Genomic DNA, 112103 nt, shown 5'->3' on the forward strand with positions numbered 1-112103 from the left:
AAACGAAAAAGTATATCCAAATTGCTAATAATTTGTTTCGCACTGTGCATTGATATTAAGACCATTCTGTGAAATATGTTTAGCCAAGATATGTATTCTCAATTAATTATGTATTAATTTTCAAGCCTGCTATCTAAGCTGCTCAAAAGCTCCAAATTCTTAATTTTGATTTGTAAGGTATAAGTATAGCAATAGATTTTCTTTTCTTTCCTTTTTTTCATTCCTGTGTCACCTTCTGTGTTTCAACCAGAGTAGCAGTGGTCAGAGCCACTGCCATAATTCTTAGATCCCTTTTTCTCCAGTCACCACAGGTTTAATTAAAATGCCAGAAGGAATATGGGGCCAGGAGAGGGGAAATGAAGCTAAGGGAAAGAGGCTGCTTTTAAATAGTAATTGTTCAAGACGGCACACCAGCTATGAAATACCATCTCCTTATAGCCGAAGTTGGTGCCTACATTGCTGTCATTCGGGGCAAATTCAAAACATGACTGTTTACAAAAGTCCTTGGAACCTAATGAGTGTTGCACAGATCCACATGTGTGCATGGTTTTGAATTATAACTGGGTTTAATTTGTCTTCTTTTAACTTGCTAGTTGTTTAATAAGTTTTTGGCCTTTTAAAATCATTTCATTATTTACATTGTTCAAACTGATCGTGTTGATTTTATTATGTACCACCCTGAAATCTTTAGATAAACAATAGAATATAAAAATGTGAATGAATAAATAATGCCTCAAGTAACATGTTTGGAGTGTTATGATGTGACAGCATATTATATAACATTTACTGCAAAACAAGATGGGAAATGATTTTGAGATTTTTAAAGATACTCATTTATTTAGATATTAAATGACAAAATGCTTGGTCCTGAGTACTATGTACTTGACTTGGGGGTTTGAACTCAGTCGCTGCACCTCAGGTAGCAAACTGTCTGAACAAATGTCTTCATCATATCTTCCCAAACTCAAAAAGCTCCACATTTCAGGAAGTTCATATATTTATTTATTATTACAGTATTTCTACCCCGCCCTTCTGACCCAATAGGGGACTCAGGGCGGCTTACAGTATGAACAAACATATAAAAACATATATATGGTGCCTGGATTCTGGAGAATATATCCAGAAAAACCTTATATGGAGGATTCATGATGACCTTTGATTTTGAAGAGGTGTTATCTCAAACTAAAGTCTCCTGGATTTTGTCATGTCAAGCAAAAATATGGAGCAGGTATCCTAATGCAAGTCCATATTGCTATATACACCATTCCTGTTAAATTTAAACATAAAATCCTTGTGATATTCAATTAATGTCATTTCCATTCATAGATCTCAAAAGTGTCCTAAGACATTCATAGAATTCTAAGGGGTGCATGTGCAGAGATGCCATTTCATTGAAGCAGATGGGGACTATACATTTAAACAACACTGAGTTCCCAGATCTTATTTGAGTAAAATTTCCATAATCTCTGATCACTGACTTTGCTGTCTGGAAATTAAGGGGGTTGTAATCCAACAAAGGAGAAATCAATATGTTGCATGAAAGCATGATGGCTGTGTGATTTTTGGGAATTTCAAAAGCTGTATGGGCATCTGTTGGGGGTGCTTTGACTGTACTTTTACGGCCTGGCAGAAGAGGGTTGGACTGGGTGGCACCAAGGGTCTTCTAGTGAAAAAGTACAATTACATTTATGTTGGTTAAAATGCCCTAAAAATCAGTATTTGTGCAAATCTTTCTGAAACTTGGAGGAATTATGCCTTTGTTATGTTGTATAATTGAAAATAGAAATTCAAGGAGATAGCTCTTATAGCTTTTAAAAAAATGTTGTTCATTAAAACTTTTTGAAATTCATAAAGATTAGTGAATGTGTGAAACTTGGTGGGTAACAGTCGTGCCCCATGAAGACCCTCACTGTTTACCCCTAGTTAAGCCCTTTTTAGTAAGAAGGATTAATATTTTATGTACATTTTCCGGGGGGGGGGGGGGGTTCAATCTAGACAGCCTCTTTGCATTTGAACCTTCCGTCGCCCTGCTCCTTTAAGAATCCCCTCAGGGAGGATCCTCAGGCAAGGGACTTCTGGTTCTTGGAAGAGGCAGCCTTTTTTGTGAGTAGAAGGTGAAGAGAGAGGAAAGCCGGAAAGTCTACTAATAACATGTCCACTTGGAGCTGTATTCAAGTCCAGTTGGAACTGTTTTAAAGTCCATTTGGATCTTGATTCAAGTCCAGTTGGAGTTAGATATTAAGACCATCTTAAAGTCAGTTGAACACCATACAAGAAAGCGACAATAAGAAGTAACGATTCAAGAGTCTCAGTTGTGTCTATCTCTTAAAGACTTTACCTTTCCTCATAAAAACTTTGTAGTGACACTCAAAAGGTAAGAAAGTCTAAAATTCTTATCAGTTAATAAATTCTTGTTTGATTCAACTAAATAGTCTCTGATCCATTCCCTGCACAGCCAGTTCACCTTCCAAGTAGTTAAGATAGCGTGGTAGCATAACAGATAACAGTGGTAAATGTGTTCTACTGTTGTGGCAAGTTTCACCCCAATAGCTCTGAAAATGAGGGACAAAAGAGCCCCAGAAACATCCCCACTTGTGCAACTACATAACGAAAAAGTAACAAACATTTCATTATAGCGTTATATTTGTGATACAGATCTGTTATGATATTTTAGAAACCCTTTTTTTCATTGATCACACAGGCCTAGTAGTGATCGTTTTGTTCCGTTTCTCTTATTCTTTTTCTATAATGCTATCCTGATACCGTATGTGCGACATTCTCATAGAAGTCCTTTTCCCCTTTGGCCTATACATATAAAGTACAAAAATGTCAAACCTGCAGTTCTGGGTATGTTACCAAAGGAAACAGTTTTACTTAAAATCTTGTTTTTGCCAACATAGTTTCAAAGTATCTGGAGTGAAGTCAAACCACAGTGGCTCTCAGCTGTGTTTCCTTTTACTATTTCCCCAGGTACTCCCAGCACAGCACTCTGTAACTGGATATTCTTTAAGGGATTTTTTTAAACTGTAAAAGACTGTTTGTAGCTTTAAGAATTACCCCTAGGGGGCATTAAGCCATGAAAACAAGAGCATGCAATTGTCAATGCTGAAATCTTTGTGACTGCAAGCTGTTCCCAGAAGCAGGAAACCGATATAAACCGATGCCGTAAGTACAATCAACCATGAGATAAAACACATTATTTAAAGGTATGTTTCTCACTTGCTTTTTATCAAATATATTTTCTTATTAAGGATTACTCTAAGGCAGTTTCGTTTTCTTTCACAGAACAGCTATTTCAGCACAATGGAAAAACTTGATTCTAAATATGATGAATTAACAGAGCAAGAACAATGGAATACTAAAAATAGTGAGCTCAAGGAACATCTCTAGTCTAGATAGGCTTGATGGAATTGATTGTTCTTTAAAATGTCAATAGAATTAAAGTAAATATAATCATATTCCACACTTCAGTTTATTTACAGAAGCATATCTCGGACTATCAGATATCAGGGACCAGCATCCTTCTAGCCTCCCCTCCCCCCAAACAAAAACCCTGAGACTTGGTATTGTGTTTGCACTCACCGGTTATTTCATTTATAGAAATTTGCCAGAGATCAGCAGCCAATGGTTAAATTATCAGCACTGATCCACAGATCAAGACTTGGAGAAGCACTGCTTTGCGGAATACACCTGCCAGGATGTAGCTATCAAAAACATTTTCTTTCTTTCTAATGGGAGACTTCTGACTGTCAGTGTGCAGTCTGTTATATTTGAAATTTTGCTAAATACTCTCAAACCATTTTGGTCTTGCTAAAATAATCTCCGGAAGACTCATTTCCCATTATGAATTTAGGATTATAACATGAAAACTGTTGCTCTGGCAATGATTTTTTTCATCTCTTCTCTTGTTGCTTGGGAAATTTTCCTCATTGAAAGGAAAGTGGATGCAAAACTAGACTGAGGTTGAGAAAGTGATATCTTTTTATTTTTCTGGGTTGACAGTAGGCAATGCCCTCTTGATTTTAATATGTTTCCCAATGCACACTTAGCTAAATAGGAGCCCCAGTGGTGAAGTGCGTTAAAGCACTGAGCTGGAGACCGAAAGGTCCCAGGTTCAAACCCCGGGAGCGGCGTGAGCAGCTGCTGTTAGCTCCAGCTCCTGCCACCCTAGCAGTTCGAAAACATGCCAATGTGAGTAGATCAATAGGTACTACTCCGGCGGTAAGGTAATGGCGCTCCATGCAGTCAAGCTGGTCACATGACCTTGGAGGTGTCTAAGGACAACGCCAGCTCTTCGGCTTAGAAATGGAGATGAGCACCAACCCCCAGAGTCAGTCATGACTGGACTAACGTCAGGGAAAACCTTTACCTTTACCTTACTTACTTAGCTAAATAAAGGGTAACGGTTTTCCTGACATTAAGTATAGTCGTGTCCAACTCTGGTGGTTGGTGCTCATCTCCATTTCTAAGCCGAAGAGCCGGAGTTGTCCATAGACACCTCCAAGGTCATGTGGCCGGCATGACTGCGTGAAGCGCTGTTACCTTCCTGCCGGAATGGCACCTATTGCCATATGTTGTTTAACATCTACATGAAGCCGCTGGGAGAGATCATCTGGAGTTTCGGGGTGCGGTGTCATCTGTACGCAGATGATGTTCAGCTCTGTCACTCCTTCCCACCTGTCACTAAGGAGGCTGTTCAGGTCCTGAACCAGTGCTTGTCGGACTGGATGAGGGCGAACAAATTGAAACTTAATCCAGACAAGACAAGACAGAGGTCCTCCTGGTCAGTCGCAGGGCTCCTCGGCTGTGGAACACCCTCCCCAGCAACATACGGCAGATACCAACTCTCCTAGGCTTCAGGAAAGCCTTAAAGACATGGCTGTGCACACAAGCTTTTAATGAATAAGAACATGGACTTTACACGACCTGTACGAAGACTTGAGGATTCTGGATGAATGGATTTTAATCTTGGACATTCTTAAAATTTTATATAATGTGATTTTATTTTGTAATGGTATCTGTTTTATATGAACTGTTGTTTTGTAGATTGTTTTATATGAATTGTTGTTTTTACATTGCTTTTAGGCATTGAATTTTTGCCTATTTTCTGTAAGCCGCTTTGAGTCTCCTCGGAGAGAAAGGCGGGATAAAAGTGATGTAAATAAATAAATAAATAAATATTGATACTCACATTTGCATTTTTTTTCGAACTAAGTTCGCAGAAGCTAGGGCTAACAGCAGGAGCTCACCCCCACTCCCCGGATTCGAACCAGTGACCTTTCGGTCAGCAAGTTTAGTAGCTCAGTGGTTTAACCTGCTCTGCCACCGGGGGCTCCTACTAAGTTAAATATCATGCTCAAATATGTGCAATGAAACTGATGGCCTAACTTTAAAAAAAATGCCACAGTGAGAGGAAAGTTGTTCATGGCAGCAATGAAGCAGAAAATTCAGGTTTAACAGTTTCTTCTCTATTGTTCCTTTGGTTAGAATTGCTCTCTCCATTAAGATTCAAACTGTCTTTAAACTCACAAACCCATATCTTGTGTACTGGAACAACATGGAGCAGAATGTATCTCAGGGATGGTTTGGAGCAGAGGAGTGTCAAGCAGTGAAGAGATTACTGTAATTACACAATTGCAGTTTGTTCATTCTAATCCTAATGCCCCAGGATTTTAAAAAAATAAACAATATTCATAGTATGAAATGTAAAGTCACATTTTTGGACTGTCCCTAGAATGCTCCCTATACTTTCTGCCATATCAGCAAAAAGAGCAATGATGCCCATGTTGTTACCACTGAGTGTGTTGAAGTGACACTTGCTTGATCTGAAAAAGTGTTGGGATACATACATAGTACCTCATCCAAAGAATTGCAGTCTACCCACTGAGAATGTTATTCCAGAATCATTATTGTAGAAAGGAGATCTACCATATCTCTGCAGCAAAGTCTGCATGACCCACAATGATGAGTTGACTAGATGAGTTGCACCATAGATCCAGTGGTTGGAACTCACGGTTGTATTGACAGAAGACCCGATTCATTATCATTTTAAAATGAAGAAGGTGAAATTAGCTGAGGTGACTTGTGCTCTAAACACAACCTGCTTTTATCTTCCTTCTTTTTCATTTGAGACTGGTTTCTGAACAATGGTGAGACATCTTCTCATTCTTCTACAGTTCTAAGGGATCTCACAGCAATGTTTCTGAAACCAGGTACGGGGAGTACTGGTACTAAGGAAGCAATAGGATGCAGTTTGACTCCCTATGGACCAAAACATATTTCATGAGTAGATCTGTAGATGAATGCATCAGTCATGATACTTGTCCAATAACTGAAGTTGTTATGGAGGCCAGTACTATTGTTAATACTGGTGTAGAAATTGCAGAAGTCGGTCACTTTCTGTGCCTATCAATTCAATTCTTATGAGAGTTAAATGGTATTTATTTATTTCAATATTCTCCTCTCCCCACCAAATGAGATCCAAGGCAGCTCACAGAAAAAAAAATAAAACAAAATATAGCTAAAAAGCAAACATTGGAGATTCAGCAAATGAACACAGCTAAAAACGACCATCTCCCTTTATCTATTGCTAGGTAAATCACTTCACTCATGAATAAAGAAGAAGAAGATCTCCTTTCCCTAATGCAGGCCTGCCTCCTGTGTGTTCCAAAAATGCATCAGGAGATTATTTGGTGATAGTTTTGGAAAACTCATTCAAGACTATAGAGGTTCATATAGCAAGAGAAGAAACCAAGGGCAAAATACAATTTCTTACAAGATGCTAAGCAAAGACGTTTGTCTTAAAGAATGAACTGTATTGAGAAACAAGAGCTTATTAAAACTGAAAAAAACTACTTCAGGCTTGGTTGGCATGGATATTTGCAGAATGATAAAACTAAAATAAAAACATATTTTAATAATTTTGTGAGACGTGCCTTATTGATAATTTGGAAGAGATTTAAGTCAAAGTTATGTCAGAAGATGCCTTTATGGGTTTCATTACAATAAACACATTTTAAAAGGGAAATAATGTGTGAAGAAAATTAGCTAAATTACCAGGATATGTTGGGAAAAAGACAAGATTCTGACTGGCTGGAGTAGCCGTCCCCCCCAGGGGACCTAAGTGTCTGGGACAGATCGTAAACTTATAATCCTTTTATTCTAAATGTCTATAATTCTTGCTAGACATTTGGTTAGAACCAAAATTATAAGACGTTACTCCCTACAATATTTTTCATAGAGTAACAGCAGGATCTTTGGGAGGTGCCAAATGATAGCCTATTCTTCTGCCACTGCCTTTGCCTGTATTGATAACAATCCCACTCTTGTCAATGCCAGACCTGTTGTCAGGAAAATTATATTTGGAGATTTCCAGTTTCTTCCTGGGTAGACCCTCAAACATTCACATTATGATTAATATACCTGCAGGCAGGAATGGGAAAATCTGCAGAGTAGATAAGAAGCAAAAAAAAGTACATATGAATCTTCCAAAAAGATAAGCAATGCTTTCCAGCTCTTTAACCTAATTCAGAAAGTTCGTGTATAGCATTGGCTCCTGTATCATTCAGTGTTATGTTATTCATGAATACATTTGTCATGTGTTTCCACTCCACAATTGCTGTGAAGTTTGGGAAACAGTGTTATTCAGGGTTTGAGTTCATTTGGAAAAAGCAGTACTGAAAACCTATGTTTTTTTGTAATATTTTCTTTATTTATAAATGTGCATATGTTTATTTATTCTTAATATTTCATGTTGCAGTTCAGTCTCAGTTTACAAATTACAAAAATTACAATGCAAAAAAATCCTACATTAAATATAATGCATAAAATAGCAATATAATACAAATAATAGAATGTCAAAATTAAGAGATGGTCAAAGCATTGGCATCGATCCTAGCTGACATAACTAGTTGTGGAGAACACTGAAAGTTACAGTCTGGCCACATCTGGAGGACTGCTTTTTTCCCAATGCAGTGGAGGCTTTTGGCTCTACGGTCAGAAGGCAGTAAATTTGCAGGTTCTAGTCTAAGCTCCAAAGAAGCTATCCAAGGTGAGCTACATCCCCAAGAGTGAATAATGAAACAAAAATAATTGAGCAGTAGAGTGATGCATGCCACAAAAATTTCACAGCAATTGGTTTCTACAGCTCATTCCAGACAAAACATCTGTGTTCCATGCCCAGAACAGGCACAAGGAGATGAGCTGTGGAATTTTTGTGGCTTCTTGCATCACTCGCATCTAGCTATGCAAGTCCAATGAGGTGCAATTTAGGGAGCTGGGTATGTCTAGTTCAAGAAGAAAAGGTTAAGAGGTGACAGGTTAGCCATAGTTAAATATTTGAAAGGATGTCATATTGAAGAAGGTTAAGGCTTGTTTTCTGCTGCTCTAGATATTAAAGCATGGGGCAAGGAAAAGAGATTACACCTAAATATTAGAAAGAGCTTCCTGATGGTAAGAGCTGTTCAGCAGTGGAATACACTGTTCTGAGTATGGTGGAGTCCCCTTCTTTGTTAGGAATGCTTTGCTTGTGTATTCCTGCATAGAAGGGAGTTGGGCTAGATCAGTGATTCCCAAACTTATTTCGCCTACCGCCCCTTTTCCAGAAAAAATATGACTCAGCACCCCCTGGAAAGAAGGGCGTGGCTTAGAGGGGTGGGCGTGGTTCCTTCTCAAGAGGGTAGGGCTGAGCCTCTCCCCTAGTCCAAGATGCATGTCTGGGAGGGGGAGGTGGGCGGGGCCACAAATGGGAAGCCAGGACTGGGATGGGCGGAGTTACGAGCTCTGAGGCAGGGCTGAGCTTCTATCCCAGTCCTGCAGTGCCTGCCAGGACACAGGGGGCGGGACTAGAGGAGGGGGTGGGGCCTCTTCCCAAGTGCCTGATGGGGCTGGACCTCTATAAGTGAAAGATTTTGCGTATGGGGAGAACAGATGGTGGATGATATCAAACATTTTTTTATTGACTGCCCAGCATATACTGAACTCTGATACAGATATTTACATCCATTACTATCCAATTTCAGAAGCCCCAACAGAAATGATCTTATGGTATTCCTCTTGCAAAGACAAGATTGATCCACCATAATCAAAGTAAGCCTTTCTGTTCTGAAAGCTATCAAGAAAAGAGCACATTTCCTGAAAGAAGAATCAGGAAAATAGAATTCTAGCTGTAAACAGAAGGTCAGCTGCTGCCCACTCCTCCTTTTTGCCTCGTATTTATTTGTGTTGTATTTTGAAATGGTCAAATAACTGGTCAAATGACTAAATTATTATTATTGCATTATGCCTAATTTCTTTGGGGTTATGTACCATCTGTGAAACATTTTCAGCCAATTTTCTTTTAAATCCGTTGCGTACGTGTATTGTAAATTTTTTTGTCCAAATCTGTTCCCACTCCTCTAGTTTAATTGTACATCCAATATTTTTCACCCATTTTACCATGCAGTTTTTAACCTCTTCAGTTTCAGTTGACCAATCTAACAGTTGGTTATAAATCTTTATCTCCTTCTTATCATTCTGAAGCATCTTATCCCAAAAATTATCTGTTTCATTAAATCCAATGTTAACATCTTTTGTATAGTGTTCTTTTATTTGGGCATATAGAAACCACAAAAGGTTTCTATATTTTTTGTTTTATATCTTCTTGGTTTCTTAGTTGATAGTCACCATTTTTCTTTATCACAGCACTTGTTCAAGGGCATACAAAAAAGTAAGAACTGGCTGTTAAATCAGACAAGCGCTCTGCTGCTCCGGCCATTGCTTTCTCAGCCAATTGTGATTTCAGCCAAAATGGTACAAAAAAGGTCAGAGCAATGGCAAGACTGAGGCCCCTTCTACACTGTTCCTATATCCCAGGATCCGATCCCAGATTATCTGTTTAGCCCAGATTATTTGGCAATGGAGACTCATATAATCCATTTGAAAGCAGATCCCAAGATATAGGGCAGTGTAGGAGCCTAAAACTTCATGCCACCCTAAAGCGACACCCTAAGGCAACCTGCTGTATGCTGATGGTGACAACTAGGGTTGCCAGATTTCATAGACTGTCCCCAAGTATACAGTTTTCATTCTCTAAGGCCCTTTCCACACACCTGTAGAAAATCCACATTGAACTGGATTATATGGCAGTGTGGGATCAAATAATCCAGTTTAAAGCCGATATTGTGGATCATCTGCCTTGATATTCTGGATGATATAGCTGTGTGGAAGGGCCCTAAATAGGGATTTACTGGGTTTTCTTGGGAGGAAGGGGCTGCTAATTTTGGAGTAGGGAGAGTCGGGCAAGGAGAGATCACCAGGAGCACTTTGAAAGGCTGGCTGAAACTTGGCTCTTCCAACATGCCGTTGGTGAAGGATCCTTGCCCGCATGTTAGGGTTCGTCCTGGTGATCAATAGCTCATCTGTTGCACTTTATTCTACTCCTTCAGTTGGAAATAGTTCCCATGTTTACCTCATCCCAAACCCCTTACCAATAATAACAGTCCCGGGTTACCTACTTCTATCTCTAGTTTACATTCCTCACTGTATGCACGTTCTCTGGCCCAGTTCATTTTTATGAACTTTCTCAGGTTTTTTTATCAAACCATGTTTTATTTCAATGTGATTTTATTATGTTTATTGACCTGTTTTTATACTGATGTGTTTTATTACTATGTCTGTAACCACTTGGGCTTGGTCCCATGTAAGCTGCCCCAAGTCCCTTCGGGGAGATGGAGATGGGGTATAAAAATAAAGTTGTTTTTATTATTATGATTGTGATTATTATTCATATCTTCTAAATCAGATCTTTCCAAACATTTCATGCATCATTTAGACATGCATCGTTTCATGACACAGTAGCTCAGTGTGATTAGCCAATTGGTGATTAACCAGTCCTTTATGAGAGAAAAGATGCAGAAATTGTAATAACGAAATCTATGGAAGCACATAGGAGCCCCCGATAGTACCGCAGATTAAACTGCTGAGTTGCTGAACTTGCTGACTAAAAGGTTGGTGGTTTGAATCCAGGGAGCAGGGTGAGCTCCCGCTGTCAGCCTCAGCTTCTGCCAACCTAGCAGTTCAAAAACATGCAAATGTGAGTAAATCAATAGGTACTGTTCTGACGGGAAAGCAACTGAGCTCCATGCAGTCACATGACCTTGGAGATGTCTACAGTCAATGCCAGCTCTTCCGCTTATAATGATGATGATAATAATAATAATAATAATAATAATAATACCTTTATTTCTAGACCGCCCTCTCTCCCCAGAGGGACTCAGGGCGGTTAACATACATATAAACGGAAAACATTCAATGCCACAATTTCTTCATTAATATCAAAAGTATAAATGACAATAACATACACATTATAATAAAAATTCCACATTAAAAACAATACATTTAAATTTGACAATTAATAAAAACATTATTGCACAGAACAAGCGTTTCACTTAGACCATAGCTACTATGGGGTGACAGTTATGTTAGTCCTCCTCCTCTCCATATGCTAAGGTGCATAGATGTGTCTTTAACTGTTTCTTGAAAAAGGAGATGAGCACCAACCCCCAGCGTCAGGCACTAGACTTAATGTCAGGGGAAAACCTTTACCTTTACTATAGAAGCACAATATACAGTATCTCATGAAAGCCTTTTAAAAAAAAACCACATGATTTGTAAGATATCAACATACTTTCCCAACTGTTTGGACAATATGTAAATATGTGCAAGAATGTTCTCTCTCTCTTGGGCTCCTCCCTTGATGTATTCGTGACATCATAGACCACTTCTTATAAAGATCAGGAGACCTTTATGACCTCATAGAATTTCTCCATGCCTGATGTTCTCATATTGAAGCTTCTGTAACGGAAGTATTTCTGGTTGACAACCTCACAGTCAGGATGTTTCTAGGAGGCTGCACTTTTGTGCTTCTTCTGGGGTCTGCCGTCTTCCTGGAGAATGTTCTTTGTTATGACACATCAGCCTGGGCCGCAACACATTTAGATTTGCCACCACAGGAACGACAGCAGCAATGGAAGAGGGATCCTTCCAATGTCTGTACTAGTATTTTTGGCTTAGACATTCCAGAAAGGACCACAGAGATGTTTATTTGTGGTGTGTTGCTACTCATCACCATGATTGGTATATATATATGCTATCCTGAAGAACGTTCTCAGTTATGAAAAACCAGCCTGGGCCTCAACTGGCTTGGATTTGACATCCCAGGAATGAGAACAACTGTGGAAGAGAGAGCCATCTGATGTCTGTATTATTTTTGGCTTGGACATTTCACTAAGGACCTTAGAGAAGTGGTTTGTTCGTGGTGCGGTGCTACTGGTCACAGTTATCGGTATATCTATCCTCTACATTTCATGGGAACACATGAAAAACGTTGAGGTAAGATTTATATGTATGCATTATAGAATGAACGGTATGGTCCACTCATCTGAGTGCCTCACATATTTTATTTTATTTGCATATTTCTAATGAAAACGTATTTGCATTGTTCTCTACACCTGCAAGAAGAACCTTACAAAAAAGTTACAGCACCCTGTATTTAACAGCAGACTGACACTTTGAGAAAATGTCACTTTAGTCTGTGCTTTCTATGCTATCTACACACCACGCTTCTGTTAAGAGACACAAAGATAGGGAGAGTAAAACAAAATGGCCATTTTGATCAACCTCTATTTCTTTTTTCCTTAAGTTAATACAATGATCTTGTTTTGTCATTTTTCCCAGCCCAGTCAGGCCATGACCGAGACACCAGCCGCTTTAGAAGTGAAAAATGAATGGATCCGGGATCACATAAAAATGCTGGAACAGTTGGTGAAAAACACCCTTGAGATTGAGAAATGCGTGAAGGATATCCTACGCATTGAGAGGAAAATACTGAAATCTCAATCAAGAACAGGAAGAGAGATCCATGAAACTGAGAGCGAGAATTCAACCCCAGTGTGTTCCTGCTCCGATATTGGTTAAGAAGAAGGCAGAAGGGGAGAAAGGGAAAAGGGAAGAAAGAAAGAGGGGAGGGGAGGAAGAAAGAAAAACAGATGAATGTGAGAGTTAGTGAAAAGTAAAAAGGGTAAGAGGGGGTGGGGAACTGAGTGAGGGAAGGTTGGGAGAGTTAGAGTGGGGGAAGGGGGAGTAGGGGAAAGGGATAAGTGTAAAGGGGCTAAAAAGATTCTTGGGTCTTCCGTCCTCTTCCTCATGGGTTGGTTCAAATCTTAGTCGATATTTCTTGTTGTCCTGGTTGCTTTCTTCATCCTTAGTCTCAGGTGCCCACTCTTATTTATCTTCATCTTTATATTTTCTCATGAAAATCTAGAAAACAATTTATTAAAATATGTAGTTATCTATAATTTGCCAGACAAGCTCATGTCAAGCAAATCTTAACTAGCGCATTCTCTACTGTTCTGATCAGCAGGAATGTACTATTTTCATAATAATTTGGGCTTCTGAGGCAACAGTGTTTTTAATTATTTTATCATTCAGTTTCCATACAAAGCTCTATACAATGTTCTGCTAAAACAGTATCTGCAAAGTCTGTTTTTAAAAAAAAAATTACACTACTGAGTAGGAGAATTCCATTCATTCCAGCTGTGGGATTGCAAAACTGTGGGGACAGTTACAAAGTAGAAATTCTCTTTTCACCTTTCCTCGGATAAATATTTAGTAAGTAGCTGGGAATGGAAAGGGAAAATGGGTAGTAAAATTGCAGACACTAGCAAACTTGTTACCACAAGCATTCTACAAAATTGTGTTGAAATTATATTTCTGTTCAATGGTTTTGTTGATTCTTCTTTCCGATCATAATTTGGTGATTACATTATTTTGGCTGGAATATACTATACAGTAGGTAGTTAAACGGTATCACAGCATAACAACAATATGAGCTATCATCAACAACTGTAGGAAAAGGAGAAGGAAAAGAAAAAAGAACACTAGAAATACTTTTGAAAGTTTCACTAAAGTTTCTTTACAGCTTTTACATCGAAACATGTTCAAAAATTGCATTTCTACATTTCTCAGTTCCCATTCTTATTCCAGCCCAGATCATTTGCAAGATTATTTTGCTTCTCATCAGAAGTGTATGCATATTTATGTCCATATTGTAAAATAAGAATGTTCAAGGATACAGTAAAATAAAACAAAGCCACTGATTATACTAAACACAGCCTTAGTGATTACAAATAGAGACTAGATCAGTAATAGACATGAAAGAGTTCAAATTATGTGTGTGTGTGTATCCACACACACATACTGTACATATAGTATCCAAGAACGCCCAATTACCATCTCCCAAAGCAGTTACTATACTCCCAACTCAATAATGGAAAATGGAATGTTGGTGGACAGGAAAAGAGATTTAAAGATGGGCTTAAAACCAACCTTAAAAATTGTGGCATAGACACTGAGAAGTGGGAAGCTCTGGCCCTTGAGCACTCTAGCTGGAAGTCAGCTGAGACCAGCAGTGCTGTGGAATTTGAAGAGGCACGAATGGAGGGTGAAAGGGAGAAATGTGCCAAGAGGAAGAAGGCGTGTCAAGCCAACCTTGACCAGGACTGCCTTTCACCTGGAAACCAGTGTCCTCACTGTGGAAGAATATGCGGGTCAACAATAGGGCTCCACAGTCACCTATGTATCCATTACCAGGACATTGCACTTGCAAGGCCATCATATTCGGCAACGAGAGATCTCCTAAATAAGTAAAGTAAGCATAGTATCCAAGTAAATGTGGGATAGAGTACACTCTTTGGCTACTAAATCTCCTAGACAGGTAGTGGCTCCGTTTACTTTGGAAGTGAGGCAAAGGAATATAATATTTAAGTGCTCTAATAGTTTGTGTGCACACATGTCTTTTTAGAACCTTCCATTTCTTTGTTAGCTCTCACTATAGCATTATCACCCCTTCTTCTCCCACACTCCACCTATTGTGTGTCATTTAGCATATTTACAAGATATGCTAAATGAAGACTATATGTATTTATTGCTTTTATAGTCTTCCCTTACTGAATCCTCTTTCATCTCTTCACCTCCCCCTCTAGCAGGAGCATCCCCTTTTCCACCTTCCCTTTCATCCCCTCCCATTCAAGCCAAGCCCAAGATGCTAGGGCAAATGAATCAGTAGGATACAATATTTCATGTATTTCCAGTGGAAGCATGAATAAAATTTTGACAAGGTAGGAATCCTGTCATTTCATGAACACTCTCAGGGGAAGAGCCAGCCACATGCATAAACTGACAAAAAAATCTTTGCATCAATTGCATCCATGGATAATGGAAAAAGTTATTCTGTAGATTAATACACATTTCAACTTTAGAAATCTTTGAAAAAAAGTACTTTTATTTTTCTAAAGAAGCTGGGGTAGGGGGCAATAAGAAGGAAAGTATTTAAATGTGCTGCATGTGAATTGATTTTTTATTTGTGAAACAGAGATTAATGGATGAGTTCCAGGAGAGGGAAGGTGGGTGGGAAGGTGGGTGGGAAGGTGGGTAGAGGGATGAATAAATGAATGGGAACCAATTGTGCGTGATTCTTTTTCTGCCCACTTTTGGCTATGGTCCTGCCCATGTGTAGCTTTGGCCCTGTCCATTACTGGTATACAACCTTCCTTTATGACTTGCCACTACAGCAGTGGTTCCCATCCTGTGGTCCATGGACCACAAGTGGTCCCCAAGAACTAAAATATGGTCTGAGGCCTCACCGTTACTACATCGTTGCAACGAGAGCGACTGGTCTTGTGAAACGCTCTTATAGTGCTGAGGCAACGGGGATGTTGGGGAGGGAGAGGCTGACTACCCATGAAAGGCATGACAACAAGCTTCCTGACTGCTGCTTCTCCTCCTCCTCCCTCACCCTGAGTGCCTGGAAGCAGGGGTGCCTTGGTGCCTTCATTTTTGGCATGTTCTTGAGGTTATTTGGGATGCTGATTCAAAAAATTGCATTGGATAGACCACATCAGCTCTAGATTATTGAATATGGTTTTCTGTGGGTGAGCAGATGGCAACTACTGGATGGCATACGTTTTGTATCAGAAATTAGAACTGATGTAATCTATCTAATGCAGTTTTCTGGATCAGCACTACAAATAACCAAACCAAATCTAAAGTTGACCAAAAACTGATTTGTACCCCTTTTGGTACTAATGTTGGAGAATGATCCTTGGACAAAGTGGTCCCTGGTCAAGTGGTCCCTGGTCAAAAAAAGGTTGGGAACCACTGCACTACAGAAATGCAGCCTTTGACTCATAAAGGTTTTGTATCCATGCAAAAGACAGGGCAATTACAACACTGTATATTTTTGTTTACATAGTGGTCTAACATATTGATAGCATCAAAACACTTCAAAAATATCCATTATGTAGGAGTGTAATTTCTAAATTTGTTCCACTTCATGACAGGGAAAATTTATAGGAGGAAAAAGAGTTTTTAGGGTGAATAATATTTAATTAGCATGGGTTAAAGTTGACTTTATCAGACAAGGGCAGAGAAATTGTCACAGTGAACAAATATTGATATCAAATAACACATATAATATGATAACCCATATAAAGATAAAGACAAGTAAAGTGATCATTCACACCTCCAAAGTTCTTTAGTGACATATTTTCATAAAGGACGGGTTCCAAGAGACATTAATAGGTGGCTCCATTCTGAAGAAATAAACCTATCCTAGAACACTAGTTTTTATTATTTAAAAAAGTGAACCAAATTCTCATGCCATTTTAGGGAGCCAAGGAATTAAACCACAAGAGTTATTCCTTCAAGATAGATTTTAACATTCCCCCTATGAACTAGTAAGAAGCATAAACAGTTTGTAAAATCTTGCTAATAAACTCTAGGACCATCTGTTTAGTGCTGGAAAAATGCATCTCCCTATCTTGTGAGATAATTTAGGACTGAGGTAGATATAATAGGAACTACTCCACCACAATATAAACCCCAGACATATAAAAGAGGCTGAACAGTTATGATGTATGCCAAAGATAACTGTTGGTTTAAGCAGACAAAAGGCAAAAGCACATTTCACTCCATGCTAGGGCCAGATGTGAGGCTAGAAACTTCAAAAAGAGGGACAAAACAGTTCCATTGTGTATCCAGTTATGAGCTGTTTTACCACCTACTATTTTCCACACACTATAGTTGTTCAGGAGCTTAATAATAAGCAATTCTAATTTATTGGGGCTATACAATGTAACTTGCCACTCCAATTGCAACGTAATGGCGCTCTATGCAGTCATGCCGGCCACATGACCTTGGAGGTGTCTACGGACAACGCCGGCTCTTCAGCTTAGAAATGGAGATGAGCACCAACCCCCAGAGTCAGACATGACTGGACTTAACGTCAGGGGAAACCTTTACCTTTACCTTTATACAATGTAAAGATTAAGGTCTTTCCCTGACATTAAGTCTAGTCGTGTCTGACTCTGGGGGATGGTGCTCATCTCCATTTCTAAGTCGAAGAGCCGGCGTTGTCCATAGGCCCCTCCAAGCTCATGTGGCCGGCATGACTGCATGGAGCGCCATTACCTTGCAATTGGATGGTACCTATTGATCTACTCACATTTGCACATTTTCAAACTGCTAGGTTGGCAGAAGCTGGAGCTAACAGTGGGAGCTCACTTCACTCCCTGGATTCAAACCACCGACCTTTTGGTCAGCAAGTTCAGCAGCTCAGTGGTTAAACCCACTGCTCCACCGGGTGCTATATACATGTATCATTAGCCTGCCAATCCAAAGGGTTGCAAACAGAAGTTGCAAACAGAATAATTCAAAGGAAGAATTTCCATGTAACATTAAAAAGTTCAAAACTACATCCAATAATTATCTACATACAGAAAATAATTTTATGCTAGATATAACACTACAACACTGTAAAAGATATACCACTATAACTGATATAATGTGTAACACAGGCATCTATGAGTACTCTGTATCTGATACATCAAATCCCCAAGATCCTTCCTTTACATAAACAAAAACTGGACTGAGTTGAGCTGCATGGAAGGCATAGGTGCAGAGTGTTTTGGGCACCATGAAGCACCTGATGTAGACTCTATAATGGATGCTGCTATCAGAAAAGTGGTACCCATATCAAACTGCCCAAATTAACAGTGGATGGCTTAGATACAACAATCACCATTGAAGTATACTCCACAGTGGATGCAGCTATCAGAAGAGTTGATACCAAAGGAGTCTATAGTCTTGGTATCAAAATCAGGACGAGCAGAGTTTGTGGAACCATTTTCTTAGAAAACTTCTTCGTCAAAAGAGGGAGCACTGGGCTTATCTGATTAATTGGCTGGTACTTGAACAATGAGGGAGTAGAGACAACGTTCTCACCAATAATTACTCAGTTATAGAAGATTTCAGAAAGGTTAGTGTGAAAGCACAATACTTATTTGTGTGATTTCAAAGACCATTAAAAGAACAGCATTTTACTGACAAACAGGAACATTATGGTACCTCCTCAGGCCCAGGTGTCAGGGTGAACAAGGGTAAAAATCCAACAATGCCTCCAAAGAAGGAGCCTCCACCACACTCCGGGGCAGAGAGTTCCACTGCTGAACAGATCTCACAGTGAGGAAGTTCTTCCTAATGCTCAGGTGGAATCTCCTTTCCTTTCAGAATATATTCCGGAAACAGGAAACTGTGGATAATAGTGAACTCTATTGAAATGAATGACTTCTATGGAAGTATACTACCATATAGAATTGCCTGGAGAACCTAAAAATCATAGAAGACATATTTTGTCAGATGCAAGTAAATGAAACCCCAAGCACCCCAAAGTGCTTCATGGTGCCCAAAACACTCTGAACCTATGCCTCCCATGCAGCTCAACTCAGTCCAGTTTTTATTTTTGTTTATGTAAAGGAAGGATCTTGGGGATTTGATGTATCAGATACAGAGTACTCATAGATACCACTCCCAGAGGTAAAGGGGCCATATTCTGCCTTGAAACTTCAGTGTTTGAACGTGATCATTTAACTAATATACCAAAAAATTGAAATATTTAAATATTGTAGTACTTTTCCCACAGAGGACACAAGAAGTTTAACCCATACATAAAGCCCACACAAACAGAAATGTCTATTTGCCACTTTCTGTTCTGCTTCAAAAAAGTTCAAATGTATACAGACTCAAATAATACTGAGCTTTAAAAGTCTATGAAAATGTACAAAATATTCATTTGCATAGTATTTGCTGAATTTAATAAGAGATACCTCTTTTAAAAGTGGTCTGTAAGTCTCACAAGCAAATTTTGGACTGCCCTGTCATTATACGAGCTACAATATACAACTGCAGCATTACGCTCAGTTTGCTATGTAAGAGATCAAGAAGAAGACACTATAAATAAAGAAATTGTCATTTTCACTAGGGTCTCTCTTCATTATAAATGATACCTGTGCCAATATCAATGTATTGACTCCAGCCATAGCCATGTGTAGAACAGATCCACTTAAATCAAGAAATCCAGTTCATGACCCACTGAAAAATCATTTGTTTCAAGGTGTCTGGTTTATGAATGACACATCTGGAACCAACTCAATGAAGATTTAATGTTTTTATACTAGATGGAAAATAATTATAAATTAAGAAAACTATGTGCATAAACTCTCAAAACCCGTGTCAAAGGCTGTAAAACAGGTACTTATAGTTCTGCACCGCTTGTGTTGTGGTAACTTACCTACCATTCTCCATTCTCTCGAACAGGTGTAAAGTCTGTTTGGCATTATCTGGTTCCCTTCTCACTGGATGGGCAATCTAATATAAAGGTGATTTCAACCAAGTTGTAAAAGCCAGCAATTTAATCCAGTTGTGGATCAGGCTTAAGAATGTATTATGTCTGGAAGTAACATAGCAAGCAGTGTAAATCCTTATTTGCCAATAATGTGGTTTCATCTATGGAAATTATGCTGGGGAAAATCAGTTCCTGGAATAATAACTATGAAACTGGCAGTCATCACTGGAACTCAGTTCACAAACTAGCTTTCTGTTCACTCTTCTGTTTACAGATCTGAAAATATGAATAGCAAGAATTTATTCTTATGTTGCACATTGTACAGTTCATGTTAAGGTACTCATTTAGCTATGATAGCCAAGTGAAGTCTCTATGTTCAGAAGCAATACAGCTCTGAACACCAAACAATGATGACAAAGACTAAAGAAAAACCATCACCCTAACATCGTGACTGTGTACTTCCATCTGGATTATATGGCAGTGTAGACTAATACAATCCAATTCAAAGCAGACAGTGTTGATTATTTGCTTTGATAATCAGGATTATAGGAGCCTCTGGTGGCGCAGTGGGTTAAACCCTTGTGCCGTCAGGACTGATGACTTGAAAGTTGGGTTGTTGACCTGAAGGTTGCCAGTTCGAATTAACCCAGGGAGAGTGTGGATCAGCTCCCTCTATCAGCTCCAGCTCCATGCGGGGATATGAGAGAAGCCTCCCACAAGGATGATTAAAAAAATAAAAGCATCCAGGCATCGCCTGGGTAACATCCTTGCAGATGGCCAATTTTCTTACACCAGAAGCGACTTGCAGTTTCTCAAGTCCCTCCTGACATGAAAAAAATCTGGATTATAGGGTAGTGTAGAAGGGGCCTGAGGCATGCTCCTCATATTAAAAACACTATGTGATAGGCATATCTTATCCAGCTTGAAGCTGGGCAGTGGGGTCATTCATAGAATCATAGAGTTGGAAGAGACCTCATAGGCCATCAAGTCCAACTCCCTGCCAAAAACAGGAAAGTGACATTCAAAGCACCCCTGACAGATTGCCATCCAGCCTCTGCTTAAAAGTCCCCAAAGAAGGAGCCTCCACCACACTCCGGGGCAGACAGTTCCACTGCCAAACAGCTCTCACAGTGAGGAAGTTCTTCCTAATGTTCAGGTGGAATCTCCTTTCCTGTAGTTTGAAGCCATTGTTCTGCGTCCTAGTCTCCAGGGCAGCAGAAAACAAGCTTGCTCCTTCCTCCCCATGACTTCCTCTCACATAAGTATACATGGCTATCATGTCTCCTCTCAGCTTTCTCTTCTGCAGGCTAAACATGTCCAGCTCTTTTAGCAGCTCCTCAAAGGGCTTGTTCTCCAGACCCTTGATCATTTTAGCTGCCCTCCTCTGGACACCTTCCAGCTTGTCAACCTCTCCCTTCAATTGAAGTGCCCAGAACTGGACACAGTATTCCAGGTATTGTCTGACCAAGGCGGAATACAGGGGTAGCATGACTTCCCTGGTTCTAGGCACTATACTCCTATTTATGCAGGCCAAAATCCCATTGGCTTTTTTGCCGCTGCATCACATTGTAGGCCCATGCTCAACATTCCAGCATTTGTGCTTGGCATCCCAAAGTTGAGAAAAAATGCTATGTGCTCAATGCATATATGCTTTTAACCTGAATTGTTTTTAATATTATTGATGTTTAATAATATTTTAATATTTGTATAATTGTATATTTAAGTTGTATTGTAATGCTTTTAGTTGTGAGCCGATTTGAGTCTCCGTATGGAGAGAGAAGGTGGGATATAAATAAACATAACAAATAATTGTATCATAGGCTGTTTTTAAATAGGCAAGGTACACTGCCCCTTAATCCTGCCAACCCAACCTGTAATAGCCAAATAGGCTTTCGGACACCCTGAAAACTTAAGTAGTGGCAATCCATAGGTAAGCTCCCTGGTATGGTTTTTTTCATGTAAACAGTGGCCACTGAGCCAGTATAGGAGATATCACCACTCCTTTGCCCCAGCTACTTTGAACTTCAGTGTAACCAAGAAACAAAAGTGCCATAATATATGTGGCATTCACCAAAGCCATTTTAGCAATCAATATGGTTTTGCTGCTCAGTGGGAAATCCTAGTTATGCATGCCAAGGGACATAACACAGAATGTAGGACATGAGACGGCTCAAGTATTCTTGGAGATACTGAGAAAAAAATACAATTTACCACACAAGCAGCTTTTGTAATTCCTAACTCCAGTATGTGTTCACCATTCAAAACCAACATAACCTGAATGCCAAGAACTACATTGTTTTCTATGCTGATTTATATTGTGGTCAAATGTGGAGAAAGAGTGCCTAGATTTTCATACAAAATAATGTATTCACACAAGCTCCACTTTCTTTTCCTTCTAGGTAAATTAAAAGAAAGATCCTTTCAGCGCTGCCTAACTAACAAAACAGAAACACATCACAACTGGTATTCAGAAATACGTTCATCAAGACAAAGGATGGAACAGACTAGGAAATATGATAAGATTTTTCATAACCGTCAACAATTAACATGCCTCAGTAGAAAGTAGAACTGTTACCTATTTTTTGACAAGGCTTATATGTCTGAAACTATCGAAGTAGAAGAAATCATGGCCTCAATACTAATCATAATGTAGACAAGAGGAATTTCAGTAGGTATAACTTTTCTCACATCTGCATGAAAAACTATTTTCACATCTACAACTGCCAAAATTCCAGTTTTGTATCATTATTAAAAGCATAAGAAGCCTTGTCCTTCTTTGGTGAACCAAACTATATCTTTTACAGGTGATCTGTATGAAGAAATTTAACAGGTGATTAATTTTTTTAGTTTGCTATGAAAATTGTGTGTTTTTGTTTGTTTACAAAAATATTTATATGCCACCCAGCAACCCAGTGCAGCGACCGCGCACTTTTTTGCAGATAAAGTCGCTCGGATGCCCTCTGAGTTGGACACTGGGGTTAGTGCAATGCCAGGTGAGGTGCCTGAGGCATCTGTCTGTCCGAACTTGATGGATTTGTTTCGGCTTGTTTGCCCTGATGACGTGGACAAGTTCCTTGGAGCTACGAGAGCGACCACTTGTTCCCTAGATCCTTGCCCCTCCTGGTTAATCAAACTGTCCAGGGGAGATATGTTAATTTGGCTTGAGAAAATTATAAATTCATCTCTGGAACAAGGGATTTTTCCATCTAGCCTAAAACAGGCAGTAATTAGGCCTTTTCTTAAAAAGGCATCCCTGGATCCATCTACTCTTAACAACTATAGACCAATTTCCAATCTCCCTTTCTTGGGCAAGGTACTGGAGAGGGTGGTTGCTTCTCAGCTCCAGGGATTCTTGGACGACACTGATTTTCTGGACCATTCACAGTCCGGCTTCAGGCCTGGTCACAGTACTGAGACGGCTTTGGTCGCCTTGGTGGACGACCTTCGCAGAGAGCTAGACAGGGGGAGTGTGTCCCTTCTGGTTCTCTTGGACATCTCAGCGGCTTTCGATGCCATCGACCATGGTATCCTTCTGGGACGGCTCTTCGGGATGGGCCTTGGAGGCACTGCGCTCCAGTGGCTCCAGTCCTTCCTGGAGGGCCGTTCCCAGTTGGTGAAGCTGGGTGATACCTGCTCGGACCCCTGGCCTTTGACCTGTGGGGTCCCGCAAGGTTCCATTTTATCCCCCATGCTCTTTAACATCTACATGAAACCGCTGGGCGAGGTCATCCGGAGTTTTGGAGTTGGGTGCCATCTCTACACAGATGACACTCAACTCTACTACTCATTTCCACCTAATTCCAAGGAAGCTCCTCAGATACTGAACCAGTGCCTGGTCGCTGTAATGGCCTGGATGAGGGCGAACAAGCTGAAGCTCAATCCTGACAAGACAGAGGTCCTCGAGGTCAGTCGCAAGTCTGATCGGGGTATTGGGTGGCAACCTGTGCTTGACGGGGTCGCACTCCCCCTGAAGGCGCAGGTCCGCAGCTTGGGGGTCCTCCTGGACTCATCACTGACACTTGAGGCTCAGGTGTTGGCGGTGGCCGGGAGGGCCTTTGCACAATTAAAGCTTGTGCGCCAGCTGCGACCATACCTCGTGAAGTCTGACTTGGCCACGGTGGTCCACGCCTTAGTCACCTCTAGACTGGATTATTGCAATGCACTCTACGTGGGGTTGCCCCTGAAGACGGCCCGGAAACTTCAGTTAGTCCAACATGCGGCTGCCAGGTTGTTAACTGGAGCAAACTACAGGGAGAGATCTACTCCCCTGTTTAAGGAGCTCCACTGGCTACCGATTATTTTCCGGTCCCAATTCAAGGTGCAGGTTCTTACCTATAAAACCCTAAACGGTTTGGGACCCGCCTACCTTTGTGACCGCATCTCCCGCTATGAACCCATTCGTCCTCTTCGTTCATCCGGTAGGGCACTTCTTTCGCTCCCGCCACCATCCCAGGCTCGGTTGGCAGGGACAAGGGAGCGGGCCTTTTCTATTGTTGCTCCCCGGATCTGGAATTCCCTTCCGGAGGAGATCCGGCAAGCACCCACCCTGGCTTCCTTCAAAAAGCTGCTTAAAACCTGGCTCTTCCACTGCGCCTTTGGATAACCGAGCCCATAGCTATAGTAGTTGCACAGGCCTTCTCTTTGACTTGGAACACTGCACTTTATTCCTCTGCCCCAAAGCATTTTAGAATATAACATTGTATTTTAGTTCTAGTGGTCCCTCCAGGCCATCCTCTCCTCCATCCCAGTGGTCTTTTTTCTTTGCAGATTCATATGTTATTTGAGTGATTATATTCCTTCTGCTTCTGTGATTGTTTTAGTCAATTGTTATGTTTTGTTTTTGTTTTTAATTCTTATAGCATTTTATAGTGTTTTCAGTGTTTTATTGTACAATGTTTTATGCTGATTTTATATTGGAAACCGCCCTGAGTCCCTTTTAGGAGAGAGGGCGGTATACAAATAAACTTTTACTTACTTACTTACTTACATCCTTCAGGACATCAGAGCTTTCCACTGGTAGAGTAACAACAGTGTGAAAGCCCTCTTCCACATTTTCCTATCTTGTATTGTACTTACTGGTTGGACACAAAAGATGGCCATTCCAGAAGTCCTCAGTCCTCAGGCAGGGTTATATGGGAGAGGCATTCTTTTAAATACTGGGGCCCAAGCCATCCCCAGCACCTTGAATTATGCCAGAAACATATTGGCAGCCATTACAACTCCAAAACCAATGGTACATGGTTTACCTATGAAGTTCTGGTCAATACTATAGCTGTTACATTGTGCACTAGCTGCAGCTTTTGGAGCAACCCACATAAACTGTGTTGTAGTAACCTAATCCAGAAGATCGCATTGCATGAACTACTGTAACTATGTTATCTTTATAAAGAAAGACCAAACACTTTGGGTCACAGTCTACCTCAGCCTTCTATGGATCTAGAAAAACTCCCAAGCTACTTCAGAGAGAGTGCAGCCCTTTATAGAGCCAGGAATATATTCCGTTTCTTGTCCCAAGAAGGACCAGTCCACACAGTTTCCATTTTATTGGGATTTAGCTTCAGTCTAATTTTATTCAGTTCATTATAGCATGGACAGGTACTGATCCAGCACTTGCCAAGCCCCATCTGCTACCAATAAGGAGGCAAAATGAAACTATGTTTACTCAGTATGCTGATATTATCCAGCAGCAAAATTTGTAATCACCTTATCCGGTGGCTTCATATCAATTATCAGCATATGAGATAGAATGGCATTCTATGCATCCCAAAGTTTGGTACCAAAAGGAACAAATGGTGTCAAAAGCCCATGAGAGATCCAGAAGAATCAACAGGTTATAACTGAAAGTAAATCATCAATGAGAACAAGTAAGGCTGCTCCAGTACCACCCTTTGTGAAATCATACTGAAATGGGTTCAGATAATCTTCAGTGTCTTGCCTATACCAGGACAGAAGCTCTCACATTCTTCTAGGTTCAGGAAAAGGCACACTATAGCCTTTTTTCAAAGTGACAAACATCTCAGAGTAAGGCATTATCTCCTTCTTCCAAGTATTTACATATGATATGTTAACTGCATAATAAAACAGATAAATTGTAGCCTTGCCTGACCCCCTGCCAAATGGAAACCATTCCCTCTCTGTATATTCTATCCTGGCTGTAATCTGTTGGCCTGAATACAGGTACACATCAGGGCAATCAAATGTTGTTGCACAACCATTTCTTTATAAGTAACCCATCGTTTTTCATGATCTATACCAGTGATTCTCAAACTCTACTCCTCCAGGTGATTTGGACTTCAGCTTCCATAAATCCCAGCCAACTTACCAGCTGTTAGGAATTGTGGGAACTGAAGTCCTAAACATCTGGAGGAGCAGAGTTTGAGAAACATTGATCTATATCAGCGGTTCTCAATGCGTTCTCTACTGAGCCCTTGGGGCTCCATGAAGCACACTGAGGGGTTCCGCAGTTCCCTTCCTCCTCCTCCTCCCACTCCAAGCTTTTCCTCCTCTTTCCTGCTCCTTCCCCTCCCCTGCCTCCCTCACCACCACAAGCCCTTTTAACCTGCCTTCCTTGCTGCCAAAAGCCTTTTTTTCTCGCTTCCCTCACCCTCAAAAGCCTTTTTTCCTCGCCTTGCTTACTTCCAAAGGGTTTCTTGCTTCCTAAAGCCTTTTTCCTCACTTCCCTCACCCCAAAAGGCTTTTTCCTCGTCTTGTTTGCTTCCAAAAGGTTTTTTTCCTTGCCACCCAGATCCTTTTCCCCTCACCTTGCTTAATTCCAAAATCCTATTTCCCTCTCACCGCAGTGGGTGCCCATGCTCGAGATATATACCTTATATATCATATAATATACTTGTATAATATATAAACATGTTTTGGGGCTCAGTGAGAAACTTTTCCTTCAAAAAGAGTTCAGTGGATGAAAAAGTTTGAGGATCCCTGATATTTACAATCAAATGCTTTGCTATAATCTATAATCTTCTGAAATTAATTAGTGAACTCCATTATTCAATTTATGTTTGCAATGTGTGCCTCTTCCTTTCCTGAACCCAACTTGGACATCTGGCATTTCTCACTCCATATACAGTAGAAGTCTTTCTCGTAGAATTTGCAGCTCACTTTCCTTGCATGGAAGATTAATGCAACAGCACCATGATTACCACAATCTCTGGTATTCCCTTTTTGGGAGATTGAAATATATATTTAGTGTTTCCAATATAAGAGTCATTGTTTTGTTTTCCGTATTTGTTGACAGATTTTGAAGCAGAATCTATTCTGTCTGTGTACTTTGAAGCAGCTCTATTGGTATCCCACACATTTCTGGTGATTTATTCTCCCAAATGCACTGAGAGCAGTTATCCATTCATTTTCTAGAATTGTACATTCATCCTCAAATGTTTTTTCTTTGAGTGAATCTATCATCCTTTCATCTCTTTTATACAGTTCTCCATAATCTTTTTATCTCTTAATTATGCAATCATTTTCTTCACTTATTCCACTATGAGAAAATAATAATAAAGATCGATGAAGCCTACACATAGCCTAAACTGATCCCAAAATATACTTGCGAAGTTATGGCCACCCACTTAGAAATTCTGTCTCCTTACCTCTCCTTCATTCTGTATTACTTGCTGTTCATCTTCTGTGAAAATGTCTCCTTCTCTGAACCATAGTTGCTCCAGACACATCATTTCAAGATGTGCTATCCAAATTGGAAGCTTATGAAACAGAAATTAGCCGCAATTAGCTACAATTCTGTTGTAGTAGAAGTAGACATACATTAACAATTTAGCATGGATTCATTTCTTTCTAGCAACATGTGAGATAGTTATTCATGTTTTCACTTCCCCATAGCTACAGCACTGAAATATACATAGGATGCTTGTAGCTTAACATCATCATCATCATCATCATCATCATCATCATCATCATCATCATCTCCCACAGCATATTCTGGTGAAACTGTTCTACACAATAAAACAAATGTAACTGCAACACTCAACCTTTCACTGATGGGATATGCATATGAAAGGGGTAAAAAATATACATGTATTCCCTCAAAGCATACTGGTAGCATTCTTTACACATTTATGACCATTCCATTGTGACCATAACCAGGAATCTATGGAGCCTAATGGCAGCATAATCAGTAAGAGATCAGAATCACAAGACCTCCAACATATCACAATTATTAACTTCTCTTAATAGTGTTTTTTGTGTACCCTGGGCTTCTCCCATTCCTTATAAATGTTTTCATCTGTTGTAATGCAAATAAATAAACTTCCTCACCCTAAATTTTATTATTTATGTGCTAACTAGACACTTCATCCTGCCCAAAAGTCATAACATATTTATCCCGTATTTACTCAAGATTAACATGCCATTGAATGTAATGTGCACTTCTATTTTGAAGATGCACAATACAAAAAAAATCCCATCAAATGTAATGTGCCCAATGGTGCAGACATAGCATGTCAAGGAGACAGACAGCATGAATGAAGCCATTTGGGAAGCCACACCGTTATATTAGGCTGAGGTGGACAAACCCACCAGACTCGCACAATTCCCAACTGATGAGGCTTTCAACCCCATCTCTACCCACAAACGGTGCAGGACTGAGCCTGGGGGTCGGGGGCAGACCCCAAGGACTGCCTGGAAGGCAGAATGCATAGCCAAGCCTTCACCCAGAAGGAGGTGGTGAGAGTGATCCTTCCTGCTCCTTTGGTCAGAGAGGCCTGAAGGCCCTGCAGCCCTTTGTGGCTAAACAGCAAGAATGACTGGTTCACCAGCTGAGTGCTCCTCCTCCGGGCACTAAAGTCTGCCACCAAGAAAAGCCTCTTTGCCCCCTGCCTTCCTGTCTGGCTTTTGGGTCCCTCCATGTCTTTTCACACAGATAGGTTTATGTGCACGATTCTAGCACACCATCAAATGTAATGCACACCTCAATTTTGGCAATGTAATGTAGCCAAAAAAAGGTTAGCATTAGACTAGAGTAAATGTGGTATTTATTGGTTGAATGTGCTCATTATCAGAGCTTGGTGGGGCCAAGGGGATAATTTATATTTTACCTATTTCACCCTTTATTGGTTGGTTCATGGCCTCTGTAAAAAGAGCAGGGGTATGGAATACTGATAACTGTCAGAGAAAACCACCATGTATGTGTGCAGCTTTCATGTGTTTTTGAAAATTTTCAGCCAAATTACCATTTTTTAAAAAAGAGGGCCTCGGGCTTTGGAAGTCACAAAAATTTGTTTTTCTGCATCTCGTGCTTTCTTAAAGAAAACCTATTACTTAACTGACAAAATTACTTATAGCATTACAAATCAAATTCTAACCCTGCTACCTACTTCAACAAATTAGTTTCCATATTTCTAGCTATGAATCCAAACTCGGTTGTACTCTGTTGATGAGGTAAGGGTGCTTCAATTCTCTTTGTTTGATAACAAGTTAAATATACAAAAGGCAGGTCAGAAAGTTATATTTTATGTGCAAGACTGGAAAGAAGAACTGCACATACCTATATAATAACAGAGAATTTGCCCTACTAGATTGAGCAATCACACTGGGTATTCATTCAGCCTCCAGCAGTGCCCACTCCATTTGCCTCCAAAGAAAATGACCCCCCTTCTTCCCCAATCCTATCCTCACAACTATGCAAACTATTAAGTAGGAAAAATAAGCTCCCTCATAAACCTACTGGAATCTGCTGATGCCCCAAAAACACAAAAATTAGGTTTAAAAATATTTTGGCACATAAAAACTAATAATACCAGTAAATACTCAAAAGCGACTGTGCTTGTATTATTAAAAAGGTTTCTTCTTAAATCACGTGAGCCCAAATAGAATTGAAGTTCACAAAGGTTATGTGTGGGCAGTTCTTGCTATTCAATCAGTCTCCAGTGAGAACTGTGAGGTTTTGCTCTGGTAAGAAAAAGGACTATACCAACATTTAAGGCAAAAGGAATCTTAGAATAAAATGTGCTGTTCTCTTTTAAAAAAATGTATATAATATTCTCTAAAAATTATATTTTAATGAAATCTACTTTGTTTTGTCTTTCTTGCAATGGATCACCATATTTTGAATAACATCTACTTGGAAATAATCTAAAACTGCCACAGAGTAAATGAATAAATAGGAGCCATGAAAAATGAATACTCAAAATCCCAGGATACCTAGGAATTCCTAGAATGAGTTATATTCAGCATGAAATATTGCTGCCCTTTTGGATTTCAAAGACTTTGAAGCTATAGAGAGAAACCGAATAGACAAGGGCAGGAGCTGGATTGAACATAAAACCCAGGGCCCTTCTACACATACATTATAACCCAGGTTAATTCACATAAAAACCGGGAGTGGCTAAACAACGTTTAGCTAAAATGCAGGAGGAATCAGGAGAAATCAGGTTAAAGGCCGGAAAACACGTGTTTAAAAGCTGTCCTTTAAACCCAATTCCTCCTGAGAAACACACACCTTTACATGCCTGTGAGGCATGTGTTTTCCTTCCCTCCTTCCTGTCTGGACTCCCTCCTGCCCCCAATTTCCCTCTCAACTTATAGAGGAAGACTTCCATTCAGGCCTGGAGCCTTTGCCTCTCTTTCTCCTCCTTGGAAGAACCAACAGGGGACCTTGGAAGAAAAAATCCACCCTCTCCAAAGCCCTCTTTCAGTTCTTCCAAGGGAGAGGGGAGAGAGGGAAAAAGTTTTCAGGCCTTGTTGGCGTCTTCTCCCAGTAAGTGCAGCGGAAAATGGCGAGCAGGGAGAGGGAGACTAGCAGTGCCCATGATGCCCACCCCTGCTGATCTTGTGTAGTATATTATATTGTTGTTGTTTATATTTATTTTACTTCTGATTTTTACAAGCATTGAATGTTTGCCTTTATTATTCTCAAAGCTGCCTTGATTCCCCTCAGGGAGATAGGATAGGCTACAAATAAAGTTATTATCATTTGGAATTATTAGCTACAGAGGTCCTAGATGTCCCTAAACTACATTTCCCAGAATTCCGCAAATTGGGCGGTAAGGAGATGAAAGCCTCAATTCTATAAAGCTAATTTGATCTTATCCCTCAAGATTATCTTTCCCTATTTACCTACATTGCACTGTCTTAATCCAGGTCAGTTTGGACTTTACAAATATACAAAATGCTTTTTTGTCAAACTAGGTCTAGGCTGCCATCCTCAGTTTAGAATGTTGGTCAGAGTTCTGCACTGAGAAATGTTCATGTATCACATAGCTTCACCTCCATATACATGTTTTCAAATGCTACCTGCAAAAGAAATCCTCAGTTTGTAAGCAGCCTCACACCTATACCCACTACTTTGTTGTCAAAGACTGGTGAGAAGTGATGAACAAGGACACATCCAGCTATTTCGCCGTAGTTAGACATGCTGAGACAGGCATATGCAAAGTCCTCTGAAGGTCCTTGTCAATGTCAGGTCTTTGCAGATGATATCCATGTAGCAAGTCCAGTCAACAGCTGGGTGCAATCCACTAATCTCCAACAGCTCATACAACCACTTTGTCAGAGAAGCCATTGAAATCCACAAGCATATGGACAATTTCAACAGAAAGAAAAAAATCATGAAAATGAACAAAATTTGGCTATCTGTATTGAAAAACACTAGAATCAAGTCAATGAATAAGGAACACCACCCAGACACAGGAAGTTTCCATACAGTAAGCAATCAAGGGCTTACCCAGAAAGAGGATGCCTCCCAGCAACAAACAATTCAAAGGGAGCATAGGCCAGGCTACTTCCAAACTTGCTCAGTGCACCCTTCACATTAGTTTAACAGACACTCTGGATATTCCACAGGTATATATACCCCACTTGCTTGACTACCATCAGATCCTCTGAAGATGCCAGCCACAGATGCAGGCGAAACTTCGGGAGAAAATGCAGAACACGGCCATACAGCCGAGAAACCACACAACACTCCAGTGTTGGTAGAATTTACGTAGTGTTCTATGGTTAAAAGAATAAATATCCAGGTAATTTAAATCACTATCAAAAATTCACTGAATGCATGTTCTAAGGTGATGCTTGCACTTCTTTTTATCTTAACCAAAAGTATAACAATACAAATCACTCAGAACAATGAGGCTTGAGCAATCATACTCTTTCTACAACTGAATTTGCAATACATAATCTCTGGTGCACGCAGACTTTGCCAAAGAGCACAGAGATTTTGGATGAATGTCAATACTGTGGCTACTGTAAATATTCTAATCAACCTATTCACACAATTTGTAAGAAAACACAAAGTAACTAGCATAGGATATTATAACTAAATATGACAAATCTTGGTAAGCTTTATCAACACTTTAGAAAAAAATTATTTCTCCAAAGTTGACAGTTCATGTCTCATTTTCTCTAGAGTTTTTGGTTGGTCTTCCTTTCATCAGGACCTACATTTTAGTAAAAGGGCCATTCATGTGCTAGGTAAAACCATCATTTTAACTGGATAGGATCCTATGTATACACTCATCTCCTAGAACTAAACACTCCCCAAAAGATATCTTTATCTTCCTTTTAAAATTGGACTGACGGCAGCACTGACGTGGGTAAGGGGTACAAGACTGGAAGGCAGCTGTGAGACAGACAAAACTAAATCAATGAAAGCTGTTATAAAGTCTCACAGTCCACTGCCGTTTCCTCCAATGACGACAAAGACATAAGAAGCCTGTTTTCAGCTAGGAAGAGAATTATATTTGTGAACACAAAGTACAGTTTAAAAACACACCCATGCTTTGTACTTATGTGGCCAGATTGGTTTTCTGCCAAGGATGTGACATTTATACAAATTATGCTGAAAACCATAAAGAAAAATGATTATTTTTAAAACCCTTATTACTACAGTTTTTTAAAAAACAACTCTTTATGCCACAAAAATCTACATATGCTCAGCAATGGAAGGAATTGGGAGCTGGGGATCATCATTTATCAGGGATACACTCAGTCCTGCACACAGTTAACTTCAAAGCAACTCCAAAAGAGAATTTAAAACCTGTGCGCAGGAATGTAGTTCAGGTATGCTCAAAGGTCAAGGTCCAAAGACCAAAAACATGGATTGGGGTAATATTGAAAACTACACTATGTATTTTCTTATATTTATTCCAGTCTTCTTTTTGCAAAGTTTTATATCTCAAATTCAGTGACATTTTTTAAATCTGTTATTGATTATGCCTTAAACAAAAATACATAATATCATGGATTTGATTTTACAGATATGCCTGTCACCCTTGCAATATTAATATAGATATTTAAATTTTGAAATATATTTACTTTCCCCAGTATCTCTGTAAATATTAATGAAGTATTAAGTTAACAGACAGTTGCCTACATAAGGCTGACATTGAAATATCACTTAATCAATAAAACTTTATTACGGTCCAAAGACCCAATTTGCTCAGCTGTAAAAAGTAGCAAAAGAGGGGGGGGAAGTACATAATTGCCAACAGATTCATAAACTGATAAGACCACTTAAACACAGGACTAGTGCAACGCCAGATGTACACGAACAAGGGTAAAAACACTGCAAATATATACAAGGCAAGTTTCAACCCGAGTCCAGTACAGGAAGTTGTCTTATCTTGGCTATCTCAGAGATAAACTTGGCAACAGCCAAAGTCACATGGGGGCAATTGTCACCTAGTAAAAACTTTACATGGATTTTGGCTAATCTACTGGGTGGGTTGCTCATTAGTGGATTAATAATATGTAGCCTAGCTTGCTTGTAAAAATTGCAGGACAATAAGATGTGATACATACATTCAACATCCTGGTTATTACATAGGTAAAGTCTTGGATTGTATTGGGCTCCCCCAAATCTATCTTTAAGCACTTCAGATGGGAACACATTACACCTTGCCTTGGAGAATAGGCAGCGATATTTGGCCACAGTCAAGTTCATAAGATAATTTGCTTCATGAAGAGGCCCAGCATAGTGTATACTCAGGCCGCATGGGGAACATATGAGCGAGAATGCAGCTCACAGAAGGCAATGTCCCACCACTTTTGTTTAATAGATTTAAATGTCAAAACCCAGATGGGATAAGAGAGATGCAGAAAGGCCGATAGAGGAGGCATTGAACTAGGTATGCATTAAGACACTAATTTACTAAAGCCTAGTGATGCCACATGCAGAAATAATCAAGCAACCACCAGTGTAAATTCTCCTTGGGTGTGCTGTTAAACCTTCAAGTAGACAGAGAAGAGAGGATCAAAAAGAAGAAACGTTTTTTCTGTAAACATTCAGCTTTGTAGTACCTATATTTTTTTGCTCTCAAAATAAACTAGATTTCGCTTTTCAAATGTTATAATCTTGAACCATCTGCAAAAATAATTTGAGGGAAAACATGCAGAAGATAAAACATAACCAGAAATCTACTGTTTGTTTCTATTTTTAATGGTGAAGACTGAGAAATAAGTTTAGTTAACTTCTAAAATGATGGGTAGCATTTTCTGAAAAAGGATAGAAACTGCATTTGTCTACAGCTGTACCAAAACACAGAATGACATGAATGTTTTTACAATTTAAAAAAACCCCATAGAAGTGCATTTGGAGAGAAAGAGAAGCAACACAACTAAAAAAGTATCCTGAAGAGGAGGAGCCCCGGTGGCGAAGTGTGTTAAAGCACTGAGCTGCTGAACTTGCAGACCGAAAGGTCCCAGGTTCAAATCCCGGGAGCGGAATGAGCACCCGCTGTTAGCTCCAGCTTCTGCCAACCTAGCAGTTCGAAAACATGCAAATGTGAGTAGATCAATAGGTACCGCTCCGGGGGGGGGGGGAAGTAACAGCGCTCCATGCAGTCATGCCAGCCACAAGACCTTGGAGGTGTCTACGGACAACGCCAGCTCTTCGGCTTAGAAATGGAGATGAGCACCAACCCCCAGAATCAGACATGACTGGACTTAACGTCAGGGAAAACCTTTACCTTATCCTGAAGAGGAAGCAAAATATATTTACTTTAAACAGAATGTATCTTTTTCTTTCAAGATCAAGGCACCATACTATCAGTTAAAAGCATAAACAGAATAAACCATTAAAACACATCGTAACCAGTAGCAACTCGTTTGTTAAGACACAAGTCAATGAACATTCTGTCCTGCATTTCCACCTAAATAACTTGCAACCTGAAGTCTAACAAAAGGAGCCAGTCAAGGCTCATTTGACCCATCCCAGACCCAGGCCACCTGCAGACTGAAAGGTTTTCCTGATTAACTTGTTTCCATCCATCCTGCCCCTCATCCTAATCAGTCTCCCAAGCCCTGCTGAGTAAAGGCAGCCCTACAACAACAACAACACCATTGAGCTATATTATGGGAACAGTGTTTTCAGACAATGACCACATACAGCATTTTGCAGAAAAGCCAGAACTTTCCATTCTGGTCTCATCAAACCACAAAACATTTTCCATAATTTGCTGTGACGACTGTTCTGCAAACTTCAAGTACAGTAGAGTCTCACTTATCCAAGACTCGCTTATCCAAGGTTCTGGATTATCCAAGGCATTTTTGTAGTCAATGTTTTCAATATACAGTAGAGTCTCACTTATCCAACATGAATGGGCCGGCAGAACGTTGGATAAGCAAATATGCTGGATAATAAGGAGGGATTAAGGAAAAGCCTATTAAACATCAAATTAGTTTATGATTTTACAAATTAAGCACCCAAACATCATGTTATACAACAAATTTGACAGAAAAGGTAGTTCAATACAAAATAATGCTATGTAGTAATTACTGTATTTACGAATTTAGCACCAAAATATCACGATTTATTGAAAACATTGACTACAAAAATGTGTTGGATAAGCGAGTGTTGGATAAGTGAGACTCTACTGTAACATGATATTTTGGTGCTAAATTCGTAAATACAGTACAGTAGAGTCTCGCTTATCCAACATTCTGGATTATCCAACGCATATTTGTAGTCAATGTGTTCAATATATCGTGAGATTTTGGTGCTAAATTCATAAATACAGTAATTACTACATAGCATTACTTCGTATTGAACTACTTTTTCTGCCAAATTTGTTGTCTAACATGATGTTTTGGTGCTTCATTTGTAAAATCATAACCTAATTTGATGTTTAATAGGCTTTTCCTTAATGCCTCCTTATTATCCAACATATTCGCTTATCCAACATTCTGCCAGCCCGTTTATGTTGGATAAGTGAGACTCGACTGTAATTACAACTTAACATTACTGCGTATTGAACTACTTTTTCTGTCAAATTTGTTGTAGAACATGTTGTTTTGGTGCTTAATTTGTAAAAACATAACCTAATTTGATGTTCAATAGGCTTTTCCTTAATCCCTCCTTATTATCCAACATATTCGTTTATTCAAGGTTCTGCCGGACTGTTTAGCTTGGATAAGTGAGACTCTACTGTAGGTTTTGACATGGGTATGTGTCAACAATGGCTCCCCTCCCCTCATTTTTCAATAAAGTAAGGCCTAGGGGAGCTATTCTGACTCAATAACCTGGCTGCAAGTGTGAGGCCGTGGGAGTGTCTGTAGTAATCTCATTTGACCAGTACTTACTCCAGAAATTTTGTCAGATAGCGTCAACTCAGCTGAAGAGACACAAAACAAGCTTCCAGGTCCTTCATTCTGGGCAAATCTTGTTAAACAGCAGGTGAAAAAACCGACAGTTTCCCAGAAGCTGGGCAGCCATGTTGTCTTCAGAAGAAGTACAGGCCAAAGAGAGAAAGGGGGAGGAGTTATTGCATCATAACTAGGGGTACAGAAAGCCAAGAGGGCCAAACTTCAAGGAGGAGCTATTGCATCATAACTAAGAGTGCAGAAAGCCAAGAGGGCCAAACTACAAATCAAACACAGTATGGCAGATGCATATGGTGTGGGGCATAACTGGAGCATTCAGGTGTCAGTTTTCCAGACAATTTCTTCCATCTCTGCTGCTGATGAAAACTGCATCTGAGCATCTAGGGCCCCTTCCACACAGCTGTATAAAATCCACATGGAACTGGAATATCTGGCAGTGCGGACTCAGATAATCCAGTTCAAAGAAGGTATTGTGTATTATCTGACTTGATATTCTGGGTTATATGGCTATATAACTCAGGGCCATAAGTTGCTTGTTTGACTTTTTATCTTGTTAATGAGTTTCAGTGTACTGCCATGTCCAGGTAGAGACATTGTTGACCCACATAATTTCCATCTATATATATAAAAGGGTAATGAAATTTCGGCCTAGGACAAAACAACAAAACTACACATCCCAGAAACACTAAACTTGTCAGCACAACCCCTCATCCATGCCTCTATGTTCATACAACAAGAAGAAAAGAAAATAAAGTCCTAATTAAAGGGAGAGGAATATTTGTTTTTATCCAGTTGCTGCCAGCTAGAAGGCTAAGCTCCACCCACTTGGTCTCCTAGCAACCCAATCAGCCCAGGGGACAGGCAGAGTTAGGCCTCACTTAGGCCTCTTCCACACTGCCTATAAAATACAGATTATCTGATTTTAACTGGATTATATGGCAGTGTAGACTCAAGGCCCTTCCACACAGCTATATAACCCATTTATAATGGACTTAATGTAAGGTAAAACCTTTACCCTTTACCTTAACTACCACCAATTCCTCAATACTTTATTTCCCATACCACCATACTTCGCCACAGCAACGTGTGGCCGGGCACAGCTAGTTTTGTAATAAATTAATTTAATGATGCGCTGTGAGACTCAACATTGTGAAGGTTTCAAATATTGTTATTTTAGGAAAAAATAAGACCCCATAATTTGTTGGAGGATACAGTACAGTAGAGTCTCGCTTATCCAACGTAAACAGGCAGGCAGAACCTTGGATAAGCGAATATCTTGGATAATAAGGAGGGATTAAAGAAAAGCCTATTAAATATCAAAATAGGTTATGATTTTACAAATTAAGCACCAAAACATCATGTTATACAACAAATTTGACAGAAAAAGTAGTTCAATACGCAATAATGTTATGTTGTAATTACTGTATTTACGAATTTAGCACCAAAATATCATGATATATTGAAAACATTGACTACAAAAAATGCCTTGGATAATCCCGAACCTTGGATAAGCGAGTCTTGGGTAAGTGAGACTCTATTGTATTATGTATTATCTGCCTTGATATTCTGGGTTATATGGCTGCATAACTCAGGGCCATAGGTTGCTTGTTTGACTTTTTATCTTGTTACTGAGTTTCAGTGTACTGCCATGTCCAGAGATATTGTTGACCCACATAATTTCCATTTTGTAATACATGAATTTAATGATGCTCTGTGAGATCTTCACTCAACATTGTGAAGGTTTCAAATATTTTTATTTTAGGAAAAAATAAGACCCCATAATTTGTTGGAAGATACAGTATATCTAAACAGTCTCATAAAGACCCAAGGAGTGAGTGAGCAATCCAAGTTGAGAATAAAGTTGTTGAGAAACATCAATCAGGCTTTCAAGGTATTTCTGTGTGTAGAGATATATATACAAAAACTATGAGAATTAAGCTACATTTCTGCAGTAGTGTAGGTGAGTAACTGCTACGTAGCTTCTTAAAACCTTCTTCAGTACACTTTGGTACAAAGGCACTATATAGATCTTTTAAATAAATGAATTGTTAATTTCCAAGCCAAATCCACCTTTCTTTCACTTTGTTCTTCCTGACATGATCTGAAACATGGAGCAACTGCAAGCAGGAATGTTGGATGGTCTCGAGGAATTCAGAACTGATTTTAGAACAAAAAATCCATTATTCTAGAATAGAAATCATTGGAAAAGCTATTAAACTTTCTTATAGGTGTGACCCTAGTCTCACCACTTGTTTCACAAGCCTATATACAGGCCTCTCTCACTTTTGACTTGAGATAGCTGATCTGCAATGTATCAACTTCAAGGCTGTTGTGTCTGTTAGACAACTGCTTACACAAGCATGGGAGCCAGTGTAACTATACTGGGTATATTTATTCTACATTAACAGTGTGTAGGATCTTGGGCATTTGAAGCATAATAATAATAATAATAATAATAATAATAATAATAATAATAATAATAAATTTATTTTTAGACCCTGCCCCATCTCCCCGAAGGGACTCGGGGCGGCTTACATGGGGCCAAGCCCAGTCCACAACAATAAAACAAAGCAAAAAACAGATCAAATAACAATAAAAACAAGTCATAAAAATCACATTCAAGGACAAAAAATAAAATCTTGGATAAAATCTAGAAAAACCTGGACCAAAGTGCTAGTTTGTCAAAATCATCAGGGAGGGGAAGATTATCCAAATTGTCATCGCCTTCAAGGTGCTAGAAGAGGCGTAAATATGGGACTATTATTGGAAATGCAAGAGGTCAGACTTAATGGATCAGTTATCGAAGGCCTGCTGGAAGAGCCATGTTTTCAGGCTCTTCCGAAAGGAGAGGAGGGTAGGGGCCTGCCTGATCTTCCTGGGGAGCGAGTTCCAGAGCTGGGGGGCCACTTTGGAGAAGGCCCTTTCCCTCGTCCCTACCAACCGCGACTGCGAGGGTGGTGGGAGCGAGAGGAGGGCCTCCTCCGACGAGCAGAGAGATCGTGCAGGTTCATAGGGGGAGATACGGTCATGAAGGTAGGTGGGTCCCAAACCGTTTAGGACTTTGTAGGTAATGACCTGCACCTTGAATTGGGCTCGGAAAATAAACGGCATATGTAACATATTAATAAGCATTCCTTATTAATATGTTACATAAAGAAATATAAAACTTCCTATGTCAGTGCATGTATTGGAAAGTGAAGATATATGTGTCTTATTGTTATGGATACATGGAAAAAGGGGAACACATGAGATTTCTGTTCCTTCTGTAATGAGATTATGACCAAAAATTGTTGGGTGAGTGGGCTTATTAACATAAGATCCTCCCCATAAATGCACAGCAGAGAATAACTCATTAGCACCAGTGTGACCCAGCACCAGTAGCCAAAAGTGATAAAAAGAACAAAAACACACAGATCAATGTTATCTCTTCCTTAGGAGCAAAATAATATGGTTGCACTATTTACAGAAATAGGGTTTCTATAACACAGATAAAGTTATTTGTGCTTCCTTCTTTGTTTCTTTGCTTGCTGGGCTTCGTTCTCATGCAGATAAACAGCTTCTAGCTTTGCTCTAACAGAGCCTGCTCTCACACCGAACTTACACAGGAGCTTCACACAGGAGCTTTACACACAGGCCTTCTCACACTGGGGCCTTCAACCTGGGACTTCTCTCACCGAAGCTTCTCACACCAAGCTTTCTCACACTGGGGCTGACTAAGCTACAGGCACACTTGCTTATATTGAACTACAACTTTTGCTGAGTCATTGCATCCATTTAACCCTTTTGGTGCTTGATTCACATTTTTGTAATTAAAAATACCTAGTTAATTTTTAATATTTCTGACAAAGACTGCCCTCGACTCTCTTCCAGTAAATCACAGAGTGGCTGAGAATTTGGGTCTTAAGAAAAAGTACGTTGGTCCAGTCCTGAACCCATTCAATACCCGGAGGTCCATCAATAACAGGTATGTTTGCATGCTTGAGGCACCTTCTTTTGTCTGTAGGCTCTTTTTGCCCTCCCTTCAAGTCCTTACCTGAAATTTTTAGAGATGAGGAAGTGGTTGGAATATTTGACTGTGAAAACAAGCCCTTGGCCATTCCCTTCTGAAACCCCCCATTGAATCTCCTGGAAAACATGGTCACAACAGTCTAGATTGGCATAGAATATGCAAAGTTTTTGGTTGACCATTGATGCCATGATTCATACTAATAGCCTGGGGGAGAATGACACCATTTTCATTACGAAAATCCTGAAAGAATTGCCAGCTACCCATAAAGTGTGTGAGCCAGAGTGTCATAATGACTTTCATCAGTGAATATTTAATTTCCTATAATTAAATATTCCAATATCTGCCAAATATACCTCTTGTAAAAATGTGTAGGAGGAAATATATGTTGCAGCTGGTATCAGGGTAAATATTAATTTAGAGGTTTCTTTCACACTGTTGTGGGTAGGAAATCAAAGTGCCATTTTGTTTAAGCAGAAAATCCCCTTTTATTTAATTTAAAAAAAAATCTTATAGAAGAAAGTAATTGGCCAGTACAAAATATAAGGCTATAGCCATGAAACTCGTGACTCACTTATTAAAGCAAAGCTTAACATAGAGGCCAGATTTTGATCCATTGTTGGAAGGGTAGTGGTACATTTGTAGTGCCCACTTTAGAGTTGGTTTCCTAAATATTGCCAGTTGTGGCGAACAAGTCAATAATCAGATTTTAAGTATCATATTTATGTAGCACAAAGATTGTAAGAACATTGACAGCACCAACTGGTAATTTTCTCATCGAATAGAAGAGAAATAGAGAAACAGTGTGTGCATTTTAGGTGGAATCAGTGGTGAGTATTTTTCTATCTTTATCCCTTTTCTTAATGCACTTTTTCCTGGTTATAAACATTTCTTCTGGAAGATACATATAAGAAAACCATATGGCAATGTGGAAAGATTAATAAAATCATCATCATCATCATCATCATCTTTATTTCTGTCCCACCCTGTCTCCTGAAAGGACTCAGGATGCTTTAAAGGGACTCAAACCAATTATTTTGATGTCACTTTTGGTTGGTTTTTAATGCATTTATTTTGACCTAGCAAAAATATACCATCTCAGACTCTAAAATTTGCCCGGATGCTGTAGATGTTTGTTAAAGTGTGGCAGTTATACAAGTGTGGACTGAACTTTTCCAAACACCTCCTCCCAGCTATTCTAGAATCTTGTGTGCCAAATGTAACACTAAAATACACACATTAAAAAAACAACAGATGGTCATTAAAATCCTACAATATTAAGCAGAGTATTTTCCATGCATCCAAAGAAAAGTCATACTAACCAAGTAAAGCATAATTCTTCATGAAGTGCAGTCCACGTTGCTGAGAACCAAAGCACATTACACAGCTTTGACACTGATATGCTTATAAAAATGGTAGTGAGTAGATCAATAGGTACCACTTTGGCAGGAAGGTAATGGTGCTCCACGCAGTCATGCCAGTCACATGACCTAGGAGGTGTCTATGGACAACGCCGGCTCTTCGTCTTAGAAATGGAGATGAGCACTAACCCCCAGAGTCGGACTCGACTATACTAAAGGGAAAACCTTTACCTTTAAATTAGGGATAGATGGAAAATACCTAGGCTCTAGTGCTTGTGTGAAGGAGAAACATTTTCAAATAGTTAATATAAAGGACCAAGATTAAGACCCAAAAGTTGTGTACTGGGGGCAGTGGGTTGGGGAACAGGGGCAATGGATAATTGGTGGGAAAACCTCACCCTTAGTCTGTAGAGAAGTAGTAAAAGTTACTTCATTGTCTTTGAGGATAAAAGCCTAGTGAAGTTTGGCAACCTTATGAAAAGATATTCTGTAGAGTCTCTCTAAATCTTTCTGAAAGTGTAAATGACATGTAAAAGTGAGTTTTTATTACACTTGGCATGGTGCCTGAGGTTATAACACATTGCTTCTCGAGTAAATGCGTTTTCCCCGTAACCACAAAGATTTACTTCAGAACTACCCAAAAAGCCATAGGGGATAAGAACTGGGATTTCCCATTAAACTGAGGGCTATCAAATCATAATGGAGAGCTGGCCTGTTGCCAAGCCTGCAGAAACGCTTGCAAACAATTCCTCCAACAACTAAAATCTGTTTTACTATATGAAAAGATTCACAATAACAACAGAAAAAAATCATACTAGTATAAATCTTTTGGAGGAAGAAGCATTCTAAAAGTGGACTATTCATTAATCTTGTTATTAAGACTCAAAATATATATTAAGCAAGCTGTTTTTCAAATGTTTGAAATCCCACATATATAGATCCCAGCACTAGTTATTGCATACCCTTCAAAAGGGATGGTCCCAATTAATCCTCTCTCAACCCAGTTTTCAGATGCTTTTGGAATGACTCAGGCACCTTCTATACCAGGGGTCTTCAAACTTTTTAAGTGGAGGGCCGATTCACAGTCCCTCAAACTGTTGGGGGGCCGGACTATGATGAAATAGTCCAAAATTAGGATTGTTGTTGTTGTGTGCCTTCAAGTCATTTCAGACATAGGTAAGCAAAGAAGCCTCCAAAGACCATCGAGATGGTCTCGTAAGACCATAGATAAGGAAAGGGACCCTCAAAGACCATCTAGATGGTTTCATAAGACCATAGATAAGGAAAGGGGCTTCCAAAGGCCATCTAGACAATCTCATAAAACCATAGGTAAGGAAAGAGACCCTCAAAGGCCATCTAGACCATCTTATAGGACCATAGGTAAGGAAAGGGACCTCCAAAAGCCATCTAGATGGCTTCATAAGGTTGTAGCTAAGCAAAGAGACCTTCAAAGACCATCTAGGCGATCTCATAAGGCTATAAGTAAGCAAAGAGACCTCCAAAGACCAGGTAGACCCCAAGTCTAAAGTTTAGGACAGGGGCCAGGTAAATGACCTTGGAGGGCCGCATCCGGCCCCCGGGCCTTAGTTTGGGGACCCCTGTTCTATACTGTCATATAATCCAGATTATCAAATCAGATACGGTAGAGTCTCACTTATCCAAGCTAAACGGGCTGGCAGAAGCTTGGATAAGCGAATATCTTGGATAATAAGGAGGGATTAAGGAAAAGCCTATTAAACATCAAATTAGGTTATGATTTTACAAATTAAGCACCAAAACATCATGTTATACAACAAATCTGACAGAAAAAGTAGTTCAATGCACAGTAATGTTATGTAGTAATTACTGCATTTACGAATTTAGCACCAAAATATCATGATATATTGAAAAAGTTGACTACAAAAATGGCTTGCATAATCCAGAAGGTTGGATTAACGAGTCTTGAATACGTGAGACTCTACTGTAATTCACATTATCTGCTTTGAACTGGATTATGAGTCTACACGGCCATATAATCTAGTTCAAAGCAGATGATCTGGATTTTATGAGTGTAGAAGGGGCCTCGATTTCTCTCTCCTCCAACTTTCCCCCTTCTTCAATTGCTGCAAACTCAAAGTGCAAAATACAAAGGTAGCTTGTACTAAATTAATTCATAAGAGGCTCTGACAAAACCAAAATGGGGCCTTCTTTCCTACCATATATGTTTTTCCATATGAATTTTGCCATATTGACCACATATTTAGCCGTATGTGCCCCCATTTTCATCTGTTAGTAGATACGATTATTTCATGGTTTGGAAAGACACTTTATACACACTTCAAGAAGTCACTCTTAATAACCAACAAAACGTCAATATTTATTATTAACATAAACATTATCATAACCCCAGGCAGTACCACAAAAAGCACTCAGGAGTGCAGTGAGTCACTGGTCACCTCATTTCAAGGAGGATCCTCAGCACTTCCCAGTACACAAACTTCCACCTTAGACTGAAGACGGTACCTCCATAGCTCCCTCCATGCAGGAATATCAAGCTACAAAAGTAAAACAGAAGTATGTAGTGAAGGTGCAACCTTCTGAAGGCTCTAGGGCAGTCAGTCTTCTTAATTCCTCCATTCCTTGCAGTCTTTTACTGAGGCCCCTTCTACGCTGCCATATCATCCAGATGATGAAATCAGATAATCCAGATTATCTGCTTTGAAGTTGATTATGTGAGACTACACTGTCATTTAATCCAGTTCAAAGAGTTTGCTGTGCTAAGAAAGCCTTCTAGTATAAAGCTACTTGGAGAATGTGGAGTCAGCCTTGCACTCTCAGGATTTCCTCCCATTGCAGAGGTGCTTCTAAGTGCAATATTGTACTTTATTGCCTTCTACAGGAATTCGTAGTATCCATGTACCTTTATGGAAGAAATTACATAACAGGACACTTGCACCTAAAAGAATCTCCTACCCTTTTTGAAAAAAGAAAGAAAGCAAATTTTACTGTATTCTTCTACAGTTGTGCTGACTACCAAATGTTTATTTTGTGATAATGGCCACTGGCTACAGTCACATTCTTTCATTTACGTAAATCTGCCTTAGACCCCTTCAATATAACAAAAAGGGCAGAATCTGGAATATACTGTGCATGAGCGGACTTGTATGCGTGCAATGCTTATGTACTAAACTCAATGCAACTCCCATGTGTTTCTATGAGACATAGACAGCTGAAATTCATAGAGGGCTTGTCTTAGGTTTTAGGGGAATTATAGCCTCATCTTCCGTTCTTCTCACTACAGAACTGTTCTGTCAGCTCCGTTACGTTTTCAAATGATCTTATCCCAATTAACAAAATATAAAATGACGACAAAGATCACCAACAGAGAAGTAAATTGAAAGTCATTCACTTTTGTCAACTTTTTAAGGACAAACATTTGAACTGTCATTAGAGCTGAGTAAATATATGAGACACAGTACCCGTAAGCTAAGAAGATTGAATATGTGTCTTTATAAGGTGTAAGTTGGACTTTGTAAACTGACTTTCCTTTGCTAAGCATCTGAAATAGGATTTTATGTGGCTTGTTATTAAAAATGTTTGGTCTGAGTAAGATGAAGGAAGGAGTGACTCTTCGCATGTTCTGAAATTAAGCCTGTAAAATGGTTGAATCATTTTTTCCTCTAGATGCATCTTGATATGCCCGTGTTGTACTAAAAGGCAAGAAGAAGAGATGGGCTGTTTGAGAACTTGGGTGGATAGTTTTCCTGCATGTAGATTCTGAGTTACTGTATTTCATATATACATGGACAGCACATGCTCACTTTCTCCTTCACTGGCAGCTGCTGAACGTCTGAGTGGAAATGTTCATTTTGTGATGCTACATTTCAATGCCTCCTTCACACATGAAAGTCATCTTCTGATGCTGCATAGTAATAGATGAACTCCTATAGATGACTATATGAACTTCTGGCCAATCTGGTATTGTCCAACAAATCCCATCAGCCTTTGTCAGTATAGTCAATGATGTGGACTAAGGGGAGTTGCAGGCAAACTTATGAGGCTACATATTCCCTATCTCTGCTCTAGAAATTTTGCTTTGCTCTTGTCCTGCCTGGAAGTGGATTGACTTTTCCCTCCAGGCATAACAATTGTCCTTATACTTACAACATGAAATGTTGCTATATTTTGTCAGCTTCCCTAATGTTAGGCTTTAAATCTTGCAATTATAATGGGAGGCATCCATCTTGTTCTAGGCCTCGTGTTCAGCTTTATAGCCTTTGCCAGTATATGTCTTCATTTGGAGGTCTCCATTTTGTCGGACTTCATGCCTTTGTCGGGCTTCATGGACTATCAAAAGATACGTACTTTACCTTGAAGCCTCCTTTACTACAGCCAGAGCTTGGAACATTATTGTTAAAAGCTTTATCATCAGTAATTCTTTGTAAAGAATTTAACAACACATCACTGGTGTATTCATTTTCAATTACTTTCCTAATTGATGATTTAGATATTTTATTGATAACTTTTTAAAAATCTTTAAAATAGGAAAAGTGGCCAAAATAGGAAAATGGCCTTAACACACGAAAAGTACCAAATATATTTCTATAAAACAGACAAAAATCAATGTTACCGGTTACTGTAAGGGTAAAGCATGTTAACCTGGTTTTCTCGTTCCTTTCATCCCTGTTCTCCTGTAAGAGCTTCTGGATGAAGGTAAACTGTTCCCTTCAACAGCTGTTCAAAACAGACAAGGGGATCCAAATTGATGCCTTATCTGTGAAGCAGCCAAGTAAGAGGACCTTTATCAGTGACTACCCTGCGCTTTATATTTATGTTTAGATTCTATAGTGTAACTGTTTTCAATTAAAGAATTCATTGCCTTCGGCTGCCATCTTTTATTCAGGGTTAAGCAGCTGCAAAAGGATTTTTCTTCTGCTAGGATCTGATCGTCTTTTGAAAACCTAATATTTAATGAGTTGTATATTTTAAAACCTTTTTGCAAATGCTTATTATCTTGTGGTGGTCTTGCAGTGGTCTCTGTGCAAGTCTATTCAGGATAGATATGCAAATAAATAAATTCATCAGAAAGAGACTGAAAAAGAAGCTCCCATACTGGATTAGCTATCTGATGCTTGAATGTAGCTCTAAAGACAATGACCACACACATAGTGCTGGTTACTCTTTATGGCTTTATGTCCTGAATAGTTCTGAAAAAATTCAAACTTAAAAGAAGTTGAGTCTTGGTTGGCTTTGGTGGAATGCTTTTGTGGTCCACCAGAATCCAAATTTGGCAGTTTTATGACATAACACTAACTGTATCTGCCTAATCTGGCTTTTTGTGGGACTCCAGCTATATCTGGGTGGTCATTTCAGCCTAAACACCATGATCACATATTTTATAGTGGTAAAGTATTTCTTGTGGGTATGTAAACACTCAGGTTTTTTTCAGACATCCGCAAAGAAAGGAGTACAATCTCATCTGTCATAACCAGCCTAAGAATGATCACACAACCACATGTGAGATGAGGGGTGGTAGAATGAATGTAGGGTGGCCATGTGTCTTACATTGCTGTGCTTTCTTTGAAAGGCTGACAGAGGACTGACCAGGCTAAGCCCACTTGAAAGACAAATAACCGTAAGAATAGAGAGCAGCGGTCATTCAGTTGCCCATCAACATTTTACTCTTAGCCAAAAAGCTGAACAGGCACCCAAATCACTGGGTCTGCCTTCTTCCCTATGGCATGATTAATCATATTTCTATTTAGTTATATTAATTCCTTCTTAATTTCTATCTTCACACATATATTAACATTTTATGGAATTCTGTGTCATTTCTTTTGATGATGTGTAAGTGACCATCCTGAATGAGCACATGTTTGGGGGCTTTTAATGTTCTGGATGAGATGATTTACCAAATAAACCTTTTAGTACCCTAGACATCCCCCTCAATTAATTGCCCCCTTGTCATGGTGAAGGGACTTGTGTGTTCCAATGAAGCTGCAGGCATAACCGTTGGAGCCATGTACTCCCAGGAAGGGCCACAGGGGAAGTTTCAGACCAAACACAATCCGAAGACATGAAGACCTCAATGGCGGATCAGGCAGAAGATAACATGGTACATGTTACAATGTCTGTGAAGGCAAAGGAAGGCTGCAACAGATTGAGAAGTCACCATCATCATGTTAACAACGCCACTGGTTGGGACCCTCACTCTGTGAAGCCTTTGTGTTAATCTGCTGTGCACTGACCTCCACACATTAAAAAAACTCACACACAGGCGTCTTCCAAGAAAAATAAAACACTTGGAAGGCCATCATACCCGGACAATGAGGGATTGCCTAAGTAAGTAACTCTAGACATCTCATGGATTGACACCAGGTGACTAGGACTTTAGGAAGCTGACTTTAGGAAGGTTAGTGCTAGATTTCAAACCAGGACAGGCTATCTTCTAAAGAAAAGGGGAATTAGGTAACAGCAGGATTATACCCCATAGATGGAGTATTTAATTTCAAATTCCACATCTCCAGCCCTCCAGAGCATGATATCAAGGATCAATAACTGGGTGTATAATAATCACATTGACTCTCCATTTCTTATACCTCTCCATACACTTCATACAATTCATAAAATACTTTCCTGATTTGCTCATTTTATTTTTAAAATCAAATAAAATTTAAAGTCCAAGATAAAACTCTGTTTTTCAAATCTAGCTTGGAGGGCTTGATCAGAATTTTCCAGTTTATCCGTAACCAAAAAACTGAAATTCTACCAAACAAAAACATCAAACGTATGTGAGGTGAAGAAGGCAAGACCATGCAATCAGAGAACTAATTCCTGATCCTCCAAAGCCACATTTGCATTGGAAACAGGACATCTGAAGACAATCAATCAATCAGATCAGACTTTTGGAACGAGATCACTTTTACAATGGCTGTGACTGTTGCTTGAAAAAACACCTACTCCTCAGCAATAAATGCTTAATCCTCCTTAAGTCGTCTTTTTATAGCCTGTAGCACAGCAGCTGCAGACCACCCTAACATATTTGCAGTAGCCAAGGTGTTTAAGAGGTAAAGTTTATTCCTTGTTCTGGATGACTCTTCCAGTATTCCCTGTTTTCCACAAGCTAACTCTTAATAGGCTTGTGTTAAGAAACATTCACCCAACACCAACACCCCAGGTTTTGATTCTATGAGCAAAGAAGCATCATTTCTCCTTAATTGCCAATACATGTTTTAATAATATAACGATTATTTTTACCAAATATAAAGTCATTTCACTTTTTCCCCAACCTCTTGAAAATGAATGTTTGAAAGATTCCATATTAGAACATATATAGAAGCTACCAAATGAAAAGGCTCTTTTACAGATAACACACATATGCTTTAAAGTCCTAGAAACACATACATGGTTTCGAAATACTAGAAACATTTAACACAACTAAATTACTCTCTTGGGAAATGGAAGGGTCAGCCAGCGATTTAGTACAATCACGCCTTATTCTACAGTCAGGTGGCTTAATATACTCTCTTTGAAATCCTGCTTGTTAGATCAGGTGTTCCACAGCTGCTTCCTCAGCAGTGACTCACAGCAGCAGTAAAAAGCCTGTCTCCACAAAGCACACATCTAAATCCACAGAAGGTTACATCTGCCCTAAACCTCTCTCCTTAAAATTTACCACTGTTGCTACAACTGATTCCGCTCAATTGGGTGCGTCATGACTTTACCATTGACTACTTATACAACCTCAAAAAGAGCCCATTTGTTCTGACATTTTTCCAAAATCGTCTTTGAGTTCAGACAAATTTGTTAAGACGTTTCAAAGTCTTTAGTTGTGACTCTAGACAATAATTTCAGTTGAAATCCATTGACCAAGATGAATGAGAAGCTGTAATAAGTATTACTGCTAAGAAGTGTTTTAGAAAGAAGGAGAAAAGGGAATAAAGGAACATGGTTGTGCACGTTTGAGCTGCTTAATCCACTGCACAGCCTGCAAAACCTTGCTCTTCCGACAAGCGTTCAATGGGTGAAAGACTCGGGGCTATGTCTGTTTTTATTGTTGCTTTTATTGTTTTTATTGTTATTTTAAAGCCAAGTGTATTGTTTTAATCTATTTTTGTAAACTGCTCCGAGCTAAACCGGGAGTAGCGGTATATAAGTTTAATAATAAATAAATAAATAAATAAATTCTAAAGGAAAGGCATATGCTTGTAATTTCCCTTTTTAATTTTTTTTAATCAGGTTGGACATCAGGGCCCTAGAACCCTATAGAGCCACAAATGCAGATTATTGCCTCTGCATTCCTTCCACTCCCCCAAAATATCCCATGGCACCCTGAAATCATTGGAGAAGACACTTAGGGGTATTTTGCTACATTTGGAAGTGCTGGTCACTTTTTGAGACCAGAGTGAACCTCTTATCCACATAGAAAGTAGAGCTCTTGACAAATTTGGAGACACTGGAGGCGTGGGTACTCTTGGAGGACGCTAAAACGATATTGTAGCTTGAATGGGGCCTGCTGGCAGTGTTGATTGAAAGAGGGATAGAGAGGAAAGAACTCTTAGGAATATATGTCTTTATCACCTTAAATGTGACAAGTTTGCTCCTCTGAACTATTGGGCTTTTTGTGCTGGATAATTTAAGAAAAATTGGTGTAGTTTGAAAGTAGAGAGACTCTGAATGAGGATCTTGGAGCGTGGGCAGGCTCACATGGGAAGATACAGTATACAGAGAGATCTTGTTGTACCTTAGAGCACAGCTTTCCAAAGTGAATGTCAGCACACACTAATGCAATGCTGGCGAACCTATGGCATGTGTGCCAGAAGGGGCATGCAGTGCCTTTTCTCCTGGCACATGTGCCACTGCCCACCCACCACTCACTCTCCCATCCTGGCTCACCTACCCTGTTTCCCCAAAAATAAGGCATCATCTGAAAATAAGACTTAGTAGAGACTTTGCTGAATTGCTAAATATAAGATCTCCACTGAAAGTAAGACCTAGCAAAGTTTTTGTTTGGAAGCATGCCCGCTGAACAGAACACCAGAGCATGCAGGATTGGTAAATGTATGTACCATAGATTGTAGTACATGGAAATAATGGCAGTAACAAGAACTTCTTGATAGGATTCACAGTTTGTCTGGTTATGCTGGTTGTGATGACAACTACTGTACAGTATATAATAAATGTTCATTTTTTTGTTCAACAATAAATGTGAATTCATCTTCATGGAAAAATAAGACTTCCCCTGAAAATAAGACCTAGCGCCTCTTAGGGAGCAAAAATTAATATAAGACACTGTCTTATTTTCGAGGAAACATGGTACCTGCCCCTCGCTCGCCTGCCATTTCTGGGATACTTGACTTTCCCCTCCAACCCCATTATTCTAGAGGAGACCCAAGGCACCGTTTTGAAGATAGATACCACTTCTGGGATACTTGCTTTCCCCTCCAATCCTGTTACTCTTGAGGAGACAGGAGACATTGTCCTTAAGGCAAACCTCCACTTCCTCTGGGCTCCTCTCCTTTCCTCCCAGTCTCATTACTTTCAATTGCAGAAGTCTGAAACTTTAAAAGCTAGCAGTAGCAAAGTTTCGAAAGCCAAGATTTCTATGAAGGAGAAATGACATAAAAAACAAAGTGGTAATATCTTGAAATTTTGATAGTTTTAATGATTACATTTCCAAGCATTCTTCAAAGAACACATTACAATAATTCCAACAGTACGTAACAAAGACGTGTATCCATGTGGCCAGAATAGATGATTTCACAACTATGTTTTAGGTATGCAAAGTATCCAATCTGTTCAATGACAAATACTGAAGATCAATGAAAAACTTAGCACATTAAGATGTTGGTTAAACAATTCAGGCACAGCAGTGATTCAGTATCTGTGCTTCAGGTTTCGTTATCCGCGGCCCGGATCTCATTATCCATGGCTGTTTTAAATGACTATTTTAGTAGCATTCTCATATGGGAGGGCATATTGATCATGTGGTAGTTTTGAGTGGAAAAACATTTTTACATCATCGGTATCTTGTTCTTCTAGCAGAAAAAGCACTTACATTACAAAAAAGGGTACCTATCAGTCCAGCCTCCCTAAGAAATCAACACAGGAATAGAGCACTGTGTTCCCAACATTATCAGTTAGAGGCAATATCACTGTGGAAAAACTGTTCAGAACAGAGTCACAGAGCTTATCATGATTGCTTCCTGATGGGAAGCTGGAATAAACAGACTCCAAGGCCAATCAGAAACTAACTTGGAGGTTTCTCACATGTTATTCTAGGTATCAAAAATAGGACATACACTGTAAACAGTTTAGAAACAGTCCCAGGAATCACTGAGAAAGTGTGGTTTCCTTTTAATGTGCTTACTAAATTTGCTTAACCATCTTTCCCTTAGGTCTTCTCCACTTCACTAAAGCCTGAAAAAACTCCAGCACATGAAGAAGTAAAATGGAAATGCTTTTCTGACCTACAATAATCCATTTAATCATTTGAGGTTTCAGGGTTTTTTTTCTGAATTATCTCACACGCATGCATGGGCAAACCTCAGCCCTCCAGATGTTTTGGACTTCAACTCCCAAAATTTGTTTTTGAGAACATACTATCCACTAATATGCCAGTAAGGGAGGAATGTCCATTAAAGAATACACTGTCGTGACTTTAAAATGGCATTAAAGGCTAATCCTTTCTGGCAAGCCTATCCAGATGATTCCTAAATTATTGTGTACTGGTGATTTTAATATGCATAACCTGTCTATGTTATTTTAAACTGATGTCTTAACTAAGTTATTTGGGATGTATTTTAAACTTATTGTATATGTTGTACTGTAATGTTGTTGTTCCCCACCTCAATCCATGGGGAGTGGCAGGTCGGATATTATTACTGCATCATTTTTGTGCCATTAGATTTTTATACACAAAACAGGGTTGGACTGTAATTGCTGTGTGATGCTATTTTCAATGTTTGTATATAGTCTTTTAATTAATTTCAATATTTTTAATGTTTTAACTTTAAAAGTTGCTTAATAATATTTACATCTTATATTTATATTTTTAATAATGCTTTTATATAGTTATTTGTACTGTTTTAAATATCTTGTTAGCCATCTTCATGGGAGAAAGGGAGGATATAAATGAATAAAACCAACCAATCAAAGCCAGGCAGTCAACAATTTGCTAGTGTGCTCTGATTTGATTACCTTGAGAAAGGACTAGAGAGATGTGTGGTTATTTATTATTATATTTATATTATTATAGGAGCCCCTGGTGGTGCAATGGGTTAAACCCTTGTGCCAGCAGGACTGCTGACTTGAAGCTTGGGTTTCTGACCTGAAGATTGCCAGTTTGAATTCAGGGAGAGCACAGATGACCTCCCTCTGTCAGCTCCATCTCCCTATGCGGGAAAATAAGAGATGCCTCCCACAAGGATGGTAAAACATCAAAAACATCCGGCCGTCCCCTGGGCAACGTCCTTGGAGACAGCCAATTCTCTCATACTACAAGCGACTTGCAATTTCTCAAGTCACTCCTGACACGAAAAAAATTATATTTATAGAATGAAAAAGGAAGATAGTTGCATGTGAGACTTTCTGTCTCTAGTGTCAAAATACTTCTAGTGCATGTATTATGCACCTTGATTTTGGTAACTGTCATTCTGACTCAGGTGCCTAAATGTCTTGGCATTACAACAGTGGGTCATATGGTACAATTGTTCTGAACTGTGACACATCAGACTGCAAGATGACAATAGAAGTGATCCGTTTGAATTTTGAGAAAGCCATCAAGGAAAAGAAGTACAGAGCATGACTTGAATTCATTTTTCTTCTTATTTATTATTGCTACCTTTTTTGTCTGGTAATCTGAGCCATTAAAAAGAAATAACAAAGATTTTGGTAAAAGCCCAAAGCAGCCTGCTGTCACCTTTTCCCCCAAAATGGAAGCACCTACCTTTGTCTGCATTAAAAAAAGACAGTATTTGCTTTTGTTCCACAGCTTCAGCCACATTGCCAATAACATTACAAAAAATCCCAAATGAGAGACAGGAGTAATTAACAGACAAAGACTGTGTGTATCCCTCTCCGCTCCGAGGGACGTCATAACAAGTTTATGGTGCGGCTTAAGTGAATCCCTGAATTGTTTTGGTTAGGAAGCAGAAATTCCTTGCATAACCCAGTGATTAACTAATATGGTAAAAACTTACTCAACACAAACCCTGACCCACATGTGTGAGAAATAAGCATTCCATGGCACTTTAACATCGTGAATTGTATTGTTTTCTTTTCCATAGCGGACAGCAGTAAATCCTTAAAATTTCCAAATTAAAGTACTTTACACACAAAAGAGGTTACATGGTTGTTTCCCATTTCGGTTGAAAAGTAGGTAAATGAATTTCTATTCCTTTTTGTTGTTGTTTGTATTTCAGCTGGTTGCATTGTAAAATCTATCCCCTCTTGACTGTCTTAAAGAAGAGTGCTGTTGAATACCCTAATTTTGCAATGTTTCCAGGGAAAAGAAGACCTTGCAAATCCTTACTGATTGTAGCACTGAGTTGCAACATGGGAGGCCACAAGTGTCCCCATTTGTAGGCTCAAATTATACACTCTATTACTCTTACAGACTGGTATAGAGACACCTTACAATGGATCACCTTGTTGTTTCCTCCATATTCACTCACTCCATTCTTCGAGGGGGAAGTAGGTTTGTAGTGTTTTCTTGGAGCTGGGTCTTTCAGTGAATTCTTACAACTGATGCATGATTTGTTGGTGATTCTCTGGTCTGAAGGGCATTTTTCCCCCTCTTTTTCTATTTTTATAGAGTTAATACAAACGTGCTATTACACTACAACAGTAAAAAATTAATCTGCATGCGCAAAGGTAGAACTTTATGTTCCTACCAGAGTAGTGATGAAAGAAAAGGGGAAAAATTAAAAAGTGAGATGAAATAATGCTTTTCTCTCAAGGGAAACTATCAATAGTTTATCAGAGGCCTGGGCAAACTTAGGCCCTCCAGGTGTTTTGGACTTCAACGCCCACAATTCCTAACAGCCGATAGGCTGTTAGGAATTGTGGAAGTCCAAAATACCTGGAGGGCCCAAGTTTGCCCATGTCTTGTTTAGCAGAACTGTCCATTTTAAAACCATGTGAATTTCACCGTAACGTCTCCATGCCTTCTTGCTAGGGATGGCAATGAAATCCCACACAGATTATTTTCCCTAATCTGAAAGAGGTATCACATTTCTGATGTCAAATTTCATTGACTTAATTTAATTGCTGGCTAGGTAAGAATGTACTCTCAAAAGCAAGATATTTACATATATCCCTGTAGGTTATATTGTTTTATGTTCACAAGTAATGGATGAGGAGGACGTTGATGTGAAAAGGAAGGGATGAAAAACACACACACACACATATATGTTGCTTTGTTTATCATGTCTTCTCTGTATTATTTTCTTTGCAAAATTCACCAATGTGAAAAAATATCTAAGGAGCTCTCTGTGGACAGCATAGTGGACAAGAGCTCCTGAACTGCTGAAACCAAATGGGACAAAATGCTTGATTCATGCACCGCTGCTCTCTGGAGGAGGGTTCCAGCTGAAGACTACATTTTGGCAAATGCATGAAGTTGCAGAAAAGTTATTTTCCAGTGGCTACTTTCTGTATGTGATCATTGAGATCTAATAAAATACATTTTGCATTTTATCATACAATTGTCTTAAGATGTTCTATAACAAGAATCAATCCCAGACTCACCTGGATCCCCATTTGCCTGTTGTAGGAAGAGGGTGGTATGGTACCATTTTGGATCCTTTTTCTCAGGAATCTTCATAGCACTTTCTGGTGAGGCCTCCGATCAGTGAGCAAACAATCCCTTGGGCAGACAAGCCAAGAGAATCCACAGGGGAATATAAAGAGGAGGCTGTCCAGTGTCCACACTACCAGTCAGTCTTTCAGAGGTGGCTTTCAGCACCCTCCCTTCCTCACTTGCTTTTGAGCTATTGTATACAGGTTCATTTGCTCTTTTACATTCCTTGAAGTCAGTATTATTCTCTGTTTTATTGCATTGTCACAACTGCAGGATTAGCAGATTTAACACTGGACTAGAACTGTTTGGAGGGCAAGATGGTATGTACATCTTTGTCCCAAACTGAATATTTCCTAATGGGATTGTCAGGTTGAAAGTACTCAAGGGGATGCCCATTTCGGAGGTGTTCTTGCTTCACTCCCAAGTGGCATTGAAAGACACCCAGTGGAAGACACCCAAGTACTTTGTGCTTTGTTGCCATCCTGCTGATTTCCCCCAACAGGAAGGATGGGAATATGGGATCTATCCGTCACCCATGGTTATAGATTCAATACACTTTGCTGGGCTAAGTCTCTAACTTGGTGCTTCTCAGCCTGGGGTCCCCAGATGCTTTTGGCCTTCAACTTCCAGAAATCCTAACAGCTAGTAAACTGGCTGGGATTTCTCCGGGTTGTAGGCCAAAAACATCTGGGGACTCCAGATTGAGAATCACTGGTCTAACTAATGTTTCCATTCCAATGAAGTGTGTATTGTATATGTTTTTATTGCATAGGCTGCATATACACTGTAGAATCAATGAACAATTTTATCTGCCATGGTTCAATGTTCTGTAATCATGGGAGCTGTAGCTTAATGAGGAAGCAGCACTACTTGTCAAAGAAAACTAAATACATTGCCTTCAGAAACGGAGTGTATGGAAAGTAATTTCCTTATTAGCAGGCAAGATATGGGAAGAAACAGTCTTAAATTATTACTGTCTTTACCTCTAATTGAGGGGGTTTTGATGTTTTTAATTGTACTATACATTGAACCAGCAGTATGAGCCCAAAAATTGGCAAGTTAATCTTTTCACAGGATGAAGACATCATTGCTAAGTGATGACATCTGAAAATCAAATTTTGTTTGAGCAGAAGAGCAGACTAGTGAAAAGAATAGCAATCTTCAAAGCCAACAGAAATGAACACTTTGGTTTCCAGCCCTATTGTGATAGAATTTAATTCAGAACATTGAACAGATAGGACATATGGTCTATGTACTCACTCTTTAAAAGGTGTTGTTGCTATCGTTATGTGCCTTCAAGTGAACTTTGACTTATGGTAATCCTGTCATAGAGGGGGGGTTTGGCAAGATTTATTCAGAAGAGTTTTGTCATTTCCTTTCTCTTTGGCTGAGACATTGAGTTGCCATGGATAAGCAGGGATTTGAACCCTATTCTGTCAGAATCCTAATCCAACACGCAAATCACTACATCATGCTGACTTTCATACCAAATAAAAATAGAGAACTATGTGGGAACAAAGAATGGGATTACCATGGTGCATAAGAACAAGAGGCCACCTATGAAGGGTATGGGGAGAAATGCTGATCAGTGAGCAATAACTGAACTCAAGCAGATAATTCCACATGATCAGCATTACATAATGGAAGTTTTGCAAAGCAAATCCATAGGAACCAGAACCTGTTTAAGATGAAGTATAAACTGGCAGCAATCTAACCCCAATAATTTCAGCAAGTACAGTAGTAAAAAGGATTCGATGAACCACACTAGTATTAAATGGATTGTATATCAACCTAGATGTGTGCAAATGCATTTTTTTTAAAAAAAAAAACGATGAAGCACTAGAGTGTCTGGGAACTCACAGAAGCCCTTGCTTGAAACCAGAGAGAAAAGCAAATGAGGCTTGGCAATTGGAGGGTGCTATTTCACGCTTGAGCTCCAGAGTTCTGCAATGTGCAACTAGCTGCACCGCTGACTTTTCTTGAGAGGTCGGCAAAGCTGAATAACCATCTTTCTTTCTGAGTTTTTAAGTTGACCCATTTGTTTTTGCTCCTGAAGTGTTCAGGAAGGGATGTTCTGCTCCATTGGGTTCAAACTGGGTGAGAAAGGGGGAGGAGGTGAGGGATGGGAGATGTAAAAATGGAAAACATCATTCTGAATACAGGGTATGCATTCTTCGTGATGGACGTATTGTTCTTTGGTGGGAGGGTTGCATATTTTTAACTTTTCGAAGTTCCATGTTCTGTTTTGTTTGTGAACGTATTAATTGTAAATTGCATATCTCGCAAGTATGGCGCAGTAACTAGAATGCTGAGTTCAAACGTAATAAGCCCAACTAAGAAGCTCAGTGGGTGGCCTTGAGCAAGTCAGTCTCTCTCTTTCTCTCTCTCTTTGTCTCTCTCCCTCTTTTCAGCAGAACAGTGTCATTGTCAGGCTCAAATGGCACCCTGAACTTCTTGGAGAAAGGAGGGCTGGGAACACAAATATAATAAATAAATAACATATGCTCAGCTGGGAGGGCTGGTCTATTGATTGCTTTTCTTAAGAGATGTGTGTAGTCCAGATGATACACTCTTTAAAAGGGGGCGGGAGAATCTAAAACAGTCTGTCTTGAGAAATGATAATGTTTGCAGCATGGAGAAATTAACTGAACAGGCAACATTTTTTATTTTTATTATTGTATTATTTTTATTTTTGTATAATTGCTTATGCAACAACTACTCATATGCTATTATTACCTTGGAAATCCTACCTAGGCTTTTGACTTGGCATCTTGCATTAAGCTGTTTATTTATTTATTTCCTATATTTATACCTTGCTCCTCACCTTGAGGGGGACTCAGAGCAGCTTACAAAACATATGAATACACAGACTGTCAAAAACTGTTAAAACCATATACTTAAAATTGTGGTCATCCTTCATGTTGCTATATCTCAATTCTGACGTTGCACTATTCCTGAATGTCTGATCCCAGAGTCAGGTCTTAATGTTTTTCTAAAGACATGGAAAGAGGGAGCCAATCTAATGTCATTGGGGAGAGAGTTTCAAAGCCAAGGGGCCACGACTGAGAAGGCCCTGTTTCTCATCCCCACCGACTGCGCTTGCGAAGAGCAGGGCATCTAGCTGGCTCATGGAGGGAGATACATTTGGACAGGTAAGTTGGACCAGAACATTTAAGGCTTTATAGGTTAAAGCCAGCACTTTGAATTGTGCTGAGTAGCAGACTAGCAGCCAGTGGAGCTGGCGTAACAGGGGGTTGTATGTTCCCTATTCGTCTCTCCAGTGAGGAATCTGGCTAATCAAACCAAATCTTAACAGAATATCCACAAAGTGCTTTAGGCAAAAGTTGTTTTTGTTTCATCTATAGAAAAATAAAATCTTCAAAAAGAGAGACAAAAGAGGACAGTAATTAGCACAATTATTTATGCTGATTTCTAGTTCAATAATTTAACCACAGTGATCAGGTCACTCATGTGGTAGGCACACTGATGCTGTTCAAGTGCTAGATATTGGTGTAAAACCTCAAGCTCCTTTTTATGGTTCTTTGTTACACTAGAGTTGGCTATGACTACCCTTCAAACAGAGGTCAGTTCCAAACAGGCAGTTGCTCTTGAAAACATGACTGCCTTCAGTAAATTACAAGAGCATAGTATATATATACTTGATTTGAATCAAATGCAGATTTTGTTTGCTCCTTCCTCCATGCTTTAGATTTCTTGGCGGTCAAATCTGAGCTCCTGTATTCGATGAAACTTTTATTCTTCACCTTTTAAAAAGACCAGCCTGCTTTTTCTATTTGAAACACTGCTCCAGGAAGCAGATAGGAAAGTGGCTTCATAAGGGCCAAACAATCTGGTGGCACCAACTGGAACATACTTTGATTTTTTGCAAGAATCAGCTTATCAGAATTTTGGACATGCTGGTCTCTATGAACCAGTTATTTCTCAAACAGACTGTCAATGTGTAGTGGAATAACTGACTAAACTAGGGATGAGTATACAGCAAGTTCACCACCTGAGATATGAAGACCTGTATGTACTCAATCTGCTGTGATTTACTTTGTTCATACAGCTCAGGGGTAGGTAAACTCTAGTTCAATTTTATAGCTGAACATGATGAAGAGATGGGTACTTCCTGAAAACCCATTCGTTATTATATTTTATTTCAGTTGAAAACATGCCAAGATACAAACATCCAACTTGCAAACAACTCATAGTTAAGAACAGGGGATGAGACAACAAGAAGTGAGAAAAATCTACCCCTAGGAAGGTGAACATTGTTAGCGTATAATAACAATATACATTATACATATACATTATTTTGATGTGCTTTTTATTATTCACAATTTATCAAAAAAGGAATTGTTTGGATCTGTTAGAAAGAAAGAAAGAATGTTAGTCTTCCAATATGCCTTTTCAATGAGAATGCTTCTTGCATCACCGATGAACTGATAAGAAAACAAATTTCCTTGAGTTTTCTGATAATCTCAAACTCATGGTCTTAATTTCTCTCCAAAGCTATAGCTTTGGGCAAAAGGAATAACTGGAAAAATCAGTAGGAATGCTCTCCAAACAGAGATTAAAACAAAATTTAAATGGAAGTCTTAGAGCTAGCACTGCCATCTAGCTTCTGTATAAGCAATAGGTTATTTGTGTTGAGAAAAAATGGAAGAGATATACATTGCTGTTAGATATAGAATATATTGCAATGTGGTAAAAAGGTTTGTGGTGTTGAAGCAGTGTTGAAGATAATGAGTAGCTGAGTAGCTGCGATGGCATAGCAGCAACTCAGCTGCCATTCCTTCACAGCTGAATAATACTGAATAACAGTTCTGTGAGAGAAATTAATATAAAGTTTATATGGACAAATATGATACTCAAGGACTGAAAATTGGTAGTTACTACTCATCATGGCACCACCTTTCCATGGTGATGGGATTGTGTGCTCCTGTGAGGCAACAGGTTATGCTGGTGGTAACACTACTAGTGGTTGTAGGTGTGTCTGTGTCAGACAAGCTAAATGGGCCAAACAGCTTCTGGGCGAAAACCATAAGGCGGTGACCCTGGCAAAGAATCTCAATCAAAAGCACACTACAAACTACTAGTGAAGGGCAGAGTATAAGTTTAAATAGACTGTGGCTAATGATGCCACTGTACCCAAGCCAAAAGGACATTAATTTTGCTAATCTGCTTAGAAGTGAAAGAAATGTCCAATACTACGTACACAACACATGTTATAGGCACATGGAATATGAGAAGTATGAATCAGGGAGCTAGACATTGTTAAACAAGGAGGAGAATGTATAAATCCTGCATACCTGTGGTGAGGGAGTAAAAGTGGAGAGAAAGGGGACATTTTGGGTCAGTGCTTTATTCAGAAAATTAAAGGTGAAGAAGAAATTGGATGGAATTAATAGTAAGGAAAGATGTAGCAGAAGTAGTCAAAGGATATAATGCAAAGTCTGGCCAAATAATTATCATTAAGACACAGGGAAACCCAACAATGTAATCAGAATCAGAAAAGAAAAAAAAACTGAAAGATTACACGCTGGAGTTGAGAAGGAAATTAGTCACACACTAAATGGGACACATTGATAATTATAGGCAATTGGGTGACAAAAGTAGGAAACAGAGCAGTAAAAAACATATGAGAATTTGGCCTATGATTAAAAAAATGAAGCATGAGAACAAGGGACCGAATTTTGCAAAACCAGTAGTTTGTTCACAGAAAACACATTCTTCAAGCAACCAAATGGATAATTATCTACATAGACATCATCTAATAGTCAATATGGAAATCAGATAAAACCACATAATCAGAAGCAAAAGATGGAGAAATGACATCCTTCTGGAAAACAAGACAAGGAGCAGATTGTGGCGCAGACAATAACAAATATTAAAGTAAAGCAAAAATTTGACAAATAACAATAAACCTGTCATCATGCTAAAATAAAACCTGAAGAATAACCCAATTTTTAGATAAGATGAAAAATATACTCGTATTTACCGTAGTAAATCTGATGTACCAAGAGCCAGAAGAACTCTGAACCAAATGGAATAATGCAAAATCCAAAAAAAAAAGGCACTATCTGCAGCCATTAAGAAAGAAAAGCCTTACTGAGCGACAGATGAAACCGTTCAGGCAATTAAGGACCTAAGAGAAGCAAAAGTAAAAGGGCCGAGAAATAGGGTCAAAACTCTGAATGCAATTGTTCAGGGACTTGTGTGCAGAGGCAAAGATAACTTCTACAACAATCAATGCACAGAAATAGAAGTTGACAACAAAGGAAAAACAACTTCCACAAGACCAAAATGAAAGTTTAAACCAAATGTGGGGATGGCATTGGACTAGCAAGGAAAAACACTGCATGATAAAGAAGAAATAAAAAGATGATAAAAATACACTTAAGAATTATATTTAAAAGATTACAGATTCATTCAACGAAGAACCATTTGAAGATAAACCTACAATTTTAGAAAGTGAAGTGAAACTGTTCTCAGAACACTTGGGAGAAATACTCTGCCAGAAGCCATAGGAAGAAGTGGGTAATTAATTTTAAAATAACCAGGAATAGATGACATAGCAATACAGCTGCTTCAGACAACAGGGGCAGAATCCAGTCTGTCAACAAAATCTGTCAACAGATCTATCAGCAGATGAATGGCCCACAAATAGGAAATGGCTGATAAACATTCCAGTCTCTAAGAAAGAGGACACCAGGGATTGCAATAATCACTGGGCCATTACATTAATCTCCTATGCAAGTAAAGTGAAGCCCAAAATTTTACACCAAAGACTTTTTAGCATTCACTGATCACTGAGTGACAAATGCCAGATGTCCAGGCTGGGTTCAGAGGCACAAGGGATCATATTGAAAACATACTCTGGTGAATTGATTACATCAGATAATTTCAGAAGAAAGTTATCCTGTGCTTTACAGAATTACAAGGCCTTTGATTAAGTAAAGCATGAAAAACTATGTATTGCTCTTTAAAAATGTATGCACCACAACATTTGATTATCCTAATTTATAACCTACACTCAGTGTAAGAAGCTACTGTCACAAAAGAAAATTGAGAAAAAGAATAGTTTCCAATTGGCAAGGAATCAGGCAAACTCTTACTTGTTTAACTTGTATGCTGAATATATCACATGAAGACCTGGATTTGACTTGGAGATATGAAAATTGGAGAACAGGCATCAACTATTTAAGATATGCAGATGGCATCATATAATTACCAGAAAATAGCCAATAGCAAGGACTTGGAAGAATTATTGAAAGGAAAGTGCAAAGGCAGCATTATATTTGAACATTAAGAAAACAAAAATAATGACTACAGACCACATAAAAGTAGATAATGATGGCATTGAAGTAGTTTTTCCATACATTGGCTCAGTCATAAATCATATTTGAGACTGCAGATAAGAATCCAAAGACTAAAAGTTTTATTACATTAGCCTGCTGTCCAGCTAGAATCCTCTTAATGTAGATAATGGATACATACTCACTTGAGTACCTTCAATATCACACCTCTCTTCAGGAAAGCAGCTGCCCCAGTTCTGGAGCCCCCAGATGGTGTAGTAGACTAAGTGACTTGAAGGTTGGGTTGCTGACCTGAAGGCTGCCAGGTTCGAATCCCACCCGGGGAGAGTGCGGATGAGCTCCCTCTATCAGCTCCAGCTCCATGCGGGGACATGAGAGAAGCCTCCCACAAGGATGGTAAAAACATCAAAACATCTGGGCATCCCCTGGGCAATGTCCTTGCAGACGGCCAATTCTCTCATTCCAGAAGCGACTCAAGTTGCTCCTGACATGAAAAAAAAGTTCATAAATCATGGACCCATTAACTTCATAGCCATACCTTCCCACTCTGTTTCCTACCTAAGGGAGAGAAGGAAGGATTGGAGAAGGAAGAGAGGAAAGGAAAAAAGAAAAAGGAAGGAGGGAGGGAAAAGGGGGAAAGTATGAGAGGTATATACTATATATAAAAGCAAATCAAAGCAACCACCTTAGGAATAGCAAGAAGGAGAAAGGAGAATTCTGCCCACTAACATCACATGAGTACCAGCATACCAGCAAAGAAGCAGAAGGGACCCATCACAGTCTGGTAGATAGTAGGAATGTAGTGGGATCTATTTATGCATTTTACTCGTCAACAGCTAGGGACAGCAAAATCTCAGAGAGGGAAGCAAACAGCGGGATGCAGATGGCGTCATGTGATAGGGACTTTAGTGACAGTCCAACTGCAGTGTCAGCTAGCCTGTCTCGTGGGATAACGTCCTAGGACTTAGAAGGACAATTATGAAAGAACCAGGCAAATCCTGAAGTGTAAAGATGCATGACTGAATACTAAAGTCAGGATTGGCCATGCCATCATATTTCCCATTTCTTTATATAGTTATGAAAGCTAGACAGTGAAAAAAGGTAACGCGTTTGAAATGTGATGCTGTAAGAGAGTTATATAGATACCAAGCATTAGTAAAAAAAAAAGTAAATCAAACATGAGCCCTCCATAGGAGATAACTGAGACTGTTGTTCTTTGAACATATCATCAGAAGTTTACTAGGAAGTTATGACTTACTAGGAAAGACAATTAGGCTTAGAGGGGTACTAGGAAGTTATGACTTACTAGGAAAGACAATTAGGCTTAGAGGGGTAGAAGGCAGTAGAAGAAGAGAAATAGTACATTATATGTGCATAGAATTAATCAAAGAAGCCATGTCCCTTAGTTGAAGCAGGACTGCTGGCTTAAAAATCTCTCATACTCAGGGTCACAAGAAGTCAAAGTTGATTTTATAGTAGTTAACAACTAAAAGGTAGTGAAAATTGGGAAGTTCAGAAAGAAGAATTTGAGGACAGTGGAGAAATCAGATCAGAAAGGCCACAGATAGTGGAATTGACAACAGAGCTGCCACATCTCAGGGCTTGGCCTTGAGTCTCCAGTTTTTGTAGGGTCAAATGATCCAGTTGTGGTGGGCTTTGTTTTAGGCAGGAGGGAAAAGCCTGTGTCCAAATCTCCAGCTCAGCCAATAGAGCAGCAGTTAGCTATAGTTGTGTAAGGCTTCACTGATTTTTGCTACAATTTGCAAAATCTTTCTAGTTGGTCTATGTAGTTGCTTAGTTAGCTTCTGCTTTCCATGCCCATCCTCTGGTACGAGGACTCTATTATACACTTCATCCATCTTCAGAGTAGATGCAAGTGAACTAGATTAAATGTTACTTATCCTGCCTCCTTAAGTAAGAGAGAAGAAATATTCTCTTACAACACCTTAATTTCCAAACAAGAAAACATGCCTCTCTTTCTCTGTCTTTCTTGTGTGTGTTTGTTTGTTTTAATGAGAAGGCGTGAACAACTGTGGTTGATACCTTCGAAGGTAATAGATTGGAAAATGGGAATTAGACGTAAATACATGAGACAAAAATGTAATTTGAAAGGGAACAGTGAAATATATTGTTAGTAGTAGGGATTAATTAGTTTCTACAACAGTGGTTCCCAACCCGTGGGCCACAGCCCAGAAGTGGGCTGCGAGAACGAAAATCTGGTCCGCGAACCTCCTTCCTCTTTATTTTTATTTTTTTTGTTGGATATGGATTTCTAGATTATTAAATATGGTTTTCAGTGACTACTGGATGGTATATGTTCTGTATCAGAAACTAGAACTGATATGGTCTATCCAATGCAATTTTCTGAATCACCAACCCAAATAGCCAAACTGAATCTAAAGTTGACCAAAAACTGATTTGTAACCCTTTTGGTACTAATGTTGGAGAGTGGTCCCTGGTCAGAGTCATCCGTGGTCAAGTGGTCCCTGGTCAAAGTGGCCCCTGTTCAAGTGATCCCTAGTCAAGTGGGTCCTGGTCCAAAAAAAGTTGAGAACCACTGTTCTAGAAGAATACCACAGTGTCTTAAAATGAAAGTGGGAAGAAGTCGAAAAAAGGCAGCACAACTGCACAAGCAACAACTTTAACAAATACGATGGGGATGTACAACTGAAGAAAGACAAGGTAAAGTAGGAAATGGGTCAAAATTAAACACTGGCTTAATGGAATTGGAAAAGCAGAAATACTTGAAAGTTTAAAAATTATGAACTAGGGAACTAATGCTGACTGTACACTGTAGAATGAATGTGGGTTGATTCCATTTAAACTGTCAAGGCCCAATGCTATGGAATCGTGGGGATTGTAGTTTGGTAAGGCATCGGCACAATTTTGGCAGAGAAGGCTAAAGTGGTGTCAGCAAATAGCATTATCTCTACAGTGTAGATGTGCCCTAAGAAGTCCTACCCCAGGATTCTATTGTTCTATGGCTTCTCCTTTTCATCAGAGCACTCTGATGAAAAGAGACATAGGGGTAAGGGGTGAATTGTAAAGCTGAAATATGGATATGGCCAAATTATCAAATACAACAATGCAGACATCACTTACAGCCATTTATTTCTTTGGTCAATTGATTTCAATGTCATTTTTTCATTTTTTTTTCCTTTGGCTTTGCCCTGTCCAACGCAGAAAGACCAAGAGCAGCTCTTTCTTTTTTGTCTGACCTTGTCTATCCAAACCATTACCATATGCAGTGTTTGCAGAGGAATGAGCTGATGTTCATAGCACAGCGCAGTATATACCAGTGGCTCCCAGGTGGACAATGTGGCTCAGCTGAGTGGGTGGAAAATTAACATAGGAATGTCTGAAAATTCCAGGCATTGCTGACATTCATATCTGTCTCCATCCCTAACACCAGAATGCAGACTCACCACGGCATGGTTTAGCGATGTGTCAGAAAGCAAGAAGATGTGAAAAGAACTCCTGCTTAAAGGCTTTGAATTTTGGACCGTACACGTGGGTTAGGGTAAGAAACCAAGAGAGGGGATCAGTTACTGTTTCATATTTAGCAGGTATTTTAAGGAAAAGATCTCAGTGAATGTAAAGATTGTGTGTGTGTGTGTCCTTCACCCACTTCTAAAGATATAGTATTTGTTTTCTGCTACTTTTGTAATTGTTGTTATTTTATTACATGCTGCGTCAAGAAGCAAAGTAAGAAGAGAATTGCTGAAATTGCTAATTAATGCTAACTATATCTACAGGACAGCACAATATCTTAATAAATGTGTGTAAATCTATTCAAATCCTAACTATCTCTTTAGTAAATTAGATTTATGGTATTTTGTAGTATCTGCTTATAGTACAAAATATAGAAGTTTCTACAAAGATATCCAGAGATCAGGTAGGCACATGGCCAATCGGTGTTGGGCCATGAAGAAGCATCAGTGCCAAAGCAATAGCTGCATGTTAAACCCTGAGGCCACTATTGTCAAACCTTTCCAAAACCCCTTTGTCTAAAAAACATAGAGGCAGAGATAAACAAGAGTCAGATGGCAGCTTCTTCTTCCTTCTGTGTTTGTTTCGTCTTCCCTCCAGCTTTCTTTGCATGTCTCTTGGAGGAGTCTGTGTCCCACATGGTAATGTTGATGTGTTGGACATAATATGTAGCTTCAGGTTGCACACACAACTTTCTATGCTCCTGCATAGAACCCAGTCTACCTGTCTGCAAATCTCTGTTGCTTGCAGATTTATTTGTAGGATGGAAAATTGAAGTTAAAGTCCCTAATTCTCAATCCTTGGTCATAAACGCACACCAGATATTTTGAGATTATTATCCTCATACTGAGTAATTCAGGTTCAGATCTCTGCCAGGCAAAAATAGTCTTTGGGGGACATTTTGGGGGGAATAAACACCACTGGCAAACAAACTGTCAATTTGACCTGACATTTAATGAAAGGACCGATAGGTTCTGGGCCCTACCTCACTACTCCTTAATCCTTGCCATGTAGTTGCAGTAAGAAAGACAAGGGCAACAATCATGGTCATTGGTAGTCAGTGGAAGAACAACTGAAAAGCAGTTGTATCTTTTCCACTCAAAAGGAACACTGGCCATTGGGAAGATAGATAGGGAAAGGGTCAATTTTAAATATGTTATATGGAACTTGATAAAATTGCAAGTCTATTGAAATCCCAATGAGACTTTGAAAGAGGGGTTGGAAAAAAGTCCCAATAAATGCTATGGGAGATAAAGCATCAAAGGCTCTAACCTCAAAAGACCACAGTTAATTAAGAAAACCCAGCTGGGTGGCAACCTTGTTTGTTCAGTTGAAATAGCTATAGAGAAGCAATAAATGGCTTCACTTCCTTCCTTGTGGTAAAGTCAGAAATGGATTTCAAAGTGTTAGGGTTTTTTTGAAAAAAAAAAAGTCAAAGCACAGGAAGTGACAGAAAGCAAGTTATAACAAGTTGCACACACCACAGTCTGGACTCTGGGTTCACTTTAGGCATTCAAAGCACTGGTGCTTCTCCAAAGCTTACTTGACGTAGCCAAGCTTCCTGGATTTATAAAACTGGGCGGAACATTTTATGGGAGTAGGATTCCACATTTCTAGCATTTCCTCTCCTTATTACCAGACGGCCACAAGGCAATCCTGTCTTGTTTGCCACCGCATCTGAAACCTGGACAGAGGAAAGGTATCATTACTGCAGACACAGGTAGTACTTGAATCATAAGGTTTTGATCCAAAGCACACTTGGATTGGCAGTCGTTCTAGTGCCATTAGAATCAATAGGAGATACTTCCAAGTCCAAGTATTTATTATGGAAGTACAGTAGAGTCTCACTTATCCAACATAAACAGGCCGGCAAAACGTTGGATAAGCGAAAATGTTGGATAATAAGAAGAGATTAAGGAAAAGCCTATTAAACATGAAATTATGTTATGATTTTACAAATTAAGCACAAAAATATGTTTTACAACAGAAAAAGCCATTCAGTACATGATAATGTTATGTAATAATTACTGTGTTTATGAATTTAGCACCAAAACTTCACAATGTATTGAAAATTTGACTACAAAAACATTGACTACTAAAAGGCAAACTGCATTGGATAATACAGAATGTTGGATAAGTGAAGGTTGGATAAGCGAGACTCTACTGTATATTGTTCCAGTGGAGCTATAACATCTCAATACAACTGGTAGCTCGTCAGATCTGCAGGGCTAGTTGTCATGAAACATAGTAGGATATTGTATTTATAGCCACCAAATATTATTTACTTGTTTTATTATATCTGTATTCCACCCATCTTCTGTTGAATTAGACATGGCATCCGTGGGTGGCTCAGCATTTGTCCATCCAGATATTGAACAGGCTTCAGAAGATCTTGGATCTAGGTGTGGGTCCAGATTATGTGAAGGACTTTGGATGGTTCTACACAGACACTATAATCAAGTTTGGAATGGATTTAAAAGAGCTGATGAAGTGATTAGATTAGCAGGTCTTGAACCGGTGTGAGGCCAAGGAAGGTGATTACATTGAACATGGACCCTGGACTATGCAAACCTACCCCATTGTGCTGTCACACCCAAGTGGCTTTAAATGTCTTTAGCAATAACATGTCCTAACTTTCTGTCAACTTGGGGGATGCTGAATTGCTTTCCTATTTGAGCAAGGAACCCCACAGAATAAATGTCCATGCTATTACTTTCACAAAATAGTAATGATTTATTAACTGGTCTTGCGTCTATCTCCACCCAGGTGTGGCAGAATGAAAATCACACATAGTTCATGTTGGACCAGTCTACTTACTGTCTTGGCAGATAAAGAATATGCCACACAGATGATCAGTAAAGAACAACATATATACAGTCATTTGAACAGTTGCATCGACTCACACAATGTCCTTTGAGAGAGATGGTCCTTAGATGTCCATGTAAATGGTCTTCTCTTGCAGCAGCCCAGGAGCAAAACTCTCTTTCTAAGCTCCTGCACAGAAAGCCATCTGCAACTGTTGCCAAAAATCCCAGGCTCAGTTAGCTCCCTGGATGTGGCCCAACGAATTAGCTTCGTGCTTTGCATTTTCAGTTAAGAAAAACACACCAACTGATTTTTACATGCCTCAACACCAGGCACTAACTTGATTTCCTCACAGCAAAGTCCATACTTAAAATTTGCAGGGTAACTGATTGTTCCTGAAGCTGCCAGTGGTAGATGATTTCTGATAAGAAGAATAGATGAACGTTTTCCTTGCTCGCTGTCTCTGGTATAGGGGCCTCCGGGGCACCCAACACTCAAGGCGTTAGTTATTGGTTAGTTATTGATTATTCCAAGTTTGGGGACATCTGAGTGGGAACAATTTATAGCTCGGAAAAATATAAAACGGAGTTTTGAAGCTGGCATGGAAAGTTTTAGAATAAATTTTCTATTTAGTACGGTAGAAGATGTTTAGACTCTTAGGATGCTGGAGTGATGCCGCTTGGGCACTGCCTCTTTGATTACTTTGTTTCTATGTACTTGTCTTATGTGTTTGGGAATAATTAGATATTACCAAAATATTATTTGAGCACAGTGTTTTTTACCCTTAAAAAGAAACTGACCCTGAAAAGATGCCCTTGTGGCGTGTCAAGCAATAATTTTCTGAAAAGAGCCCGTCATCATTTGGGATCTATTTTGCTAGTGCCTGACGAGTAGGGTATTTTTGATGGGCTAAAACAACTCAGAGAGGAAGCCAGTGTGGTGTAGTGAACAACAGCATGTTGGACTTGGACTGTGGACACCAATATTCAAATCCTTTTTTAGGGATGGAGCTCACTGGGTGATCTTGGACCACTTACCATCTCTTGGAAAACTAGTGGACTTCACACTGTTATTGCAAGGATAAAATGAAGGAAAAATCAACATGTGCTCCTCTAGCCTTACGGGAAGGATGAAATGCAAATATGAGAAATAATAATTGCCCTTCTCACAGTCATTGTGTGCCACCATCCAAAGCATTAATTTACTGGCACAGTGAGTCATAGAATATTTTCACAGTCATATGAAGGGTATTATACCTGTGGGGAAAGCTTTTAAAAGTTTAACTATATATATCTCTTGGTCTCATGTAAGCAGCTCACCCATTATTTCTGTAGACATGGGAGAGAGTGGCAGAATGTACATCCTCCTACTGCAATGTACATGTTCAATCCCCAACATCTCCAACTGAAAGAAATCTCATAGTGGACTGTGGGAAAGACCTCTTAAGGGACTTTGGTAGTTAAAGTAGATACTATTAATTCAGACAGACCAAGACTGAGCAAGTAAAAGATAGAGCTTTGAAGAATATTTTGGATTATAGCTCCCAGCATGGGCACTGGGCTTGTAGGGTCTAACAGTTTCCAAGTAACATTTCCAAATTCTGATGTAAGGTTCTATATTAACAACATGCAGAGTAGGCTTTTCAGCTGCTTTCACCCAGAGATAATACAAACCACATCTGGAATCACACTGTGTCCAACTCTAGGCACCTCAATTTAAGGGAGATGCTGACAAACTGGAATATGTCTAGAGGAGGCAACTAAAATGATCAAGGGTCTGGAGAACAAGCCGTACGAAGAGCAGCTGAAAAATCTGGGCATGTTTAGCCTGCAGAAGAGAAGGCTGAGAGGAGACATGATGGACATGTATCAAGATATGAGGGGAAGTCGTAGGAAGGAGGGAGCAAGCTTGTTTTTCTGCTGCCCTGTAGACTATGGAACGCAGAGCAATGGCCTCAAATTATATAAAAGGAAATTCCACTTAAACATTAGGAAGAACTTACTAACTGTGAGAGCTGTTCAGCAGTGGAACTCTCTGCCCCGGAGTGTAGTGGAGGCTCCTTCTTTGGAGGCTTTTTAGCATAGGCTGGATGGCCATCTGTCGGGGATGCTTTAAATGCAATTTTCCTGCTTCTTTGCAGGGGGTTGAACTGGATAGCCCACGAGGTCTCTATTATTCTTTTAGACATTGTACTGACCCAGGTGTTCAAACATGCCCATTTCAATGTGAGACAGACTACTGCCTAAATGAGCACAGTACTGGTCCACTAGATCTAGTATTTGGGTTTTCCAGTTAGTGGTCTATGACAGAATTTAAGCATTAACTATTTATGGTTCTTGTGTGAAAAGCCCATGTGGCAGTAAGGAACATCTTCAAATCAGTCCCTACTTTGGTGCAGTTCTCTGTTTGCTTTAAAACATTCATAAAGTCCAAGCATTAGAAATATTCTTTTAAAAGGTTACTCTCCTCAGTTGACTTCCACATGGGTTCAAAGCTTCAGAAAGAGACAGGACGGAAGGAGCCAGTTCTTCATTCCAAACCAGCCTCCCCTGGTTTCAGAGGTCAATCTTTCCTTTTGAAGTAGAAGGCATACAATCAGCTATCTTGACTAGTTTAATATTAAATGTTTTCCCTGCAGTGGATTGATTGTCTAGGTCTGCTCTTTGGAAACATTCACACCAGCCTAACACATTTTTCAGCGGCTTGGGTTACCAAGAACCTGTTTCACATCATTACTATTTAAAGGTGTCCTGGCATTTTCATTGCAGCCTGTTAATCAAATCGCTGTCAGCAGAACTGAAGGTGCTTAATTACCGTGCCAAGCAGCTTCTATGAAACATCCATCTGTATGTGCTTTGTGTATGACTGGTGTGGGATTCACACAGCAATGACCAGCTAAAGAATGGATTCATCAAGTGAGTAGCATTTTTCCCTATGGCTGGGGCACTTACATAACTATGTAGGCTTCAAGGGGAAAAACATATTTCTGACAGTTCTTAGAAGCATACCCCACAGGTTTCCCTCCATCACTTTACATTCTGCAGGAAAAGAAAACAAATTACTTGTGGCTCCAACATCAAATTAAATGATATGTCTCCATCCTGGAATGAATCTAGTAAATCTGCAGTGGGCCTGGATGTCAATGGGCTGATTTCGAAATGTCTTTGAGTGTTCCACGCCAATATAGAAATGGCACTATTCTTGATTGTGCATCCTCTATGCATCAACTATACAATCACATATGATGTATTTAATATTTTTTAAGCCTACAATCCTTGGGTACATCTGAAACTACATTATATAGCAGTGTAGATGGGACCTATGTCACTATCCCCGCTGAAATATGTGGCTGCCCACATGAGCCACTTTACATCGCTGTCATGTTTCTGTGTTTCAGAAAGGTGTTCATATTAGATCTGTTACAGTTTAAACAAGAGTCTTGTGGTACCCAAGAGACAGATTCATAACAGCATAAATCTAGGATTTCCAAGCACTGTTTCTGCAAGCTCCACTGTGCTCGCAGTGGAGCTCTCTTGCTGTTTAGCAAACACTAGTAATATCCTCATTCTCCTTTAAAAAATACTAACTGAAGCCTATTGCACTGACCAGAAAATAAATAAGAAAAAGACAGACTGAACTGTTTGCCAACATCCTGGGTAATGGCCAAACAGAAATGTGCTTTGTCTGTATTAATGTACAGGTTTATTTAATTGCTTAATTTATATCCCTGCCTTGCTCCTAGTATAGGATTTAAGGAGCCTTGTGTGTGCTTTCTAGTTACTGCTGGTGCTTTTGTTGGTTTGATATAGATATATGCTACCAGTTGGTTTCTTTTGGTGTGGTATGCTATGTTTCTCCCGGGCTTTTGCATAAATGATGTGTATATTAAGAGGGTTAGGTATGTCTTTGGTTTGGGTTTGTGTGCATGGTGTGTCATGGGTGCATGTTTTGTCTGTGTTTTTGGTAGTATACTGTAGATAGATAGTGTGAAATCTGTAATTTGATGTGTTTTGTAGAGGCAAAGCATTTGGTAGATTAGACCTTATCTTTATTTTGTCCCCAGTTCCTTGGCCAGGTTATTTGTCTCAGATTCCCATCAACTTTTGTGAAATGGATGTTGGCAAAGAAAATTCTGGATACAAAATAGCGTTTTCCTGTTTTGTAGCTCAGAACTCACCTTTGATCTCGAGCAAGTTACTTTTTCTTTAACCATACTTCTGTGAAACTGGTGATTGGCCATAGCCATTTTGTACATGAACAATCCTACCTCATGATACCCTTTTTGTGAGAATTTCCACGATAGTTTCTTAAAGAGATTGTGGGATCTAGGTCTAAGGTTTGTGGACGTTTTTAGAGGGAGTAGATAACAGTTCTAAAGTTTATAGCATAATTGTGTTTTGGTCTTTAAAGTGCCTTGGAGTTTCTTGTTATGTTTTTTATGTTAACTTTGATGACAACAAAACTGTAACATGTGCCAAATGTTTTATCCTAGAATGGATGTTGCTATTTGTTAAATAATCATCTTGAGAAAGCATCCAGACCGGGCTCATGATATAATAAGAGGAAGTTTTAGCCTTTAACACTGCCATGGTTTCAAGGAGAATTTGACCCTTTGTGCATGCTATTTGTAATGGAAGATGGAAGCAACTTTTTTTCCATGGCAAATAGCAAACACTTGGGGGAGTGGATTCTGATCAAGATAAAGGCAAAGAGCTAAAGAGCTCCTCTTCTCCCAGTCAAACAACTGATGTTCCCCCATGCTGCAATTCCAAACTCACTTAATGTCCCCGCATTTGACTCTTTGTGTGCGTATTTAAATTACCCAATGATCCAAGAATGAACCAGGGAAGGACAGTGTACTAAACTAGCTAGTTCGAGTTCTGAGCAGATACACAGATTCAGAATATTGAAGGTGAAATGACAGAACCATCACTGCCTTCTATTGTACCTTTTTAGTTGCGTGTTGCAATGCAGGTGATGATGCTATGAGTTCACCAGCCTTGAATTGCTTGAAAATCATTACTACATTTCTTTCCAGCTGAGAACTTATACAGCTACAAGAGGGGAAATATATGATTGGCCTAATTTTATTGGAAAAGATGCCTTGGGCCTCCAAACTCAAATACTTGGCATTCTTTCAAACTGTAAGAAAATTGTGGTTAATGGCATGTCAAAGCCCTATGTTGCTTGGTTAGATAGTCTGCGAATTTACTTATTTTTTAACATATCCCTCAGATGAAGAAGATATTTCACTGTCAGAACCCTGCTACTAGAGCCTGGATGTGGCTCTGAGTTTCAGGGTCACTGACATTGATAAGACACCTGCGTCTCAGGACTCGGAGAAGAAACGGCTGCTGGACTTGGTGGGGAATCTGCGCGGGGTTTTGCTGAGCGGGAAGAGACTTTTCAAATGAGGGGGAGGGTATATAAAGGATGGTTGGCCGGAGCCTCCCATTCTTGGCTTTTCTGATGTCTATGTTTCCTGCAGTAAAGTTTCTGGTGATACCACAGAGAGTCTCGTGTGTTCATTCAGGAGCGGCTGTAGTGAGCTGACACTAAGCCAAGAATACGGACACCATCCCGTTGTAACGGTGAGGTGTAACATGCAAGTGGAGGATGAAGAGCTCTTGGGCGCAGGAGGAGGAAGGTCGGGAAGGGCCACTCCCGAGCCGGACGCTGAGTTCCACCAGCTGGCGGCCCTGGCGTCATCCACCGCTTATGCCCAGCCGAACGGGGTAACCCAGAGGTGTGGAGTGGTGCAGGGAGACAGCACCGGAGGCGAGGAAGATCTACCCTCCCCAGCCCCACAAAGGATGGTGTTTCTGGAGGAGAGGATGTCGGCGATGGAGTAATGTCGAGTAATGTCGATGGCAGTAATGTCGAGGGCGATGGAGCGCCTGGCGTTTTTGGCGGAGCCAGAGAGAGGAAGGGAACTTCGGACTGGCTCAATGTGGGACATGAGCGTGGGAAGCAGCCAGGGCTTTGCAGACCTCCCAGCACCGAAGGGAAGGGGAATGCGAAAGGAGCCCGGCGCCCAAACAAGCCTGATGCGGGTGGAGGAGAGTGACGACGAAGGGGAAAAGCCTCCGAGAATCCCGGCTACGCTCCCAGCTGAGACCCTAGTGCCCCTGGCGAATGCCGGGCGTGGCACAGGGCCAAGAGAAACAGCAGCGGGGCCCACTGGTCCGCAAGGGGGCTTACGACGGGCGGAGGATTGGGGATTGCCGCCACAGGGACCCCTACCGAGACGAGAGGAACTAAGGATCGAGTTTGGGGAAGAGTCCTCTGAACTGGATTTTTTCCTTACCACGGTGAGGGGCTATATGGAGGACAATGCTCACACTTTTAGAACGGAATCCAGCCGGATCCGGGCCATTGGTGCAGTGTTGAAGAGGGGAGCGGCTAGCTGGTACGTTCAGCTGCACGCGCGGCGCGACCCATGTCTGGGGTCAGTCCGGCGCTTTATGGGGGCCCTGGAGACCCGTTTCCGAGATCCACTGGAGCAAATCCGGGTGAGGGAGAAGTTGAAGACCGTCTCCCAGGGGCAGAGGTCTATCTGAGTATGCGGAGGAATTCCAATGCCTCGCCGAAAAGGTGCCGGAATGGTCTGCAGTGACAAAGATGGAACTCTTCAAAGAGGGGCTCAGGCGGGAGATCATCTCCTGGGCGGTGCACTGTGATGAGCCTGACACACTGCACGGATGGATTCAGCTGGCGGGGCGCGTCGAGACATCGCTGGCCCAAGTGAGGAGGCACCGAGGAGGGCTACAGCAATGGCCGCAGATGAAAGAGGGGAGCCGGAAGGAGGGATCAGCCCCAGCCGGGAGGAGAGCGGAGCCGAGAGGGAACGTGAGCGCCAGCAGGAGCGGCTGCTTCGTGTGCGGCCGGTTGGGCCACAGGGCTGCCGAGTGCTGGCAGAGAAAAGGGGAAGGCAGAGGCCCGCCCAAACCAAGAGCCGTGGCAGGAAAACGCGCCGAAGAAGAACCACCGATGAGGGACCATTCGGGGGGGTTGGTAAGTCAGGACAAAGCTATGATAGTGGTCCCCATTCAGCTTGAAAATGGCAGCAAACAAGCAACATGCAAAGCGTTTGTGGATTGTGGATGTTCCAGGAACATCATTTCCCCTGAATTAGCCAGGGGATTGGGATGCGAAAGAACGAGCCTAGAATCCCCAATAGCATTTTCGCAGTTGGACGGATCCACAGCATCAGGATCGTTAGCTAGGCACAGTGTCGAAGATGTAAAGTGTAAGATAGGGAATTGGGAAGGAAAGGTGTCATTTGTGATATCACAAATAGCCAACTATAATGTTATACTAGGCATGCTGTGGCTGGGGCAGGCCAACCCGCAAATCAACTGGGAGGATAAGAGCATGATTTTCGGGATGAGTTTGGAAGAAGGGAGCCAGGAAGTCGAGAGGGAGCCAGGAAAAAGGGGGGAGGAAGACTCTATCAGAATAGCAGAACTTGCGGATAAATTACCCCCAGAGTATCGTGATTTTGTGGACGTGTTTGACGAGAAGGAAGCAGACAATTTCCCACCGAAGCGGAGGGTTGAAGTGAAAATAGAGCTAGTCCCAGGAGCAGAGCTTCCCAAGGCAAAGGTATACCCGATGTCGGCTAGGGAAAAGGAGGAACTGAGAAAGTACATTGATAAAAACCTAGCGAGGGGTTTCATAGAACCTTCGAATTCCCCTTTAGGGGCACCTGTGTTGTTTAGGCGGAAAAAGGACCAAACGCTGAGGCTCTGCATTGACTACAGAGGCCTGAATGCAATCAGTACTGTAAATAAATACCCTCTACCCTTAGTGAAGGACTTGATCGCCCAGTTATCGGAGGGGCAGATATTCACTAAATTGGATTTAATTGAAGCTTACCATAAATTGCAGATCAACCCAGAGGACAGGTGGAAGACGGCCTTCTCCTGCGCCTTCGGATTATTCAATTATTGTGTGCTCCCATTCGGTTTATGCGGGGGAGGGGCCGCGTTCATGCAATTAATCAACAAAGTGTTGCATCCATTATTGTACAAGGGAGTTTTTATTTTTTTAGATGATATATTGATAATGTCTCGGACCAAGGAGCAACACGTAGAACTAGTCAGGGAAGTCCTACAAAAGCTGAGGGAAGCGAAACTGTATGCGAAACTGGCCAAGTGCGAGTTCAATAAAGACCAGATAGACTTTCTGGGGTATAGGATTTCCTCCCAGGGAGTGGCAATGGACCCTGCGAAGGTGGAAGACGTAAGGGGGTGGGAAGCCCCCAGAACACGGAAGCAGCTGCAATCCTTCCTGGGGTTCGCAAACTTCTATAGAACATTTATCAAGGACTTTGCGCGCCTCACTTTGCCATTAACTGATTTGTTAAAGACTAAAGGCAGGGGAGAAACAGCCAAAGTGAAGGCCCCTGGGGCCAAACTGACCTGGACAATAGAATGCCAGGAAGCTTTCGAAGCCCTAAAAAAGCGTTTTACTGAGGAGCCCGTCCTACAGCACCCTGATATGTCTAAGGCCTTTGTAATACATTGCGATGCGTCAGACCGGGCATATGGGGCAGTCCTGCTGCAGAAAGACGAAGGGGGGAACCTGAAGCCATGTGGCTATCTGTCGAAAAAGTTTAGCGATACAGAAAAAAACTGGCCGATTTGGGAGAGGGAAGCCTTAGCGATTCTGAAAGCACTAGAGTGCTGGAGACACTTTCTGGAAGGGAGTGGAATACCGTTTGAGGTGTGGTCTGACCATAAAAATTTGCAATATCTGAGATCCCCTCGCAAACTGTCAGCGAAGCAGATTAGATGGGCCCAATATTTCAGCCGTTTTGATTTCAGACTCAAGTTCTTCCAGGGGAAACACAACATACTCGCTGACGCTCTCTCTCGGATGCCTCAGCACGGGGGAGGAATTCAGGAATCTGAGGGGAGCCTTTTCCTAGATAAGCAATGGGGCCTGGCAGTACTGACTCGAGCACAAGCGGCCAAAGAAAACAAACGTACTGCCATTTCCACGGGGGGAGGAGAAATATGGGAGGAAGAGTTGAAGCGAGCATATGGAGGGGACGAATGGTTACAAACGAACAAAGAACAGGGAGAACTGTGTGGGGATTTGGTGTTTGTTAATAAGAAATTGTATATTCCTGAATGTTTGAGACAAGAAATGTTAAGGAAATGCCATGATAACAAGGGTGCAGGTCATCTAGGCCCTACCAGGACTATTAAACTGTTGGCCAAACAATGCTGGTGGCCCGGAATGAGGAAAGACGCCAGGGGGTACGTCACGCAGTGTGAATTATGTGCAGAGGGCAAAACACCACCTGGGAAGCCCCAGGGGCTATTGCAGAAGGTGGTGGAGCCCATGAGGCCATGGGAATGCGTGGCAATGGATTTTGTAGGCGAACTACCCCCCAGCAGAGGCCACAGATACATTTGGACAATATTGGACCTATTCTCAAAACAGGCGCACTTTGTGGCCCTGCCAAAACTCCCCTCGGCTGAAAAGCTCGTGGATTTGTATGTAAAGCACGTCTATCACCTACATGGGTGCCCCGACAAAATAATTAGCGACCGGGGAGTCCAATTCACTGCAAGATTTTGGGGAAAATTCTTACAGCTGTTAGGAGCAGAAAGGAACCTGAGCTCGGCCTTTCATCCCGCGACCAACGGGGGGGTCGAACGTACCCAACAAACACTGTGCCAATTCTTGAGGATGTACACCAATTATAGACAGGACGATTGGTCAGACCTTCTGCCTTTTGCTGAGATGGCAGTTAATGGGGCCGTACATTCGGCCACAGGTCGTGCCCCATTCGAAATAGTATACGGACAGGAGGTGGCACCTTTCCCCAGGCTACCCGAGTGGAAGGAAGGAGAGGGCCAGACCGACAAGGAATGGCCGGCTAAAATTAAGCAAGGGTGGCAGAACGTGGTGGAGGCATTGCAGGAAACGCAAAAGAAGTACAAGCTCTTTGCAGATCGTATGCGCCGAGAGGGGGACAAATTGGGCGAAGGAGATCTGGTTTGGCTGAGCACAAAAAACCTGAAATTGGGGTTCCCATCTAAGAAATTGGCTCCACGCTATATAGGGCCGTTCAGGGTGGCGAAAAGAATAAACGAAGTGACCTATCAGCTGAGGCTACCCAAGGACCTAGGAAAGGTACACCCGGTATTCCATTGCAGCCTGTTAAAAAAGTATAAAGGAACTCTGGACAGCGGAGAACAATAGTTGTGTTAAATCTTTTCCTTCCAGGATGAAGGGGAGGAGGACGCCATGTCAGAACCCTGCTACTAGAGCCTGGATGTGGCTCTGAGTTTCAGGGTCACTGACATTGATAAGACACCTGCGTCTCAGGACTCGGAGAAGAAACGGCTGCTGGACTTGGCGGGGAATCTGCGCAGGGTTTTGCTGAGCGGGAAGAGACTTTTCAAATGAGGGGGAGGGTATATAAAGGATGGTTGGCCGGAGCCTCCCATTCTTGGCTTTTCTGATGTCTATGTTTCCTGCAGTAAAGTTTCTGGTGATACCACAGAGAGTCTCGTGTGTTCATTCAGGAGCGGCTGTAGTGAGCTGACATTTCACTGCTCTTTCCCATCAGAAAAAGTTCTCAACTCCTTAACAAACATGTGAGTTTGGTGATGAATCTTGAAAAATCTGAGAGTTCTGCTGTGAACTAGCCTGATCCACCTTGCAAACATAAAGAAAAAGAAAATATTCTCTCAGGGTTTTCTGCAGAAATTTATGAAGAAGTTTCTGACCAAGGTCTTACACATTTTCAGCATAATGTAGATAAAGACAGACACACATCATTAGGCTTGATCACTAAAGGTGGCCTCTGATTATGAAACTGGCACCATAGTCTTGAGCTTATCCATTTTAGAATGGTTAATTAACTTCCCACGTAGCAAGTCTGCTTTTATCTCGTGTTTGAGACCCAAAGCAGCTCACAACATTATGAAAATGTTTTCAGACTCCTGGAAAATACAACTTCCAAAACCTCCCTGCATTTGCATGCTTGAAAATTGAGGTCTGCAAGAGGGAAACCTCTCTGGCTGGATCTATACTGACCATATAAGGCTGTTCCAACTGCATTATAAGGCAGTGTGGATCCAACCACAGACGTTATACACATAGACGTTATACACAGAGTGAGAACATGGGTCTTTCTCAGCTGTGGCAGCCCAACCATGGAAAGCTTTTCCCTTGGAGGTCTGATTGACACCATCAGTGGCTTCATTTCAGTGCCATGCTAAAGGATGGACAATTACTAAAGCCTTTAAGACCTAACTGATCCACTCTAAAATGTCAATGGACAAGGTTTTGATTTATTTATTTATTTGTTTGTTTGTTTACTATGTTTTTCCTCTGTTTCACATGTTTTTTATTATTTACATTGTTTTAATTCAATTAAATCAATGTTATTTGTATGTTCCCCTGAGAATTCATGACACAAAACTGTCCTGGTTAATACTTGGATGGGAGATGGCCAATAAATACCAATTGCTGTAGGCCATATTTCAGAGGAAGGAACTGGCAAAACCGCCTCTGAGTACTCCTTGCCTAAGAAAACCCTATGAAATTCATAGGGTCACCATAAGTCAACAGGCAACCTGAATGCAGGAACTCACTATTCCTTGGGTTGCTTTGATTCCTTCCTGAACCTTTTTCTGCAAATATTTCCCTTCTGCCACATAAAACAGAAACAGAATTAATGAGTGCAAAAATCACTTTATTTCATTAGCCTCATAATACAAGATCAAGAAATGCAAACAAATAAGTATTAAGGTAAGTTTGGTACAGAAAATAGTGGTGTTGTTACAATTTTTGAGCTAGAGATGCCAAAGCTCAACTTGGGATTCTTGGCTCCTGCATGCAAACATTTCCTATATACTGACCTTTAGCAGGCTGCACTTTTTGATCAGGATTCAGCTTGTTTAGGCCCCTTCTACACTGCCCCTATATCCCAGGATCTGATCCCAGATTATCTTGCAGTGGAGAGTCCTATAATCCAGTTTAAAGCAGATAATCTGGGATCAGATCCTGGGATATAGGGCAGTGTAGAAAGGACCTTGGATAGCTCAGGGCTTGCCATATCACCTACTCTGCCTGGCAGTAAGGCTGGGCTTCAGAAATCTAATCCACAGAGATGAACTGCTGCTAAATCTTGTAGTAGTAAATGGTTCTGAAGGCCTTTTATTGATTTCTCTGTATCATTTACATGAGTATCATGATTGCCTATGATGTGACCCTCTTGAGTGCACCAAAATTTGGAAATAACTGCTGACTCAGTCCCAAACTGTGCTCATTTTTTTTAAAAAAAAGTTCTGACCTTCAATCTGGCAGCAGAGATATCTCAAGCTCTAATGGTTTTGCTGTTATTGTTGTTTTTTGCCAGTTAATGTTGTCCAGCGATGTTGACACGATGTTTATGGAAAAATAGGTAGTTAAAAATTTCATGAACATGTGACAAGAAGATAGATTTACTAGGTAGTATGAAAAGCAAAAGCACATCTCACCTATTTCTATATCTTTAACAGAGATATAGCCTTGTTAGCAGCTAACAAATGTAGTCCAAAATATCCATCTTTTCAGAAATGAATAATAATAATAATAATAATAATAATAATAATAATAATAATAATAATAATAATAGACACATTGACGAAAAACAACAGGAAAAACTCAGCCGCTATCAGGACCTCAAGATTGAACTTCAAAGACTCTGGCAGAAACCAGTGCAGGTGGTCCCGGTGGTGATGGGCACACTGGGTTCCGTGCCAAAAGATCTCAGCCAGCATTTGGAAACAATAGACATTGACAAAATTACGATCTGCCAACTGCAAAAGGCCACCCTGCTGGGATCTGCGCGCATTATCCGAAATTACATCACACAGTCCTAGACACTTGGGACTCAGAGTGGATTACAACATACACAGATAAGCAAACATTTAATGGCTTTAATACAGTGGAATAACAATGACATACAAATACATGTATACAGAACAAAGGTAAAGGCTTCCCCCTTTTGTCTCTGACTTTCTGGAAGCGGTGCTCAACTCTGGCCATGGGGAGCCTGTTTCCAAGCCAAGGAGCCTGTTGTCTGTAGACACCTCCTGGTCATGTTGCCAGCATGGCTGCATGGGAGCCTTTATTACCTTCGCTCCGAAGCGGTACCTATTGATCTACTCACATTTGCATGTGAGTAGACACATAAGTAATGCTTTTTGTGGCATTGGGGTTAAACATTAGCTCAGAGCAGATTTTTGTTAAAGGAACAACTCTAGAGGCCAGTTCAAAAGTTGATCATCATCATTCAGTGAGAGGAAGCCTAAGAAACCAGACCTCATGTGGAAAGGATACTGCTAAGAAAGCTAGCATATGAATCACCGCAAAGATAAGTGTTTGGTTTCTGGAGTGGAATGGTCAGCTTACAGAGAACATTTCCAAGGTTTCAATTTAGACTCAGCACAATTTCAGTAAAGCTGGAGTCACACTTAAAAGGATTTAGAGTGTATAAATATATAGACTCGGTAGCAGCTAACAAATGTAGTCCAGAATATTCAGCTGGGGGACTATAAGTTTTTAAGTAAAGATCCACAGGAGGGAGGGAAGTGTTTTAAGTGCAGGTGCAACATATAGCAGACTAGACATATATGGTGAGTGATTACAGGGAGGAGAACTCCTTAACTCAAGCCACAGCTGCACAGATGGTTCACACTTCTTTGCACGTATGTCTAGGAAGAAGACTTTTTAACATAATTGATGGCTTTAAAATTGATCTCCAAGGGATTTTAATTCCTCTAATTCTTCAGTCAGCCTTAGCAGAGCTCAGCTGAAATGTTTGGCAATGATATATTGGTAGCCTGCATCAAATTTATGAATGCAGAGGAAATACTATACACAATGTTAAAAAGAGCATACAGTGATTTGTCCACTCTATACATGACAATCATAGCTTAGGGATGGAGCACATTTAGCAGCTTTCAAGATGATTGAGGTTAAGGAAGAAATCCTCCAGCTTAGATATCGCTGATGGGGAAAGTACATTTTCTATGTCAGTTGATAAAGCAGGTCTCCAGAAAGAGCTTGGAAAGAATCGTATCTATTTAATTTTACTTAATTTTTATCTTATTAATTTATAGCCCATGTTTGTCCTGCGAAGATATTCAAGGTAGCTTGCAAAAATCTAAAGCAAAGTCCAGCTAAAAGTTTGCAAAGTTACAGATTAGATCCTACTATTAAAAATTGTATTAAAAATCTTGCTTGAAAAATCTGCCAGTCAGAGTTGACAATACTGCACCAAAGATCTTGTTCAGTATAAGGCTGCCATAGAAGCCTTCCACAATGGAGAACCTTGGATCTAACCCAGACATGGTCAACTTTGACCCTCCAGGTGTTTTGGACTTCAAGTCCCACAATTCCTCACAGCCTCAGGCCCCTTCCTTTTCCCCCTCAGCCACTTAAGCTGCTGAGGCCCGCGAGGTCTCTTCCAACTCTAGGATTTTAGGATTCTATGACACGACACATCTTATGAAAACCTTTCATTTGTATTTTTTAACTACAGTAGAGTCTCACTTATCAAAGATAAACGAACCAGCAGAACATTGGATAAGTGAAAATCTTGGATAATAAGGAGGGATTAAGAAAAAAAGCCTATTAAACATAAAATTACATTATGATTTTACAAATTAAGCACCATAACATCATGTTTTATAAGAAATTGACAGAAAAAGCAGTTCAGTACCCCGTAATGTTATGCAGTGATTACTGTATTTACGAATTTAGCACCAAAACATTGCAACATTTACTACAAAAACAATGACTACTAAAAGGCAGGCTGCCTTGGATAATACAGAACCTTGGATAAGTGAAGCTTGGATAAGTGAGACTCTACTGTATATGATTTATTGCTTATTTCACATAGACTCAGAGATTTCTCTCTACGATTATGTGATACACCTACATGTCGTGACACACAGTTTGGAAAGCTTTGATGTAGGATATTATTTTACATATCTATCTTATGGGCAGCAACATTTCTGTCAAATAGCCTTCTGGTTCCCAAAAAGCCTTTTATCCACCTCCATCCTAAGAGCACATTTACTCAGTCAACCTACACAGACCTTACCCAGGCTTTATCCTGGAGTTATTCAGTCAGAGGAGGAAACTATTTTAAGGTGCTCTCTCAGCAAGTCTTCTTGTTCACCCTTGTGACCACAGCTGTGTCTGCTGATTTCCAAAGCGATAGAAAAGCAACAGTTGGAAACCTATTGCCTTCTGGATGAACCGAAAATGATCAGCATAGGTTCACATTCCACCCTCCCCGCTTTCCCTTCCCTTCCAGTCCAGAACAATTTTACAGGTCACTATCTTGTTATTTTGTTATATTGGATAGATATTAAAGCACCCAATGTCTGATGTGTGAACCCAGTAAAGTTAAGCCTTCGCTTGTGAGTCAAAAAAGAATTACTCCTAAAACCGGGGTAGAGCATGCCTTCAGCCTCTACCACTAACACTCGTGTCCCCCTCCCCCAGTAAATGAGTGTGTTCGTTGGCATAGCTGCCTGTTTATTTAGGTGCGTGACAGGCTTTCGTTGTTATTTGGACCAAAAATGTCTCATTCTATCCATTCCAAGGGTTATTTGCATGCTGTTTTGTAGACATCTCCTAGACATCTTGGGCACCAGGGGGATTAATAACATTCATCCAAATGTTTTCTCAGAGGTTGGTGAGAGAGACAGAGAGAAAGAGAGAGAGAGAAGTATTTGTATTTGACTAGAGACAAAGATGAGTTGACAAACTGAACTGGCAATGGGGAAGGAGTTAGGGTTCACTGCAAGTAAACTGTACTAGTTTTCAGATTTGTTTACTGCTTTTCATCTCGTCCTGCAAACCTCCGAGCTCTTCCTCTTAGTGGGCATGACTTTGAGCAGTACAATACTATGCAAAGTAGCCACCTGTAATTCACGATTCATTTCTCTTTTCAAATCTGCTTGCCTATATGAAATTGGAAAAATATGCATCCACACTTGCCCAAATAATTAAGTGCCCCCAGTGAGTAATAGAAGCAGAGATTAGGAATTTGTGATATGCTCTCTCATATTGTCTTCTTACGTGTTGCTTCCTCATATATGAAATGATACTCTCAACTTGACTTAACCTTCTTCCCTCACTCTTGAAGTCATGTAGCAGAGCCAATATTTCCTTTGTTATTCTTTATTGCAACATTCATTTTACTGAATATAGCCCTTTTTTGTTGTCATTGTTGATTCTATACACTACTTTCTATATGGGACAACCACCCATGAACAAGTTGATACCAGAAACCCTGTCCCCAAACCATCAAGCAGTCACAAAAGGCAGGATGAAAACCAGTCTTCTGATGGTTATCTAGCTCATGATTATGGTGGATGATTAATTTCAGGCATGAGGTATCAGATAGTTGCTTTCAGATTTGGTCTAGCACAGTTTTAGTCCTTTAGTTTTGGACTTCATCTCCAAGAAACCCCAGTTGACATCCTGTGGATTCAGATTCAGGGAGTTTAAGTTCAAAACATTTAGAGGGACAAAGGTTGAAAAATTTAGGTCTAGCTCCTTCTCTAATGTTGTAATTTCCACACTGGGTTCACCTGTTGACCAGAGAAAATACATACATACATATATACATACATATTTAAAAGGTTTATTTACTAAGTTCAAAACATTTCACATAATACAGTTATCGTATTACATCATCTATTCCCAGATCTATACTCCCCCACCCCTATCTCATCATTCACATAGTATTATATACAATACGGTTTTGTCAGTTCTATATTACTAATTTCATCCATTACATATAATTGTTGCAATATATTTTCTAATTGTTCATCCACAATCTTTTCAATTACTGAAAAGTAATTGAAAAATAAGTTTTGTTGAAGATTCCAGACAAGATTGTACCTGTACAAAGAAATCCCATCCTATCATCTTTGATTGTTTTATTCAGCTTATAGAAATGTTGCTTTAAAGAAAGAAGTGGGTAAAAGTGTTGTAGTTCAGCCCTTGATTGTGCCTGCCCACCCCTGATGTCACTGAGGAATTAGATCATGGGATTTCTGGTTCTGGGCCTGCAAGCCAACAGGAGAATTTAAGTCCTGAAAGTGAGCCATCTCTGTCTCCAACAGCTATTGAAGGCCACATTCCAAGAAGGGTTGCTGAGAGGTCTTTCACTAGGGAAGCAAGGTCAGAAGCTAAGATGTGCTCAGAGGATAAAGCTCTAGGTAGACAGAATAATGAGCTGATAGGCGAATTAGTTTTCAGGAACGCAGAGCTGCCTAGAAGAGTTTGCGAAGGTTACAGCGCTTTTTAGCCAAAAAGTCATGATCAGGTTCCCAGGGTAGACAGAATGATTTCATGTCTATATTAGAAAGACCAGAATGCCTTTTTAGCACTCTGGTCAATGTTGGAGTTTGAGAAGCAACAGTCATGGTCAAGTCTTAGCTAGCCTGCTAAGGGATTTCTAGTTTCATGCTTCAAAGTGTCATGTTTTCAAGTTTCATTCTTTATTCCTGGATTTCTGTATTGGATTTTTATGCTGCCTTTTTTGTGTTCTATGCTGGATATCTTATTATCTTGGATTTTGAAACAACTCTTGTACCTTGAAGCTTATGGGTTTTTTATACATTTCAACTTCAACATTTTTACTATTTTTTGCTGAACTGATTTTTATATAATCTCCAATAAACTGCTTTGTATTTTAACTTGGACTGGAGTGTGGTGGTTAAGTACAGTGGTGTTTCCTGCCCTGCAGTACATCAAAAAGCTAAAACAATTACTACTTCAATCACACATTATTTTAAAGTAGGCGAAATGGCATTTTAATTTAGTGAACAGATTTTAGATCAAGAAGATACCATACTGGGCTTCACCAGAAATGGATGGGATCATAATGATCCTTTCTCACCTCTACTGTTGGTTCCCAGCTTTCCAGGGCTAGGTCCCATGGAATACGTGTGGAGTATGGCTTGTCATGGCTCAGACGTATTGACAAGGTCCATCCACATACACAACACATAGCAGCTGCAGCCATCATATCCACCTGAAATAATGTTTAATTTCACAGGGACAACAGTAGGATAGAAAAGAATACCATATATATGCACACTGTACAACAGGTGCTGTAGTCAACAAAAACTCAGTATATTTAGGCAGATACATTAAAAACCTGAGATTGAAACTGAAGATATGGTCACAATTAATCTGGAATAGCTACAGTAAACAATCTTTTACCTTCAGCAAACTTTCATTTTGTCTGTTAAATAACTTCTCTACTAATCTATACTTTAATATTAACCACATAAAAATGAACAAAGACAGATTTCTCACACAATAGCTTCCAACAGCAGACATCAGAATACATAACCAAAAATGACCCACAGATAGAGATGGTTGCCATATTTGTGAAGCAATTCCCACTTTGTGCCACCAGATTTCACAGGATGGCACATCATTTGCATCATTTGAGAACAAGAGAAATCTATAATTTACTCTGTTGCTTCCGCTTCTGTCAAATTATTGTAAGTTTAAAAAATAAAAACATGTAACTTCTTCTCAGATTCTAAAGTTAAGGGCACCAACATTTTACAAATTCTTTTGACAAAAAAGTTCAATCACACTCTCCAATTTGGAGCCCTGATTTTATCCCCACCCATCTTTTTATAGATAACATTTCATATCACAGTGAAATACTACAAAAGAAGACTAAAATTATCGGAACACAGTAACGCAGGCAAGAAAAAAACCAGCCATAAAATAGTACCGCTGAGAAATGTAGTAAGACAGAACAGTGCCAACATCTACAAACCTAGTGGAGAAGATTCCAGAAACAAACAGTAAAATGGCCCACAACAAGTGAAGTTGGATCAATTCACAGCAATTCTGTCTGTCGCTATATTTCAGCAATCCTCTCCCGGGCCACACTCTCTGCAGTAGCCAGAATTCAGCTTTCCATCTGTTTGGACTCTTTTATGATGCAGTAATAAACACATTACATATCCTTTGCTTTCTCACATTTTTAAAACACAAACCAAACATGCACAAAAAACCCCAAGGGTTGAAAAAAAATATCCCAGCACTTCTAAAATATGGAGTAATGGGGTTTTTGGCTAGACCTTTCCTTCTGTATGAGACATAATCTGTTTGGATTGAAGCAGGAAGCCTTAGCATTCCAACTAACTGCACCTGGAGAATTCCCTAAGCTACGTATGGATCCCTGTTAGGAGATGCAGGAAATCACGCTGCACTTAAGAAGCCACAACAAAGATAAGGCTAGAGATGCAGGTGCAAAGTGCAAGACAAGGCTGGCTGTTGCAAGCATAGCATGCACAGAATATCAGTGGAAGAGTTTTTTTCTTGTACTAAACATTAGCCCTTGAGTTAAACATTAGAGGTAGCCTTTATCCTTGCCACAAGCCACCATCCCAATCAATCTTATTTTGAAGCAAGTACAGTGTTAGGAAACATATACTGATGCGTTCAAAAACAAAACAACAAAGTGGAAGATGGCCTCTGACAAGGAAATAAATAGAGGAGTCCAAAAATGATTTTTTTAATTGGAAGAAGCTTTTCTTACTCTTTTTTATCATCAGGAGTCTCATTCCATAAGTCTTAAAGGACTTCTCTGGACTGTCTATTTCTTGATGAAAGATTTCTGATTTCAAGCATCCCTCCGTGAAAAGAAAAGTCAACACAGCTTTTGGCACAGTTGAAAAACCCCTTTGACCTTGGGTAAAAATAGGAACCAAGCCATGTATAGACAGCGTCAACCAGGCGTGCGATTTGCTGAGATGCTCCAAAGGTGCATGATTTACTGGACCCCAACAACACTGGAGTCCATTGAGAGTTCATAGTTAAGCCATCCAAGTGAGAAGCCATCCATTAATGATTGAAAACCTCTCACAAATGCTTTCTCGGCCCTCAGAAGACCCCAGGAATGTTTCATGGACTTCTACATAATTATATGCTGATGTGATTGAGGAACCAAGTTCACATTGTTCACATGCTTGGATTTTTTTAAAACCCTGGCAGAGTTTTCTACATCCTAGAACAAATATGAATTTTATCTGATTGTATTTTAACAATAGTCCGATAATTGCAGTAATTTTCAAGGCATTCAGCACCTGCTTCTGCCAGAAGATGGATAAACAACAGCTTTGGCCTTTGCAGCAATAGTCTCAACATGTTACCCTTTAAATAATGTGATTGGAAAAGAACCAAATGACCAAGCAGTGGGATTTCATTTTCAAAATAGTCCCAAGTGCTGAGATTGTGAATCATTTTGTTTTTAAATAGTATTCATAGTCTTAACAACAACAGGAGGTTGAGCCGGAAAACCTGTCTCTCAATGAGAAAGAAAGCAGCTCTGATACCATCAATTTCCACAGACTGGAAATCTTATAGAAAATAAGGGTATTTCTCAACAGAGCAGTCCTAGCAGGGGTAGGCTCTTGCAGTGGGACATCAGCGGTGCTCACAAGCAAAACAGCTGCTTGGGATTATCCCCTTTCCATTTGCAAAGAAAACATGTTTCAGCATTTAGGATATAACATGCCTCAGGCCCTTCTTGGAGCTGGTTCAGTTACAATTACACACAGCACCATAAAGTAATTCCCAAACTGCATGTAAGTCGCATGAGAGTTGAGATAACAGCTGAGCAGAAGAACATATGCTTTGCAAGAAGAAGGTCCCAGATTCAGTCTCTGGCATCACCAACTAAAAAGGCCAAGGAGTGGGTGATGAGAAATACTTTTCTTCGTCTGAAATTCTGGAGGCCTCCCATCAATCAGGGCATACAATACTGGACCGGACTGACAAATAGTCTGATGTGCTATAAGGCAGCCTTCTATAAAAGATGTCTGGTTAGCTGAGAACAATAAATTAAAGGATGTGTAAAGTACTCCATTCACAGAAGAGACAAAGGCATTTCTGCCTAATTTGAAAATCTGGCCTCGCTATCCTCCAATGCAGACAGGTCATCCAGCCTGCATTCAGATCATTCATACACTCCTAGTGTAAGATAATTACCTTGGCTCAGAAGGGAAATCAGGCAGAAAACTCAGTCTCGTGAGAGATGCAAAAGCAAAGTTTATTATCATAGCTATGATAAGGCAAACAGCCGTAGGCACCCATTTCAATGGGTCCCGTACAATGCAAATGGCTGCCGCAACATGTGCATAGCAAACAAAGAATATATACCTTTGGCTTATCTACCAATTGACCAATGGCTGAGGGTCTTCCTCACCTTCCACACCTACTTGGCATAAATGATATCAATGACCTCACTTGTTTACTCTGAGCTTTCTTCTCTCTTTAGAACTTCCTGGAGAAAGGCACCAGTTCACAGGAAGGGAGGGGCATATGCAGAGGCAAAGCTACATAGGCAAAAGTTTATTATTTTCTGGCTTATGGTCCCTTCACTAGTTAGACTAGTGTATTACACTCACCCATAGAAGTCTTCATTGCATTTCTGCATCAGCCACTGCCCTTCTTAAGGAATCAAATAAGCTTTTGAAGAACCCACAAGGATCCACAAAACATACTTTAGGGCTTCCTTTCAGAGCTTATTTCCATATCAGCCTTCTCCCTGATTAATCCGGGGGTGGCAAAAGTAAACTGTGCATTAACTGTGCATCACTGTTAATACCTGGCAGAATCACTTAGAACCTGATAGTAAATACTACCATGACATTGGTTTGATCCAGTAAAGCAGTGGTTCTCAATCTGGGCTCCCCAGATGTTTTTGGCTTTCAGCTCCCAGAAATTCTAACAGCAGGTAAACTGGCTGGGATTTCTTGGAGTTGTAGGCCAAAAGCATCTGGGGACCCCAGGTTGAGAACCACTGCAGTAAAGTATGTCTTAGGTTTTTGGCACAAGTGCAGTATCACCTACATGAGATTAGTTACACAATAATAGTGAAAAGATTGTGGATATCGATTTTTGCTTTGCAAGGTTGATACATATGGGGATCAACTAAGGAGAGCCAATTCCTTCAGAAGATTCATGAGAAAGCTGTCTCTCTTCCATCCTACAATCCATTTTGTTCTGAAAACCTGCCATTCTAGTGTAAATTCATGGTGCTATGGAGAGGTGCAAGAGGAGGGGAAGCAAAGAGAAAGGCTGGAAGGAAATAATAATAATGCATTTGTATTTATTATGCTAACACAACATTAAATTAAGTCTTAGGTTTACTGTTCCTGCAATATTGAGTTCACTGCCTCAAGGTGCGATGAGAGCCAAAAATTCAGATTAACACAAAGAAGGATTTGACCCACATTCATAGAGCATACAGCTACCAATGAATGATGGCTTTCAAGTGCCTTCAGGATCAAAGATAATGTACTTCTGGATATCAGTTCTTGTGCGAACAACAGCAGAAACTAATATGACTGGTTAACCACTCTAAGAAAAGGCTAGACATTTCATCTGATTTAACAGGGGAATTCTTACATTGATATATACATAGAAAATGATATGATTTTAAACAAAAGTAACAGTCCGTTAAGTTTAACAGGTAATTCCTTGGATACATTGACCCCAGTAATACTCAGCTCTATTATTTTCAAAGTAGAGAAGGCTGATATACACTCATCACTAACATGCAAAATATTTTAAGTTTGTGCCCTCCAGCAAAGCAGCATACTTGAATACTAATTGAATGCATTCCATATGTTAAACCTGCTGACCCTGTAATCTCAATTTCAGTAAGCCTGCAAGAAAAGGACAGGAGGAGAAGAAGAAAAGTGTACTAATTCTATGTAATTTTAAAACCTCAGTAAGGGAACAAGAATAATCAAAGTGGGGAAATAACGAATTGCTCTTGCATAGGCTGAAGGGAAATTGGACTGGATTGATTCTTCCGCTGTAGAGGTGATGGCATTTTAGTCTCTGGGGACAGAGGAGCTATCTACAGGGCTGAAACCCATACCTCCCTTCCAGCTGTTTTAGATCCTGGGTAGAAAATTTCAAGTACTATGTTTCCTTTGAAAAATGGCTCCAACCATTCAGCCTTTCAGTTTCCCAGGCTCCACACAATACACTTTAAAGCACTGTTGCACTACAGGAATCAAGTTAGTCCCTGGCCAGAGTTGACCGATTATAGATGGCCATCTTCAGAAGGTCAGGAAAGGTCAGGTATTTAACAGGAAAGTGGGAAAGCTTCTGAACAATGCCACCATTCTCATTGCACAAAGGGCCCAAAGATATCAGGAGCAAAGGGAACAAACTATTCCTTTGCATGTCATGCCTCTTCCAAGTCCTGCAGGCAAACCGGGGGTATCATATACAAAGTGCCCCCCCCCCCAATCCAAGACTCAGCATTCCTAATGTAAAAATACAATGACCTATGAGGCACTTTCCAGTCTCCGTAGTCCTATTTTCTTCATCAAGCATTGTCACACTTGAGACCACAACTCTAATATCTAACATAGCCTGAAAATATTACTCCTGTATCCTTACATACCATCTTGTATTTTTTATTTTTTTAAAAGACTAGACTCATAAAATTAAGGCAGGAAAGTCTTCAACTGAGAAACACGGAGCCCAGAAAAACAATTAAATTCTCAGTATTCCAAGGTCAAGGTATTGCTGTTGCATTAAATAAAAAATACTGAAAGACTAAGGTGAAGAACAATGCTACCCTCTAGTGGCTACCAAAATAGCAACCTCTAAAACAAACACTGATAGATGGGACTTCTTTATAGAGGTTAAACCAAGTGAAGTGAACTAAGACAAAACACAAAGAATAGTTCCTTAAAGCAAAGTGGGGAGGAGAGGCCTCCTTGAGTGCTCAGTTCAGATTATTCAAACTTCGTGCTACTTTTCTGATAAAATATGATACAGCTAGTATTCAGTGGAATACCCGTAAGAACTGTGTGTTCATTACACTTACAATCTAAACTCTGAAAGTTGTATAGGTAAAGGTAAAGGTTTTCCCCTGACATTAAGTCCAGTCATGTCTGACTCTGGAGGTTGGTGCTCATCTCCATTTCTAAGCCGAAGAGCCGCCGTTGTCCATAGACACCTCCAAGGTCATGTGGCCGGCATGACTGCATGGAGTGCCGTTACCTTTGCACCAGAGCGGTACCTATTGATCTACTCACACATTGGCATGTTTTCGAACTGCTAGGTTGGCAGGAGCTGGTGCTAACAGCAGGCACTCATTCCTCTCCCGGGGTTTGAACCTGGGACCTTTCGGTCTGCAAGTTCAGCAGCTCAGTGCTTTAACACATTTCACCACTGGGGCTCCTTCTATGAAAGTTGTATATACCAGGCAAAATATATACAAGTTTCATACAGCCCAATGCATATATTTGGAACTAATGAGATTTAGACTTACATCAGTTCCACAGTAGTACTCCCATCAAGAAAACTGCACCTAGACATGGGCAAAGACGAAGCTACATGACGATAGAAAGCTCATCTAACAGATGCTGGAAATTCTATTTTTCCAAGTCATGGTTAGGAAATATTTTGATGTATCTCTAATTCCTAGGGAGCATGACTTGTAGTCATGGTCTAACAAAATTGTAGGGGGTCGAACCGTCAAGGGAAGGAGAGACCTTTGAAGACATTGCAAATCCCACGTCCTTGCTGTCTGGAAACTTTTTATCTTTTCTGCCTTCCTCAGAAGTCCATGTAAGGATATGTCACCCATACGGAATTATACAGTTGCATGAATGGATTACACAATCTCAAAAGTACTACACTTTACTCTTCTACATAGGAGTGAATCAGCTAGTCGTTTCTATTGGGGGGGAAATTAAAGATAGGTACTGCCAACAAATACCGGGGTATGTAATTACATTTCAGAGGATGGAATTGGCAAAGCCAAGGGAATATTCCTTGCCTTATGTAGTTATGAAGTGCATGGTGTTGTCTTAAGTCACTGAGTACACATAAGGAGGGATGACACTGAAAGTATAAAACTAGTTCTGTACTCGTTGATCCCTCCTGTCGAGTTCAATACTATCTTTAAAAGCCATCTTTGTTCTATTTCTTAGTGACCCTGGGGTATAAAATAAATGCCAGCAACCTGTTTCCTTGTGTTTGGTTTGTAAAATTATACTCCACTAATGACCTTAATCTACAACATGGAACTCATGGAATGGAGTCCAGTGTTTAAAAAGATATAACCAGTGCAGCCGGGAGCCTTTGGACAAGCACAAAAAAACCACATTGTAGCCTGTATCGAGCCTATACACTAGGGCACAATTAATACAGTTCTAGGCAAAGATAATAACCGGTCTTACTTCTTACTTCTACATGCTTCATATGGCAGTTGTCGCAAGAGTATATGTATGCCTAGCACATTGTTTTCAAGTTAGATATAAAGGAATCTCCTTTAATTTATATCCCAGGAAAATAAAATCCTAACAGCACTGATCACCTGCTAAAGAGGAACAATATAGGAAGCAAAGCATATCCCATCAGCTTTTCCAGTTGCTTCTCGTCGATTTTGCTGTCATCTGGGATTGCAACATCGATGATCCATACTTTTTTAACACGATTGTGAGGTCAGGAGTATTGTGAACCAAAACTCTCGTCAGTCTGAATTCGGAAGTAACAAAGTAGCTTTTGTGTTCATTTTCTGTAACCTTTTCAGGCTTGTGTTCCCACCAGTTCTTTGTCACAGGCAGATGGTATTTGTGGCACGTTTCAATGGATCATCTGAGCAATGGTGTTATGCCTCTGCTCGTAGTCTGTTTGCGTGATCTTCTTGCAGCAGCTGATGTGATCCATCATTTCATCTGCTTTCTTGCAGAGCCTACACTTGGGGGATCTGTAGTCGACTTTTAAATTCTGGCTTTGATGGCATTTGTTTTAATTGCTTGTTCTTAGACTGCAAGAATCAGGCCCTCAGTCTCCTTTTTCAAAGTTCAATTTGTAAGCCAAATCCATGTTTTTTCCTTGTCAATTTTCCCCAGGAACTGTCCATGGATATTATTTATACCCCACTTTTTCTCTCCATAAAGATTAATGGCGAGACAGATCACTGTAAACCAGAAACAGATCAACAAACAACCTGGTTTCAGAAAACTTAACTTGGATTTTAAGGTACTTACAGAAAAAGAAAAAAGTATATATGTGAGTAATACTAAATAATATATTGCATCTGAGGGTGAACAGGCAATGACCTTGGTTGGATGATACGCAGCTCATTTCAATAAGGGATAAAATAATTTCTAATTTCATTAATATACAGTTCAACTGTAAAGTTAAACCAACATAATTTTTAAAAACTACAAAGAGCCTAACTATTGGGAAATCCAATCAAAATCACCCCAACTCCAAAAATCCAAGGTAATTCAAAGTAAACATCTTTGCTTCCTTTTAATCATAAAACAGTACTTACTTTGATGGCTTTAAAACAGGAAGTCTGCTCTTTTCACGTGTGAACTAATTACAAACAATGCATAATGTAAACTGTGTGTCCCAGTAACTACACAAATACCAAAAATATTTCAAGCTCTTTGAGTCTCGTGGAGAAAGTGGGGTATAAACAAATATAAAGGCATTTAAAAAGTACATGCTTTTGTACAAATCTCATTTATGTCATACTGTATTATCACGATTTTTGTGATTACCTGTCTTCAAGTCATTTCTTATGAAGAAACTCCATCATGGGGTTTTCTTGGAGAGATTTGTCAGGAGGGAGTTTGCTGAAGGTCAAACCTCCAGGACCAAACTGGGATTCAGACATGGTCCAAGGCTCAAACCACTACATGAGACTGACTCTTCTACTATCACTATATTTTCCTGTAAAATTCCATTATACCAAGGAGGAAGATATCTTGCTCTAGAGGGCTTCCACTGAACATTGGTCAACACTACTTATTGGTGTCTCCCTTCTCCAAACATCACCTGGGCCTCCCGGTCTTACCACTTTTAAACATGGATGAAATCATGTCAAAACATCTATCATTAACATACCAGTGTGTGAGGGAGCATAACATTTTGGTATTTCATGAAATAACTGATAACAGAAGGCGGCAAATGTGTGGACAAGTTTGTTTTCCTCCAACTGCATGGAAACACACAGAGCATGTTTCCAATATTTGAAAAATAAAAACTGAAATTTGAAGTTTCAAACCTGGTTGTATAAGAAACCTAAAAATGTGTGGGAATTCAGTTAATGACCTTTAGTATTACCTATCCTTACATTTTCTCTTTACAACAAAGATTGGCTACATTGACACGAGTTTTGCAGGTTACATAAATTATATTTTCTATGTGCTTTTTATGTTTTTAAAATTATTGAGTACAGCCTATCTATGTACTGGGATTAACAGAGAATTACATAAACCATTTTAAACTGTACTTCAATCATATAGGAGGGCATTGGAGTTTTATGCTGCAATCTGAAGGACAATATTTTATGATGCCCTCAAAATAGGTTTTTGTTTTTATCCCAGTACGTATGTGTAAGACATGAACTTTATTCATTGCAAGTCATCCTTTTAGCAACAAAAATAAGATGCTGTATTATGTATATTGATACTTGGGTCTCATCACCTGACTTTCAATAGCATAAAGGGAATAATCTGGCACAGAAATAGTTTGAAAATATACATTAACAGGAAAATCCAACATTGGATATTTTCACACAAAGTTATCAAAGCAGACCAGAAGCTTCATTCATGTTACGTTTATCAGCCAAGGAGGTCGCCAACAATTATATCTTACTCAAGGAGATTAATTGAACGTGTTTTTATTTTACACAATGATGTGAGGATATAACACCTGTTTAATAAAAGTATACACATTAACAACTTCACTCAGAATACACTTTTAATGCACATTTAAAAAAGCGTCCATCTTACAAAGTGTTTTGCAATCCAAATATACAATAGCTTGGAAAACAAATAAAGTTTAGAAAATGAATGCTGATGTAAAAAGACTACTTAAACCTATAACAGAGTTTCTGCACGACTCATCTACAGTTTTCTTACAGCTTCATCAATATCAGTAATCTGTTCCTTCAGTTGGCTCCACTGTTCTGGATTTAGAGAGATACCTGTAATAAGCCAAAAGAAATCCTTGAAGGTTACTACAGAATAGCAGAAGTACACGTCTTCACAAGGGTTAGAAGCCTCTCCTCCACCTTGCCCTTCTGCCTGATCTCAGGCAGTCTCTCGTCTTCCTTTTGCCCCCCCCCCAATTTCTTTCTTGCCTCTTTATATTTCCTAGCACTAATTCAGCCTTTCTCTATTTACTTTCTTCCTCAACCCTTAGTAAGCAGCAGCCCCTTTTCTCTCCCTCGCCATTATTTGAAGCATTCAGGGGGCCTTAAGAGGGAGGTGCCCAGAAGCCCTCTGAAGAAACTGATATCCCTGGCGTTGCTCCTGTTTCATCTCCAAGGCAAAGGGAAACCTGCCATCTAGTGACCAATGATGGTGCTACAAGCAGAAGACTGCTTTTAAATTAAATCTACAGTAGAGTCTCACTTATCCAACATAAACGGGCCGGCAGAACGTTGGATAAGTGAATATGTTGGATAATAAGGAGGGATTAAGGAAAAGCCTATTAAACATCAAATTAGGTTATGATTTTACAAATTAAGCACCAAAACATCATGTTATACAACAAATTTGACAGAAAAAGTAGTTCAATACACAGTAATGCTATGTAGCAATTACTGTATTTACGAATTTAGCACAAAAATATCATGATTGTATTGAAAACATTGACTACAAAAATGTGTTGGATAATCCAGAACGTTGGATAAGCGAGTCTTGGATAAGTGAGACTCTACTGTATTTTGAAAACAAATACCCTCAATACTTCTTAGTTCCCTATGTTAGACTTTAGGTGTTTAGATTTTGTGGTCTTTAATGTATGATGGACACTCGCACATGGAAACACATTTTCTTTCATTACAGATCCATGCTATAAATACACTGGACACTTCGGATCCAGATCTATAATTTCCAGCGAGCACAGATCATTGAACTACATATTAGCAAATGGTGGCACCGTGAGCATGGACACAATGAAGCATGTGCATTTATGTCAGCACTGCTTAATAATGTAGTGTCTGATCATCCTCAGTTTTTTGTATCCACTGTGGGCCCCAGAATCAGGGGCACTCACGAATCAGTAACCTCCAAATAAGCCTATGTCCACCCCTTCCATATCCTTCAAGACTAGATATAAATACAAAGAAATAGGGTAAATGTCACGCTGGCAAGTTAATTAAAACAGGCTAAAGATAGGATGACCAGATGTGAAGAGGTTTTCTATTCCTGTAATAAACAGGAGAGATTTTAGCAGTTACTTTTTGTTATATCTCGCCAAGTACACAAATGTAGCAGAAACAGACCAGGCATGGGCAAACTTTGGCCCTCCAGGTGTATTGGATGACAACTCCCATAATTCCTAACAGCTGGTAGGTGTTTTGGAGTCCATGCCTGGGTTAGACCATGTGGTCTGCATTTTTTAAAAAGTATCTCTGTAAAATACCACTTACAAATAAAAACAAGAACTTACACTTTCTACTTTCAGTGTGTTTTCAATATAGGAATACATTCAATTATTATTTCATATTTTTGTCTGAAATAACAGTTTATCACCTCACTTCATTCTGCTAGATACCCACAAAGGGAAATGATGCAAAAGCTGTGAGAGAGCTTACCTGCCATGAAATACCTGCCATGACAACTTTAGTACTGAAGTTCTTGGTACGGGAGTCATATAATCTTAATCCATCTACCCTGTTTCCCCTAAAATAAGACATCCCCAGAAAATAAGACCTAGTAGAGGTTTTGCTGAATTGCTAAATATAAGGCCTCCCCCGAAAGTAAGACCTAGCAAAGTTTTTGTTTGGAAGCATGCCCGCCAAACAGAACACTAGATCATGTAGGATCGGTAAATGTACGTACCATAGTGTTGTACATGGAAATAATGGTAGTAACAAGAAATTCTTGATAGGATTCACAGTTTATCTGGTTGTGCTGGTTTGTGATAACTACTGTACAGTATATAATAAATGTTCATTTTTTGTTGAACAATAAATGTGAATTCTTCTTCATGGAAAAATAAGACATCCCCTGAAAATAAGACCTAGAGCATCTTTGGGAGCAAAAAGTAATATAAGACACTGTCTTATTTTCGGGGAAACACGGTAGTAACTATGACTTACATTAGAGGTGGCAACATATGTCTTTCCAAATGTTGTTGGACTGCAATGCCCATCAGTCCCAGCCAGAACAATGGAACATCAGTCCCAGTACAGAATAATGAGGCTTGTAGAGCAGCAGCATTTTCCCCGTTCCCATCTTATACTTATATAATACAGAGATATTATGGATAAAATATCACCTAAAACTTAAATAGCCAACACCCAATAATGTAAAATTACCTTTTCTGCCTGGTTTCATTTCACCTTCTTGATCCATCCAGTATTCTCTAATATCAATTAGGACTTTACCTTTAAAATCACGAACACTGACATACCTCATTTTACCGATCTGCCAATAAAATTAAGAAATCAATTATTAGTTCACATGTAACTCTCCTCAAACACTAATAAAATATCATATGATACAGAATCAAACTATTGCTGTTTATTCCATAGATCATAGAAACAGATTATATATACTAAGCAGCAACAACTCAGAGAAATGCAAAGTTCAAATTTAGCCTTTTATAGAAAGCTAGTTCCTTGAAAAGAGCATTTTCCATCAGTATGGCTGCTTTTTTAAAAAAAAAATCTACATTTTGTGTTATTTTGGAAATCTTTTGAGGATCAAGAAATATAAAAGTATGCCCAAGAAGAATCTGAGTAATCTCCAAGAGACCAAGATAGAACCTATAACTCCATCCCATAACACCAGAAAGACAAACGCAGTGTTATATTCAAAGTCAGGACTGATATTAAATATAGCACAAGTTGGCCCTAGTTACATTATCCAGTGCATGAAAAAAAAATTATACAATAATAATAATAATAATAATAATAATAATAATAATAATAATAATAATGATAATCCTCCAAGGTTGGCAGTATTCACCAATGTTAGCAAGCAACTGTGAACACCTGAGACAAAGCAGCCATTTCTGCCTTTTCCAGGGAACCTAGGTCCAATAAGCAGATACTCTGTTCTAGGAATAACCTGCAGCCTAGTGTGAGCAATTGGCTGTTCGTCTGACAAAGGAGCAGTAAGCCTATCTCCTCCTTGCCAAAATATTATTTGATACACAACAAGATGAGTCCACAGCAGACACTCTGCTAGCTGTTGTATTCAATCACACACTTCCCAAGTGTCTAGGACTGTGTGATGTATCGGTGAACAATGTAAGCAGATCCCAGTAAGGTTGCTTTCTGCAGCTGGTAGGTGGTAATTTTGTCAGCGCCGATTGTGTTTAAGTGCAAGACAAGGTCTTTAGGCACTGCACCCAGTGTGCCGATCACCACTGGGACCACCCTGACTGGCTTGTGCCAGAGTCTTTGTAATTCAATCTTTAAATCCTCATATCATGTCAGCTTTTCCAGTTGTTTCTCCTCAATCCTGCTGTCACCTGGGATTGCTACATCAACAATCCCTACTTTGTTTTTTAACACGATCGTGAGGTCAGGAGTATTGTGCTCCAAAACTCTGTCTGTCTGAATTCGGATGTTCCAGAGCAGCAGCTGCTGCTGCTTCTTCTTCTACTTCTTATTATTATTATTAAAATAGCACAGGACTGCAAGAAAGGGAGTCTCTGGCCCCATTTATTGGAAAGAATGGCCTTTCCTGAAGCTAGCCATAATAGTCCTGTGTTGATAACATCTTAATTACGCTACTGCAAATACACTCTGTGTAAGACTGCACTTGAAGAAGATTTGGAAACTGCAACTAATTCTAGATTATTGGCAGTAACATGTCAGAAAACAAGAGTGGTTACATTCCTGGACTAAGCTTAAGCATAGCTTTTTATCAAAGTCTAATGATTCTGACCACATTTCTCCAGATAACGTTTAAAGTGTTTTATACTATTATGCACATTGCTGTTTTCGTTTCTAAATTCAATGGCACAGTTCATTTTTAGCATTTCAATCCCTTTCTTCGAGTGCAGTGCTGGACCACAGAAATCAGGCTACAGCTTAAAAGATATTACAAAGACCAGAGTGAAATAAGATGTAGTACATGCTAATAACAGTCTATATTTAATTTGGGAACATGAAACTATGATGCAAGTAGTTCATAGATTAATGTTCAGGAAGCACCAGCAAGAGAACAAACATCCTGAAACTACAACACAGGAAACTGAAGTCTTAAGAGAACACTCTTGCTAGACATGGTAAGAGCTAATAGCTTTAATACCTAGGCGTTTCAGAGTATGATTGATACAAATATGATTTTTTTAAAACACAGTACATGTGCCCCCAATCACTGTTTTGTGGCCTTCAAGCCCCTGAATCCTCCCCTCTCTCGTGTGTCCCATAAAACAAAGGACAATTGCCTTTTCTGGAGTGGTGGATTTGCTGTATCTTTCTGCTACATTCCAAAATCTGCTGAAACCACAGAAGATTCAACTACACATTTACCAATGAAATTCCAGCCATTATTTGGGCAAAACTCATGCAATGCAGGCTACTGCTGCAGGGTGAAAACTGCCTCTCTATCTCCGCAGTAGTTGCCCATTCAACATAACAGACTGTGTGGGGTGGGTATTTCAGTAATCCAACCAAGATGAGTCTGCAATCCCAGCACCCCTTCTCCTTTGTTGGAATCTAACTTTTCTGATGACATTACAAGACATAGTATCTCAATATTTGAGGAAAACTGCTGTGAGTAAAATGATAATGAAGACTCCAAAAATCTCTATCACGGAAGCTTAGTAATAATACAAATTACTAGCATATTTCAACACATTTGTTAATGTAGATGAAGTGCTGTGTTTTTTAAATGTTAGCTCATGCTTTATCCTCATAACAAACATTAAGACTACTTTCAAGAAAATATGTTGATTTAAACAGACATATTTCCTGGAACAGCTAAATGTCCTCCCTGACTATACTGTATACCTATACTGTAGAATCACAATGCAGTATAATACCACTTTAATTGCCATGATTCAAGGCTATGGAACCAAGGGAGATCATGGGAAATTAACTCCCATGATCCCATAGCATTGGCCATGATAGTTAAAGTGGTGTCAAACTGCAATAATTCTACAGTGTAGAAACTATTTTTGCAATAATCAAAAGTTTTGGAATCTTAACAGCCACTATGTAGTGTTAAATTACATTAGGGCTAACTAGATTTTAGAACTAGAAGTCTAGCTTGAAATTATAGGAATCCTAGCAATAGAATCTTTCTGATAAAAATGCACTGGGTTTTGTTTCTCAAAGATGATACTACATTGTACAATGATATTTTGTGCTTGAATTTTACAACACAATGCCCTAGAGAAACATCCCAATTCACCAACACAAGAATCATCAATTACCTGAAACATGTTCTCATCTTTGTTGCTACTCTGCTTAGAGGATGCTGCACCTTTGGAACTTTCACCAGTCTTCTGTTTCTTTACAGGTTTTTCTTGTGGTACCGGTTTTTTCCTTTTGTCCTTGACATTTTTTAAAAAGCAAAAGGAATTAAGAACTGATTGGAAAAGTAACAGTTACAAGACTATACACACGTTTTCTTCTTAATTTGTTCTAATCAAAGCAAATGTACTTAATCAACACTTGATTTACTAAAAATTTAATGATTGATGGGAATATTCCAAAGGTTGTTGGGACTATACAGTACCTCCCAGCAGCCCTGGCCACAAGAACCAGCAATGCAGGATCATGGAAGTTGATGGAAATAGCAAGAGGAAAAAGGATACTGGTGCAGTAACAGTGGAAGAAAGATGGATGGCAAAATAGTCACCAAGAACTAACCACTTTAGCATCCATAGTACAATGCTATGGAACCCTGAGATTTGTAGTTTGGTGAGACACCAGCACTCCTTGACAGAGAAGGCAGAAAATTTTTGAAAAACTACAACTCCCATGAGTCCACAGTACTGAGCCAAGGCAGTGAAAATGGTGACAAATTGCATTAATTCTATAGTGTAGATGCACTCCAAGAAAAGGTGGCTACCAGCTCTAAGAAGCTCTTTCCTCTATGCGTGGTACGAGAAGGGGGAGACCGCAGCAGCAGGCGCATCATGACATGTGTCTTGATATACCTGGTGATCTTGGGCAAGTCACCTTCCCTCAGATTGAGGCAAGGTTAAACTTGTTTTGAAAAATCTTGCCAAGAAAACCCTGTGACAGATTTGCATTAGACACACAAAAGTCAGCTGCCATCACCATCTGTGGCTGCACTTGCCACGTGCTTTTCTCTATGCAAGTGCATAATGCAGCACCATAATGCTTTTTAAACAACTAAAACGCTCTCCAAAAATACATTTTAATTTTTTAATTTCTATTTTCTTAACCTCAGTAATGCAAAGGTAACCATTTTGAAAATGATTATATTGTAGCTGCCATGTTTACTCAGAATGAAACAGAAATGCAAATTCCCCAGCTTTTACATGTTTGACAGCAAGTACAGTACTAATTAACTATGAATGAGGGTTTTATAGCTATTCATTATTTTTATCATTCTAAGTACAGGTTTGCAGTGTGATTTAATGCTAACTGTTACTTTTAGGTGAGAAGCAAGAGGGAAATCTAGGCTTTTATTTATGGTAATTTTGAAAACAATAGGAAATCTAAATTTTAAACCCTAGTTTTGATTGTCTAAACATCACCAATTTTTATCTAGCCTGCTGTCAATAATCAAGTCTCAATGTTTATATTGAAATGGACAAAACTACTCATCATATCAAATAAGCTACAAAACAAAATAATATGCACACAATATCTATGAAGAATGTTGAGAAATCCATCCCTCTCATGCCAAATATATATTCTTGAAATAACACAAAACATTATTAACCAGGGATTTTTAAGAAATACAGCACCAAACATGTAAGATTGCAAGCTTCCTGGTGGAAAAAAAACTTACATAGACTAGCAAGAAAAAAACAGCCCCTTATAGAAAAACTCTATGGTGAGCCTAGCTTTTCCAACAAATCTTTACAGAATAAAAGTCAATCAAGAATTTTTTTTGGGAGGCTCCTAACAAGGAAAGAACCTAGGAGTTAAGAAAAAAGTCTTGTGTACTTGAAAATTGTTAGAAATAAATTGAAATGACTAACACACAATATATATATATATATACCCAAAAGCTCACGTTTTGTGACTGTAAATATAGCCACATGTTTTATGGCTGTAACTCATGAAAAAGAATTTCCCAAACACATCAGCTGTTCACAAATAATTATTAAAAATGAATTACACCTGGCACCAGACTGTGGTCCTCTTTTTAATCTCTTTTCAGCTGAAGTGACATAGAGCACCTGTTTACTCCTTTGCCTGACCAAGGAAAAAGGGAAAGGAATGTATTTGTGAGAGTGGTGGGCTTCACTCAGGTTCCTTTCTGCTCATCAATGTTCTGCAAAGCCATAATGGAATGTTATCTGAAAATGCTAACAAGATTCACTACACACACCACTGGCAATTTCATTCTTGTCATCATGAGAAAACCCTTATCATTAATTTACAGACCTCAACAAGGAAAAGTCTTTTTTCCATTGCTGTGTATTCTTCCACTGCTGGATCATGTCTTTGGTGATAACTGATCCAAGATTTCTCTATTGGAATGTGTCTGCTGTACTTACAGTCAAATTTAAAAAATGATTTTATACTATTTTGAAATATAGCTATGTTAAAACAGCTAATGTATCTATTTTGTTTTAAACCTGTAAACTGCCTCAGATCCTGTGTCGGGAGAAAGGAGGGATATAAATTTAATAAACATTCCAATGGTAATCCCATTGGTTCTGACTACAAATATTAGAATAATCAGCACTAATTTACAACTCTCTCTGAATAGCTATGGATGGGATCAACTGGGTCTATTAACATTGTTGAACTTGGAAGACACCCCCGTTTACTCACCGACACTAGATGATTCACATGCTGAAAATAAAAGTGTATAGAACAATATGTCAGTATTTGAAGAAAAACCTGGATTTTAATACACAATTAAAATTGAATTACTTACTGGACTATTACTGACCTCCCTAGGCACTAAACACTTTTCTACACAAACACAGCTTGTATACATCTCCATTTAGGCACATGTGCCAAGCTTGTTAAAAATGAAGGGGATAGAAGCATTCACCTTCAAGATTTTTAAAATTAGGATACAGTTTTCTATGCGCTTGACTAGAAGCTAAATCCAATATAATGGGACAAGTAAATGTTAAATTCTAATGGCCTTAAAATCAATTATTGCAAAGTAGCCATCTAGTAAGTTCTGTTTTATGCAAGCATGTGCCTAAATGTTTTGGTTAAAAAAACAAAAAAACAGACACAAAAGGTATTATGGATTTTAACCACAGCCATACCAAAAACTCAACAAGCTCTGTCGTGCTAATTACAGTGTCCAAATACAGTAGAGTCTCACTAATCCAAGCCTCTGGATTATCCAAGCCATTTTTGTAGTCAATGTTTTCAATATATCGTGATATTTTGGTGCTAAATTCATAAATATAGTAATTACAACATAGCATTACTGTGTATTGAACTGTTTTTTCTGTCAAATTTGTTGTCTAACATGATGTTTTGGTGCTTAATTTGTAAAATCATAATCTAATTTGATGTTTAATAGGCTTTTCCTTAATCCCTCCTTATTTTCCAAGATATTCGCTTATCCAAGCTTCTGCTGGCCCGTTTAGCTTGGATAAGTGAGACTCTACTGTACCATAATATCCCACATCTTAAATTTGAAATCATAAAAGACATCTGCTCAGCAAGTGTATATTCTCTTGAATGAAAGCGAGGTGAGTGTGCTTTAATTAATATGGAAAAAAAACCAAATGGTTTTATAGAAGCAGTCTCCCCTTTCCCTGATCTACTCCTGTAGATTCTAGGCACTTACACAAAACGTAAGATGCGTATAAAGGAATCTGGATAGAATGTGAGCTCTTTCCTGGATACCTAATGTCTGTTTTATTCTCCTTATTTACTATTTTGATTGTGTTTCACTGTTGGTATGTATGTCTAAGGAGCCAAAATGGTCCAGTGGTTTAAGCTTTAGAATAGGAATAGAGTATGAACCCCAACTCACCAAGGAGACCTGATCTTGGATAAGTCACACTCTCTCAGCCTCAGAGGAAGGCAATGTCAAACGTCTCCTGAGAAAATCTTGCTGAGAAAATGCTACCAGAGTTGACTAGAAAGTACATGACAACAACCACCCTTTTCAATATGTTGTGAATATCCTTGAATGACTTTAGAAAGGCATGCTAAAAATATTTAATAAAATAATCACCCCAGTATCAATTTCACGGTCTGAATCACTGCCAGATGAGCTTGAAGACACAAGTTCTTTTGATTTAGGCATTCTATGAAGGAAAAATACATTGAAAAAAGCAACATGTTATTCTTGTAACAAGAAAAGCCTTGCAATTTTTAAACACATGAACCCATCACAGATTCTACTCCAACACTTATTGAGAAGTTCCACTGGGATCAACAGGGTTTTAAAGTAATCAGAAACCCATACTTATTGTTGCAGTGGACTCATATAGGGAGAAGTAACAGCGGGGATAAAGAGAAACATAGAATATTTTGTCTTTGTATAGTTTAAAGTTCTAAATTAGCACCCACTTAATTGCAGTGAAGACTGGGGTCCATACTGAGTGTTTAAGACTTAAGTCCATACTTTGAAGGAACCTTACAGAATATTAGGCCACACCTCAAAATAAATTCGTTATCTTGGATACCTTATTTAAAGTCTAGAATAAACAGTCACCACTTCACTGACACCCAAGACACCAGCCTCCATTGCTTGATATTTTCCTGACTTACGAAATCACAAATGAGACATACACTATAATTGACCTATTTTATCTTAATTGTACCATGTTTTATAACTTTGATGTAACAGTTGTTTGAGGCAGACGAATAGTAGTGCAATTCATACTGATAGTCTGTTCTTGGAACATATGTTGTAATTAAATAAGCCCTGCTGGGAAATGGGATACTTTCCTCAAAAACAATGCAGCAAACAAGGTGCAAAAAGTAAAAATCCTTTAGAAAAAAGGCAGATGACTATTGTCAAGGACAGTGCTCAGAAGTGGCAAACAAATGCCCTTATACATGGCCAACCATTAAAGATGGAGAAAGAACAATTAGACTTACAATTGTATATAGTTTTGATGGGTGTAAATGGAGAAATCTTACCAAAGGGAATCATAATTATGTTATAAAGCAGGAGGGAAGAATCTGTGATCCAAATGCTAGGACTTTCAACTTTAATCAAGTGGGTCAGGAGCCCCCAAAATACCTACAGGGCCTAGGATTTGTCTACCCAAGTACAACGAATAGGAGAAATTACGTCAAGGGAGAACTGCCAAAGATAAATAAGTCTTTGAGCAAAGAAGGCAGGAAGATCTCAAGAGGTTATTAGGAAGGCATTATAAAAATAGACACAAGTCAGGCAGATTAATAATGCCTGACATGCTGCAGGAAATGGGTCAGCTAATGGAAAATGTACTGATTGGGAAAAAGAAACATGACCGTAGACCAGGCATGGGCCAACTTGGGCCCTTCAGGTGTTTTGGACTTCAACTCCCACAATTCTTAGGAATTGTGGGAATTGAAGTCCAAAAACCTGGAAAGCCCAAGCTGGCCCATGCCTGTTCTAGCTTATTGCAGGGCGTCAAATTTCAGTCACCACTTTGCTGTGTGATTTAAAAAAAGGTAGATTCAGTAAAAGCAGAGACTAAAACCAGGCTTGACTCCTCAGGATGAAACACAATGCCCTTATACTCAGAAAAAGCAGATTATCAGTTTTTCGGTTGGCCTCGCTGATGCATCTACTGGCAGAATAGCTATCTTGAGGCCAAAGTGTTGTGAGAGGATCAGGCATTATGCATCTTTTTAAAGCCCATAGAGACCCGCTTGGAACATATTAAGTCTTGGCCTGTCTCTATTGAAGCCATTGCAGATCCTATGCTGGATAGTTCTTTCCTAGGTAGCCTTATTATTATTATTATATCATCATCATCATCATCCTTCTAGGCACACAGTAGGCCAATACCTGAATGATGCAAAATTATCCCTCCATCTTTACTAAGGTCGTACTAATTAAGCAGGCTCCCACCCTATTGACCTTTAGAAAACTATTGAAATCTTGGCTATGGAAGCAAGCTTTTGAAAATGGTTAGACATTTTATTGTCCAATGGATTTACAGTGGATTTAACTAGGACAGTGGCTGGGTTATTTTAAACAGTTTTATGGTGTAACTATTGTCTTATATTATTTAATCTATAGATTTTATGTCTTTTATGTTCACCTCTAATATGCTGTTTTAATGTTTATGTTTTGCTTGTTTATTGTCTTATTTAGTTTAAATTGCTTTATGTTATTATCCATTTTATTTTGTTTATATTGTTACATTGTTTACTGTTATATGTTGTGAGCCACCCCGAGTTCCCCCGGGAAGAGGTACGGGATATAAATGAAATTTTATTCTTCCTCTTCTTCTTCTTTTTGCTGCAGTCCCCAGAATCCTCTTGCCACTCATTGTAGACCACAAGTGGCATCCAGTCCTAGCCCTATTCTGCAGGAAGGTACAATCAAAGCCCTCCAGACAGGTGGCCACCCAAATCCCCATCTACAGTCCAGGCATGGGAACACTTTGGCCCTCCAGGTATTTTGGACGTCAACTACCACAATTTCTAGGGTGTTGAAGTCCAAAACACCTGGAGGGCCAAAGTTTGCCAAGTCTGGTGTAGATAGATGGGATGGGGCCCGCCTAAAGATATTGAGCATTTTTGAGTTGTGGTGTTGTTTCATTTTCTTGCGGCAGAACCCAGAATCCTAGAGCCACTCGTAGAATGTTTTTTTTCGTATCAGGAGCAACTTGAGAAACTGCAAGTCGCTTCTGGTGTGAGAGAACTGGCCGTCTGCAAGGACGCTGCCTAGGGGACGCCCAGATATTTTGATGTTTTTATCATCCTTGTGGGAGGTTTCTCTCATGTCCCCGCATGGAGCTGGAGCTGATAGAGGGAGCTCATCTGCACTCTCCCCAGGTGGGATTCAAACCTGGCAGCTTTCAGATCAGCAACCCAACCTTCAAGTCACAAGGCTTTAACCCACTACGTCACTGGGGACTCATAGAATTGGAAGAGACCATAAGCGACATCCAGTCCAGCCCTATTCTGCCGGAAGGCACAAAGCTCTCCCAACAGGTGGCCATCCAGCTCTCGAGCTACAGTCCAGGCATGGGAACACTTCAGCCTTCTGGATGTTTTGGCCTTCAACTCCCAGAATTTCAAAGTTTGCCAGGCCTGGTGTAGATAGATTAGGCATGGGCAAACTTAGGCTCTCCAGGTGTTTTAGACTTCAACTCCAAGTGGCTTAAGTGGCTGAGGGAGAAAGGAAGGGGCCTGAGGCTGTTAAGAATTGTGGGAGCTGAAGTCCAAAACACCTGGAAGGCCCAACTTTGCTCACGCCTGAGATAGATGGATGGGGCCTGGCTAAAGATATTGACCATTTTGGGATTGTGGCGTTGTTTCTTCTTCTTCCTGCAGAACCCAGAATCCTGTCATAGAATTGGCAGACCACAAGCGACATCCAACCCAAGGCGTTTTCTGCAGGAAGGCACAATCAAAGCCCTCCCGACAGATGGCCAACCAGCCTCTGCTTGAAGACCTCCAGTAGACTCCCAAGCCGACTTTGAATGCAGCAACGAAGGGAGAGGCTGTAAACGACAGCAGAACGGATGGGGTCGAAGAAAGCGCTGAGGGGGCGTTTCCCATCCGCCGCCATTTTCTCCCTCCTTCTTTTGCCTGGTGCGGCCTTCCCCAACATGGCAGCCTCGGGGTCATGGGGGGCTGGTTCCCCCCTCCCCATCAAAACATGGGGGGAACGACCCCCTTGACTCTCAAGGCCTTGTATTATTATTCTTATCACAGCGGGGCCTTCAATAGCCCCAACATGGGAGCCTCCCTCCGTTCTTCCCTCCTTCGCGGGCTTTCTTTCCCAACGTTCTCTCTCTCTCCCCCCCCCCCCCCGGGATAGGAACAGCCCCGCGGAGGGAGGAGGCACCGCTAACTGGAAGAGCCTCACTCACGTTCTCTCTCTCTCTCGCACGCGCTAACGGCTTCTTCGGCGTCTTCGCTTGCTCGCTCGCTGCGCCACTGGACCGCAGGATGTGACGTCGGCGCAGAAGTCCCACCTACTCAGCCAATCAAGTGCGGGGAGAAACGAGGAAGAGGAGGGGCAAAAGAGGCGGCCTAGTGTGGCAGGCATGGGCCAACTCGGGCCCTCCGGGTGTTTCGGACTACAACTCCCACAATTCCTAACAGCCGAGAGGCTGTTAGGAATTGTGGGAGTTGTAGTCCGAAACACCCGGAGGGCCCGAGTTGGCCCACGCCTGATGTCAGAAGCGAGTTGAGAATACAGTTATTGTTGTTTATTCGTTCACTCGCTTTCGACTCTTCCTGACCTCCCTGTCGGCCGTGTTCACCCCCAACTCCTTCAAGGTCAAATCAGTCAATTCAAGGATACCATCCATCCATCTTGCCCTTGGAGTCAGGCATTATCTCCTGGAGTATGGATTGGTTGGATCTTCTAGCAGTCCAAGGCACTCTCAGAATTTTCCTACAACACCACAGTTCAAAAGCGTCAATCTTCCTTCGCTCAAGCCCAAAACACCTGGAGGGCCAAACTTTGCCCGCACCTGCTATATAGGTTCTGTCCCCAACTGTACAATAAAATAAAATCAGATATTACGTACAGCTTTTTTGTAATACGGTAGAGTCTCACTTGTCCAACGTTCACTTATCCAACGTTCTGGATTATCCAACACATTTTTGTAATCAATGTTTTCAATACATTGTGATATTTTGGTGCTAAATTCATAAATACAGTAATTACTATGTAGCTTTATTTATTTATTTATTTATTTATTTGCAGCATTTATATTCCGCCCTTCTCACCCCGAAGGCGACTCAGGGCGGATCACATTGCACATATAAAGGCAAACATTCAATGCCATAACATAGAACAGAGACAGCCACAAGACGCAGGCATGGGTTGGCCTCGAACTCGTGACCTCTTGGTCAGAGTGATTTGTTGCAGCTGGCTTGCTATCCAGCCTGCGCCACAGCCTGGCCTACTCGCTTATCCAATGTTCTGGATTATCTAACGCATTTTTGTAGTCAATGTTTTCAATACATTGTGATATTTTGGTGCTAAATTCGTAACTACAGTAATTACTACGTAGCATTACTGTGTATTGAACTACTTTTTCTGTCAAATCTGTTGTATAACATGATGTTTTGGTGCATAATTTGTAAAATCATAACCTAATTTGATGTTTAATAGGCTTTTCCTTAATCCCTCCTTATTATCCAACATATTCACTTATCCAAAGTTCTGCTGGCCCGTTTATGTTGGATAAGTGAGACTCTACTGTACTAACAGTACGGTTCCATTTTGCCTGAAGAAGCAGATCACTTTAAAAGCAATGTTCTTTACATAAGTCAAACAATTATCTGAACAACTGTATAACTGCCTGCCAGTCTCTAATTATCTCATTCTTGGAGATGGTAAAATATATGGGGACATCCCAGCTCTAAGGATTTCTGGAAATGAGCATGTTATTTAAATTCATTTTCTCCTGCCTTCTGGCCTAGTCATTAGAAACATTGCTTGCTCAGCTTTGTGGATGAATTTACTAGACCTTGATGAAGAAACCGCTCTGGGCCTTATATTAGCTTGCTAGCATTATATATTTGGCGCTGCCTGGGTTTGCATTTTCTTTGTGGCTTCTCTTTTCCTCGTACACCTCCTCCTCTCTTTTGTTTTTCTCCTTTTGTTTTCCCTCATACGGTTTCCCCTTCTTCCCTTCTCTTTCTTCCTTTCTCTTCTCTTATTTCGCTTTTCCTTTCTTCCTCTCATGCCTTTCCCCCCTTTCCTTTCTCTTCCTTCCC

The 112103-nt window shown here is 39.9% G+C and overlaps 1 protein-coding gene and 4 long non-coding RNA genes across 10 annotated transcripts; 3 read left to right on the plus strand and 2 right to left on the minus strand.

The window, feature by feature from the left end:
• Positions 1-2895: 2895 nt before the first annotated feature.
• LOC134296782 (uncharacterized) lies at positions 2896-3458 on the plus strand. Its single transcript, XR_010003635.1, has 2 exons — positions 2896-3165; positions 3286-3458. It is a non-coding gene; the product is annotated as an uncharacterized LOC134296782 (long non-coding RNA).
• A 7739-nt stretch (positions 3459-11197) lies between these two features.
• LOC134296778 (uncharacterized) lies at positions 11198-69579 on the minus strand. 3 transcript variants are annotated; one of them, XR_010003630.1, is made up of 5 exons: positions 69142-69579; positions 67720-67922; positions 53574-63233; positions 27319-27429; positions 11198-13296 (listed from the first exon to the last, which is right to left on the minus strand). It is a non-coding gene; the product is annotated as an uncharacterized LOC134296778 (long non-coding RNA). The 3 variants fall into 3 exon arrangements; XR_010003632.1 differs by having other exon boundaries at positions 62935-63233; positions 69142-69563; XR_010003631.1 differs by lacking the exons at positions 53574-63233; positions 67720-67922; positions 69142-69579 and adding an exon at positions 36260-36564.
• LOC134296781 (uncharacterized) lies at positions 36472-53580 on the plus strand. The gene is made up of 3 exons (XR_010003634.1): positions 36472-36747; positions 40151-40244; positions 52024-53580. It is a non-coding gene; the product is annotated as an uncharacterized LOC134296781 (long non-coding RNA).
• LOC134296779 (uncharacterized) lies at positions 69477-79564 on the plus strand. Its single transcript, XR_010003633.1, has 2 exons — positions 69477-71958; positions 79286-79564. It is a non-coding gene; the product is annotated as an uncharacterized LOC134296779 (long non-coding RNA).
• Positions 79565-96763: 17199 nt separating this feature from the next.
• sub1 (SUB1 regulator of transcription) lies at positions 96764-110384 on the minus strand. Of its 4 annotated transcripts, none has more exons than XM_003225953.4 (6): positions 110240-110383; positions 106429-106501; positions 105051-105071; positions 102503-102622; positions 99429-99537; positions 96764-97085 (listed from the first exon to the last, which is right to left on the minus strand). In XM_003225953.4, exons 2-6 carry the CDS (start codon positions 106498-106500, stop codon positions 97006-97008), a joined length of 402 nt encoding a protein of 133 aa, XP_003226001.1. In that variant the 5' UTR covers position 106501; positions 110240-110383; the 3' UTR covers positions 96764-97005. The 4 variants fall into 4 exon arrangements, with proteins under 4 accessions (XP_003226001.1, XP_062828594.1, XP_016852053.1 ...); XM_062972524.1 differs by lacking the exon at positions 110240-110383 and adding an exon at positions 110154-110162; XM_016996564.2 differs by lacking the exon at positions 105051-105071 and having other exon boundaries at positions 110240-110384.
• Between the last annotated feature and the right edge of the window lie 1719 nt (positions 110385-112103).

The sequence above is a fragment of the Anolis carolinensis genome, chromosome 2, assembly GCF_035594765.1.
Source record: "Anolis carolinensis isolate JA03-04 chromosome 2, rAnoCar3.1.pri, whole genome shotgun sequence".
In the NCBI taxonomy this organism is placed as follows: Eukaryota; Metazoa; Chordata; class Lepidosauria; order Squamata; family Dactyloidae; genus Anolis; species Anolis carolinensis.

Bases quoted from the DNA above. Each gene is read 5' to 3' on its own strand.
- sub1 (XM_003225953.4), bottom strand. From the start codon at position 106,500: ATGCCTAAATCAAAAGAACTTGTGTCTTCAAGCTCATCTGGCAGTGAT. The intron at 102,623-105,050 runs GTGAGTAAACGG...AAAAATGTCAAG, and splicing joins ATGTGAATCATCTAGTGTCG to GACAAAAGGAAAAAACCGGT. The intron at 99,538-102,502 runs GTAATTGATGAT...TTTTATTGGCAG, and splicing joins AAGATGAGAACATGTTTCAG to ATCGGTAAAATGAGGTATGT.